This window comes from Piliocolobus tephrosceles, chromosome 3, assembly GCF_002776525.5.
Source record: "Piliocolobus tephrosceles isolate RC106 chromosome 3, ASM277652v3, whole genome shotgun sequence".
NCBI classification, from domain to species: Eukaryota; Metazoa; Chordata; class Mammalia; order Primates; family Cercopithecidae; genus Piliocolobus; species Piliocolobus tephrosceles.
This window is the reverse complement of record NC_045436.1, coordinates 147,020,459-147,164,637: the sequence shown is the minus strand read 5'-3', so window position 1 is coordinate 147,164,637 and position 144,179 is coordinate 147,020,459. Positions and strand designations below refer to the sequence as shown.

General features: G+C 39.3%; 1 protein-coding gene and 1 pseudogene across 4 annotated transcripts; both read left to right on the top strand.

The window, feature by feature from the left end:
• The first annotated feature begins 18,149 nt into the window (after positions 1–18,149).
• LOC111550845 lies at positions 18,150–21,969 on the top strand (annotated as a pseudogene). The gene has a single exon (XR_002734187.2). The product of XR_002734187.2 is annotated as a eukaryotic translation initiation factor 4B pseudogene (transcript).
• A 23,434-nt stretch (positions 21,970–45,403) lies between these two features.
• Positions 45,404–139,174, top strand: WDR19 (WD repeat domain 19). 3 transcript variants are annotated; one of them, XM_026455803.1, is made up of 37 exons: positions 45,404–45,561; positions 48,653–48,744; positions 49,459–49,524; positions 52,105–52,230; positions 57,017–57,132; positions 61,824–61,939; positions 66,125–66,205; positions 67,658–67,770; positions 68,067–68,240; positions 76,470–76,540; positions 77,712–77,884; positions 77,967–78,081; positions 78,996–79,102; positions 79,835–79,957; positions 84,372–84,521; positions 87,734–87,881; positions 88,012–88,216; positions 91,330–91,489; positions 91,704–91,814; positions 94,300–94,409; positions 99,857–99,914; positions 103,385–103,525; positions 103,607–103,689; positions 104,491–104,574; positions 106,096–106,242; positions 106,853–106,977; positions 108,857–108,969; positions 110,461–110,529; positions 119,122–119,199; positions 121,051–121,147; positions 123,027–123,151; positions 125,797–125,878; positions 127,668–127,818; positions 129,849–129,972; positions 130,953–131,029; positions 131,341–131,465; positions 138,858–139,174. In XM_026455803.1, exons 1-36 carry the CDS (start codon positions 45,556–45,558, stop codon positions 131,450–131,452), a joined length of 4,029 nt encoding a protein of 1,342 aa, XP_026311588.1. In that variant the 5' UTR covers positions 45,404–45,555; the 3' UTR covers positions 131,453–131,465; positions 138,858–139,174. The 3 variants fall into 3 exon arrangements, 2 of the variants coding, with proteins under 2 accessions (XP_026311588.1, XP_026311589.1); XR_003309719.1 differs by lacking the exons at positions 123,027–123,151; positions 129,849–129,972; positions 130,953–131,029; positions 131,341–131,465; positions 138,858–139,174 and having other exon boundaries at positions 45,486–45,561; positions 127,668–127,732; XM_026455804.1 differs by lacking the exons at positions 119,122–119,199; positions 121,051–121,147; positions 123,027–123,151; ... (4 more) ...; positions 131,341–131,465; positions 138,858–139,174 and adding an exon at positions 116,036–116,483 and having other exon boundaries at positions 45,486–45,561.
• Positions 139,175–144,179: the final 5,005 nt, after the last annotated feature.

The window sequence follows — 144,179 nt, the reverse complement described above, 5'->3', positions numbered from 1 at the left end:
CATTGTGGCCCAGTTGGATGGGCTTCCACTGGCCAAACAGGAGATAATTTAAGCATAAAAATAAATAAGATCTAATATCCAGCATCTATATGGAACTTAAGCAAATTTACAAGAAAAAAACAACTCCATTAAAAAGTGGGCAAAGGACAAGAACAGACACTTCTCAAAAGAAGACATACATGCAGCCAAGAATCACATGAAAAAAAAAACTCAGCATCACTGATCATTACAGAAAAGCAAATCAAAACCACAATGAGATACCATCTCACACCAGACTATTATTAAAAAGTCAAAGAATAACAGATGCTGGCAAGGTTGTAGAGAAAAAGGAACACTTACACACTGTTGGTGGGAGTGTAAATTACTTCAGCCATTGTGGAAGACGGTGTGGCAATACCTCAGAGACCTAAACACAGAAATACTATTCAACCCAGCAATCCCATTACTGGGTATATACTCGAAGGAATAGAAACCATTCTGTTATAAAGACACATGCATGTGTATGTTCATCACAGCACTATTCACAATAGTAAAGACATGAAATCACCCTAAATGCCCATCAATGATAGACTGAATAAATAAAATGTAGTACATGCACACCATGGAATACTATACAGCCATGAAAAAGAATGAGATCATGTCCTTTGCAGGGACATGGGTAGAGCTGGAGGCCATTATTCTTAGCAAACTAACACAGGAACAGAAAACCAAATACTGCATGTTCTCACTTATAAGTAGGAGCTAAATGACGAGAACTCATGGACACATAGAAGGGAACAACATACACTGGGGCCTAATGGAGGGTAGAGGGTGAGAGGAGGGAGAGGATCAGGAAAAATAACTAATGAGTACTAGGCTTAATACCTGGGTGATGAATTAATCTGTACAAGAAACCTCCATGACACAAGTTTACCTATGTCACAAACCTGCACATGTACCCCTGAACTTAAAATAAGTTTAAAAAATTAAAGTAAAAAATGAGAGTCATGAACTATAACCATTTGAATAAAATAGGAACACATATAAATATAAATAAAATAAATACATAGATTGGAAGTTTGATGAGGAACAAGATGTTTACATGGTTTTAAAGTAGCTCCCCCCAAATATTTACTTTTTTCAAAGGTCAGAGAGTAACTTTCAGTTGAGAAGCCTTGCAGACATCACCTTAATTAAGTGATCAAACTGTACACCATCGGCCGGGCACAGTGGCTCATGCCTATAATCCCAGCACTTTCGGAGGCCGAGGCAGGTGGATCACCTGAGGTCAGGAATTTGAGACCAGCCTGCCCAACATGGTGAAACCCCCTCTCTACTAAAAATACAAAAATTAGCCAGGCATGGCGGCAGGTGCCTGTAATCCCAGCTACTTGGGAGGCTGAGGCAGGAGAATCACTTGAATCCAGGAGGCGGAGGTTGCAGTGAGCTGAGATCATGCCACTGCACTCCAGCCTGGGCAATAAGAGTGACACTCCATCTCAAAAAAAAAAAAAAAAAAAATGCTCCTCATCAATAATGGGGCAAATGAAAATCTTGCCTAAACTATGGAGATAGTAAAAAGATTGGTGGACACTAGAGGTTAGGGGAGAGGGAAGGATGAACAGACAGAGCACAGGGTTTTTTCAGGGCAGTGAAACTATTCTGTATGACACTATAATTATGGGCACGTCATTATGCATTTGTCCAAACTCATAGAATGCACCACACCAAGACTGGACCCTAATGTAAACTGTGGACTTTAGGTGATGATGTGTCAATGTGGGCCTCAGTTGTAACAAATGTAGCACTCTGGTGGGGGATGTTGATAATAGGGAAGGCTATGCATGTGTAAGGCAGGGGATGTATGTGAACTCTGTACCTTCTGCTCAATTTTGCTGTGAACCTAAAAAACACAATCTATTTCTTGAAAAAATCTTACCCCACGTGATAGGATGCAATGAGAACACAGTATCACCTCTGTGATGTTCCTGCCAGATGCATAATCTGGATCTAATCATAATAAAACATCAGACAAACTAAAATGGCAGGTCATCCTACAGAATAGCTAGCTTGGAACTTTCCAATGTGCTAAGGGATGAGATTTGAGGAAAGACTAACTGTACTAGATTGAAGAAAAAAGAGACATGAGGCGTGGTGGCTCACACCTGCAATCCCAGCACTTTGGGAGGACAAAGCAGGTGGATTACTTGAGCTCAGGAGTTCGAGACCAGCCTGGCCAACACGGCAAAACTCCATCTCTAAAAAATATACAAAAATTAGCAAGGTGTGGTGGTGCATGCCTGTATTCCCAGCTACTTGGGGGGGGCTGAGGCAGAAGGATTGCTTGAACCCAGGAGGTCGAGGCTGCAATGAGCCAAGATCACCCCACTGAACTCCAGCCTCAGTGACAAAGTGAGACCCTGTCTCAAACAAAACAAAACAAAAAAGAAGCATGACAGCTAAAAGCAGTGCATAATCCTGGATTGAATCCTTTTGCTATAAAGGACATTATTGAAACAACTGTCAACTTGAATGGCTCTGTGAATTAGATGATAGTAATGTATCAGTGTTTACTGCCTAACTTTTTGATTGTATTGTGGTTTTATAGATGAGTGTCTTTGTAGGAAATACAAACTATTCCAGGGTGATGGACCAGCATGCTGGCAACTTATTCTCAAAGAGTTCAGGGGTAAAGGTTTATTTAAACTATACTCTCAGTTTTTCTGTAATTTTCTGATTGGTTCAAATTTTGGTTAAATAGTAAAAAAACAAAAATAGGCCCATTTTCAGGCTTCATACGTGTTCTCCACGTCCTAGGCTTCCTCCTTCCAGCTTCCACACAGCAAATATTTTTGTCTTCCTCAGATGCATAAGAAACATTAGTAGAGTTGAAAATAATCTACAAATAACTGATTATTGAAAACTGTACATCTGATACCAGAACTGCCAATGAAGGTTCTCTGCACATTACCTCATCAACTCTTTCATCCCAGGGGTATGAGATGAATTTTATGAAAATGATCCATATTTGTGACATTGCAAATGAAGCAGATAAAATTCTATTTTCCATTTGTTCCTTTTGGGGAATTCTTAGAAGTAAATCGATACCCTTCCCTGTGGAAGAGATAAGAGAAAGTGAATGAAGATTTGAAAAGAAGCACTGAGACCTTCAAAATTATCATTTTTATGAGTTTAAGGTGATGTTTACATTAAAATAGCTTGCCAGTGATAAGCCAATGAAGGGAAAAGCTTACTTTTCAGTCAGTTATGATTTCCAGGGCAGAGGAAAAGTAACAAGGAGACAGGGTCAAAGGAAGTGAGAAGATGAACAGAACTTTTAAAGTTTAAACTTAAAGAATAAAAACACAAGATAACCAGAAACAGGTTCATTTATGCTGAATACTCTATTTCCCAAACTTACCTTCTACCTGTCTCATTAATGTCTATATTTCTGAGCTGTATTAAACATTCCACCTCCTTCATTCCCGCCTTCATTATTTTTCAGTCTTAAGAGAGGGCTGAAGGTGGTGTGGTGGCTCACACTTATAATCCCAGCAATTTGAGAGGCTGAGGCAGGAGGACACTGGAGCCCAGGAGTTCAAGACCAGTCTGGGCAACACAGAAAGACACTGTATCTATTTTTAAAAAAGAAAGAAAAAAGAAAAAGAGGGTGTTGAGGCTAGCAGCAGCCACAGTTCGACTATATGAAGGTGTTGTGCTACTGAATCATGAAAGAACATAAGCAACTCATTTAGAATTTAGTGGGCAAAAAGAGACAATTATATTGTCTTCTTAGTCTTTCTTTGAAAATATTGTTTCCATGATTCTTTTAACCAAAGTACCCTATAAACAATTATTTTTATCTCTGAGCCATTATCACTCACAACCAACCCCACCATTCTGTTATGTTTAGCATGCCGTGAAATCACAAACTACACAGGATCAGCTGCTTTTTGACATCTGAATCATGACAGAGAAATTAGAAAAATAAAATGTCTGAGTTCCAAATAAAATTTAAAATACAGTATATTAAAATTCAACATTTTAAGAAAATAATTGTATTTCCCTTTTCTTTTAAAAATTGATTTATTTATGCAAAAATTAGCTGGGCATGGTGGCGGGCGCCTGTAATCTTAGCTACTCCGGAGGCTGAGGCACAAGAATCGCTTGAACCCGGGAGGCAGAGGTTGCAGTGAGCTGAGATTGTGCCCCTGCACTCCAGCTGAGCGACAAGAGCAAAACTCCATCTCAAAAAAAAAAAAAAAAAGATTTATTTAGAGAAATGTGGGAGGCTTCTTCGGTAAGGTTAGTATTTCTGAAAGAGAGTACTTTCTCTCTTAAAAGACTGCATCCACTCTGGAGAAGCACCCAGCTGTTCCTTTTGAAACTAAGCATGGACTCATCCTATGATCCAGCAAGGGCATTCAAAGGAAGTGAGAAGATGACTCACGGTGCACCAGAGGAAACGAAGACTGACTCCCAGCAGCTTCATTCACAACAGTCCAACACTGGGAGCTACCCAAATGTCCTGCAATGGTGAATAGTTAAAGAACCTATGGGACATCCATACCACTGAATACCATCCAGTCATAAAATGGAACAAACCCTTCACACAGGCAACAACTTGGAGGAACCTCAAGGAAATTATGCTGAGTGAAAAAAAAAAAAAAAAAGCCAGTCCCAAAAGGGTACATACAACATGGTTCTATTTTTGTAACATCCAAAAAATAACCTAATTATAGAGATGAAGAACAGATTAGGAACTGTCAGAGGTTAGAGATATGGGGAGAGGATGAATGTGGCTGTAGAGGAATATCTCTAGGGAGTCTTGTGGTGATGGTAGCATAGTCTCTTGATTGTGGTTGTGGTTATGCAAGGCTATGGATGTGGCAAAATTGTATAAAGTTACACACACACACACAAGTGCATATGTAACTGGTGAAATCTGATTAAACTGTATGTTTTGGACCAGTGTCAATTTCTTGGTTTTGATATTATATTACAGTTGTGTAAGATGTTTATATTTAGGAGGCTGAGAAAAAGGTACGTGAGAATTTCCTGGACATCTCTTTGCAACCTCCTATAAATCTATCATTATTTCAAAAGAAAAATTTTAAAAAGCTCATGTACACACATTAAATCTTTGTATTTAAGGTGACTTTTTTGAAGATACAAAGACGAGCAGGGGAGCAGAGGAGGGAATTGCTAGCTGTTTGGTATGCCCATAGCAATATGGCAGCATTTCCTATGAACAGCATATTTTTAATATCTTAACCAGGAAGATAAAAATGTGTTCTGTATTCAGGGATAGTCACAGGGTTTCAAAGACCTGATGTAACCAGAGTGTGTTAAGGCCTCAGCTCTGTGTTATACCTGCCAACCTTCTAAGGGTATGGGTATCACATAGAAGAAATCTAAGGACAGATTTCAGGGTCTTTGATCATTCCTCCTCTGTAAGTCTGATCCTGAGTGTTTATTAAAGAATGTTTCAGTAAATCAGTTACATGCCCACCATTTTCACTCCTCTAGAAGATTATTTCTCAAACAATAACAAGTTTTTTCTAGGTTCCAAATATATCCATTGTTTGGCATTTTAAAATACCACTAGAGTATTCTTATATCTTTTTATTAAGAAAAATCCAGATTTCTGGTATGTTTTCAAAATCTGAAGTCTCTAGCTACTTGTGACATTTTCACATCTCTTATGCTGATTTTTCCTTTTCTCTTATTTCCTTAATTTTTAAAAAAACTTTTTTATTTCACTAGCTTTAGGGGTACAAATGGTTATTGGTTCCATGGATGAAGAGTGGTAAAGTCTGGGCTTTTAGTGTACCAGTCACCCCAATAGTGTACATTGTACCCAATAGGTAGTTTTTCACCCCTCATCCCCCTTTCACCCTCCCCCTTTCTTATTTACAGAGTCTCGCTCTGTCACCCAGGTTGGAGTGCTGTGGCATGATCCTGGCTCACTGCAACCTCCATCTCCTGGGTTCAAGCGATTCTCCTGCCTCAACCTCCTGAGTAGCTGAGATTACAGGTGCATGCCACCATGCCCAGCTAAATTTTTTTGTATTTTTAGCAGAGATGGGATTTCACCATGTTGGCCAGGCTGGTTTTGAACTCCTGATCTCAAGTGATCCACTCAAAGTGTTAGGATTACCAGCATGAGCCACTGCGCCCAGCCCATCCTCCCCCTTTCTGAGTCTCCAGTGTCCTTTATACCACTCTGTATACTTTTGCATACCCATAGCTTAGGTCCCACTTGTGAAAACATGTGGTATTTGTTTTTTTGTTCCTGTGTTACTTCACCTCGGATAATGGCCACCAGTTCCATCCAAACTGCTGAAAATACATTATTTGGTTCTTGTTTATGGATGAGTAGTATTCCATGGTATATATACATCACTTTTTAAAAAACAGAGACAGGGTTTCACTTTGTTGCCCAGGTTGGTCTCAAACTTTTGGCTTCAAGGGATCCTTCTGCCTCAGCCTCCCAAAGTGCTGGATTACAGGCATGAGCCACTATGCTTGACCTGTATACACCACACTTTCCTTCATCCACAAGCTGATGGTCACCTAGGTTGATTCCATACCCGCAATTGTGAATTGTGCTGCAATACACATACATGCACAGGTATCTTTTTGATATAATAATTTCCTTTCCTCCTTTTGGTATGCTTCTCCTCTGTCCTTTTGGGGAAGGTAGTATCTTCAGTTTTTTATTTATTTATTTTTAAGACAGAGTCTCACTCTGTCGCCTCAGAGACATAGCCAGAAGTTTTGAAACCACCAGCATGAATTTTTGAGACAAGGGATACCCTTTGGTCCATGAGAGCTCCCCAGTGAAGACCTAAACACAGTTTTAAAGAAATTCAGATTTCCAGATAACAGTATCTTCTTAGATGTATTCAGAATGTGGGCAAGTCACAGCTTCTTCCTTAGGCTATTTATGAGACAAATGAAAAGCCTGGATCACAGAATTAAGTCAATTCAACTGGTGTTTTATGACAAGCTTTAATCTGATTTCCTAAAAAGCTAGTTTTGTTTGTTTTGTTTTTGTATTTTTTTGTTTGTTTGTTTGTTTTGAGATGGAGTCTTGCTCTGTCACCCAGGCTAGAGTGCAGTGGCACGATCTCAGCTCACTGCAACCTCTGCCTCCCTGGTTCAAGCAATCCTCCGCCTCAGCCTCCCAAGTGGCTGGGATTACAGGCGCCCACCACCATGCCTTGCTAATTTTTTTTGTATTTTTAGTAGAGACAGGGTTTCACCATCTTGGCCAGGCTGGTCTCGAACTCCTGACCTCATGATCCACCCGCCTCGGCCTCCCAAAGTGCTGGGATTACAGGTGGGAGCCACCGTGCCTGGCTGAAAAGCTAGTTTTCTTTAATCAAGAAAATCACATTAAAAGTAAAGATTTAATGTTTGTAGATGATAGGTTTTTTTTTTAATTGAGGCAAAATTCACATCTCATAAAATTAACCATTTTAAAGTGAACAATTCAGTAGCATCTAGTACATTCATACTGTTGTGCAACCACTACATCTAGTTCCAAAAGATTTTCACCATCCCAAAAGAAATACCCATACCCATTTAGCGGTTACTCCCCATTCTTCCCTCTTCTCAGCCCCCCGCGACCACCAATATGGTTTCTATTTATAGAAATCTACCTATTCTGAATATTTCATATAAATGGAATCATACAGCGTGAACCTTTGTGTCAGGCTTTTTTCATTTAGCATGTTTTCAAGATTCATCTATGATGTAGCATGAATCATTACTTCATTTCTTCTTGTGGCTGAACAATATTCCATTGTATATACCACAGTGTATTATTCAAGGACATTTGGATGGTTTCCTCCTTTTAGCTATTGTGAATAGTGCTGCTATGAACATACATGTACAAGTATTTGTTTAAGCATCTGTTTTCAATTCTTTGAAGGTATATCACCTATGAATGGAACTGATGGGTTATATGGTAATTTTATGGTGTTTAATTTTTTGAGAAACTGCCAAACCAGTTTCCACAGCAACAGAGCCATTTTACATTCCTGTGCATTAAATTTTAAAAAAAGAAGCTATGAATCTTCAGAAATGAAGTAGGCTTTCCATCTGCTTCCTTGGATTTGGCATACTCTAGAATAAATCGGTGGTTCTCAACTCTGGCTCGACAACATAGGGAGCTCAAAAAGAAGAAGGTAACAGGCTCCATCTCTAGAAATTCTGTTTATTTCTAATAAATCTGGGTTGAGCCCATGCCACTCCAAGTGACCCTGAAGTAATTCTAATGGCTGCCAGGATTGAGAACTACTACTCTACATGAACTCACGGGAAGTAGTGCAAGAATGTTTTCCCTACAGAATAAGAATCATTAAATTGTCATGGAAACAGAACTCATTTCCATTTCTTAATTCCCTTGGCTGTTTGATTCATAGCCGTGTATCTGCACCTAGAATCATTCTTGGCACAGAATTGAACAAAAATATTGGCTTAATATTGAATATCCAGTTTTATTTTAAGCTTAAATGGATCATATAAAACAGCAATTAATAATTTTAAATGACACCAGCATTTTTAGCTACCAATAGTTAGAAAACCAGAAGGAAACCTGAAATTCTCTGGTTAGATATTATTTTTAAATACACTATCTTTCTCTAGTTATTAATTATGTTTTTTAGACTTTCTATGTAATATTGGTAGAAAATGATTTATTTCCTCAAAAAAACTTTTATTTTATTTTTTATTTATTTTTTATTTTTTTTATTTTTTGAGATGGAGTCTCACTCTGTTGCCCAGGCTGGAGTGTAGTGGTGTAACCTGGGCTCACTGCAGCCTCCACCTCCCAGGTTCAAGCGATTCTCCTGCCTCAGCCTCCCAAGTAGCTGGGATTACAGGCATGCACCACCATGCCTGGCTAATTTTGGATTTTTAGTAGACACGGGGTTTCACCATGTTGGCCAGGCTGGTCTTGAACTCCTGATCTCAACTGATCTGCCCACCTTGGCCTCCCAAAGTGCTGGGATTACAGGCATGAGCCACCGTGCCCAGCCTAAAATGCCTTTATTTTAAAGTCTGCAAGGCTAAATGATAAATTGGAAGCAAAAATATAAGATGATCAAACAATCTTGACATTTTCTAGAATTGTAGTATGCAATAAAAAACCCTATATTCATATTTATTTATTTTTATAATGTGAATCTATCTAAATTTCCCAGTTCTGTACTTAGTATTAAATGTTGTTTTTCTCCATCCCCAATCTCACAGCTATCCCCCTTTCCCTTACCTTGGAAACTCTTCCTCCTCCACTTCAATCCCTGTGAATACATTTTTCTGATTTGCAGCAAACCATGCTATTAATTTTTTCAGTATCTTTCTGTTGAGTTTCACATAATCTTTACCAGTTTTTATAGCAGATTCTGACAAATATTACTTTTTATAATGCCATCCTTTCCCAAATAAATTAGAGGTTTCTGAAAATTACTATAACAGGTATTTATTCATACTTAAATAATCAATTTTAAATAGCATAGCTATTAAAAGCTCTGTGCTCTTTAGAATTACCCTTCCTGCCCCACCCCCCTACACACACACACACACACACACACACACGCGTTGTATAACGGCTTCACTAACTCTTCAATGAATATCTCCCAAACAAGTGGATGCCAGATTCCTTCCCAGAGGCCAGGTTGCATCATGTTCCTACTTCTTACATTTTAGAATAGGAAGCTGAATTTCCCTTTTTTTCCAGAAATTATATATACAAAAGATTATTCAGATAAGGATATGACCATTTGCAAAGGACACAAGTATTTTCAAAAGACTAGCACAAATAAAAATATCTTTAAGTTTCAAATAAATTATATTTCAAATGACTCAAAAATAAGTGTTTTGTAAGTTGGCCAAATCTGAAGATATTTCTCCAATTAAAAACAGAAACTAGGCCTGGCACAGTGGCTCACTTCTGTAATCCCAGCACTTTGGGAGGCCAAGGCAGGAGGATCACTTGAGCCCAGGAGTTCGAGACCAGCTTAGGCAACATGGCAAAACCCTGTCTCTACAAAAACATATAAAAATTAGCCAGGTATGGTGGTGCATGCCTGTAGTCTGAGCTACTTAGGAGGCTGAGGTGGGAGGATCACCTGAGCCTGGGAGGGCAAGGCTGCAATGAGCTGTGATCGCACCACTATACTCCAGTCTATGTGATAGAGTGAGACCCTGTCTCAAAAAATAAATAAAATTTAAAAAGAAAGAAAGAAAGAAAAACAAAAACTATATACTTATTTGTTGGAGAACCTAAAACATATACATCAACAAGGACATCTTCCTCCAATGGATCATCATCATCCAGAAGATACTGACTTCGAATATCTTACTACAAGGAGAGTGTGAGAGAGAAACGGAAAGAGATAATGTCAGACCCAGATAAACACAATCTTTAGCAAATCTGGCCACATTTGCTGAAATAAGAATTCTGTCCATTGAACTTCAGTGACCTCCTGCCATTTCTTCCTCCTGATAAAAGGCATATCTAAAGCATTCTAGCAAATAGATCTTGATGACTTCATCAAGGGTAACTGTATCTTGGTGCCTTGACTATATTAAATAAGAGGTACTAACCACAGAAGGAATGAGAAAATGAATGAATGAACAAATAGACCCAATTGTTTTGTCCTAGGACTACCCAGAGAAGGTGAAACAGGTAGAATCCCTGGCGACATGGAAGCGTAAGTAGCAGATCCTAACCAGATTTCTCAAACTAAGCCTTGGTGATCAGATGGAAGACCCCGAGGGGAGTGACAATGACAGATACGGGGAATCCCCAGACTAGGGGTTGGGGTACACACAAGTGGGGGTTACAAGTGGGCTGACCTTGATAATGTGGTCACAGGATACAAAGGCATCAGGTGTGGTGCTCTGAGGTACATGGATGAAGCTGGAAACCATCATTCTCAGCAAACTAACACAGGAACAGAAAACCAAACACCGCATATTCTTATTCATAAGTGGGAGTTGAACAATGAAAACACATGGACACAGGGAGGGGAACATCACACACCAGGGCCTGTTAGGGGGTGGGGAGCAAAGGGAGGGAGGGAGAGCATTAGGACAAATACCTAATGCATGCAGGTCTTAAAACCTAGATGACGGGTTGATAGGTGCAGCAAACCACATGGCACATGTATACCTATGTAACAAACCTGCACATATATCCCAGAACTTAAAGTAAAATTAAAAAAAAAAAAAAAGAAGTATAGAATCTCTGAATATCAGGATGGACTTCACAACTAGGATACTGAGGTTAGAAACTAAGTTATTTCATGCTCTTAGCAAAAATGGGCAGGACCAAGATACAGATCATCAGAGCCCACTGACTGTCAGAAGGTAGGGAGAAAATTCAGCCACTCGAGCTGCATCACCCAGTCTCTGAATGCTAACCAACTCAGGGCTTCAAGCATGTAGTTCAAAGAACCTCACTTTGAAGGATATGTGGACAGATAGGAGGGAAATGTAGACAGTTAGCATAGCACCAGGCATAGAACTGGCCCTCAAAAAATATTTAAGCTCATGTGTCAGAACTGGAAAGGAATCAAAAGTCATTTAATCCAATTTCACCAGTATCAGTTAGAATTCGTGTAGGCTGCTTGTAATTGAAAGCAGCATGGCTTAAACAAGAAAACGGTTAACTTTATCTGTGTAAAGTAAGCCCATATAAGTGGCTTTTGAAAATTGATATAACAACAATGAATGTATATAATTACAAAAATATAGGTGCAGCACCAGACAGGGTCAAATTCTTAGCACTGAAACAACGAAGGGAAACTCTCTACCTAGTCAGTGACAAACCAGTTCAAACTTCTGAGATCTTAATTTCTTTTTATCCTAATCCTAAGTGTCTGGACGGAGGGAGGGAGGGAACAAAAGAACAAAGGGACTAAAATGGCGCATTTCCGGGTTCTTCATTGTCAACTTTCCCACGCCCGGGAAAGACACAGGTCGACTGCGCAGGCGCAGTCTAACGTCTGACGAAGAAAATCGAAACCTACCTAGCCGCGCCTACCGCCCCGCCCCTGACCTGCCTATGTCCCGCCCACTGCCCGCCCACTCCCCAGCCCAAGACATAAAAGCCACTCCCGGCCCGCGCACGGCGTGAACTTTCTTGGTCCCTGGTTGTGTACCGACCTAGGAACCTCGCCCGAGAACACTGGAGCGACTTCGTCGGCCTCCACCGCTGGAGACCCGTGAACCTCGCCCCTCCTTCACATTGGCAAGTTAATAAAGTTTTCTTTTACCCTGCTTACTTGCCTATTCTCTGGCACTTACTCTGGTGGTCGTCTGGAGCAAATCACTAAGGAGTCTTGCTCTGAAGATTAGGGTTCAGTCCAAGTGGGGGTGGGGGATGGGGAGGGAGGAAGAGAACAACAGCTCCCATCTCCAATCCCTCCTATTCAGTTACTATGTCAGATCTGCCCAGAGGAACTCTACTGTCAATCTTCAAGTACAGATATCTTGGACAGAAATCAACTTCCAAAAATTTTCGCTTTAGATACAAGAACCATAGGTAAAGGCCAGGCATGATGGCTCACTCCTGTAATCCCAGCACTTTGGGAGGCCGAGGAGGGTGGATCACTTGAGGTCAGGAGTTTGAGACCAGCCTGGCCAACATGGTGAAACCCCGTCTCTACTAAAAATCCAAAATTATCTGGGCGTGGTGGCTACTCGGGAAGCTGAGGCAGGAGAATTGCTTGAACCCGGGAGGCAGAGGTTGCAGTGAGCCGAGATCGCACCACTACACTCCAGCTTGGGTGACAGAGCAAGACTCTGTCTCATTTAAAAAAAAAAAAAAAAAAAAAAAAAAAAGGCTATTTCTAATAAGAGAGACAACTTTGGCTACTGGAGAATGTAAAGGAGGGGAAAAATGCCTCAGTTTACCAAATTATGTTTTAAAACTACAAATTAAACATCAAAGAAGTTTCCAATGATGGTTGTTCCTCTTCTCAAATGTGCTATTGGAATTGATTTTTTTTTTTTTTTTTTTTTTTTTTTACCAGCCTAGGGCAAAGAAGAGCTCTGCTTAAATGGACCAAGCACATACAAACATGCCAAATGGGCACTCTACCCCACCAAACTGTAAATTTAAAACAGCACTAGGTCCCAGGGACAGTAAATAAAATCATAATTATATACACCTATTAACTTCTCCCTTTTCGTACATTAGATAGGCTGCTCCAAAAGACAGAGGAACCCAGGAACATCAAGTATAAATTACAGGAAATAAAATGGGGATCTGGCAACTGTAGTTACTGTTGTATCAGACATAGTTTCTGTATTAGATCTTTGTAAAATGCTCCTTGAGTAGTATGCCATGATTGCTCTTACTTAGTAAGTTACTTACTAACTTTAATTTATTGGTATTAAAATACCAATAAATTTCAGCTTCAAACAATAGTCAGAATAGAGACTGCACTTTATTTCATTGTACTGCCATAAAGATATTTAAATTCTCTAATGTGTGTTATAATCTGATAAATAGTGTTTAAATAGGTTGCAGTTTCTCATTTTATTGATGACAGGCTCATTAAGGATGATTCAGAAACCATAATATTAGAAGTTCTGTCTTCCTTCATTGCTTTCATGACTGAAGGGAACAGGGCACTAAAGAGAAGAGCAGAGAAGTAATTTGCCCATAGAGACACAGCTCAAATTCAGAGAAGTAATTTACCCATAGGGACACAGCCCAAATACAGATAATGTGGCTCTAGCACCCTAGCTCCTAACCACTCCTCTATGCCACATTAGAAATAAGAATGTTGACCAGGCACGGTGGCTCACGCCTTTAATCCCAGCACTTTGGGAGGCAAAGGTAGGCAGATCACGAGGTAAGGAGATCGAGACCATTCTGGCTAACATGGTGAAACCCCATCTGTACTAAAAATACAAAAATTAGCCGGTGTGGTGGCACGCGCCTGTAATCCCAGCTACTTGGGAGGCTGAGGCAGGAGAATCGCTTGAATCCGGGAGTCGGAAGTTGCAGTGAGCCAAGATCACCATTGCACTCCAGCCTGGCAACAGAACACCACCCCATTTCAAAAAGAAAAAAAAAGAAAAAAGAATGCTTGGTTGGGAGCGGTGGCTCATGCCTGTAATCCTAGCACTTTGGGAGGCCGAGGCAGGTGGATTGCCTGAGTTCAGGAGTTTGAGACCAGCCTGGGCAACACGGTGAGACCCTGTCTCTACTAAAATACAAACAATATTAGCTGGGCATTGTGGTGTGCACCTGTAATCCCAGCTACTTGGGAGGCTGAGGCAGGAGAATCACTTGAACCTGGGAGGCGGAGGTTGCAGTGAGCCGAGATAGCGAGATAGCGCTACTGCAGTCCAGCCTGGATGACAGAGTGAGGCTCCGTTTCAAAAAAAAAAAAAAAGAATGTTCATTGTTGCATTTTCTAATTTAAATAACCTTGCTGGAAACTAAATGTCCATCAAAAAAAGAATGTATAAGTATATTGTGATGTAACCATACAATTGAATACTGTTTAGCTGTTACAAAGGTATGTGTCAACATAATGAGTCCCAGAAACATAATGTTGCATTTTTTTTTTAAAGGTATGTGGCCAGGCACAGCTTCTCATGCCTGTAATCCCAGCACTTTGGGAGGCTCAGGCAGGAAGATCACTTGAGCCTAGGAGTTCTAGGCTGCAGTGAGCTATGATCATGCCACTGCTCTCCAGCATGGGCAACAGAGTGGGACTCTGTGTCTAAAGAATAAGTAAATAAATAAATAATTTAAAAGCATGTAAAACATGATTCAATATAAAACCATGTATATATAAAAATTTGTCAAACAATTCTATATAGTCTACATATTCCTTCCATATATTCCATATAGTGTTTCCAGATACACACATAAGTAGCAAAAGTATGAAAATATTCATAGCAAAAATAAATACCAAATTTGGGATAGCAGCTGCCTTTGAGAAATAGAATCAGGAAAAATAGGCATGGGGCCTTAAACTTATCTATAAGGTTTTATTTTTAAAAATGTATTAGGCCAGGCACGGTGGCTCATGCCTGTAATCCCAGCACTTTGGGAAGCCGAGGCAGGCGGATCACCTGAGGTCAGGAATTCGAGACCAGCCAGATCAACATGGTGAAACCCCGTCTCTACTAAAAAAGATACAAAATTATCCAGGCATTGTGGTGCATGCCTGTAATACCAGCTACTTGGGAGGCTGAGGCAGGAGAATCAGTTGAACCTGGCAGGTGGAGGTTGTAGTGAGCAGAGATTGTGTCATTGCACTCCAGGCTGGGCAACAAGAGCAAAATTCCATCTCAAAAAAAAAAAAAGTATTAAAGTTCTCATCAAATAAGGCACAATGCTAAGACTATTCCGAATCTGGGTGATAGGTATAACAGCATTTATGGTATTTATTTTTTTATTGTTCTGTGTCCCTGAAATTTTACATGATAAAAGTCCAGCATTTGTTCACATTAAAATGGTTAATTTTATGTTATATGAATTTTACCTCAATAAATATTTTCTTTCTTTTTTTTTTTTTTTTTTTTTTTTGAGATGGAGTCTTACTCTGTTGCCCAGGCTGGAGTGCAGTGGCGTGATCTCAGTTCACTGCAGCCTCTGCCTCCCAGGTTCAGGCGATTCTCTGCCTCAGCCTCCTGAGTAGCTGGGATTACAGGCATGTGCCACCACACCCAGCTAATCTTTGTATTTTCAGTAGAGATGAGGTTTCACCATGTTGGCCAGGCTGGTCTCCAACTCCTAGCCTCAAGTGATCTGCCTACCTCCCAAAGTATGGGGATTACAGACGTGAGCCACTGCACCTGGCCTCAATAAATATTTTCTTAATATTTAAAAATTGAGTTCAGGTGGAACTTAAAGCTCTCACAAACATTAATGACATTTTATTTGACATATCTACATAATAAAAAAAAACTTGATAACAAGATATAAGTTTATTTTGTATTAATTATACCAATGTGGGCCAGACAAGGTGGCTCACACCTGTTAATATAGTTTGGATTTGTGTTCCCACCAAAATCTCATGTGCAATTAGAGAAGGGACCCGATTGGAGGTGACTGGATCACGGGGTGGATTTTCCTCTTACTCTTCTCATGAGACTGAGTGAGTTCTCAAGAGATCAAAAAAAAGTGTGTGGCACTTCCCCCTTCACTCTCTCTCCCTCTTTTGCCACCATCTGAAGAAGGTGCTTGCTTCCCCTTTGCTTCCACTATGATTGTAAGTTTCCTGAGGCCTCCCAGTCTTGCAGAACTGTGAGTCAATTAAACCTCTTCTTCATAAATTACCCAGTCTCAGGTAGTTCTTTATGGTAGTGTGAAACAGACTAACACACCTGTAATCCCAACGCTTTCAGACGCCAAGGCAAGAGGATCTCTTGAGCTCAGAAGTTCAAGACTAGCCTGGGCAATACAGTGAGACCTCATCTCCACAAAAAATTTAAAAATTGGTCAGGCATGGTGGTGCATGCCTGTAGTCCCAGCTACTTGGGGGCTGAGATGGGAGGATCGCTTGAGCCCAGCACTGCACCATCACACTCCAGCCTAGGCAACAGAGTGAGACCCTGTCTCAAAAACAAACAAAAATTGTATCAGTGTGGTCCCCATAAGTGTGATTTTTAATAGGTGTATGGTTCCATATTCACATCATTCTGGAAAAAGAATAATTAGGACCTTTTAAATAAAATATCCGTCATTCAGTGTACTACAAATAATAACTTGTCATTATCTACCTTCCTTACTCACTGGGTGACTTCATGTCATCTCAATCCCGCCTGAGACAATTAACTAGATTAAAGGGATTAACACAAATTCTTCATAATTTTTCTAAGCAGTCAAATATCCTCTAACTGAAAAAATGTTCCTAATAAGAATGTTTTTAATTTAGCTATTGACTAATTTTCCCACCAATGTAGTATCACATTTATAATTTAGACGTTATTATTCTAAATGGCTATTTGAGGGCATATTAAGAAAGAAGCTACAATATAAAGAACAAGTATTAGAGTTAAAAAATAATAATAACAATTACATAGTCAGCCTCTTTGAACCTTTAAGGCCCTCATTTACAAAATGTACAACAATGCTTAGCAAAAACGACAAATGAGATAATTATTCAAGAAGCATAAATAAAAGCTTTCTATAAATTCTAAATCACCCCACAAAAGTGGGTAAATTAATTTAAATTTAAAAACCAAACGATTGAATCAAAATATCAGTTGGCTTCTTTGTGGAAATCAACAAGCTGAATCCAAAAATTAGTATGAAAATTTAAGGGACCCAGAATAGCCAAAACAATGCTGAAGAAAAAGAAAAAAGTTGGAGGATTCACACTTTTTCATTTCAAAATTTACCGCAAAGCTATAGATATTGCGACAATGCTGTACTGTCCTAAGGATAGACATGTTGATCAATGGAATGGAATTGAGAGTCCAGAAATAATCCTTAACATTTATGATCATTTCTGACAAGAGCGCTATGATAATTTGATGGTAAAAGAATAGTCTTTGCAACAAATGATGCTCTACACATACAAAAGAATGGACTTGGACCCTACTAAACACCATATACAAAAATTAACTCCAAATGGATCAAAGATCTAAATGTAAGACTCTTAGAAAAAAACACAGGCATAATTCTGAATGAACTTGGATCAGGCAATCATTTCTTTTTTTTTTTTTTTTTGAAATGGAGTTTCACTCTTGTTGCCCAGGCTGGAGTGCAATGGCGTGATCTTGGCTCACTGCAACCTCTGCCTCCTGGGTTCAAGCAATTCTCCTGCCTCAGCCTCCACAGTAGCTGGGACTACAGGCACACGACACCACACTCAGCTAAATTTTTTGTATTTTTAGTAGATACGGGGTTTCACCACATTGGCCTGGCTGGTCTCGAACTCCTGATCTCAGGTGATCTGCCCACCTCGGCCTCCCAAAGTGCTGGGATTACAGACGAGAGTCACTGCACCCAGCCAAAAATTTAAAAACTTCTGTGCTGCAAAACGCATCAAAAAGTTGAAAAGATAACTCACATATTGGGATAAAATATTTTCAAATCATCTATCTGATAAAGGAAGGATTTGTATCCAGAATATATAAAGAACACATACAACTCAACGATAAAAACTTAACCCGCCTTTGCATTCTCTTTCCCTCTCCCAACATGACGGCCTCAGCAAAAAAGAATAAGAAGGGGAAGACTATCTCCCTAACAGACTTTCTGGCTGAGGATGGGGGTACTGGTGGAGGAAGCACCTATGTTTCCAAACCAGTCAGCGGGGCTGATGAAACGGATGACCTGGAAGGAGATGTTTCAACAACGTGGCACAGTAATGATGACGACGTGTACAGGGCGCCTCCAATTGACCTTTCCATCCTTCCCACTGCTCCACGGGCTGCTCGGGAACCCAATATCGACCGGAGCCGTCTTCCCAAATCGCCACCCTACACTGCTTTTCTAGGGAACCTACCCTATGATGTGACAGAAGAGTCAATTAAGGAATTCTTTAGAGGATTAAATATCAGTGCAGTGCGTTTACCACGTGAACCCAACAATCCAGAGGTTGAAAGGTTTTGGTTATGCTGAATTTGAGGACCTGGATTCCCTGCTCAGTGCCCTGAGTCTCAATGAAGAGTCTCTAGGTAACAGGAGAATTCAAGTGGGCGTTGCTGATCAAGCACAGGATAAAGACAGGGATGATCGTTCTTTTGGCCGTGATAGAAATCGGGATTCTGACAAAACAGATACAGACTGGAGAGCTCGTCCTGCTACAGACAGCTTTGATGACTACCCACCTAGAAGAGGTGATGATAGCTTTGGAGACAAGTATCGAGATCGTTATGATTCAGACCGGTATCGTGATGGGTATCGGGATGGCCCTCGCCAGGATATGGATCCATATGGTGGCCGGGATCGCTATGATGACCGAGGCAGCAGAGACTATGATAGAGGCTATGATTCCCGGATAGGCAGTGGCAGAAGAGCATTTGGCCGTGGGTATCGCAGGGATGATGACTACAGAGGAGGCGGGGACCGCTATGAAGACCCATACGACAGACGAGATGATAGGTCATGGAGCTCCAGAGATGATTACTCTCGGGATGATTATAGGCGCGATGATAGAGGTCCCCCTCAAAGACCCAAACTGAATCTAAAGCCTCGGAGTATTCCTAAGGAAAATGATTCCTCTGCTAGTACCTCCCAGTCCAGTCGAGCTGCTTCTATCTTTGGAGGGGCAAAGCCCGTTGACACAGCTGCTAGAGAAAGAGAAGTAGAAGAACGGCTACAGAAGGAACAAGAGAAGTTGCAGCATCAGCTGGATGAGCCAAAACTAGAACGACGGCCTCGGGAGAGACACCCAAGCTGGCGAAGTGAAGAAACTCAGGAACGGGAAAGGTCTAGGACAGGAAGTGAGTCATCGCAGACTGGGACCTCCGCCACATCTGGCAGAAATGCACGAAGGAGAGAGAGTGAGAAGTCTCTAGAAAATGAAACACTCAATAAGGAGGAAGATTGTCACTCTCCAACTTCTAAACCTCCCAAACCTGATCAGCCCCTAAAGGTAATGCCAGCCCCTCCACCAAAGGAGAATGCTTGGGTGAAGCGAAGTTCTAACCCTCCAGCTGGATCTCAGAGCTCAGACACACAGCAGCAATCCCCTACAAGTGGTGGGGGAAAAGTAGCTCCAGCTCAACCATCTGAGGAAGGACCAGCAAGGAAAGATGAAAATAAAGTAGATGGGATGAATGTCCCAAAAGGCCAAACTGGGAACTCTAGCCGTGGACCAGGAGACGGAGGGAACAAAGACCACTGGAAGGAGTCAGATAGGAAAGATGGCAAAAAGGATCAAGACTCCAGATCTGCACCTGAGCCAAAGAAACCTGAGGAAAATCCAGCTTCAAAGTTCAGTTCTGCAAGCAAGTATGCTGCTCTCTCTGTTGATGGTGAAGATGAAAACGGAGAAGATTATGCCGAATAGACCTCTACATCCTGTGCTTTCTCCTAGTTTCTCTCCACCCTGGAACATTCGAGAGCAAATCAAAACCTCTATCCAGACAAGACAAAATAAAACTCACCATCTCCTGAAGACCTTTCTTACCTTTTTTTAACAAACAAAAAATGAAATTATTTTGCATGCTGCTGCAGCCTTTAAAGTATTGAAGTAACTGGAGAATCGCCAATATAGCCAGAGAGAAAGGGACTACAGCTTTTTAGAGGAAGAGTTGTGGTGCGTTATGTCACCACACAGTTGCCAGTGTGATTAGGTGCCTAGGGGCCTCCATTTAGCAGAAATGGTAATGACAGTGATATAACGTCTGGAACCTGGTTGGGCAGTAGGGGAGGGAGGTAGAAGGAAAATTGTGAGATTTCTACCTTTTAGTTTTTATCCTATTGTGGCATATATGAATTCTCAAAACATTATCTGAATAAATTTTCCACTCTTGGAAAGGCAGATTTAGCCTCAACTTGTTTTAGTCTTCAGGAGGCTGCCAGCCCCTCCTCTTATTTAATTCTGAGTTTTGGGGGCCAGCCTAGGGGGAATTTTTTTTAACCCCCCAGGGGGGTAGTTGGGAGTGAGACTATAGGCCATAAAGAATAGGACTGCATTGGACCAAAATAAATGGGAAAATCGTGGTTTGAAAAGAAGCTTTTGGGAAGTGATGAGTCATTTTGCACCAGGTAATAGGGGAAAATTGTGTGACCTCCATCAAACACATGAATGGTTATTTCCTGGAGCAGGAAGCACTTGGGGGTCGTGGTAATTCCCAGTGTTTTCTGTGTCCTAGTTTTACCCTTTCTAAACACTGTCCTTTTTGAAAGTTTGAATATATCCACATTCTGTTGAAACCTTGAAACTAAAAACTTAGACTCTTGTCGTCATCTTAAGTTCTTCGTGCTACTCTTAACCTCCCAAAAAGCAGTCTCTTAAGTCACATAGATGATGTCTTGGGCATTTTCTCTCTCAGCCATGGAGAGTTGTGAAAGGAAGAATCGCTGCTTTTCTCAAGCAAATCGGTTTCTTGATGTCTTTTGGTTCTCACTCCTTGCCTGCTCCTGATGCTTTGACCCCTTTTATAGATCAGAGTGCTCTAGAATCATGGATGGTCTTGGATGGTGGATAAATAGGGACAGGGACAGTTAAATTGGGAGCCTTTTTTACAACCTTGATGAGTTTTTTCCCCCCAAGTTTCCTTCTCCACTGAAATGCTACACCAATGCTTATTGGATTCATGAGGTAGCCAGACCAATGTGTTGTTTTTCTTTATTATTATTTTTTTTAAAGCTTCCCTTGAGAGAATAAATGGTAATGGAGAGAACTATTTAACAAGGTCCTGGTTTCTCTTGCAACACAGTAGCTAAACTTGCCTGCTTGTATGTGCATTTTTGTAGGGATCGGCTTGGTAGACAGTATTAGCAGAGAAAGGACACCTTGATCTTGGTTTGCAAGCCCGTCTCCCATCAGTCCTAGATTAGGCCCTGTTCAGCCATGCAGGGGTGTTGATTTATGCGTGCTGCAGCAGTGGGCATAATATAATTTACCCAGTTGACAAAGGTGTGTACCAAGTGAATTTAAATAATTGGTGTGGATTGGCCAGTAGCTAAGAAGTGGGCTTTTAAAGAGGGTTGAACATTGAAAGGTTGTTGTTTTTTTTTTTTTTTAAAAGGAAAAACCATTGATTGTAGATAATGAAAAGCTAGGGTTTGCCCTCTTCATGTCTACTCTCCTTCCAAATAGTTATATCCAAAACTGTTTTTCCCTCTCCCCTGCCTTGTCCCCCCTATTAAAATAGAAATGGGGATTAATGTCCTGCTCCTGAATACATGTAAAATTTGTACAAAAATATATTCTATGAAAATGATTTGTAATCTGTAGACTTATTACCTGGGAGATGTCTTGATGTAAAATCCCATCCTTTGGGTTGTGGGTTTTTTGTTTTCTCCAAATAAATCTGATCTTTAAAAAAAAAAAAAAAAAAAAAAAAAAAAACTTAACCCAATTGTGAAAATGGACAAAGGATCTGGAAAGTCAATTCTCTGGAGAAAATATACAAATGGTCAATAAGCACATGAAAAGATACTTGACATCATTAGTCATAAGAAAATGCAAGTCAAAACCACAATGAAAAAATCACTTCACACTCACTAAGATGGCTATAATAAAAGGAACAGATAAGTGTTAGCAAAGATGGGGAGAACTGGACCCCTCACAGAGTGCTGATGTGATTGTACAATGGTGCAGCTGCTTTGGAAGACAGTATGGCAGTTCCTTAAAAGACTAAACATAGAGTTGATACCTGACCCAGCAACTTCACTCCTAGGTATCTACCCAAGAGAAATAACACACAAAAATTATGTACACCAGTGTTAACTGCGGTAATACTCAAAATAGCCCCAAAATGGAAACAACCCAAATAGCCATCAACTGATAAATGGAAAAAGAAAATGTAGTATATCAATTCAATAAGATATCATTTGGCAATTAAAAGGACTGCAGTACTGATAACATGCTATGACATGGATGAGCCTAGAAGACATTACCCTAGGGGAAAGGGGCCAGGCATGGTGGTGCACACCTGTAGTCCCAGCTACTCAGGAGGTTGAGAGGTAAGAACCTGGGAACTAGAGGCTGCAATAAGCTGAGATCATGCCACTGCACTCCAGCCTGGGCAATAGAGAATGACTGCCTCAAAAAGAAAAAAAAAAAAAAGATACGCAATCCGAATATTAAATCATCTCCAAGAACCAAGTGTTTTTTGGGAAAACATGGAGCATCTTTCTTTCATTCAGTTGCCAACAACTGTCCATCATTTACCATCCACATGGTAAAATATTAATGTTTACAAAAGAAAATACTTACTTTTATTGTGCCATAGAACTTGATTTTTAAAATACAGGGCTATAAATTCCTTACTACAAAATGATCTTAGTCAGGTAGTTATAAACCTTCTATTTTTAAGCCAAAAAAAATCAAATAGCACTTACATATTGGTAGAAATATATGTCTGTGAGTGACCTATTACATATTGATTTGTATTATACATCATGTTAGACATTGTCAATGTCTTGTGGTCAGGAACACACCTCAGACACTGTCAATGTCTTGTGGACAGGAACACACCTCAGACACTGTCAATGTCTTGTGGTCAGGAACACACCTGTAGTTGAACAAGTTGTGTTTATTATTCACACACACACCATGAGGCTGTGATCCCAGCTACGTGGGAAGCTGAGGCACAAGAATCACTCGCACCTGAGAGGCACACCATGAGGCTTGGGGCACCTCAGTAAGAGGGTGTTAGAATCTGTCATGGATTTGGACTCTCTCTGGTTGTGATTTGGGGGAGAGTTCAAGGAAGCAGGGGTTCACTGTATACTGAGTGTTGGCAGAATATGAGGACAATTCTGTGACTAGCTACCTCAATAAATCTTATCTATAGGGAGGGCACTAGAGCATAGCTCAAGCTATAATTGGTAGAGAAGCAACTGTCACTAGCATTAGCTGGGAAGGGGGGTGTTTGGTATTTTGTAGATGACACAGTAACCTTATTTTTGTGTGCATTTAGAAAAAAATGTGTGTTTATCTTGTACTGCATCAAGATACCTTTATTTATTATCTTGTATTTAGCATGGTCTCAGATTGGCCTTGCCTAATGCTGATGTTTTGTGAAACTATGTCCAACAGGAGAGCGCCAAGGCCTACCAGTGAGTGCCAGGCTGGCCCCACAGGTCACGGGCTGCCCTTCTCTTTCTCAGCATCCCTAATATGTTACATATGATTTTAATTGCCAGCACTTACAATGAACTTGTGATAAAATAGCTGTTTGGAAGGTAATTGTGAATAACTGTCATCAGAAAACGTTTAATAATAAATAATATGCTTAATACACAAGTCTTTTATTAAGAAATTTACACAATTCAACACACCAATTTGAAATAAAAACTTATGACAATAATAAAATATTCTCAAAAATAATGATTTTTTTCTAAGATATTTTTGTGGAGGTTACTTTCTGATCAAATATCAAGAATAGCACAAAAAATTCACATCTCCCTTTTACTTGGATTTACCAACTGTTTACATAAAGTGTCTCTTTGGCCCTAAACACTTCAATATGCATTTTCCTAAGAACTAGGACATTTTATTATATAAACACAGCACAGTCACTGAAATAAAGAAATCTAATGCTGATACAAAATGATTTTAAGACAGTCTCCCTCTGTTGATCATGCTGGAGTGCAGTGGTGCCATCTCAGCTCACTGAAACCTCCCCCTCTCAGGTTCAAGTGATTCTTGTGCCTCAGCTTCCCACGTGGCTGGGATCACAGGCGTGTGCCACCATGTCCACCAAATTTTTGTATTTTCAGTAGAGACAGGATTTCACCATGTTGACCAGGCTGGTCTCCAACTCCTGGCCTCAAGTGATCCACCCGCCTCAGCCTCCCAAAGTGCTGGGATTACAGGCGTGAGCCACCACGCCAGGCCCTATTTTCTAATCTATGGTCCGTACCCAAATTTCATCACTTGTCCTAATAATCTTTTTTTTTTGAGATGGAGTCTTGCTCTGTAGCCCAGGCTGGAGTGCAGTGGCACGATCTCGGCTCACTGCAACCTCTGCCTCCCAGGTTCAAGCAATTCTCCTGCCACAGCCTCCCAAGTAGCTGGGATTACAGGTGCCCACCACCATGGCTAATTTTTGTATTTTTAATAAAGACGGGGTTTCACCATGTTGGCCAGGCTGGTCTCGAACTCCTGACCTCATGATCCACCTGCCTCAGGCTCCCAAAGTGCTGGGATTACAGGCATGAGTCAACGCACCTGGTCCCAATAATGTTCTTATAGATGTCATCTTCACCTGGAGCAGGATCCAATCCAGGTTTATGCACTGCATTTAGTTATCACATCTTCGTTTTTAAAAAACGTGCAAGTCTCTCAGCCTTTGTGTTGCTTAGCCTTGACATGTTTAAGGAATCCAAGCTGGTTATTTTGTAGAATGTCCCTCACTTTGGGTCTGTCTTATGTTTCTACATGTCAGCAATATGTACTTCCCCCAAAAATCTAATAATAAATTCTAATAATGCAAAATATTTTGGGAAATAGGTTTTAAGCTTCACATTTATGAAATTGTCTTAAATGTTAAGCCCAAAAGATAATGATGATTTTATATCCACAAGTCATAAGAAAGTAAATTATTTTTTGTTTAAAAGAAAGGAGTGTGTGTGGATGGACACACACAAAAGGAAGAAATGAGAAAGGTGGGGGGGAATAAATGGATCAATAAAAGAAAACAGCCCCAGAAAGCACAATACTAGTCTTTATAAAAGCTGAACCATGAACTTGAAGAAAAGATGCTCAGGTGAGAAAAATCATTCTTCAAATGCTTTCAGCAGAAGCGGAAAAAAAATTCTGGTTATTGCTATTTTATATGACTCATAGCAACTTAGTTTACACTGTGGAGGACAGTATAGCTCCCTACTTCAATCCTAGGTCAAATTTCCACCCAGAAAATGTCTCGAACTTGTCTTCACCCTTCCATTTCTATTGCCAATACTCATAAAGTCCTTAAATTAGTTCTTATTTCAAAAGGTTCTAAGAGTATCCTAACTAGTCTGTCTCTAGTGTCTTATCCTTCCAATCTTTTCTCAAACTCGTAATCAAAGTTATCTTTCTTATGTCTATTACCTTGATTGTGTTGATAGTTTTACAGGTACGTGCATATGTCCAAACTCAGCAATTGTATGTGTAGTTTATTGTATATCAATTATACCTCAATAAAGTTGTTTTCTCAAAAAGCAAAGTTATCTTTCTACAACATATATCCAATCACATCCCTCTCCTACTCAAAAACCTTCAGTTGAAGAAATGTAGTCCCGACTTCTCAGCATGACATACAAGATCCTTTCAGCCTCAGCTCCCACAGGCCTGCATATTAGAAAAGGCATCGATCATGGAAAATGCCAGGATTTTCATATCGCTGTGCCTTTGTTTAGATTGTTGTCTCTCTGGAATGTCCATTCTAATCTCTTTTCCATCCAACCAAACCCTACTCGTTCTTCAAAGCCCATATCTTCAACATTGTAAAGCTTTTCTCGATACTTTCCACATACCCTCAATCCATTGATATTAAACCCTTCCTCCTATGCTCCACACTTCCTTCACACCTCAGTAACAGCAATAGGACTGAAGGACAGTTCGATGTAGAGCAAGGCACTTGATAAATGCTCAAAAAATGTTTGTTAAATGAGAGCACTGATTTTAAAATAACTTTTTTGGGGTTGTTATGTTTTTTTGAGACAAGGTCTCACTGCAGTCACCCAGGCTGGAGTGCAGAAGCATGATCTTGGCTCACTGCAACCTCCACCTCCTGGGTTCAAATGATTCTCCCACCTCAGCTTCCCAAGTAGTTGGGACTACAGGCATGACCCACCACATCCAGTTAATTTTTTCTTTTCCTTCCTTCCTTTTTTTTTTTTTTTTTTTTTTTTTGGTATTTGTTGTAGAAATGGGGTTTGGTCATGTTGCCTAGGCTGGTCTCAAACTCATGAGCTCAAGCGATCCACCAGCCTCGGTCTTCCAATGTGCTGGGACTACAGGCATGAGCCACTATACCCAACCCACAGCTAATTTTTAAATTTTTTTTGTAGAGGCAGGGTCTCACTATGCTGCCCAGGCTGGTTTTAAATTCCTGGGCTCAAGCAATGCTCCTGCCTTGGACTCTCAAAGGGTTGGAATTATAGGCATGAGCCACTGCGTCCAGCCTGAAACTTTTTATTAAGAAAACGTTCAGGCATACATAAGAATAGGCACAATAGTATAATAAATTCCCATGTGATTATCCCCCAGCTTTAACAATCAGGAACATTTTACTCTGATCTTGTGTAATCTCCATTGTTTCCTGTCATCACTGTCTGAATATTCTCCTCCATACATTTTCTTTTTTGAACAAACTGCATCTGTCATTTTTCAACCTAGAAAATGTATTTTATTAGTTTGATTATTTTTATCAAGATTTATTGCAATATATATGAATCATAATGTTGAAATAAAAAACAAGTTCAAACTTGAACTTCTCATTGCTTAATAACAGTACCAACATTACCTCACCTATTACTTATTGAGTGCCTCCTATAGACGAGGCATGGCTAGCAACCATCATATATGTCATCTCATCTTTTTAACAACCCTCTAAGGTGGATATCATTAAGTGTATTATAGATTAAAAAAAAAAAGTGAGGCTGAGAAAGTATATTATCCAAGTTATTAAAGGATTATTACTGAGTTCAAATCAGCTTGTCTGTGTTTTCCACTCTACCTAATTACCTCTAAATATCCCTTCCCTCCTATCTACCTACTGAAATCCTCTTATCTATTCTGTCAGCCTAATGAGAAAAACAGAATACATAATAAAAATCAGAAAATGAGGCATCAGGGTCCCTAATTTTAAAATTATAAAATTATATAAAATAATATCAAATGCATCTTGCAGCTTGAAAATAATAAACTGAAAAGTGACTTTCAAAAGGCATATAATAGGAAAAGATTTGTTGCTTCATAAACAATCAACATGAAAAAATACACGCTGTTTTTCATAACTCATATGACAAAAAGTGAAGAGGATTTGGGAAACAATTATCTAGGGATCAGTGACCTCAAAGTGTGCTCCCTGGACCAGCAAAATTAGCATCAGCCAGGAACTGCAATTTGAAATGCAAATAAGTTGACTTATTTGTTATGAGAAAACTAAAAATCTATTTTATTAAGATTATATGCTATTTTTATTGCTCGATACTGAACAGCCTAATAGAAGTGTTACATTTTTTATTTGACCTAAATAAACATGTTAAATATACACATACACCATACTCATAAATATATAGTAAAATAGATATACATAGGAGCAAAAACCAGAAGGAAATATGCAAAAAAGTAATATATATTGATAGTGGGATTTTGTTTTCTTTTCTCTTTTTAACTAATTAAATTGTCTTTAAAACCAAATTCCGTGAACATTTTTATTCCTATTTTATACATGGGAGCACAGATTCAGACAAGATAATTTTCCCAAGGTCAAAGAATGAGTAAGTGCAATGACCTGGGTTTAAAGTAGGAGTTCATGACCAAGTTCAATTTGCTGTTACACCATGTGGTCCTTCAGCAAGTCTTATTTTACAATAGAAACACTTAAAATATAAATATGTATTGTGAGGCAATGCAAAAAAATAAATTTTTTAAGAACCCAAATGTGATGTTTAATATCATGTTTAAAGATTACATGTGCAACGGTCATTATATACCAGCTTAGTCTAGTTACTAGGTTTTTGGAATGTTGAAAAAATTATGTTCACAAGCTTGAAAAATGCCTCAGCCAATTTCTTGAAAATATGTTAAATTGACCATATTATTATATAATTTTTATCAAACTTGAGGTAAAAGTGAATATTAAAAATGAAAAACTAAGATAGTAGAATTTTATGATGTAATAAAAAAGATAACAATGGTTATAGTACATCAGTAAGTTCTAGCATTCCTAAAAGACTTCCAAAAAAAGTCCTTTGGTAGGACTAAGGATTGTTGAGTGGGCAATATTAATCATAAAGAAAATGACTTAGAAGATGGCGAGATGTAAGGTTAGTTAATAAAAATAGAATAAAGTCAGGGAAAGTAGGGGAATTATGTAAGTTACTAAGACCTTATAGAAAACCAAAAACAAAATCCAACTGGAAAAAAAAAAAAGACAAAATAAAGAGGAGACTAATGTGGAATGTTTACATTCTTGCTTCTACCAGAATTCTAGGCCAAAAGTAGAGCATCAGTTTAACTTTCTGGAAAGAATAATCTGAGACTGAACTAAGTGATATGGTTTGGCTGTGTCCTCACCCAAGTCTCATCTTGAATTGTTACTCCCACAATTCCCACGTGTCGTGGGATGGACCCAGTGGAAGGTAATGGAATCATGGGGGCGGGTCTTTCTCATGCTGTTTTCATGATAGTGAATAAGTCTCATGCATTCTGATGGTTTTATAAAGAGGAGTTCCCCTGCACAAGCTCTCTCTCTGCCTGCCACCATCCACTGAAGATGTGACTTGCTCCTCCTTGCCTTCTGCCATGATTGTGAGGCCTCCCCAGACATGTGGGACTGTAAGTCCATTAAACCTCTTCTTCTTCTCAGTCTCAGGTATGTCTATATCAGCAGCATGAAAACGGACTAATACACTAAGTAAATATAAGGTGTCCTGGCTATAGGACCCCCTCCTGAGTATAATAAAAATATATGTGGCGTTTTAACACAGTTAGGAGGTAGCAAGCTCTCTACCCTGGGTGATGGTCTGAAGAGGAGTTTGGGCTGAGTTTAGTATAAAAGAAGATCTGCATCTTATACCATATGTAAAAACTAATTCTCTCTATATTAAAGACTTAAGTGTAAAAAAAATTAAAATAATTCAATAAAGTCTTCTATAAGCAGATAAAGACTTCAAAGCCCAAGCCTAGAAACCAAGCAGCTATTTTTTAAATAGACATGTTTAACTATACAAGAATATGAAAAAGAGCTCTTACAAATTGACAATAAAAAAAAAAAAACAACTCCATAAAGTTAGATAGCAGAAGAACAAATTTAAATAGCCAACAAATATATGAAAAGTGTTCAAATTCATTAGCACTCAGGGAAATGCAAGTTAAAGTAAGAATGAAACCTTATTCCTATAAGACCAGCAAAAATTAAGAGAACCTATGAAAATTGTTGCTTGTTTCTGGTGAGAAAGTGAAGGAAACGTACTTTCATAAGTTGCTACTGGGAGCATTAAGCATTGTAATCTTTTTGAAAATCACTCTGATAAATCTATTAAAATTAAAAATACAAATAGTCCTCAGCCCAACAATTCTACTCATGGGAATTTATTCCAAAGAAATAAAAGTATGATTATGTTAAAAAATATATCTAAAAGGACCTCAATGTTCTAGTAGCAAAACTCTGAGCATAAAGTGGATGCCACAGGGGAAAGATGAAATGGGATTTGGAGAAATATCCAGAAGATATTGTCGAATGAGAAAGGTAAGATCCAAAAAAAAATGCATATACATTACCATTTGTTCAACAGTGCCAGAAAACACATGTATATGTGTTTATGTGTATGTATTACATATATGGATACACACAAACACATATACATGTGTGTGCCACATTAATGATTTATGACCATGGAGGAAAAGTATGACAGAATTCATATTAAGTTGCTAACATGTATTGTCTTCTTGTGGGCAGGGGGAAAGAGTTCATGAGGAGGAAGAAAGGAGGGGAAGAAATGTTGGAAAAAAAGGAAGGAAAAAAGCTACACTAAAAATCATTACACTCTTTCTAGTAAATCTTACTGCTACCCCTATTTTCCCTTCTGCTGACCAAGGTGGTCCACCACATTTCATAAGAAACATGAAACAAACTACACTAAAAATAAGTGCTGCAAAAGCACTAAGCAACTGGAAAAAAATATACAGGTTAAAGAATAGTTAATTCTTATGTGAAAAGAGCAAAATTATATCCATTCTTTCCTTTTTTAGCTAGCTAATATAAGAAGTTTCTTATATCAATAAGTATCTTATTGATGGCCAATTCCTAGGTAATAAATGCCATCAATTCATATTAAAACATAAACTGAGTGTTTATTCTGTGTAAGGCACTACTCAAGGTACTGTAGAAAACACAAATCAAGGTCCCCCACTTTCCTTTCTGTTTTAACATGTGGAAGACTGTAAGACTTCCATCCTCACATCTTCCAGTCTGCTCAAAGCACTACAGAAAATTCTAAATGCAAAAAATAGCATCCTCTTTTTCACAAGAATGGGAAATGTCATTCAGTGTAGAGCTCCCATTGTTACGACTAGTTCTGAAGGTATTCAGCATCTTTCATATTGTAGCACTGCCTGTGTTCTTCCAGTCAAGATAAATTGTCCTCAGCTCCTTTGGTGTCTCTCCTTGAAAAGATTTTTCCTGTGTGCTCCTTGAAGCTACCCCATGAAACTTAACCACCCACCTTCCCCTGGCTAAGGGTCTTTTCTCATTCAAACATCTCCTATACTCTATCCGAGCTTCAGTGAATTCAGTTTCACTTCCTAATGCTATTCAGTTCTGTTACAAGCCTTCCATCAAACATTTAAGAAGAGGAAAAAATAAAGACAAAAACCAACCCCCCAACCCCCAAATCAAACCAAGTAAAACACACTTTTCTTCTTTTTATTGCCCTCTGGGGAAAAACATTACTCACCCTCATGGCTTTAACTGCCAGTGACTATAGGCCAATGACAACATGTCTAGCTGTGACCCCTTGTAAGGCCCACATCCAAGTTAAGATATCTCCAACTTGATAGCCCATGAGTCCCTCACGATTTAATATACTCCAAACCAAACTGATAATCCCCAAATCTCATCTATCTGTATATCTTAGCTACTTATTTGGCTGCAGAAGTCAGAACCCTGAGTCCTGCTTGATTTATAGTTTTATTTTGTTTTATTGTTTATTATCTGTACAACTATGTAGCTTCTTGAAGACTGGTTGAGTCTTTGATCTCTGTAACTGGCATAATACTGTATCTGGCGCATAAAAGTTGAACAGGTCAGGCATGGTGCCTCACACCTGCAATCTCAGCACAAGGGCAACAAAGTGAGACCTCCACCTCTATAAATAAATACATAAGTCAGCCAGATGCAGTGGCATGTGCCTGTAGTCCTAGTTACTCAGGAGGCGGAGGTAGGAGGATTACTTGAACCCAGGAGTTTGAGACCAGCCTGGGCAACATAGCGAGGCCTTGTCTCTGCTAAAAATCAAATAAACTAGCCAGGCATAGTGGTGCATACTTGTTGTCTCAGCTACTCAGAAGGCTGAAGCTGGAGGATTGCTTGAGCCCAGGAGATCAGGGCTGCAGGGAGCTATGATTGTACCAGTGTCCTCCAGCCTGGGCAACAGAGCAGAGGCCCTGTTTCAAAAACAAAAATAAAAGTGCATTATGAAAAATGCATATATGTATTTCAAGATTATTTTGCACCAAAATAAACTTGTACTAGCTTGTTATAACATGTCTGAACAAGATCTAGTTTGAGGCAGTGAAAAGAATAAGACATCAGTTTTAAAAAGATCCCTATTAGAGCAACATGCTACTGAAATTGAAGCAGAAACAAACATCAACTTTATGGTGAGGCATGGGTGATGGTGAAATCACTGATGCTTTACAGGAAGTTTATGAAGACAGTGCCCCAAGGAAATCAGCAGTTTACAAATGGATCAATCCTTTTAGGAAGGAACAAGACAAGTTGAAGATGAAACCCACAGCAGCATACCACTCACATCAATTTTTTAGAAAAAAATTATAAAAATTTTTGCAGTGGTTCACACCTATAATCTTGGCACTTTGGGAGGCCAAGGCAGGTAGATCACAAGGTCAGGAGATCAAGATCAGCCTGGACAACATGGTGAAACCCCATCTCTACTAAAAATACAAAAATCAGCCAGGCATGGTGGCGTATGCTTATAGTCCCAGCTACTCAGGAGGCTGAGGCAGGAGAATTGCTTGAACCTGGGAAGCGGAGGTTGCAGTGAGCCAAGATTGTGCTGTTGCACTTCAGTTTGGGCAACAAAGTGAGACTCTGTCTCAAAAAAAAAAAAAAAAGTGGATCAAGATCCTGAAGTATTGCTTTGAAGAACTGTAATGGGAAGTAAAATATGACTTTACCAGTATAATCCAAAAGGCAAAGCACAATCAAAGCAATGGCTACTAAAAGATGGAAGTAGTCCAGCCAAAGCAAAAGCAGACCAGTCAAGAGCAAAGGTCATGGCAAATGTTCAGGGATGCTCAAGGCATATTGCTTGTTGACTTTCTGAAGGGCCAAAGAACAATTAGATCTGCTTATTATGAATGTTTTAAGAAAGTGAGCCAAAGCTTTAGTTTAAAAAGAAAATGCCTGGAAAAGCTTCACCAGAGTCCTTCTCTACCATGACAATGTTATTGCTCATTCCTCTCATCAAACAGGGGCAATTTTGCAGAAGTTTCAATGGGAAATCACTAGGTTTTTGCCTTACAGTCCTGATTTTGCCCCTTCTGACTTCCTTTTGTTTTCTAATCCTAAAAAGTCTTGAAAAGGCACCTATTTTTCTTCAGTTAATTATCTAAAAAAGATTGCATTGACTTGGTTAAATTTACAGGATTCTCAGTTCTTTAGGGGTGGACTAAGTGGCTATCATGGCTTACAAAACTGTCTTGAGCGTGATGGAGTTATTTTGAGAACTACATTTACATTTTTAATTTTTAATCTTTTAATTCCATCTTTCAAACACTTTTTGAAGTCCCCTTGCATAGTACACTGGATTCTTGACATCAGTGACCTCAGAGAACTTTTTCTTTTTTTCCTGAGACAGAGTCTTGCTCTGTCACCCAGGCTGGGGCACAGTAGTGTGATCTTACCTCACTGCATCCTCTACCTCCCAGTTTCAAGCGATTCTCCTGCCTCAGCCTCCCAAGTAGCTGGGATAACAGGTGCATGCCACCACGCCCAACTAATTTTTGTATTTTTAGTAGAGACAGGGTTTCACCATGTTGAACCACTCATATTCATGAGTATGTCAACATTTGTACAGGCTTCTGGCTTTCTACTGTCAGAATTTGGCTCTGTATTTTTTTCCTCTTGAGAATTATTTACCACAAATAAACAAATTTATTAATACTTATTAATACAAATGATAACATGTAGAATAAAACAAATTCCAAAAAGTTGCAAATGCCAGATAGAAAATTAAGCTCACTCACTAGATAAGTGATCTGATGGCACTACACATCAGCCTCAAAGCTTGTAATTCAAATACTCCATGATTTTCACAGCCATTTGCAAGCAGCTGAAACTGCAAATGTTAGATCTGTAATTGTTAATGGAGTCTGTTTTTACATGTTAAAAGAAAACAAGTGTACTATGCACAATAATGTCATTAATTTTTAAAAATTCTTTGTTGAAAGAAAATCAATATTTTATACTGTTTATGTTTAAATATAATACTTCTCAGGTCTTTCTACATAGTAATTTTACTATTTGTTTTTAATGAAGCTTTCAAAGAAAAATTTTGGTCTCAAACTTTAAAATGGGTGAATTGCAGTTCTGAATCTTTGCAGTTTGAGAAAAATTACTGGTAATTATTTGTTTAAAATTAGAACTGGTTGCATTGTGCTTTGCTTCTGATTTCTGTTGGCGCTTGTGATAGTTTTTAAATGACCATAAATTCTTTGTGATTATTTGCATTGAGAGGTGGAATATTTTTCCCCACCTCTTATCTCTGGGCTCAATCTGTGAATTGGTTAACCAGAAGAATGTGGCAGATGTGGGCATCATGCCAGTTGACAGCTTCCGATTTTACCTCTTCAAGTTTATTCTTAGGATGCTTTCTCTCAGAATCCAGCCACCGTGTTCTGAGAAGCCCAAGCCACATAGAGAGGACACACATTAAGTAGCCACATGTAAGTAAGCTTTGGCTAATAGCTCCAGGTGGGCTCCCAGCCAATAGCCAGCAGCCAGTAGCAAATATCAAAAGTCAGCCATCTGAGTGAGCCATCTTGGACATTCCAAACTAACCAAGCCCACAAATGACAGGAGCCTATGCCAACATCACACAGAGGAGAAAAAAACCATTGTGAAGAGCCCAGTCAACCATAGAATTGTGAAATAATAAAGTGGTTATTAGACTATTAAATTTTGTTTGCAACAACAGATTTATTTATTTATTTATTTATTTATTTATTTATTTATTTATTTATTTATTTCATCTGAGACACAGTCTCACACTGTCACCCGGGCTGGAGTGCAGTGATGCAATCTCAGCTCACTGCAACCTCTGCCTCCCAGGTTCAAGCGATCCTCCTGCCTCAGCCTCCCAAGTAGCAAGGATTACAGGCGCTTGCCACCATGCCCAGCTAATTTTTTGTATTTTTAGTAGAGACGGAGTTTCACTGTGTTGGCCAGGCTGGTCTCAAGCTCCCGACCTCGTGATCTGCCCACCTCGGCCTTCCAAAGTGCTGGGATTACAAGTGTGAACCACCATGCCCGGCCAGATTTTTTAAAAATGCTATTGCATGCTTTCATATCAGTTGGCCCTATTGAACACTACCATTGGGGGATGACAGTTTGTTGTTCCTATGGTCCACAAATATAGGCTTAAAACTTGCTTCTTAAATGTGCTATTTTAATTCTTCTGATAGCACACACACCATCTCAGACTGTACTGCTACCGACTTCTTTCATAACAACTGATGTGGATACATTTGCATGACCTTGTGAAATGAAACCACATTCTTTCATACTTAAAAAAAAAAAAAACTTGCTTGTTACATAAGCACTCAGTTTCCCTACTGTAGAACCTCTCTGATCGTACGCGCTTCTCATACCCTCTCTGATCATAGGCGCTTCTCATACCCTCTCTGATCGTACGCGCTTCTCTACCCTGTCCGATCGTAGGCGCTTCTCATACCCTCTCTGATCATAGGTGTATCTCATACTCTGCCTGATCATATGCGCTTTTCATATCCTCTCTGTTCATACACTTTTCATACCCTCTGATCTTCCTTGGAGAAATGGCTATTCAAACCATTTTCCCATTTTCAAAGGGTTATTTGTCTTTGTTTTAGGGTTGTAAGATTTATTTATCTATTTTGGATACAAATATTTTATCAGGTATATGATTTGCAATTATTTTCTTTCAATTTATGGGTTATCTTTTTACTTTCACGATGTTGTCTTTTGAAGCATAAAACTTTTTAATTTTGATGAAGTACAAATTGTCTATTTTTTTCTTCTGTCACTTGCGATTTTGGTGTTAGATCCAACAAATAATTGTCTAAACCAAGGTCAGGAATTCTTTGGCTTTTTCTAAAAATTTTATAGTTTTAGCTCTTACATTTAGGACTTTGATCCATTTGAGTTAATTTTTGTATATTCTGGGAGATAGGGGTGCAATTTCATTTTTTGCATGTCCCAACACCAATTGTTGAAAAACTCTATTCTTTCACCCACTGAATTGTCTTGACAATCATTGAAAATCAATTGGCCTCAGATGTATGGTTTTATTTCTGGACTCTCAATTCTGTTCCATTGATCTATATATAGTATCCTATGCCAATACCACACTATTTTAGTTGCTTCAGCTTTATAGTAAGTTTTGAAAATGTGAGTTCTCCAACTTTATTCTTTTGTTTTGGGTATTATGGTCCCTTAAAATTCCATTTTAACCATAGTGATACATTGGTTGTATGGTTGATGAATTATTTTTGTCATCCGAAGTCCATAGTTTACATTGGGGTTCACTCTTGAGGTTGTGTAGTCTATGGGTTTTGACAAATGTATAATGATATGTATTCACCATAGTAATACAGTATTGTATAGAATAGTGGCACTGCCCTAAAAATCCTCTGTGCTCTGCCTGTTTCTCCCGCCCTCCCTCCTGGCAACCACTGACAGTTATATCCATAGTTTTGCCTTTTCTAGAATCATACGGTATGTGGCCTTTTCAGAATGGCTTCTTTCACTCAGCAATTTGCTGCTAAGGTTCCTACATATATTTTCATGGCTTTATAGTTCACTTCTTTTTAGTGTTGAATAATATTCCATAGTCTGGATATACCATAGCTTGTTTATCCATTCACTTACTAACAAACATCTTGATAATCTTGATTGCCTCCAACTTTTAGCAATTACGAATAAAGCTGCTATAAACATTTTTGTACAGATTTTTGTGTGGACATAGTTTTCAATTCATTTAAATAAATTCTAAGGAACATGACTGCTGGACTGTATGTTAATAGTATGTTTAGTTTTGTAAGAAACTGCCAAACAATCTTCCAAAGTAGCTGAACCATTTTGGGTTCTCACCAGCAATGAGTGAGAGTTCCTGTTGTGCCACACCCTCACTTGCATTTAGTGTTGTCAGTGTTCTAGATTTTGGTCATTCTAATGGGTGTGTAATAGTTGTTGTTTTAATTTACAATTCCCTAATGACACATGATTTTGAACATTTCTTTATCTTTACTTGCCATCGGTATACTGGCTTTGGTGAGGTGTCTGTTCGGGTCTTTTACATATTTTGAAATCATGTTCATTTTCTATTGCTGGGTTTTAAGAATTCTTTGTACATTCTGGGTAACAATCCTTTATCAAATGTGTTTTTTGCAAATATTTTCTCCCAGTTTGTGGCTTGTCTTATTCTCTTTACAGCTGTCTTTTGCAAAGCAGAAATTTCAAATTTTAATGAAGTCCAGCTTATCAATTATTTCTTTCAGGGACCATGCTCTTAGGTGGTATCTAAAAAGTCATCATCATACCCAAGTTCGTCTTAGATTTTCTCCTATATTCTAGAAGCTTTATAGTTCCACATTTTCCATTTAGGTTTATGATCCACTTTGAGTTAATTTTTGAAAAGGCTCTGTGTCTACATTCATTTCTTGCTTGTGGATGTCCAGTTGTTCCACCACAACTTTTTGAAAAGACTACTTTTGCTCCATTGTATTGTCATTACTCGTTTGTCAAAGATCAGGCAGGGCACAGTGGCTCACGCCTGTAATTCCAGCACTTTGGGAGGCTGAGATGGGTGGATCACCTGAGGTCAGGAGTTTGACACCAGCCTGACCAACATGGTGAAACTCCATCTCTACTAAAAATACAAAAATTGGCTGGCCGTGGTGGTGTGCGACTGTAGTCCCAGCTACTCAGGAGACTGAGACAGGAGAATCACTTGAACCCGGGAGGCGGAGGTTGCAGCGAGCTGAGATTATGCCACTGTACTCCAGTCTGGGCGACAGAGTGAGACTCCATCTCAAAAACACAAACAAAAAAAATCAGTTGACTAAATTTATGTGGGTCTTTTCTATGCTTTCTATTCTGTTTTATTGATCTATTCATCTATTCTTTCATCAGTATCATGTTCTCTGATTACTGTGGCATAAGTCTTAAAGTCAGGTAGTGTCAGTCTTCCAATTTTGTTCTTCTCCTTCAAAACTGAGTTGGGTCTTTGCCTCTCCATATAAGCTTTAGAATCAGTTTGTCAATAGCCACAAAATAATTTGCTGGGATTTTGATTGCATTCAATCTGTAGATTAAGTTGGGAAAAACTGACATCTTAACAATTCTGAGTTTTCCCATCTATGAACATGGACTATCCAACAAAGTTTTGTAGTTTTGTTCACATAGATCTTGTATATATTTTGTTAGATTTATAGCTATGTATTTCATTTTGGGGATGCTGGTGTAAATTGTATTGTATTTTTAAATTCATGTTCTACTTGTTTGTTGCTGGTATAGGGGAAAGCGATTGACTTTTGTGTATCTTGCAAACTTACTATAATCACTTATTAGTTCCAAAAGGGCTTTTTTGTCCATTCCTTCAGATTTTCTACATAGACAATCACATCATGTGCAAACAAAGACAGTTTTTTTCCCCCTCCCTTCCCAATTAGTATACCCTTCATTTTCTTTCTGGTCTAATTGCATTAGCTACAACTCTCAGTATGATGCTCAAAAGGAGTGGTAAGAAGGGGACATCCTTGCCTTGTTCTTGGTCTTAGTAGGAAAATCGTCAAGTTTCTCACCAGCAAGTATGATGCTAGCTGTAGGTTTTTTTGTAGACATTCTTTATCAAGTTGGGAAGTTTTCCTCTATTCCTAGTTTGTTGAGAGTTTTTATCATGAATCAATGTTAGATTTTGTCACATGCTTTTTTCTCATCTATTGGTCTACAAACATATCTTTTCTTCTTTAGCCTGATGATGTGATGGATTACATTAATTGTTTTTCCAGTGTGGAATCAGCGTTGTATGCCTAGAATAAATCCCACTTGGTTATGGTGTATAATTCTTTCTATATGTTGCTGGATTTGATTTGCTAACATTTTGTTGAGAATTTTTGCATCTATGGTCATGAGAGATATTGGTCTGTAGTTTTCTTTTCTTGTAATGTATTTGTCTTGGTTTGGTATTAGTGTAACGCTGGCCTTATAGAATGAGTGATGAAGTATTCCCTCAGGTTCTATTTTCTGAAAGAGACTATAGAGAATTGATATAATTTCTTCCTTAAATGTTTGGCAGAATTCACCAGTGAACCCGTCAGAACCTGGTGCCTTCTCTTTCAGAAAGTTATTATTATTTTATTTACTTATTTATTCTGAGACCAAATCTCGCTCTTGTCACCCAGGCTAGAGTGCAGTGGCATGATCTTGGCTCACTGCAACCTCCACCTCACAAGTTCAAGCAATTCTCCTGTCTCAGCCTCCCGAATAGCTGTGATTACAGGCGCCTACCACCACGCACAGCTAATTTTTGTATTTTTAGTAGAGACAGGGTTTCACCATGTTAGCCAGATGGTCTCTAACTCCTGACCTCAGGTGATCCACCCGCCTCAGCCTCCCAAAGTGCTGGGATAACAAGCATTAGCCACTGCATCCGGCCTAGAAAATTATTAATTACTGGTCTGATTTTTTAAATAGATACAGGCTATTTATTAGTAATTCATTAGAACAGCTGACATTAGTAATTTTTGAGTCTTCTCTCTTTTCTTCTTAGTCTAGCTAGAGGCTAGTCAATTGTATTGCTCTTTTCAAATATCCAACTTTTGGTCTTCTTTCTCTATTCATTTCCTATTTTCAATTTTATTGATTTCTGCTCTAATTCTTATTATATCTTTTATTCTTTTTACTTTTAATTTAAATTTTCTTTTTCTAGTTTCCTAAAGTGGAAGCTTAGATTATTTATTTTTAGAGCTTTCTTCTTTTCTAAAATATGCATTCTATGCTATAAGTTTCTATCTTTGCTAGGCATGGTGGCTCATGCCTGTAATCCCAGCATGTTGGGAGACCAAGGTAGGAGCATACCATGAAGCCAGCAGTCTGAGGCTGCAGTGAGGTATAATTATGCCACTGCATCCCCACTCCAGCCCGGGATTCAGAGCAAGACCACAACTCAAAAAAAAAAAAAAAAAAAAAAAAAAAACTAAGCAAAAACAAACAAAACAATCACTGCTTTCACTGCATCCCACAAATTTTAACAAGTGTATTTTCACTATATTTAGTTCAAACTATTTTAAATTTCTCTTGAGATTTCTTCTTTGATCCGTGTGTTATCTAGAAGTGTGTTGTTTAATCTCCAAGTATTTGGGGATTTTCCAGCAATTTTTCTGTTATTGATTTCTAGTTTAAGTGCCTAAGGCTTGAGATCAGACATTGTATGGTTTCATTTCCATTTGTTCCTCGTTCTTATTTTTGTCTTCTACATTTTTTTACCTGACTTTTGTGGTTTTAATTGAGCATTTTATATTATTCAATTTTCTCTCCTTTCTTAGCATATCAATTACGCTTTTCTAAAACCTTTTTTTAGTAGTTGCCCTATATTTAGCAATATACATTTACCAAGTCCACTGTCAAATAACACTTTATCATTTCACAGGTAACGTAAGTACTCTATAATAAATTATTTCTATTTCTTCCCTCCCATTCCTTAAATCATTGTTATCATTAATTCCCTTATATATAAGCATATATTTATATATAAACATATGTCATTGAATACATTGTTGCTATTCTTATTCAGAACAAACTGTTACCTGTTAAATCAATTAAGTATTAGAAAAAATATTTAATTATACCTTCATTTATTCTTTTCCCAATGCTCTTTCTTTTTTTATGGATATTTGAGTTTCTGACATATCATTTTCTTTCTCTCTAAAAAAAAAAAAAAAATTCTTTTAACATTTCTTGTTCAAGGCAGGTCTACTGGCAAAAAATTCCCTCAATTTTTTTTTTTGTCTAAGAAAGTCTTTACTTCTTCACTTTTTTAAATCTTTGATTTTAATTTAAAAATTAGCTTAATGATAAGTATATGTAATACCATGTGTACATTTACATGAACACTGTATGTTTACCTTGGTTTTATATCAAAGTTTTTACTTAAATCTTTCCCAAGAGAAGAATCACCATCTGTTAGTGACATATTGCAATTAAACTATGAAATGATTCTGAAATTTTTTTTCTATTTTGAAGATACTTTTATTTTTAAGGAGGAATTAGTTTCTCTTCAGATGTTCATTTTTGACTCTGAAAATTTTAATTTTTTTTTTTTTTTTGGTCTAGACTGGTTTGAAACAGTGACATTATTTTGTGTACTAGGATGTCCTCTTGTTTAGACAGATTTATAGTACTAATTAGAAAGCTGCTAACACCCTTATTTCAACTCATCAAGATAATTTAGATTCTTAAAACATAAGGAGAGATAACTTGTTGGAAACATTTTTATAACTTCAGTTAAAAACAGTATAAAAAACATAAAACACTTTTTTTTTCTTTTTTTTGAAACAGGGTTTCACTCTGTCGCCCAGGCTGGAGTGCAGTGGCGTGATCATAGTTCACTGCAGCCTTGAACTCACGCTCAAAGGATTCTCCTGCCTTAGCCTCCCAAGTAGTTGGCACTGTAGGCACATGCCACCATGCCTGGCTAATTTTTATTTTTTAATTTTTTTGTAGCAAAGGGGTCTTGTTTTGTTGCCCAGGCTATTCTCAAATTCCTGGGCTCAAGTGAACCTCCCACCTCTGGCCTCCCAAAGTGCTGGGATTATGGGCTTGAGCTGCTACTCCTGGCCATGAAACACAATAAAAAAAATTTTAAGTCTACATGAAACAATTGTACCTCCTTCATAGTACAGAATCAACTTCCTCACACAAAAATATTTCTCAACTCCATTTACTGATATTCAGGGATTTGAATCCTTATATAGTGTTTCTGCAAAAATGTGTGTGTGTGTTTTACATTAAAGCATAAATTAGTGGTATTGTTTGAGTAACCCCCAAATAATGTTTACATAAAATACTTTTTTTTTTCCAAGTCTTGATCTGATTACTGACCACTACATCTTTGTAGTATCAAAACACTTAGAACTAAAGCAGCTTTACTGTTGAGTCAGGAGGAAAATGCATGGAAAGTAGTTCCAGTTTGAAAAAAGCAGGTCAAGATCCTTTCACCAAAGTTAGCCACTTTGTGTTTGGCATCTAATCAATGAGGAGTGGACTCCTTCACTGGTGAAGGATAATTTTACAGGATACAGAATTCTAGGTTTGTGGGTTTTAAAAAAATTCTCAACACTTTAAATATTTTATTCCACTCTCTTCTTCATGGTTTCTGAGAATTCAATGTAATTCTTATCTTAGCTCCCCTATATGTAAAGTTCCCCCTCCCCTCAGCTTCTTTCATGATTTTTTAAAAATATTTTATTTTTCAGAGTTTAAATATGATATGCCTAGGTGTGATTTCTTGAGCATTTATCTTGTTTGGAGTTCTCTGAGCTTCTACGATGTGTGATTTGTTGTCAGACATGAACTTGGGGGAAATTAATCATGAGCATTCTTCATTTCTGTTAGTGTTTTTGAGTGTTTTTGATCTCTAGCATTTCTTTTTGAGTCTCTATTAGAATTTCTCTCTCTCTGTTTATATTTTCCATGTGCTCTTGCATGTTGTCTACTTTTCCATTACCTCCAGTAGCACATTCATCTTAGTTTTTTTTGTTCGTTTTTTTGTTTTTTGTTTGTTTGTTTTTTTAGTAGAGACGGGGTTTCACTGTTAGCCAGGATGGTCTCTATCTCCTGACCTTGTGATCCGCCCATAAAGTCCTGGTCTCATAATTCCAACACTCCTGCTCTATATGACTCTAGTTCTCCTGCTTGTTTAGTCTCTTCAAACAGTGTTTTTTGCTTTTAGTATGCCTTGTAATTTTTTGGTGAAATCTGGAATGGTGTGAATGTCCCCTCTAAAGCTCATGTTGAAACTTAATCACCAATGTGGCAATATTGAAAGGTGGGCCCTTTAAGAGGCAAACGGATCCTGTGTGCCCTACTTTCATGAATGGATTCATTCATTCACAGATCCACAGATTCATGGATTAATGGGTTAATGAAGTAGTGGTTCATGATGGGAGTGAAACTGGTGGCTTTATAAGGAGACCTTAGCTAGAAAGTTAGCACACTCAGCCTCCTACCATGTGATATCCTGTGCTGCCTCAGGACTCTTCAGAGAGTCCGCACCAGCAAGAAGGATCTCACCAGACACACTCCCTTGACCTTGGACTTCTCAGCCTCCGTAACTACAAGAAATGAGTTCCTTTTCTTTATAAATTACCCAGTTTTATGTATTCTGTCATAAACAATAGAAAACAACACCAGACAGGATGTACTAGACAAAAGGAGTGCTGGTAAGTAGTCTTTTAGTGGTGTGTGGTAAGGTACAGGATAGGGCAAGTGTTCTGCAGTCCTATGATTAGGCCTCAGCGTTTAGTGAGCCTGTGTGGATGGTGAATCTGTGTGGATGGTGAATGTCACCAGTACTTCCTTTTTTTTATTTTTATGAGATGGAGTCTAGCCCTGTCACCAGGCTGGAGTGCACTGGCACAATCTCGGCTCATTGCAACCTTTGCCTCCTAGGTTCAAGCAATTCTCATGCCTCAGCCTCCTGAGCAGCTGGGATTATAGGCATGTGCCACCACACCAGGATAATTTTTTTTTTGAGACGGAGTCTTGCTCTGTCGCCAGGCTGGAGGGCAGTGGTGCGATCTCGGCTCACTGCAATCTCCCCCTCCTGGGTTCAAGTGATTCCCCTGACTCAGCCTCCCAAGCAGCTAGGACTACAGGCATGCACCACCGCGCCAGGCTAATTTTTTGTATTTTAGTAGAAACGGGTTTTCACCATGTTAGCCAAGGTTTCACCATGTTGGCCAAGCTGGTCTTGAACTCCTGACCTCAAGTGATCCCCCCACTTCGACCTCCCCAAGTGCTGGGATTACAGGCGTGAGCCACTGAGCCTAGCCACCAATATTTCTTAATCTCCCACACTTAAGTGGAACAGGATGGTTTATGGAGGCTGGAGTTGTGTACTTCCCTTCTCCCAAGTAGTTTAGGCTCTGATAAAACCCCAGCAGACTAGGCTTTGGTAAAATACTTTCTCCTGAGGGCAGGTCTTGTTAAGAACTGATTGCTCTGGCATATTTTTAAATGCTTACCTTTTCAGCAGAGGAATCTTTCAGTAAAAATTTAAGTAATTAACCTAACTGTCAGAGGCATTTGAACCAGAGAGACTCCATTTTGAGTGAGGGCTAGGAAAATGAGGCTGAGACTTGCTGGGCTGCATTTTCAGAAGTTAGGCATCCCTTGCCTCTAGATGTTTACAATTAAGGGAACAAATTAATAATGTTTACTAAAACAGACCCAGACTGGGGAGTGTCCAGATATCCCAATATCTGGAGAACAAAGGCATTCCTAATTTTGCTTTAAAGATATCTATTCTTGCAAAATAATCAAGAAAATTAATCCTTGATCAAAACTCTTGTAGCAGAGCACGTCTCCCCATATATACAAGCATTGTAACGAGGGTGGATGCGTCCCTCCTCTTACTTTCAGGAATGTCCTGCTCTGTCTATGGAGTAGCTGTCCTTTCACCACTTTACTTTCTTAATAAACTTGCTTTTATTCTGCACTGAGAACTCGCCCTGCTTTCCTGCGCGCGATCCAAGAACCCTCTCTTGGGGTCTGGATCCGGACCCCCGTCTTGTAACATAATTGAAAACCCCAGTGCAAAGGCATAGCACCCTACTTAAGAATTTGCAAACATTCATCATTAATTATTTCGAATCATTGATTAACTTTCTCTAAGCCAGATTCCTACCTGATGTCGAAAAGAAAAGCAAAAGGTAGACTGTTTCAACACTTTCAGACGCTTGGGCAAAAAATGCACTTTCATGCTATAAATAATGCAGCACAAATACTATACGACAGGGCTTTATACTTGGGGGAAAGCTGCCAGGTCCAAACTATAAAGGAAAATTATTGGAGCTCATTTTCCTGCCCACGTTAGCTAGCACATTTTGTTGAAACTGAAAAAAAAAAAAAAAAAAAAAGATTTTGGTGAAACAAACAAAAAAAAGCACCAACAACCCTATCTTGAAATAAACTACTGTACCTCTTACGCCTCATCCCTTATACCCCAGAATCCTGGAAGAAAAAAAGATATACCCGAGCTCGTCCAACCCCTCTTTGCGTGGACTGTGTAGGGGTATTTGGCCCATCCTGCCTCCTTTAATCCAACATTCTGCGTCTTTTTTTCTTCAGCTTCCCGGCGCCCCCTTTGGCCACCACTGACATCTTAGTTATCGCGGTCCAAAATATACGCACGCGCCTTTGAGGGCTCGCAGAGCCCGTCTCTCCCGGACAAATCTCATCCAATCAGAGCCAGCCAGGAAGCCGAGGCCCAGCAAGGCCTTGCGACGCCCAACTTCTTGGGGTTAGCGACTCTGATGTCAGGTGATTCCACCCTCCGCCTCTCGCCCACCCTCGCAGAGGGCGGTGCACTAGACCCGGCCCCGCGAGGCACCGCCTTTCAGTTAGCTCTCGCTGATTGGTCGCTGCTCGCGCGGTCTCCTGGGTGACGGGAACGCGGTAGCCTGCTTGGTGGAGACCGGGTGCGCCTGCGTACTTCATAGTTCGCGTAGCAGCTCGAGCCTGGAGATGAAGGTAAATAACTCACAAATTCCCGGGCGGGGGGCGGGAAAACGCGACTACTGACCCTCGCTGGCTTTCAAAAGAGGATGTCTGTCCCTCTCCCTCCTTCCGAGTTCGTTGGAAATGAGGGAGAGAGGTGACCAGAGAGGGCGGGGGCGAAGTTGAACGGACGAGGGAAAGGAAAGAAAATATGAGAAGAGAGGGCGGAGAGAGAGGCCTCTCGTTTTGGGGACTGCAGACGCTGTAGAAGCAGTGCAGAAAGTAGGAACCCCTCCCTGGCCGAAATGAGCGGACTGAATCTAAAGATACCCCAGCTTCGCACGCGGAAAGAACGGGTCGAGTAAACGCGTTTGGAGGGTCGCGGTAAAGTTGACTGGGTCCGATATCACGAGCTACCTCATTTCTTGGGGCTACACCTCTGGCGCAGCTGCCCAGCGCCTTAAAAAGAATGAAAAGACTCCTAAAGAATAACCTCAAATTGTATTACCTGTGACCAGTTCAATCACCTGCTAGCGAGTGTACATTATTGAGGTCTCACGTTCATGTGCCTCATCCTCTGCACGCACGGTTTCTAGGCTTGGGCTTCTTGCCCACCCCACTTTCTGATTTATCAGAGCAGTCTCCCCCTTGCTCTGCTCTGGCAAAGAAATGGAAGGCTCTTTTTTTTTTTCTTTTGAGATAGAGTCTCGCTCTGTTGCCCAGGCTGGAGTGCAGTGGCTCACTCTATGCTCCCTGCAACCTCCACCTCCAGGGTTCAAGTGATTCTCCTGCCTCAGCCTCCCGAGTAGCTGGGACTGCAGGCGCGTGCCACAACGCCCAGCTAATTTTTTGTATTTTTAGTAGAGTTGGGGTTTCACCGTGTTAGCCAGAATGGTGTCACTCTCCTGACCTCGTGATCCGCCGACCTCGGGCTCCCAAAGCGCTGGGATTACAGGCATGAGCCACAGCACCCGGCCGGAAGGCTCAATTTTAAAATTATTTTAGATGTCCTCATGCTTCTTCGTGGCTATTAGTGTGGTAATTGGAATTGACGGACCAGTAATCATAACTCCCATTTTTATTTCTAAAGCTCTTTACAATTTATGAAATAGTAGTGAAAAGATATTATTCATGATTTACAGTTGAGAATTTTTTGCTGAAGGCAATTTAAGCGACTTACTTAAAGCCCTACAGCTAATAAGTGACAAACAAAATTTAAATCTTGGTTTTTTGGTTGTGAAACTAGCACTTTTTCCTCTGCACGGTATATGGAGCATCTATAGAGCTCCACTGAAGAAAAATAAATATGAGATCACAGCTAGAGGCAAGTCAGCCATAGAAGGTAATGAAATTCCAGTTTAAGGACTTGTCACTTGCATGAAGGAGTTCCGGGGTGAAATGGTCACAAAATTGCAAAAGTAAGATGCTTTTAGGTATTCTTTCTTCATGAGTTTCTTTATGCTGTACAAAACTTTTATGTCCCATGATCATAGCCCACTTCTACTTTCAATAGAGGTTAATTTCTTTAGCATGTAAAATGCTCGTTGGGACAGGGCGTGGTGGCTCACGCCTGTAATCCCAGCACTTTGGAATGCCGAGGCAGGTGGATCACTTGAGGTCAGGAGTTCTATATCAGCCTGGCCAACGTGGTGAAACCCCATCTCTACCAGAAATATTTTTAAAATTAGCCGGGCGTGGTGGCATGTGCTTGTAATCCCAGCTATTCGGGAGGCTGAGGCAGCAGAATCGTTTGAACTCAGGAGGTGGAGGTTGCAGTGAGCCAAGATCGCCCCACTGCACTCCAGAGAGCCTCAACAGAGCAAGACGCCGTCTAAAAAAAAATAAAAATAAAAAACCTCATTGCTTTGTGTTTGGTTGATTATTTATTTATTTTGAGATTTATTTAGTCTCGCCCTATCACCCAGGCTGGAGTACAGTGGCGCCATCTCGGCTCACTTCAACCTCTGCCTCCTGGGTTCAAGGGATTCTCGTGCCTCAGCCTCCCAAGTAGCTAGGATTACAGGCGTGCACCACTATGCTCAGCTAATTTTTTGTATTTTTAGTAGAGACGAAGTTTCGCCATGTTGGCCAGGCTGTGTTTAATTTTGAGGATTGTAAGAGTTTTGTGTTGCTGCACAGACTAAGTCCCCTGTAATAATATCCAAACTTCATATGCCTAGATATGGGCATCATTGTTTAGTATATAATTTAACCTAATATCGAAATCCAAATTTTTTCACCCAAACTCATATTCCTAAATGTTCTAGATCAACACTGTCTAATATAAATGTAATGTGAGCCAATGTAATTTCATATTTTTATTGACCATTAAAAATTTTTTAAGAAAACAGGTAAAATTTATTTTAATAATATATTTTATCTTACCCAGTATATCAAAAAATGTTATTTCAACGTGTAATCAATATAAAAATTAACAATGAGATAGTTTATATTCTTTTTTCAGTCGTTGAAATCTGATATACGTTTTATATTTACAGCACAGCTAGGTTGGGATTACTTATATTCCAGGTCCTCAATAGCTACATGTGGTTTGTAGCCTCCATCTTGGACATCATGTTTCTAGATTGTTTCAAGGGAAAGAAAGAGTTTTCAGTTGATAACACTTTTCACCCAGTAGCCAAGTTAAACACTTAATGATGATGTAAATATAACCAATGAAACTAATAGAAGAAAATAATGTTGAAAGGAGTAGAGACATTCTGTATTTTTATGATGTTTAAGATAGCAATTTTTGTGTTTAATCACCAGGAATCCATGCCACAGATAATTAACTGAATTCAGGCTTCACTTATTTTAATCTTTAACATCTACAAAACACTAAAATTACACATTTTTATAAAATTAACATTCAGAAGCATTAAAAAGCTAAAAAATTTTATAATAAAAGCTCTCCTATATCTTAAGATCTGTAATTTGCCACGTAGTTGTGTATGTTTGGTTGCTTGATTTTGTTTTGTTTGTTTTGTTGTTAACATCTAGATAAGCTCTAAAATAATCCTCACCATCCTGAATCCTATTGTTTTCATGACCATGTTTTGATATTTTTCTGATCAACACTTGATTGTATGTTTTGAAAATATTAAAAATTGTGCTTATTTTTTAGCGTATTTTCTCACTGCTAGAAAAGACTTGGCTTGGCGCACCAATACAGTTTGCCTGGCAAAAAACGTCCGGAAACTACCTTGCAGTAACAGGGTAAGAAACCAATGAATGTTTTAAGCAGTGGTTGTATGCCCATGTAACCATACCATCTACTCAGTAGAAGTTGTTTTTGTTTTTGTTTTTTAGACGGAGTCTAGCTTTGTTGCCCAGGATGGAGTGCAGCAGCATGATCTCAGCTTGCTGCAACCTCCACCTCCCAGGTTCAAGTGAACCTGGCCTCAGTAAAAGTTTTTGTGTAACAGTTGTATGGTAGGAAAAGGAATATATTTATCTCCATTAACATCAAAGTTCGTAGAACCTTTTCCCTGGTAATAACTTTTTATATACAAATTATTAAACTATCAGGAGAAAACACTGAAATCACTTGGATGGCAGCTTTATATATATATATAGATAAATAAAAGAAACATTTAGGCCGGGTGCAGTGGCTCATGCCTATAATCCCAACAATTTGGGAGGCCAAGGCAGGCGGATCACTTGAGACCAGGAGTTTGAGACCAGCCTGGCCAACACGGTGAAATGCCATCTCTACAAAAATATAAAAAGCCCGGTGTGGTGGCAGGCATCTGTAATCCCAGCTACTTGGCAGGCCGAGGCAGGAGAATTGCTTGAACCTGGAAGGTGGAGGTTGCAGTGAGCCGAGATCGCACAACTGCACTCCAGCCTGGGCAACAGAGAGAGACTCTGTCTCAAAAAAAAAAAAAAAAAAAAAAGTGTATCATATCTTTATGTTCTGATTGCTTTCAGAGCTGATTATATTGTGAAAATCTTTGATCGCCATGGTCAAAAAAGAAGTGAAATTAACTTACCTGGGTAAGTCCAGAAGTAGATTTAAAAAAACCTGTCAAGCTTTGTTACCTAAAACATTAAAAAAATACTGCCTTAAAATTATAATCAAATAGAATCTTTCGCTTCTTCTGTTTGCAAAGGGATTTGTTTTTTTAGCCGTAAGTAGTTATGAAATATGTAGAGATATATGAATTAGAGTTTCTATATATAAACACCCATATACTCACAGAGAAGCCTTAAGACAGGATCATAAATCAGACCATGTGAAAGAATTGAGTCCACACGAAAGAATTCTTTTAAATTGTAAACAAGTCTTAGTGTATGTATAGGCAGATAAGATAAACCTGTGTCTACTTTAGTTTTCCATCTCTAATAAATTGTTGGAAAATACTTACTTTCCACATAACTATGTAAAGGATAAAGGCTTTATCCATTTTCAGGAAATCATTCTACATTATACTAAGCATAATTGAAGCATTTTTAATGATTCAGTGTAATCACTACCTGTATTAGCTATTCTGCTGATAGTCTCAGTGGTTATTAAGATGTATAAAGGCTCTGTGCTGTGGCTTATGCCTGTAATCCCAGCACTTTGGGAGGCCGAGGCAGGTGGATCATGAGGTCAGGAAATCAAGACCATCCTGGCTAACATGGTGAAACCCCGCCTCTACTAAAAATACAAAAAAGTAGCTGGGCGTGGTGGCATGTGCCTGTAGTCCCAGCTACTTTGGAGGCTAAGGCAGGAGAATTGCTTGAACCCAGGAGGTGGAGGTTGCAGTGAGCCAAGATTGCACTACTGCACTTCAGCCTGGGTGACAGAATGAGACTCTGTCTCAAAAAAAAAAAAAAATACGTATAGAGTCCCTTACCTAAACTGACTTATGGTGCTGTGCTTTTAAAATTCATGTTTCTTTCTGTAGTTTATTGACCATTTTTGAAAATCAGATTTTACTTTTCTCGGTCTCTAACAGCCTTTCCTACCTCTTGCCCTGCCCCACCCACCTAATGCCATCATTTTGGCATTTTCCGTTAACTCTCTTAATTGTAGCTTCTGGTTTCTATTATTCCTGGAAGCAGGTCAAAGAAGCTATAATTATATGTGAAATAAAAGAAGGTTCAGTAAAAGTTGTCTTTGAGTAATTTGCGTGAGCTTTATTGTGTGATCTCTGTGACATCTATTTCTGTTACATGATGGCCTCATTTCTTCTGGATTGTTTTGCTGTATTCATAATAGTGGAAATTGACTGACAGAGGATCCCCAGATAAGGAAAATGCCGTTAAATACATAATCTTTAATTAGTAGATGATTTTGTCAATAATTGGAAGAATAGACCATTTCCTATTTATAACTATGTTGTTACCTTAATCAAATTACTCTCCTTATTTTCTATCAAGATATAAAATGAAAATAATGACCAGGCACAGGGGCTCACACCTGTAATCCCAGTATTTTAGGAGACTGAGACAGAGGATCACTTAAGCTCTGGAATTTGAGGTTATCGTGAACTATAATCACTTGAGCCCAGGAGTGTGAGGTTATAGCCAAGTATAATCGCACCACTGCACTCCAGCCTGGGCAACAGAGCCAGACCTTGTCTCAAAAAAAAAAAAAGGAAAATAACATTTCTTATTCACCACTTTAGAATCAATCTTTCCCTTTTTTATAATCCTATATCTACCCAATCACTCAGTTTAGCTATAATTTTGCTGCTTTTCTTTTTTTGAAACAGGGTCTCACTGTATCTCCCAAGCTGGAGTGCAGTGGCACAAACATGGCTCACTGCAGCCTTGACCTCCCAGGCTCAAGTAATCCTCCCACTTCAGCCTCCTGAGTAGCTGAGTAGCATGTGCATGCCACCATGCCCAGCCCCCCTTTTTTTCTCTTTTTTTTGGTAGAGATGGGATCTTACCATGGTGCTCAGGCTGGAGTGCAGTGGCAAGATCTTGGCCCACTGCAACCTCTGCCTCCCGGGTTCAAGCGATTCTCCTGCCTCAGCCTCCCAAGTAGCTGGGATTACAGGCATGCACCACAATGCCCAGCTAATTTTGTAGTTTTTAATAGAGATGGGGTTTCTCCATGTTGGTCAGGCTGGTCTCGAACTCCTGACCTCAGATGATCCGCCTGCCTCGGCCTCCCAAAGTGCTGGGATTACAAGCATGAGCCACTGTGCCCAGCCACTTTGTTTCTTATCAATACCTTCTTTTCCTCTCTGTCAATCTAAAATGATCTTTTAAAAGTTGATCATACAAATTATGTCTCAATTCCAGATGTGATTCATTTGTAAAGGTGCTTGATGAGTTTGTTTTATCAAAAGGCAGGGTTCTTTATAGGATTTAAGAAAATCTGCTAACTTAAGTATGATTATATTTAATGTAGTGTATGAAAATGGTATTAAAAGTAAAATTTTAAATTTTACCATCCCCTCAACCACAGCAAAAAATTGAAGTTAATATCACCCATGCAGTGAATAGTGAGTTGTATTTCTCACTTTAGAGAGTTTATTATCTGTTCAAAATAGATTGAATAATCTTGTTATAGACAAAAATCACAGTGATTTTACTTTAAAAAAATGTATAGTGATATTTTGCTCTCTTTTTAAAAAGTAACTGTGTTGCCATGGATTGGGATAAAGATGGAGATGTCCTAGCAGTGATTGCTGAGAAATCTAGCTGCATTTATCTTTGGGATGCCAACACAAATAAGACTAGCCAGTTAGATAATGGCATGAGGTAAGATAAGTTTTTTATTTTTTAAAGCTTCACTTAGAAACATGAATATTTGTAGCTTTGGTGCTAACAATTCTTTTCTACTTTCATTTTAAAGATTCCTCAATGAGTTATTGTCTTAGAAAATGATTATTTTATTATTGTTACCCAATTAGAATGAAATTGTTATAACTGTGAAATATAAATAGCTTCTTAAAAAGTTACTTTCAGTGGAACAGACTAAGAAGTGCAGAGATGAGACAAAATATATATGGGAAAATCCAGAGATGGGCTTGACCATAGGCATGGCTGGATCTAGGAGTTATAATGGTGCAATCAAGACTTTTTCTCCATCTCTCAGCTCCTCTTTTCTCTGTATTGACTTCATTCTAAATCAGATTCTCACCCACGACTACTGGTAGCTATCAGTGTGTATCATTCTTCATAGCAAGCCATGCCAGAGAAAAGAGCATGTGCCTTGACATCACCAGAGCCCATTCAGTTCCTCAAAAGGTCTCTGGATGGAGTAGGCAGGGCCATGGATTGGTACTCCCACCAAGTGAAAGGAAGGGTGAAGGGCAGGGCAGTTCCCAAATGGAAAAACACCTTGGGCAGACAGAATAAATGACAGATATCTGCTAAAATAGAAACCAGTTTCCGATATGGAAAAAAAAGCTTGTCAGCATTTCCAGCTAAAACTTTGCCATTTTGACCTTGGACAAGTTGCTTAACCTCTCCAAGCCTCAGTTTCTTCATCTGTATGACGTGGGTATAGCATGTTTCATGGCTTCATGTACCCCTCAGGTGGGGAGGAAGAGATCATATACATGCTATGAGACCAGACTGTAAGTTTTCAAGTTATTTACTAAGGAATAACCAAACCCAGAGGAAGCAAGGCAGTCATGTAGAGCAGCATCAGCTATAACCTAGGGAGTGCAGTCCCATTGACCCTCCAGAGTGAGTGTTGAGGCAAATAGCTGCAGAAGATACTGTCTACCAATGTAAAGTCCTTCTGAGTCTAAGAACCTTCAGTTCTTACTCTGTCCTCTTACACTTTGGGTTTACATCACTTTTCAGAAAGATTTTATATACACTCTCTGTGCTTTCATTCAAGGGAATGTTTAATAAACTTCAAGTACTGGTTCTTGAGCCAAATTCAGCAACAGTAAGGCCATGTTCTCACTCAGAGAAAAGTGCATAATTAATCCCCTGATGTTTCTAACTGGTCTATCTCTGCCTTCAGCTCTCTATCTTCCCAGAGTGTCTGTTTCTCCACTTCATCTTAGGATTGTTGTGATGTTTAAATGTATGTCATGGCAAGGCATAAAATTAAGACCCAAGTAAATGGTAGATGTTATCGTAATTGTCATTAAAATAAAATTAAGGTTGCTTTACTGTTGATGCTTATAATTAAAGTCTAAAGGACTTTTGTATATACAAAAGCATACCCACTATTGTTTGTTCTCTATTCAAAGGCCAATCTGTTATACTAGCTAGTTATTAAACAAAACTTTGAATATCAATTTTTCTTAAGTATTTTTATTTAAGAAGGTCCTGTTGTACGTGGCCACCTTGCTTCCTCTAGGTTCAGTTATTCCTTAGTAAATAAATGCTTTTAATCAATTTAGGTTCCATTTATAAAATTTATCTGAAGTGAGTCTTTTGAGCACTTCAGACACCTTAAATAGTACCCAAAACCTATCCAAATGTAATTATCACAAAACTTACCGTGGTGCCACTTAACTAAAAATATTACATTAATTCAGTGAGCTGAATTCATTTATTTTTGCTATATATGCTTTTATACTCTTTTAGGATTATAGCAGTATTTACTCTGCTCCTGCCTAGACCTAACAGAAGTAGTCATTTAATTATATGACTGGGATATAGCCATTTCTTTCCACAGAAAACCATGTATGTAACATCTGCTTCATCAACCAATTCATTCTTGGATGGATCACAGAACATGGTTGCTTCTCCCAAGGCAATTTGGACCTGAGTACTAGGTATCCTACTCAGTGTCTTTTTAAATTGACCTTCAGTTGTCATGTTAGTAAAATTCTTTTAAGCCCATGCCTTATACATAGGTTGCAATTTTTTGTAACCTGTACATTTCCCTAGGATGATATATTCTTTAAATTTTGCTTGGCCGGAGATACATGTGATTGTTATATGTTGTCCTGATCCAATGGCATTATTGGAAATTTACATATGCTTTAGTATCATATTGTAATTTGCAAGACTTTCTACAGGCCTTATCTCCTAAGAGGGATGGAGTCTGTTCAGTTAGCTCTTCTTTTGAGGACATTTGATTACTTGATCTTCTTAGAACACATTATTTAACACTTTCTTTCTAGTTGGTTGTTGTGTAACTGTCAGTGCTGATAAACTATTGAATAGACTAATGTTATATTTATCTTATTATATATGATCACTGTTGCTGATCAGATCTTGTTCTTGTTATACAGTTCTTTTCTCTGATACTATTTTTAGCTCATGCAGAATTATTTTTATTCATATTTTCTTTGAAGGAGTCTCTCTAAGACAGGATTAAATGTGTAAGAGATTTCTTACAGGAAATGCCTGTGAGGGAACCTGGAGAGGTTTGGAGAAGAGATTGGAAGAGCTGTCAGACCTCAGTGCATGTCTGACCCTTATAAATGAGAGAGGGAAAGAAGTAAGGTTGGGAAGAAGCATCTTAAATTGTAGCACAGTTTTGGTTTTTTTGTTTTTTTTTGTTTTGTTTTTTATCGGAGTCTCCCTCTGTCACCCAGGCTGGAGTACAGTGGCACGATCTCGGCTGATTGCAACCTCCACCTCCTGGGTCAAAGCAGTTCTCCTGCCTCAGCCTGCAAAGTAGCTGGGACTACAGGTGCCCACGACCACGCCCAGCTAATTTTTGTATTTTTAGTAGAGATGAGGTTTCACCATGTTGGCCAGGCTGGTCTCGAACTCCTGACCTCGGATGATCTGCCCACCTCAGCCTCCCAAAGTGCTGGGATTACATGCGTGAGCCGCCGTGCCCAGCCCATTAAATTGTAGTAGAGTTCTAATTAAGAAAGTTCAGCTAGGTCTGTGGGGAGTCTTTGGGCAAAAGTTACCTGTCAAAGGAGTTCTGCCCAGGAATGGGCCCAGCAGTTATCCCTCCCTCACTCAGTCATTGTCTGGGAGCAGCGCATGAGAAAGCACAGCCCAGTTCATTGAGGTGATGGATTCCAAAGCCTAGCAGTTGGGGCTTGTGGCCAGTTACACTTTCTGCAGACAAAGGGAAATCTGAGAGGCACATTATTATAGCTATGGCACCTACTTAAAACAAGGGAAAAAAGATTAAAATGCATATTTATCTTTTGTAAAATAGATACTTAATAGAAGAACCTAGCAGCCTGGTATGTTACTACTCCCTTACTTGCTAAAATTAATTTTTTTTTCTTTTTTTTGAGACAGAGTCTCGCTCTGTTGCCCAGGCTAGAGTGCAGTGGCACAATCTCGGCTTACTGCAGCCTCTGCCTCCTGGGTTCAAGCAATTCTTCTGCCTAAGCCTACCTAGTAGCTGGAACTACAGGTGCATGCCACCACACCCAGCTAATTTTTGTATTTTTAGTAGAGACAGGTTTCACCACATTGGCCAGGCTGGTCTCGAACTCCTGACCTTGTGATCCGTCCACCTTGGCCTCCCAAAGTGCCGGGATTACACACGTAAGTCACCGTGCCCGGCCTAAAATTAATTTTTTAACGAAACATTTTATTATATGCTTCTATTATTACAACTAATTTTTCCACATACTTTAAATTATTTTTTTCTCTTCCAAGTAACATCATGATTTTACGATGTTTCACAAACTCAACTTGTATTAAACAAGTATGTAATGTTTAATCCTCAAGTTCTCCTAATTTTGCCAGAGGAAACCTCTTTAAACTTACTATTTTGTCCTTTTATCACTGCCCTCAACATTCTTGGAAGCAGTGCTGCTTTCTGAAAACCATACCATGGTCTGTCAGCGGTGCTCAAAATTTAGCTGCATCAGAATCCCCTGGAGGGCTTCTGAAAACACAGGGAGCTGGGTGCCACTTTCAGAATTCCTCGGTTAGTATGTCTGGGCTGGGATCTGAGAACTGGCATTTCTCACAAGTTCCTAGATGATGCTGCTGGTTCTGATTTCAAATCTTGAGAACCACTGTTCTCGACCCATTGTAATTTCTTTTCTCAATATATGGAAAGAGGTACACTCCAAGAAGTTCTGCATCCCCTTAGTAGGGAACTGTATAACACTTCAACCTTGTGAATCCTAGAATGCATGTCAGAACTGGTGGTCGGCAAAAGTGTTTTCTGCCTGCTTTTGAGCTACTCTTAATAGTGACGGAGCTAGAAAAGATATATCCTTTTTAAAGTTACGAACTCCCAATGATTTTTACCATTTAATATATTATGTTATTGGATGCCACTTTTTTAAAGCATGAGGTTTCACCATCCATTAATATTTTTGTAATTACATTTAGAGCTAAAACTCTTTAATAGACAAATTAATAAATACCTCATCATAGGTCATCTCATGAATTTTGAGGTTAATCATAACAGAATTGAAGTCTACATTCATTATACTTTTGTATTTTGAGTCTAACTGACCCTAAGATCATCCTATAGCATCTCCAAAATGTCTTTAGCATTTAGTCTTTGTCCTGAAGCATTAAGTTGTATTTTGTACTTTGGCTTCTAAGTAGATGTTAAAATTATCCATGGAGTACTTTTTTAAAGGACTGTTTAGAGGTTATGATCGTGAATTGTTTAGTAATTTATGTCTTAATGTTACAGGGATCAAATGTCATTCCTTCTTTGGTCAAAAGTTGGAAGTTTCCTGGCTGTTGGAACTGTTAAAGGAAATTTGCTTATTTATAATCGTCAGACATCTCGAAAGATTCCTGTCCTTGGTAGGTGATAGCTGGAAACACTGCTAAATATTTGAGATGCTTTACCTAAATGTAAATTCTGCTGCCTTGGGTTTCCCTGATCTTGCAAGGGAAATTTTGCAGTACGAACCCCCTCCCCATGTCCCCCCAAAGTCTTACATTTAGCTAAACATGAAGATCCCTGTTCACTGCTTACTGATAACTTCCCAGGGTACATAGAATAGATTGAGTTAAAGTCAGGCTGTGCCTTTGGCATCAAGACATTAATAGCATGGCTTCCATTTGTCCTTTCTCACCCAGACTCTACCTCTGGACTAGGAATAGCTCATATGCATATGAACACATATTGATAATATGTGCTATTTTTGTTAATTTTAGTTAATTTAGTTGCATTTTAATATGTGGTAATTTTACTCCACACAGTAGGCAGATTAAAACATTTACTGCTTGGGTCTGGGCATGGTGGCTCACGCCTGTAATCCCAGCACTTTGGGAGGCCATGGTGGGTGGATCACAAGGTCAGGAGTTCAAGACCAGCCTGGCCAAGATGGTGAAACCCTGTCTCTACTAAAAATACAAAAAAATTAGCCAGGTGCAGTGGCAGGCACCTGTAGTCCCAGCTACTCAAGAGGCTGAGGCAGGAGAATCACTTGAACTCGGAGAGTGGAGGTTGGAGTGAGTCAAGATCACGCCACTGCACTCCAGCCTAGGTGACAGAGTGAGACTTCATCTCAAAAAAAAAAAAAAATTACTGCTTGGATAGAATATATCAAGATTTCTAATTCTGACCCCTCACCCTCTCCAAATCCTAGTTAAATCTAGATGTGGACTATGAATTCCATTTGCCTCAGGATATGCAGCCGGAGGGTGTTTTTATGTGTTCCTTGTTCGACCTTCTTGTTTCAGCTCTTTGATTCCCCCAACCTCTGGCCACTTGGCATCTGCCCTCTGAATACCCAAGAAGAATCATCTATTCTTGTCAATTATTGTAACATCATTGTGATGAATGGTAGAACCTAGCATCCAGGTGGCCAGGAAAAGTATAACTTACTGCTAATAAAGGAATTACACTCTGGAGATAGTGGCACCCACAGATACTTGAGAAAGTGCTCTTCATTCAAGACAATCATTTCAAATTATTTTTACATATATGTATCTCTTTAATGTTAACATTAATTTTTGGTGCTCCAGCTAAACATTAATGTCATTGAACTATTTGAAAAGTTAAACTAAAATTTTTTAAGTTACAAATATCAACTTTAAATTAGTTTGTCTATTAACTGTTATTATTGGTGTTAAGACTAACTTGATATCTGAGCACTGAAAGCAAAAGGGCTTTGAGGTATATAAGAAGGAGGAGGAAGAAGATACTTCCTTCTCCCTTTCTTGGGTATAGAAAGATATCTTTGGCATCTTCCTACTTGTCTTTGTGTAGTCTTTTCCCCTTCCTAATGCCTATTTCTTTGGAGACCCAGTTCCTTTATAACACCCAAGTCCCTTAATCTATGATCTGCAAAATCTCTGTAGCCCCAGTTTCTTCTCTGAATATTTCTTTCACATTTTGTGCTCTGGTCTCCTGATACGAAATACTGTCTATATCCTGAAAACTCCCAAATTTTTATCTTTTCCACACTGTAGACTCATACCTCCAGCTGCTTACTCAACATTTTCAATGAGGTGTCTAAATATACACTTCAAATTTAGTATCTCCAAAACCTTCTTGACTCACAGCTTTTCCTTCCACTGTTGTTGACATTTCATTCTTCCAAATCTTTAGGCCAAGATTTAGGGCCACCCTTGACTCTTTTCTTTCTCGTACTCTCCATATCTAATTTGTCAGAAAATCTTATAGACTCAACCTCCAAATATCTCCAGAATCCAGCCTGTCTCACCATCTCTACTGCTGCCACCATGGTGTGGTCTCAAACATTTTCTGCCTTAATTTCTGCAGTCTCCTCTTTACTGGCCTCTCCACTTCAACTCTTGCCCCACTCTAGAATCTTCTCAACCCAGAGGCCAGAATGAGCCCTCTGCTCAGAACTCTTCAATGGTTTCCGTCTCACCCAGAATCAAAGCGAAAGGCCTTAAAATGGCCAGAACAAATTTTCCATAATCTGGCCTTTGCAACCCTTCTGACCTCATCTCATGTTCTTCCTTTGTCATTTGTCTGCTCCAACCACACTGTCCTTCCTGAGCCTCTTAACACACCAGGCAAACTCCTGCCTCAGGGTCTACTCACTTAACCTTTCATTTAATACTTGCTTTCTGCATAGGTACTGTATTAGATTCTATGAGGGTATGAAGAATGAAATGAATGTGGTCTCTGCTTTCAGTAACAGCTAAAATAGCTGACACTTTGATAGCATTTCATTTCATATGTGCCTTGCACTTTGGTCCGTGCTTTAATGCAATTGAATCTCAACCCTATGAGAGGTCATACTATTATTCCCAATTTATGAACGAAGTGAGTAAGGAATAGAAAGGTTGGCTAGGCATGGTGGCTCATCCCTGTAATTCCAGCATTTTGGAAGGCCGAGGCAGGTGGGTCACTTGAGGTCGGGAGTTCAAAACCAGCCTGGCCAACATGGTGAAACCCCATCTCTACAAAAAATACAAAAAAATTAACCAGGTGTGGTAGTGGGCTCCTGTAATCCCAGCTACTTGGGAGGCTGAGGCAGGAGAATTGCTTGAACCCAGGAGGCAGAAGCTGCAGTGAGCTGAGAAGATTATACCACTGCACTCCAGCCTGGGAAACACAGCAAGACTCCATCTCAAAAAAAAAAAGGTTAAGTAACTTACCGAAGATTTTTTCAGTAGGTAGTGGAGCTAAGACTCAAAGCTAAGCAGTCTGGCTCCAGAATCTATACACTTAACTGTTCTTCTCATTAGTAGAATTACCCTTGGGACTCTTGAGGATTTATCTATCCCAAGACCTTCAGAAATGCCCATCGTGTCAAGTGTGTGATTTCCCCAAAAAAAAAAAAAAAAAAAAAAATGTAATTTTTGCACTGACTGGAAAGCTCAATGAAAAACCGTGATAGTTAGTGGCTATTTGATATTATTCATTAGCTTAGTTACACAGTTCTTAACAGGTACATCAGTGTTTTCATATATTATTATATATCTTTTAGCTGTTGCTGTTTTTGTTTTTTGTTTTTTTTTTTTTGAGACGGAGTCTTGCTCTGTGGCCCAGGCTGGAGTGCAGTGGCCAGATCTCAGCTCACTGCAAGCTCCGCCTCCCGGGTTTACGCCATTCTCCTGCCTCAGCCTCCGGAGTAGCTGGGACTACAGGCGCCCGCCACCTCGCCCGGCTAGTTTTTTGTATTTTTTTAGTAGAGACAGGGTTTCACCGTGTTAGCCAGGATGGCTGTTTTTGTTTTTTTGAGAGGTAAGGTCTTGCTGTGTCACCCAGGCCAGAGGGCAGTGGTGGGATTACGGCTCATTGCAGCCTCAATCGCCTAGGCTCAAGTGATCCTCCCACCTCAGCTTCCTGAGTAGCTGGGACTACAGGCATGTGCCAGCAGACCTGGCTAATTTTTTTTCTTTAATTTTTGTAGAGATGAAGTCTCACTCTGTTGCCTAGGCTGATCTTGAACTCCTGGGCTCATACAATCCTCCCACCTCAGCTTCCCAAAGCGCTGGGATTATAGGCATGAGCCACTGTGCCTGGCCTCTTTTAGTTATATATGAACAGTTAAACTGTGAATGTTAAATCTGCTTACGTCATAGGTATACCACACCATGAAGCTGAGTATGAGTAAAGTTAACTTCACTGCTTTGGAATTTACGTCTCTTAAGACATTAACTTTGGAGCCAGGCATGGTGGCTCACGCCTATAATCCCAGCACTCTGGGAGGCCAAGACGGGTGGATCGCTTGAGCTCAGGACTTGGAGACCAACTTGGGCAACAAAATGAAACCACGTCTTTACAAAAAATACAAAAATGGCCAGGTGTGGTGGCTCATGCCTGTAGTCCCAGCACTTTGGGAGGCCAAGGCAGATCACCTGTAGTCAGGAGTTCAAGACCAGCTTGGCCAACATGATGAAACCGTGTCCCTACTGAAAATATAAAAATTAGTCAGATTTGGTGGCACACCCGTAGTCCCAGCTACTTGACAGGCTGAGGCAGAAGAATTGCTTGAACCTGGGAGGCGAAGGTTTCAGTGAGCCAAGATTGCACCACTGTACTCCAGCCTGGGCAAGACAGCAAGACTCCATCTTAAAAAAAAAAAAAAAGAATTAGCTGGGTGTGGTTGCATGTGCCTATAGTCCCAGCTACTTGGGAGGCTGAGTTGGGAGGATGACTTGAACCTGGGAAGCAGAGGTTGCAGTGAGCTGAGATCACACCACTGCACTCTAGCCTGGATGACAGAGCCAGAACCTGTCTCAAAAAGGAAAAAAAGACACTATCCTTGCAGGTTTGGTTATATGATAAGCAAATAAATCTTGTCAAGGAGCAAAATATCTTTTTACATTAGGGCCCCTATGCTTATATCCAGATAAAAATTTGGAAAACAGTAATGCCTTAAACACCATTATTTTGATTGATACCTTGGTAATAAACTATTTTAAATAAGGTTGCTTAGACACTAACTGCTTTGATGAAATTCTAAATTCTTGTCTGTTTAATTTCTTGGTATATTCAGATTGGCATCACAGATTTTTTTCTTTGAGAAATCCACATGTCTGTACAAAAATCATCTCTTTTTCAGGAAAACATACTAAGAGAATCACTTGTGGATGTTGGAACACAGAAAATCTGCTTGCTTTAGGTGGTGAAGATAAAATGATTACAGTTAGTAATCAGGAAGGTGACACGATAAGACAGGTAATACAGTAACATCTCTTTGGTTTGATATATTCAAGCTTTCCCCCCAAATAAATAGTTTGTCTATCAAACTAATCTATACAATTTTTAAAAATCTATATGTGAGGTATGTATGTGTGTGTATACACAATAACTTCAAAAACCTTTCTATTTATGTGTCAGAACGTTTTTCTTTGATATGAATATGTTCTCCAAATATCCTCCTTTGTATATTTCCCTTTGTTATTAACGTGGATTATCAGCTCTGTAGTTCTAGTCAGTGTATTTGTGAAGTAACTCTTTTTTATATATGTATATTTATAATACAAATGTTAATAACTGGTAGATCTTGAACTCAGAGTCAAATCTGCCTGATTATAAAGCCCATACCTTTAACTGATAAATTGCTTCTAAACTAATGCTAATGAAATTTAATTTTAAGATTAAATTTTTCTACTGTTCACATTTCTCAAGATTGATTAGCTCTTTCAGAGGCTCCCTCCTTATGGGAATTTGTATCGCCAGTAGATATGTAATGTAACCAATGGGAAATTTTCACTTTGGACTACTGCTTATGATTTAGTATTGCTAGAGTAATATTGACTAACATATTCTTTGAATACCTGCTAGGCACATGGTACTGTGCTATATACTATAGAAAGAATATGAAATACGGCTCTGTATTGGCCAATCTATTGCTGCATAACAAATTAACCTCAAAATGTAGAAGCTTAAAACAACACTTAACGATTTCATGGTTTTGTGGATGAGGAATTTAGATGCAGCTTATCTGGGTGTCTCTGCCTCAAAGTCTCTACAAGGCTGCAATCATGTTGTCAGACAGGGCTGCAGTTTCATGTGAAGGCTCGATAGGGAGAAAATCTGCCTCCAAGCTCACTCACGTGGGTGTTGACAGGGTTCAGTGCCTTATAGGTTGTTAGACTCAGTTTCTCTCTAGCTATTCACTGGAAGCCTCCCTCACTTCCTTGCCAGATGGATCTCTCCATAGAGTGCCTCACAACATAGCAGCTGGCGAGAGAGTGAGAGAAGCCATTCAAGACTGAAGCTGCATCTCTTTATAACCTAATCACAGAATCACTTTTGCGATATTTTGTTCTTTAGAAGTGAATTACAAGGTATAGCCCACACTCAGTAGGGCAGGGATGGGGATCACACAGGCATAAAACCAGAAAGTGGGGATCATTGTGGGCCACCTTAGAGGTTGCCAATCATAGGGCCCCACTCTTAAGAAGGCATTATTAATATTATAAAACACACATGGTCTTGCTGATTAATTGTCACATTTTGTGGTGCAGCTTACCTGTCCTACAACATTTGGGAGATAGAGAAGATCAATGAAAGTTTGATTGTGACTCTCTCAAAGATAGAAGGCTATCTGAATCAGTCAGGGTATAGACTAAACTGTTGGGACAGAGAGACCTAAAACTTTAGGGGGTGTAAGAATATGATAGTATGGGTCGGGGCAGGGGGTTTCCTCTCTTTCTTTCTCATGTAACAGAGAGACAAGTCACCTACGTACCTCTGCTTCACTAAATTGTACAGAGTCTCAGGTTCCTTCCGTCTTATTGCTCTGCCATTTTCTAGAGTATTTTACCCTCATCTGCATGATTGAAGCTAGTGTACCAGGATCACATCTGCATTTTAGCTCCAGGGAAAGGACAAAGAGAAGAAATAGAATGTAAGAAATTTGTAAAGGACTTGATCTGGAAGATGCATTTATTATTTCCCTTCATATCATATGACTAGAACCTAGTCATGTGGCCAAATCTACCTGCTCCCAGGACAGCTGCAATTTTAGTCCAGCTAGATCACTATGTGCCTTGCTAAAACTTACTTTAGTAGATAGTGCAGAACATTTACTCATTCAGGACAAGCAGAACAGCAAGGAAAAACTTACTACAGCTTGTTCATGTGTTGTTCAAGCCTGGACTAACTGAAGATACAGGTTTTGATTGGGAATTTTTAGAAAATAGGGCTGAAGAAAGTCGATTCCTGTGTCTGTTTTAATCATCCTATTTTCAATGCCCTTAAGAAATAGAATGTTAGGTATAGTACAAATGTTACAACTCCCCTCTCTTGTGTCCATATCAGACATCACCAATAGATAGTGGATTTTTTCCCTCCACTGAATCAAAATATGGCCTTAGAATATTTTTTCCATATAGCATTCCAGGAAGTCACTACAATTCAGCTGTTACTTACGTACAAGATAACTATTTTTCATTTCTAATCCTTAAGAAGTCTGCTTCCAAAATTAGACATCCTACTTAAGCTGTCATGTAGTAAGCAAAATATGCATTGTAAGTGTTGCTTTGTTTGGTGTTTTTTCTTTTTATTTTATTTTATTATTATACTTTAAGTTCTAGGGTACATGTGCATAACGTGCAGGTTTGTTACATATGTATACTTGTGCCATGTTGGTGTGCTGCACCCATCAACTCGTCAGCACCCATCAATTCGTCATTTATATCAGGTATAACTTTTCTTAATTGTTTTAACTTTGGTGTTCTGAAGATCACTATGGTGTTACTTGTATGGATTTATTTTTATTTATCCTGCTCAGGATTTGTCTTGCTTCCTGAATCTGAAGATTGCTATCTTTTGTCAGTTCAGGAAAATTCATAGTCACTATCTCTTTGAATATTACTTCTTGCCCTTTCTATTCTGTTTTTCGGGAGCATCTGTTAGATAGCTGTTGGACCTTCTTATGTCTCTTAATCTCTCCTTTTCATAGTTTCTATCTTTTTATCACTCTGCAACCTTTTGGATGATTTCCTCATATTAGTTCACATATTCTTTCTTCAAATTTGTCTAATCATCTGTCTATACCATTGAGTTTTTTTATTTTAATGACTCCTTGTTTTTAGAAAGTACTTTGTAGTTCTTTTAAAAATCTGCTTGAAATACGTGAATAGACAGTTCACACAAAAATATATAAAAAATGGCTCTCATACATATGAAAAAATTTCAAACTTACTCATAATTAAATAACCACAAATTAAAGCCACACTGAAATACCAGTTTTCATCTATCAGCGTGGCAAAATTATGTAAAATATGACAACATATTCTGTTGGTGAAACTGTAGATAAAATAAGTATGTCCTGTCTGGAGGAAAATTTGGAAATAGCTAACAAAACTACATCTGTACTTTGACCTAACAATACCATTTCTAGGACTCTACCCTTCAGATACACCTGCTATAATACAAAAGTACATATGCACCCAAAAAAAACTGCCTGAACTTAAAAAATTCTTTTCTGATATTTATGAGTCCTTTTACAGCTTTAGTCATTTTTAAAATATTTATTTTATAATTTCTGTCTCCGATAATTCTATTATTTTTATATCTGCTAGCTCCTTCTCTTGATACATTGTTTCTTTACGAGTTTTGTAATTTTGAATTATGAGCTCATCTTTAGCAAGGTTTATGTGTGGAAATTTTTTAAAACCTTGGTAGAGGTTCTGGTTTAGTTTTTTCCACTGCAGGGGTAGTATAAGCCTGGATGCTTCCATATTTTATGTTAATTTCTCATCTTGGGAGCTCCCAAACAACCCAACATACAAATTTGAACCTCAGGCTATAGTAAGGATAGGAAGGGAGGAATGGAGATATTTAAATCCTTTCTCCTTTTCCTTTTCCTTTCTTTTTTTTTTTTTTTTTTTTTTTTTTTTGAGACAGGGTCTTGCTCTGGAGTGCAGTGGCATAATCATAGCTCACTGCAACCTCAAACTCCTGGGCTCAAGCTATCCTCCCACCTCAGCCTCCCAAAGCACTGGGATTACAGATATGAGCCACCGCGCCCATCCTTTAATTAAGTTATTGAAATGAACTTTGTTTTGTCTGACTCAACACTCAGGCCAAGATAAATGGGTTTCCTTATTGTCTCCCATAACTAGCTGCTCTGGATAGCTGCAGCATCAGTTTCTGCACACACTCTGGTTTTAGTTTGATGTTTGCTGATGGTCCCTGTAAATTTCCCTTTTCTTCTTTCAAGCTTATTTATCTATTTAATAAGATATATTTTCTGTTTCATCTAGAATTTCTAGATATTTGTAACAGTAGGATTTTCAGGTTCTTAGTCCAACATTAGTCAGGAATGAAAACAAGTTACCTGTTCTATTAATATTCAGAATGAATTTAAATATTGGGTTTTTCATAGTGATGATGTTTTTACTCCTTTAGACACAAGTGAGATCAGAGCCTAGTAACATACAGTTTTCCTTGATGAAGACAGATGACCGAACCTCTGCTGCTGAAAGCATGGTAAGAATTCTAATCAAATCCATGTGCAAATCATTTGGGTAATTTTGTGGAATATATAATTTCCTTTTCTTGGATGACTAAAATAGTGATAAATAAATTATGTCCATTGACTATATTTTAAGCCAAGGTAGAGCTAGGTCTTTTAGTCCCTAAAAGTTGTTGTAATTGCTACTGACTGCCTGGCATTACAGCAAATGAGGACAGCTTTCTGTTATAATTGGTATTGCTCTTTTCATTCTTGTGGTAGCAAAAACATTAGGGATACCTTGCAGAACAGAAGTATTAATTTGTATATTATTTTTAAAATTTTTACTCTATGAGATGTGGTTAGCAAAGCTCTTGAAGTTGTAGGTTTGCGGTTTTTTTTTTTTTTGTTTTTTTTTTTTTGAGACAGAGTTTTGCTCTTGTTGTCCAGGCTGGAGTTCAGTGGTGTGATCTTGGCTCACCGCAACCTCCGCCTCCTAGATTCAAGCGATTCTCCTGCCTCAGCCTCCCAAATAGCTGGGATTACAAGGATGTGCCACCACACCCAGCTGATTTTGTATTTTTAGTAGAGATAGGGTTTCTCTGTGTTGGTCAGGCTGGTCTCAAACTCCCAACTTCAGGTGATCCGCCCGCCTCTGCCTCCCGAAGTGCTGGAATTACAGGCATGAGCCACCGCGCCTGGCCAAAGTGGTGGCTTTTAGTTAATAATTAGATGCATTTTCCCTGCCACATCTTAACATTCTGAAATCCAGATGATTTTCACAATCAATATGAATATATTTAATGAAGTAGTGGTTCTTTATTTCTTAAAACTCTATTATTAAATTGATAGTGACTTACAATTGAGAGCATCTTATAATCGAGGAAATATACCAATAATAAGCCCAAATAAGTAATGTAATATTTTTTCTCCCAACATAATTACATCCTCCACTGGGAATTACACTGAAGACTTTACTTGCATGAGTAGCAGAGAGACACGAGTTTAGCCAACACTGACCTGCAGGTGATGGAACCAGTGATGATATAAAAGCCAAGCTGGATTATCCACAGGAGTATGGACTTGTAATCCCAAATGGTTCAAAAACAGAACAGTCTCTTAGAGTGGAAGAGTCTTTATAATCAAAATATGAATTCATTTGCAGTGGAGCTACCAGATTTACAATCCTGTATTGTGCAGTACTCTAATGAAACGTATAGAAAGTTTAAATGGTCACTCCACAAAGGAATTTTAGTATATTTCAAAGGGTATATTGAAGATGTGTAAAACCAAGGACCCTGACCAGACTATATATTAGTAAATGCATTTTTTTAGTCAGTCATATTATTGTGCTAGTTACAGCCTGTAGCACATCTAAATTGGGCTTATTATTTTCACAAATTAGGTTCAGCTTTTGGATTTGCTTATTGGTCTTTTCATGAAGTACTAAATAACTCATTTCACAATCTCCTAATCTTTTCTGGCAGATAAGTGTGGTGCTTGGCAAGAAAGCTTTGTTTCTTTTTAATCTGAATGAACCAGATAACCCAGCTGATCTTGAATTTCAGCAGGACTTTGGCAACATTGTCTGCTATAATTGGTATGTCTGCTATAACTGGTATGTACAAAAAGCTCATTACAGAAGGACATCTATAGGTTTTTCCTTACTAATTGTATTCAATTTTTGTTTGTAACATTCAATTCTATACATAACATTTTCTGATTCATGGTCTGTGATTTAGTATGCAGAACTATTTAGCATATTATCTGACACAAAGTAGGCCCTTGATAAATTATATTCTGTAATTCCTTAATTTTAAGGTACTTGCTAATTTACCATGTTGCCACTGATAGCTAATCTCCTTGTTTACCATATTGTTGCCTTCGTTGCTATAGGTATGGTGATGGCCGCATCATGATTGGTTTTTCACGTGGACATTTTGTGGTTGTTTCTACTCATACTGGAGAGCTTGGTCAAGAGATATTTCAGGCTCGTAACCATAAAGATAATCTAACTAGCATTGCAGTGTCACAGACTCTTAACAAAGTTGCTACATGTGGAGATAACTGGTAAGTTATTTTCACATATTTTTAGTAAAGTTTGTATAGTAAATACTCAAGTGAATCAGCCAAACTTTGGTAGCTAATATGAATCTGGCAATCATGTTTACAATTTAAGACATCTAAGACAACTTTACTCCTGATTTTAATATTCAGGGCAAAAATATAAAACAAAGTATAGTTGAAAATCAGTCTTAAAAATAAAATAGGTAGTTCTGGGTAACATGGAGTAAGCACACTCCACCCCATGTCTCCCACTGAATATAAGCTGTAAAACGTGAGCAGAATGCATGGAGCAGATATTTAAGGACTCTGAAAAGTAAATAGTAGCAGGCAGATTGGAAAAGAAGATGGAATTTGAAGTGCCAGCTAACCAGCAGTGAGTCTCCCATTTGTCCTCTGCTCCCTCACAGCCAGAACTCAAGGAAGTCTGAAACCTAGAACTAGGCACCAGAGCACAGAGAGAGCTTTAAGGAAGCTCTCTGGTTCTGGCTTAAGTTGTGGGAAAGAGAACTTGTAATGCTCAAAGGCAGTTGGGGAAATCCCCTGGTTTTCTTTTTCTTTTTTTGTTCTTTGTTCTCTAATGCTCCAGCCACCAAGCAATCTCCCCATGACAGTGGCAGCAGGAACAATGGCACCAAGGACCCACAGGCATCTAAAACTCTGATGGAGGATGATCTCTCTCCAATTAGAGGCTGTGGTTTCAAGAAGATAGGGCAAACCACTGTTGCCTATTTTTCTCTTTGTCCTCTCTTGGTCACAAGTGCTCATACAGTTGTGGGAATTATGTGGTAGAACAGAGTAACCAGAGATCAAGCATTAATAGAGGACCAAAATTAGGAGCCCTAGGGAACCAGAAAGTACCAGATTGATCACAGAGAGGAAGGAACTCAGGAAAGCAACCCTGTAAACATATTTATGAACTCCTGGGTTCATCCTTAAGCTCATATGTATAGACTTATCCTAAACATATACCAAAGACCTTGTGAACTGAACTAAGACATAGATCATAGCTAAGGTCTTATACTAGCCACTGAGTGGGCCATAGAGGGACATATCTGAATACCACTGCAAAGGCATTGAAAATAGAACTGACATTGAAACCATAAGCCACAGAAGTCTCCTTGAAACTTGTGACCTGAACCCAGCGAGGTTACTGGCCTACAGAAACAAAAATATTAACCTTCTCCATGAGATTTAGATTAGACACAGTCTCATAATTTCACAATGTCCAGAATATAACCCCCAATTACTTGATATATGAAGAATTAGGAAAATTTTAACTTGCTCAGGAAATAACAGTAAAAAAACACCAATGCCAAGAAGATGCAGATAGCAGATATAGAAATGCTCCAAGAGGTAAGGGCTAATACTCTTGAAACAAATGGAAAGCTATAAAGTCTCAGAAAAGAAATAGAACCAATAAAGGAGAACCAAATGGAAATTTTAGAACTATAAAATGCAATAAATGTGGTGGACTTAATAGCAAATGGAGATAATAAGGAGTCAGTGAATTTGAAGAGAGATCATTAGAAAATATCCAATCTGAACATGGAAGAAAAAATGAAACAAAACTATTTGTCCCAAAGACCTGTTAGACAATAACAAAAGGTCTAGTATTTGTGTCTTTGGAATCCCAAAAATAATGGCTGGAAACTTATGGCAAAAGACATAAACCTCCATATTATAGAAGCTCAGCAAGTCCCCAAACGGATAAACCAGAAGAAATCTAGAGCTATTCACATCATAATCAAACTGTTGAAAAATAAAGACAAAGAAAAAATCTTGAAAGCAGCCAGAGAGCAACGTTTCGAATGACAGTGGATTTTCTCACCATAAAGCATTGAGGCTAGAAGGAAATGCCACAATATTCTTAAAGCACTAAAATAAAAGCGTTGTCATCCAGTGAAAATGTATGTCAATAAATGAAAATGAAATAAAAGCATTTTTAGATGAAGGAAAATGAAGAGACCATCTTGCTCTCTAAAAGAATTGCTGAAGGAAGTTCTTCAGATGGAATAGAACTGAGAACACAAGGAAATTTAGGATATTAAGAATGAAGGAAGAGCAATAGAAACGGTAAATATCCGGGTAAATATAATGGACATTTTTTTCTTTTGAGATCTTTAATGTATATGTGATGGTTTAAAACAAAAATTATAATATTGCTCAGTAGGGTGTTTAATGCATGAAAATGCAATATATAAGACAATTATACCATAAAGGGGAGAGAGGGTAAGAGATTTTGTATGTGATAAGACTTCTACATTCCACTCGAAATGGTAAAATATTGATTCTAAGTAGACTATGAAAACTTAAATATGTATATTATAATCTAGAGCAACCTCTGAGAAAACTATTCAAAGAAATATACAAAAGCAAAATAGAGAAATTAAAATGGGATACTAAAAAATGTTCAAATGGAAAAATGAGAAAATTTTAAAAATCAGCCTGACCAACATGGAGCAACCCTGTCTCTACTAAAAATACAAAACTAGCCGGGTATGGTGGTGCATGCCTATAATCCCAGCTACTCGGGAGGCTGAGGCAGGAGAATCACTTGAACCCAGGAGAGAGAGGTTGCAGTGAGTTCCTCTCTCACCATTGCACTCCAGCCTGGGTGACAGAGTGAGACTCCGTCTCCAAAAAAAAAAAAAAAAAAAAATCAATTAAACAAGAAGCTGGTTCCTTGAAGAAAATAAAATTGGTAAGCCTCTAACAAGCCTGACAAAAATGAAAAGAGAATAGACACAACAAATCACCAATATCAAGAATAAAACAGGAGTATCCCTACAGATCTGAAAGCCATTATGAGAATAATAAAGGAATACTACAAGCAATTTTACACTCAAAATTTGACAACCTAGAAGAAATGGGACAATTCTTTGAAAACCATAAACTACCAAAACTCAACCCAAATGAAACAGATCATCTGGATTAGCCCTATAACTACAATAAAATGGAATTAGTGATTTAAATGCTCCCAAAAAATAAATCTCCAGGCCTGTATGGTTTCATTGAAGAATTCTGCCAAACACTTGAGAAAGGATTAATACCAATTTTTTTAAAATCTCTTCCAGAAAATAAAAGAGTAGAGAACTCTTCAACTTGTTTCATAAGGCTAGTAGTACCTTTATACCAAGACCAAACAAAGACAGTATATTAAAAAAGAAAAATACAAGTCAGTATCTCTCATAAACTTGAGCATGAAAATTCTCAAGAAAATTTGGCAAACAATGTAGCAGTGTATAAAAGGAATTATACTTCATGACCAAGTGTGATTTATTTCAGATACTGAAAATATCAAATGGTTCAATATTCAAAAATCAGTGTAATCTAGGTCAGGTGCAATGGTACATGGCTGTAATCCCAGCACTTTGGGAGGCTGGAGCCAGGAGGATCACCTGAGGCTAGGGGTTGGAGACCAGCCTGGGCAACATAGCAAGACCCCATCTCTAAAACAAAATAGCGAGGCCTGGTGGCATGTGCCTGTATTCCTAGCTACTCAGGAAGCTGAGGTGGGAGGATTGCTGAGCCCAGGAGTTTGAGGTTGCAGTGAGCTGCAGTTGCATCACTATACTCAAGCCTGAGCAACAGAGCAAGACCCTGTCTCAAAAAGAAAAAAAAAAAAAAAAAAAAAAAATGTAATCACTATATCAGAAGCTAAAAAAGACAAGCCATGTAATCACATCAATTGACACAGAAAAAACATTGCACAAAGTCCAGCACACCTTCATGATAAAAACTCTCAGCAAGTTAGGAATAGCAAGTAATTACTTCAGTTTGACAAAGAACAATATAGGCCAGGCACAGTGGCTCACTCCTGTAATCCCAGCACCTTGGGAGGCCAAGGCAGGAGAGTCACTTGAGCCCAAGAGTTCAAGACCAGACTGGGCGATATGGCGGGACCCCATCTCTACAAGTTGCCTGTAGTTCCAGCAACTTGGGAGGTTGAGGTGGGAGGATCACTTGAGCCTGGGAGGTTGAGGCTGCAGTGAGCTGTGGTCGTTGCCTGTAGTCCCAGCAACTTGGGAGGCTGAGGTGGGAGGATCACTTGAGCCTGGGAGGTTGAGGCTGCAGTGAGCTGTGATCATGCCACTGTACTCCAGCCTGGGCAAAAGAGTGAAACCCTGTCTCAAAAAAAAAAGAACTACAAAAAACCTACACTTAATACCATGCTTAATGGTGAAAGATGGAATGCTTGTCCCTTAAGATTAGGAACAAGACAAGAATATCTGCTCTCATTACTCTTACTCAACCTAGCATTAGAAGTTCTGGCCACTGCAATAGGCAAGAAAAAGAAATACACAGCACTCAGATTAGAAAGGAAGAAGGAAAACTATCTCTATTTGCAGATGTCATGATCATCTTGGGATTTTCTGCATTAAAAATCTTGGAATTTTCTACATAAAAGCAACTCCTAGAACTAAAACTAATAAATGAGTTGAGCAAGATTGTAGGATATAAGCTCAACACACAAAAGTTAATCACATTTCTATATACTAACAATGAACATTAACAATGAAAACAAAAATGAAAACCAATACCATTTTCGGTCACTCCAAAGTAACTGAACTGCTTAAGTATACCTCTAACAAAACCTGTACAGTGTCTGTGCTGAAAATTATAAAATGCTGATGAAAGAGATCAAATTAGACCCAAATAAATGGAGAGTTGTACTGTGTTCATAGATTGAAAAGCTCAACAAAGTGAAGAGGTCAGTTCCTCCAAGTTGATCTATTGTTTAATGAAATTTATATCAAAATCCCAGCATGCTTCTTTGTAGGCATAGACATGCTTATTCTAATATAGATAGATAGAGACAGAGAGATAGACATAGATCCTAAAATAGCCAACAGCAGTCTTAAAAAAGAACAATAAAATGGGAGAAATCATTATTCCCAATATAAAAACTTGTGTAGCTATAATCATCAAGACTATGTGTCATTGGCAGAGGAAAAGACATACCAATCAATGGAATAGAATAGAGAAGACAGAAATAAACCCACACAAATATGCACAGTTGGTTTTTGACAAAGGCAAAAAATAATTCAATAAAAGCAAGATGCCCTTTTCAACAAATGGTACTGGAGCAATTAGACGTCCACAAGTGAAAAAAAAAAAAAAACTTCAACACCAACTTTACACCTTAATAAAAAAATTCACTCATAGACTTAAATATAAAATGTGAAATATAGGAGGATATCTTTTGGATCTAGGGTTAAGCAAAGAGTTCTTAGACTTGAAACCAAAACTATGATCTATAAAAGGAAAAATTGATAAAGTAGATTTCATCAAAATTTTAAACTTTTGCTTTGTGAAATACTCTGTTAAAGATGAAAAGACGGCCGGATGCGGTGCCTCATATCTGTAATTCCAACATTTTGGGAGGCCAAGACAGGCACATCACCTGAGGTCAGGAGTTTGAGACCAGCCTGGCCAACATGGTGAAACCTTGACTCTGAAAATAAATAAACAAATACGATGAAAAGATAAGCTACAGAATGAGAAAATATTTGTAAACCACATATCCAACAAAGGACTAGTATCTAGTATCTAGAATATGTAAAGGACTCTTAAGACCCAACAGTATGTCATATGTTTAATATCTGTATATATTATCAACCCAACACTATGTTGATACTATTTTGTTTAAATGTCAATTATCTATTTACATGTCAATTTATCTATTTATGCAACACAAAAATAATAAACTTACTTATATAGTTACCATTCAACAAAAACCCAACAGTAAAAAAAAGCAAACAACCCTGTTAGAAAATAGGCAAAAGACATAGATTTCACCAAATAATAACAAATACATGAAAATTAGCCATTAGGGAAATGCAAATTAAAACCACAATTAACTCTTACTACCCATCTATTAGAATGGCTAAAATGAAAAATAGTGATAACACCAAATGTGGGTAAGGATGAGGAGAAACTGGATTACTCATACATTGCTGGTGGGAATGCATCATGGTACAGCTACTCTGGGAAGCAATTTAGCAGTTTCTTAAAAAACTAAACATGCAATTACTGTATGATCTAGCAGTTTCACCTCTGGCCATTTATTGCAGAGAAATGAACACCTACATTCAGATAAAAACCTGTATATGCAGCCAACAGACACATGAAAAAATGCTCATCATCACTCGCCATCAGAGAAATGCAAATCAAAACCACAATGAGATACTATCTCACACCAGTTAGAATGGCAATCATTAAAAAATCAGGAAACAACAGGTGCTGGAGAGGATGTGGAGAAATAGGAACACTTTTACACTGTTGGTGGGACTGTAAACTAGTTCAACCATTGTGGAAAACAGTGTGGCGATTCCTCAAGGATCTAGAACTATAAATACCACTTGACCCAGCCATCCCATTACTGGGAATATACCCAAAGGATTATAAGTCATGCTGCTATAAAGACACATGCACACGTGTGTTTATTGCAGCACTATTCACAATAGCAAAGACTTGGAATCAACCCAGATGTCCATCAGTGACAGGCTGGATTAAGAAAATGTGGCACATATACACCATGGAATACTATGCAGCTGTAAAAAAGGATGAGTTTGCATCCTTTGTAGGGACATGGATGCAGCTGGAAACCATCATTCTCAGCAAACTGTCGCAAGAACAGAAAACCACATACTGCATGTTCTCACTCATAGGTGGGAATTGAACAATGAGATCACTTGGACACAGGAAGGGGAACATCACACACTGGGTCCTATTGTGGTGAGGGGGTAGTGGGGAGGGATAGCATTAGGAGGATGAGTTAATGGGTACAGCACACCAACATGGCACATGTATACGTATGTAACAAACCTGCACGTTGTGCACATGTACCCTAGAACTTAAAGTATAATACAAAAATAAATAAATAAATAAATAAAAAACCTGTATATGAATGTTTATAGCAACTTTATTTGTAATAACCCAAAACTGGAAACAATCCAGATGTCCTTCAGTGGGTGAATGGTTCATCCATGTCATAGAACACTACTCAACAATAAAAAGGAACAACCTGTTGATACACCCAACAACTTGAATGAATTTCCAAAGGATTGCGCTGAATGGCAAAAAGCCAGTCTCAACAGGTTGCATACTGTATGATTTCATTTATATAATGTTCTTGAAAAGACAGAATTATAAAAACAAAGAACAGACTAGTGATTGCCAGAGGTTAGGATGGGGCTGGGGTCAGAAGGAAAGAGGTGAGTGTTTATAAAAAGGCAACATGAGAGATCCTCATGGTCATGGAACTATCTGTATCCTGACTGTGGTTGTGGATCTCATGAATCTCTTGTGTGAGAAAGTTACTAAATACACACACTGAGTACAAGTAAACACACACACTAAGTACAAGTAAACACACACACTGAGTACAAGTAAAACTAGGGGCATCGGAATAAGATTTGTGGTTTCTATCAATGTCGGTATCCTGATTGTGATGTTATACTATAGTGTTTCAAGATGTTATTGGGAGAAAAGGGGACATGGAATCTATCTCTCTGTATTGCCTCTTACAACTACCTGTGTATCTAAAATTATCTTAAAAGTTCAATTAAATGAAAATAATGAGGGAAAAAATGTAAGAGGAAAATACTGGAAGGGAAGAGAAAGGAGAAAAGGAGATTAGGAGGAAAGAAATGTTACAACTATTGGGTCTCAACATTGTACTACACAACTTTCATTTACATCAACTTACTTATTCTTATTACAACACTATGAAATAATATTACGCCCGCATTTTTCAGAGTTTTCAACCTGATCCTTCTGATCCAAATTTAATGTTCTTTCTGTACTATAATTCACTTCCTTTTGTATGAAAGAACTCTGGGCACGGGAGAAAGGGAGCACATTGTAAAGAGAAGCGTGTATCATCTTACAATAATTAATACTACTCAGGAGAATATTTTCATACTCAAATTTCTTCAGGACCATTTTAACCTCCTCATTCCTGAAGCCATAGATCAGAAACTAAGCCAGATACAACCCACCCCCCATCTCTTCACACAGTAAACAAACAAACAACAACAGACCCCAAAATTTAAAGATATAATGAAGTATAGAAATTCTAATATTTTCTTACTTTAACCGGGTAGATTGTTCTGTACATCACATTTTGGAGACCGGTAACCTATTCCATGGTTTATAATTTTCGGTGAACTAAAACAGTTTTATATAAAGATCATATATATATTTTTAAAATACATTTTTGTTTTTCAGCATTAAAATCCAAGACTTGGTTGACTTAAAAGACATGTATGCTATACTCAGCCTGGATGAGGAAAATAAAGGTATTGATTTTTCTGAAGCAGATCGACATTTTATCATTCCAGTTACAGAGAATAAGGTTGTGTTCATTATTGTGTGATTTGCATTCGTTGTAGGAGGATTTTTTTTTTTTTTTTTTGAGATGGAATCTCATTTTGTAGCCCAGGATGGAATGCATGGCATGATCTCTGCTCGCTGCAACCTCGACCTCCAAGGTTCAAGCTCTTCTCCTGCCTCAGCCTCCCAAGTAGCTGGTATTACAGGCATGCACCACCACGCCCAGCTAATTTTTGTATTTTTAGTAGAGACGGGGTTTCATCATGTTGGCCAGGCTGGTCTTGAACTCCTGACCTCGGGTGATCCGCCTGCCTTGGCCTCCCAAAGTGCTGGGATTACAGGCGTGAACCACTGTACCTGGCCAGAAATAAATTTTAATATTCTTCACTAGAGTTCCCTAAAATAGTCTCCTTATTTTAGTAATTATGTTGTCATACTGCTTGACTAGAAAGATATGTCTACTTTGATCCAGAGATTTATAGTGAATTTTATCCTAAATCTAATGTAAAGTATAAATTCTTATAGACAGTCATGACCCACATAATGACATTTCAGTCAACAGTGGTCCACATACATGGTCCATATTTACTACTTTTTCTTTTTCTTTTTTTTTTTTTTTTTTTTTTTTTTTTTTTTTTTTGAGACAGGGTCTTGTTTTGTTGCTCAGGCTTACTGTACATTTTCTATGTTTAGATATGTTTCAATGTGTAAATACTGCTGTGTTACAGTTGCACAGTGTTCAGTACAGCAGCATGCCATACAGGTTTATAGCCTAGAAGCAATAGGCTCTACAATGTAGCCTAGGTATGTAGTAGGCTGTTTCATCTAGGTTTGTGTAAGTACACTATGATGTTCACACAGCAACAAAGTCACCTAATGACAGATTTCTTCGAACATAGTCCTGTTGTTAAGTGACACATAACTGTACTTTCCCTTTGAGCCACCGGGAATGAGCCAATACTCATATTCTTATGCCAATCCATGGCAAATTTCCTACTCTAAATAAAAACTACTTAAACTGGTAAGGAAAATATTTGAAAATTGTTATGTCTCTGGTACCTTAAATGAAAATATTTGTTTGCTGCCTGCAACTATATATTGTTTTTGAATGATCATTTATTTTGTCGATTATTTCAGGATTGGGTACCTTGTCCTGGACTGATGATGGCCAGTTGCTAGCACTCTCTACCCAAAGGGGCTCACTTCATGTTTTCCTGACAAAGCTTCCTATACTTGGGGATGCCTGCAGCACAAGGATTGCCTATCTCACCTCCCTCCTTGAAGTCACCATAGCCAACCCTATTGAAGGAGTATGAAAATGGTGTTATTTTTCTCTTATTTATTAATAAAATAAGTTTAGCAGTTGATTTATTACTATTTTTCTCTATATAGGAGCTACCAATCACAGTTTCTGTTGATGTGGAACCCAACTTTGTGGCAGTAGGTCTTTATCATCTGGCTGTAGGAATGAATAATCGAGCTTGGTTTTATGTCCTTGGAGAGAATGGCAAGTCTAAATCTAGTTGTTTATTCTTATCTAGCATATAATTTGGTAAGCACTGGAAGTTTCTTTTAGGACCAAGTCTTTCCCTCTTTCGTTCACATATCTCATTCTTAGCTTAAATGGTTTGGTAAGTCTTCTAAACATTCACATAATTTTTAGAAAGCTTTTATTCTTTACCTGTGTAGTGAAGGCAGCATAGCATAGTGGGTAGAGTATGAGCTTCAGAATTAGAGAGGCCCTGGATTTAATTTCCCTTTCTGCCTCAGTTAGTTAAGTGACTGTAGACAAATCACTTTGCGCTCGTGAGCCTTACTCATCTAGAAAATGAGGATACTTCTACTTTTATGGACCATGAGGAAGATTAAATAAAATAAAATGCGTGATCTCACTTGGCACAGTGACTTTTAGTTTAAGCACTCCTAAACCTAGTGGGTACTTAATAAATGTTAGTTCTGTCTCCCCTTTTATGCTTTGAATAATAGCTACTAGCATGTGAGGAAAACCTTGTTTTGTTTTTTCTTCCCCTTCTTCCTCCCCATCAGCTTTCCCCAATTCTAGGTCAGGTAACCCTCAGGAATAGAACAAACCGGAAAATTAACTGGTTAAACAGGAAATACCATTAAGTTTATTGCCACTTAAGGTTTAATTCTTAATTGTTTTGCATGTGATTTTATTTTCTATTACTTTGTTTCATGTAAACTATAATGGAATGCCTGAAGGCAAATTTATATGGCAACTAAGATTCAAATGAAATTTAATCTTTAAGATTCAATTTAATCATTTAATCATTTAAGATTAAAATGAAATTTTAAGTTCAGAATATTTTTGCAAAAGCACACCTTTTAAAATTATTTGCAAGTATGTATGAGATAGTTTTACCAATATTTTAATGTGTTGGTTTTTAAAAATTGCTACAGCTGTGAAAAAATTGAAAGATATGGAATATCTGGGAACAGTAGCCAGTATTTGCCTTCATTCTGACTATGCTGCTGCACTTTTTGAAGGCAAAGTCCAGTTACATTTGGTAAGTATAATTTTGATGTCCTGGAGACATGCTAAGTTACGTTATGATGAACAGCCTAATATCTGATTATCAAGAATATTGGTCAGGAAGCAAGGATGTACAGACTAACTAGAAAGCCAGGTGTGAGTAAAGGATTAACAAAACCCTTCCCCTTCTATATGAGAAGTTCTATTGACTTTCTAACCCTGTTCCCCAAAAACCTGATAAATATCAATAGTGCTACTCACAACATAGCTTTTAGCAAAAATAATAATAATTACCCTGTTGGTAAATTGCAACTAGAAGGAACGATACACGAACCATAAAAACCTGATGGGAATGCCATATCTTCGGGCTTCCTAGAAGGTGCTGACTCATATTTGGGCATTTTGTGTGTGGGGGTCTTTGAAACCATGCCTGCTGAGTTGTTCAAGAGATGTTGGCACCTGTGAAGAGAGGGCTTCTAAGTCAGGGTATTTCTCACATGTTTCATGGCTCTTCATGGAAGACAAAGAGATTAGCAATTAGATAGCTACAGAGCCTGCAGTAAAGACTGTTCACACTAAGAGGTACGTCTGTGCTACCTTGCCGGCAAGCTGTGGTTCCTGTCTGACAGCTTTCTGACTAAACTGACCTCTGGTAGTCTTGGGAGTCTGAATGTTCAGTTGAACTTGAGAAAAAGACACCCCTAGATGTTGTATAGCAGGTTTACTCAAATGAATCTGTGAGCCATTATTATTCTTTACATTTTAGATAGAAAGTGAAATCTTGGATGCTCAAGAAGAACGTGAGACTCGGCTTTTCCCAGCAGTGGATGATAAGTGCCGTATCTTATGCCATGCCTTAACTAGTGATTTCCTCATCTATGGTACAGATGTATGTATCACCTTCTTTATTAGAGAACATTGGGAATTTCTAATTTTTACTTTGTGATCTCGGTCATTTCCTTCTCCTACCAGCCTTTTTTCTATATTGAATCCAATACAATTACTGAAGTTACCTGTGATTAATTATATACATCCATGTGTCTCTTAGCAATGGAGATACATTCTGAGAAACATGTCGTTGGGCAAGTTTGTCATTGTGTGGATGTCATGGAGTGTGCTTACAGGAACCTAGATGGTACAGCCCACTACACACCTAGCCTGTGTGCTAGAGCCTATTGCTTCTAGGCTACAAACCAGTACAGCATGTGACTATACTGAATGCTATAGGCAATTGTAACACAATTGTATCTAAACATAGAAAAGGTACTCTAAACGTATGAGATAAAATATTTAAAACAGCACGCCTGTATAGGGCACTTACCATGACAGGAGCTTGCAGGACTGGACATGGCTCTGGGTGAGTGAGTGAGTGAGTGGTGAGTGACTATGAAGGCCTGCGGCATTACTGTACACTACCATGGATTTTATCAACACTGTGTACTTAGGGACACTCAATTTATCTAAAATTTTTTTCTTCAACAATTAACCTTATCTTACTACAACTTTTTTACTTTATAAGCTTTTAAATTTCTAAAAACTTTTTGACTCTTTTGTAGTAACACTTAGCTTAAAACACAAACACATTGTATAGTTACACAAAATATTTTCTTAAAAAATATATCCTAGTCTATAAGCCTTTCTCTATTTTTCACTTTTTTTAACTTTTAAACTTTTTATAAAAACTAAGACACAAACACACACGTTAGTGCAGGCCACCATAGCATCAAGATCATCAGTATCACTGTCTCCCACCTCCGCATCTTGTCCCACTGGAAGGTCTTCAGCGGGAATAACATGCATGGAACTCTCATCTCCTATGATAACAATGCCTTCAGGATACCTCCTGAAGGACCTGGTTGAGCCTGTTTTACAGTTAACTTTTTTTAAATAAATAGGAGTACACTCTAAAATAACAATAAAAAGTATAGTATAATAAATATATAAACCAGTAACAGTCATTTATTATCAAGTATTATGTGCTACACATAATTATATGCGCTATACTTTTATATAACTGGCAGCACACGAGGTTTGTTTACACCAGCATCACCACAAACTTATGAGTAATGGCTTATGCTTTGACATTATGACATTCACGATGTCACTAGGCAATAAGAATTTTTCACCTCCATCCTGATCTTATGGGACTATCATCATATACACAGTCCATCGCTGACCGAAACCTTATGTGGTGAATGACTGTACGTATATAGAACACGTCGGTGGCATGATTTGTTAATATCAGTGCTTTCGTGATTTTAAGCAATTTTGATGGCCTAGTGAAAAGCTCAGACTTTGGAGCCTAGCAAATCTGGGCTCAAATACCAGTTCTATTACTTGCTAGCTGGTGCTTAACCCCTCCAAGCACCATTTTCCCTATCTGGGTGCCTTAAGGATTTAATTTGGTGATGAACATAGACAATTCCACTTCAAATCTCTAATGCCTGCATTTAGTAGGCATTCAGCAAATATTAAAATTAATTGAATATTGAGAATCTGACTTCAATTTCTTCATCCTTTGAACCATAGGTACCCTATATCTCCAAATATTACATTAGCCACATGCACATAAAACAGTTATAGCATCTTATATTTGTAAACAGTTTTCACAGATTTTTCAAAGTATGTCATACCTGTTACCTTGATCAGTCTGTAAAAGAATTAAGCAAAGTTGGTAGAAAATGCATTATTTTCCACTTTAGCAAAATATTGGCCAGGTGCAGTGGCTCCCACCGAAAATCCCAGCATTTTGGGAGGCCAAGGTGGGTGGATCGCTTGAGCTCAGGAGTTCAAGACCAACCTGAGCAACATGGCGAGACCCCCCCATCTCTAATAAAAATACAAAAAAATAGCCAGATATGGTGGTGTGTGTGCCTGTGCTCCCAGCTACTCAGGAGGCTGAGATGGGAAGATCACTTGAGCCCCGGGGGTGGAGGTTGCCAGTGAGCTGAGATAATGCCACTACACTCCGGCCTGGGTAACAGAGCAAGACCCCGTCTGAAAAACAAAAAACAACAACAACAAAGAAAATATTTACTATTTTAAAAGTTTCCACTTTTTCACATGAAATTATCATTACCATTATTATTTTTTAGAGACAGAGTCTCAGTCTGTCACCCATGCTGGAGTGCAGCAGCACGATCATAGCTTACTACAATTTCGACTTCCTGGGCTCAAGCAATCCTCCTGTCTCATCCTTCTGAGTAGCTGGGACTAAAAGGGCATGCCACCATGCCCTGCTAATTTTTAGTTTTTAATTTTTTTCTTTTTTCTTTTATTTTTTTTTTTCAAGAAATGGACCTCCTTGAAAATTTTTTGTTTGCTTGGAGACAGAGTCTCACTCTGTCACCCAGGCTGGAGTGCAGTGGTGCGATCTTGGCTCACTCCACCCTCCACCTCCTGGGTTCAAGCAGTACTGTGCCTCAGCCTCCCTAGTAGCTGGGATTATAGGCACCCACCACCATACTCAGCTAATTTTTGTATTTTTAGTAGATACAGTGTTTCACCATCTTGGCCAGGCTGGTCTTGAACTCCTGACCTCATGATCCACCTGCCTCAGCCTCCCAAAGTGCTGGGATTACAGGTGTGAGCCACTGTGCCCAGCCGAAACATTTTTTATATTTTCTTTTTATTTATTTATTTATTTATTTTAGAAACCTGCTAATTAATTTTTTTTTTTTTTTTTTTTTGGGTAGAGGCTGCATCTCACTATGTTGCTCAGGCTGGTCTTGAACTCCTAGCCTCAAATGATCCTCCTACCTTGGCCTCCCAAAGTACGGGAATTACAGGCATGGGCCACAGGTGCCTGACCTAAATTATTTTTTTGAAAGAACATGTTTTAAACCATGCTTGTTGCCATATGAGAGACTTTTTAAAATTTAAGTTTGACCGAAACTAGTAAGTCTTTGAGATAATATACATCAGTAAGGTAGGTCTCATATATCAGGTAATTTGGTGATATGGAAAAATACAGAACAGGACATTTGTATGACCCTAATAGTTTATAGAGCCTTGATCTCACTTATTTTATCTCATCTATAAAATACACAGGGAAATTTTCAGGAGGAAGATACTGAAGATTGAGAGGCTAGCAAGTCTGTAGCAAACTGGAACTTAAACTAAGATTTCCTGATGGAAAATCTACTCTTTCCACTATGCCACAGTACTTTTGGAATAAGTGTAGTAGTCTGTTCATTAAGCAGCAACTATTCTAGTTTCATTCTTGAGTAATTCAGAAAATATCATGGTTTTTGACAGCTTTATTGAAGTTTCATTGATATGCAAAAATATGCACTATTAAAGTGTACAATTTGGATGGGCACGGTGGCTCATGACTGTAATCCCAGCACTTTGGGAGGCCAAGACAGGCTGATTGCCTGAGCTCAGGAGTTTGAGGCCAGCTTGGCCGACATGGTAAAATCCCGTTTGTACTAAAAATACAAAAATTAGCTGGGTTTAATGGCGCATGCCTATAGTCCCAGCTACTCGGGAGGCTGAGGCAGGAGAATCACTTGAGCCTGGGAGGTGGAGGTTGCAGTGAGCTGAGATCACACCACTGCACACAACCTAGGTGACAGAACAAGACTCTGTCTCCAAAAAAAACAAATAAATTAAAATTAAAAAGTGTACAATTTGATAGGTTTTGACTCATGTATATGCCCATGAAACACCATCACTTCAGTGACAATAGTGAACATGGCCAGGTGCTGTGGCTCATGGCTGTAATCCCAACACTTTGGGAGGCCGAGGTGGGCAGATCACTTGAGGTCAGGAGTTCGAGGCCAGGATCACTTGAGGTCAGGAGTTCGAGACCAGCCTGTCCAACATGGTGAAACCCCATCTCTATTAAAAATACAAAAATTAACTGGGCATGGTGGCGCATGCCTGTAATCCCAGCTACTCGGGAGGCTGAGGCAGGAGAATCGCTTGAACCAGGGAGGCAGATCCGCCCATTAAAGAGTAGGCTGGGCCGGGTGCGGTGGCTCGCACCTGTAATCCCAGCACTTTGGGAGGCTGAGGCAGGCAGATCACGAGGTCATCAGATTGAGACCATCCTGGCTAACATGGTGAAACCCCTCTCAAAGTGTTGGGATTACAGGTGAGAGCCACTGCGCCCAGCTTTTCCCATTTTATTTATTTTCTTGAGTCTGTACCTTTCACATATACTAAATATTATTCTTAGACGCTTCATCAAAAACATGACATTTTTCTCTTAAAATTAGGACGTATGTTTAATTTAAATGTTGAAAGTTAGTATTTCCTTGACTACCTTTTATATTTTCATGACTGAATTTTTTTTTTAGACTGGTGTCGTTCAGTATTTCTACATTGAAGACTGGCAGTTCGTTAATGATTATCGACATCCTGTCAGTGTGAAAAAGATTTTTCCCGACCCAAATGGGACCAGATTAGTTTTCATTGATGAAAAAAGTGATGGATTTGTTTACTGTCCAGTAAGTCTAGAACATTTTTAAGTGTTTATTTTTTCAAATGCAATATAGGGGGAAAAAAGTGTGTTTAAAGCGTATCTCATGTAAAATTTTCTATTAATTAGTGCCAAGGATTGTAGTTCTTCGCTATCATCTTCATATCATGTTTATGATAGATTTCTTATGACTATATCAAGACAACTTTTTCCATTATTCTGTAATTTTTCATAGTGGCCATCCCAGAAAGATTTTTAATGGGAAAAAATAGTTATTATATCCTATACCACTTTCAACCTTATCGTATACTTACTGCACAATACAATAATTACAGTTTATCTTCCTGTACGTGGCTTTTCTCTCCCGATAGGCAGTGAGCTTATCTGTCCTTTCTGCCCACCTCAGTTGATTTTCCTTTTTCCTTAAAGATCCTGAGCACAAGGAACAGGTATTTCTGTATTAGATGAATAAAAATGGATGAGCCCATTTTAAAAATCAGCCACTCATATTTTTAAATGTCCTTAACTTTTTTGAAAATAGATTTAGAAAAAAGGAGATGTGCCTTTACATTAGTTACTATAATTGGATTTTTCATTTACTTTTTATATCCTGTTAATAGTTTACTATGTTCTTGGTCAAATTCACATAAACTACAGCTGCTTGTGGACCCATCCTTAATACTGTTTCCAGGTCCCTAGGTCTCACTGTGGTGTCCCCTCAATGTAAACAGGCTGCTCCTCACTGCTACACTTCGCTTGATACAAAGACTTACTTCCTCCCCATGCCCACCCCTTCTTCCTTTCCTTTCCCTTCCCTTCGTCTTCCCTTTCCCTTCCCTTCCTTTCCTTCTCTTCTCTTTCTCTTTTCTTTTCTTTCTTTATTTGACAAATATAATGAATTTCCACAGATGTACCTGAATTATCTATGCCAAATTCCTAATTTGCTAGTTCTTACTCAATGCACTCCTCCCCTAATTGCAAAGCAAATAAGGAAGGATGAATGACATAAATGAAGATAAACCTCGAGTCCCCTCTACTTAATATGGAAATTCCACCTTGTATAGGTTTCCCTTCTATAACAGGGAACTAATTAGAGCTGCCTTGAATTTCCCCCATGTGGGTTCACCACAGTTAGAAACTGTGGCTTAGACAGAATATACAAGAGAGTAGGAGGGTAAATCAGGTGTCTGTCAGGAGTTAAAGTCAAAAATAGGGTGTGGCTACTAGGAAAGGGTAAGGAGTAAGGTCAGCCTTAAACAAGGTGATTTCATTCATTTTTACTTTCTCCATTTACAATTCTCTTTTTCTTGATAATTTCTGTTAAAGAGCTGCACTTTGACTGGATTTCCAGTTTTCCTGTCTGTCTAAGATAGAGACAGTTCTAGTACCTACTTTGTAGGGTTGTTAAATGAAAAGTTAATAGGATGATGCATGTAAGCTTTTAGTACAGTGTTAGCCACATAATAAGCACTCAACAAATGGTTACCTTTTTTAAAAAAAGTTCACCCACTAGTCCAGTGGCACTGATGTGCTCATCTATACAAAGTGAGCATCACTATAACATAGACTAACATGGGTTAGAAGCAAAGACTCAGGAGCCCGACTGCCTGGGTTCAAATACTGGCTCATCAACCTACTAGCTGTGTGACTTTGGGCGGATTTCCCTGTACTTCTGTTTCTTCATCTGTAAAATGGGAATAATAATAGTACCTGGCTTTTAGAGTATAAGGTTAGCATGAAATGAAGTAATTAGTACAATATCTTGTAAGTAGCACTGTCCAATGGAAATATAATGTGAACCACATATGTAATTAAAAATTTTATATTAGCTACATTTTTTAAAAGATAAAAAACAGGTGAAATTAATTTTAATATATTTAATTAAACCCTTGAGGAATCGCCATACTGTCTTCCAGAATGGTTGAACGAATTTACATTCCCAGTAACAGTGTAAAAGCATTCCTCTTTCTCCTCAGCCTTGCCAGCACCTATTGTTTCTTGACTTAATAATCGCCATTCTGACTGGTATGCAATGGTATCTCAATATTATCATTTCAATGTGTAATTGAATATAAAAAAAAGTAATGAGATATTTTACAATCTTTTTTTCATGCGAACTCTCTGAGTGTGTAGTTTACACTTAAACATATCTCAATTCGGACTTGGCATATTTCAGTGCTTAATAGGTACATCTGGCTACATGTGGATGTTATAATAGCAACTACTATATTAAATAACACAGCTTTGTAGTATTACTTATTATTTGCAGGGATTTTTTATTTCATTTTTATTTTGAGAGTAGGAGGAGGCAGATATTTTTCAGTTCCCTATTCAGGATATATATAAGCCTATCTGCCTGCGTTCACAGGACTTATATGGACTGATTTTAACAAATAGCTTATTTAGTATAATATTACAGTCAGCCCACCCTATCTATGGGTTCCTCATCCACGGATTCAACCAACTGTGGATCAAAAATATTCAGAGGAAAAATGGATGGCTTTGTCTACGCTAAACCTGTGCAGAAAATTTTTCTTGTCTATATTCCCAATACAGTATGACAACAATTTACATGAGGTTTATGTTGTATTAGGTATTATAAGTAATCTAGAGATGATTTAAAGTATAAGGGAGGGTGTACACAGGTTATACACATATTACACCATTTTATGGGTCAGGGATTTGGGCATCTGTGGGTTTTGCTATCCGTAGGAGATCCTGGAACCAATCCCTCATGGATATTGAGGGATGATTGTATATTTATATTTGTTGACATGCATTTTAGAGAAGTCTTTTGAAATAAAGCATCCCTAGTGTAATTTACTTCAATCATGTGAATTAATTTGTTTCTTAATACCTAGTATTATCAAATACTCAGTATTATGAAAAATTTCTAAACACAAATACAAGTGTGTTCGTAGTTTAAATTTCTGTCATCTTGAGCAGCTTTAATTTTTTTTCCTTAAGCTGAAGCTTTGTGTCTAGACTCGTGCAATCTCCTACAAATTTGCCAGATTTTAGATCAAACCTTGGATTTTCCAAATAACTATAGTTTTTTCAAGCCAGACCTAGGATAAGAATGGAAAAAGAAACTTTCTTTTCTGTTGTTGTTGGAGTGATGTTAGGTAGAATATGACTTAGTAAGCTAAGCCAGCTAAGGCTGCAAACAGGCTTCTACCACAGCAAATGATAATGATTTAAGTACAGACTTGGGGCAAATCTGCAAATCTTATTTTGTAGGTTAATGACACTACCTGTGAGATTCCAGATTTTTCACCAACCATCAAAGGTATTCTTTGGGAAAACTGGCCAATGGATAAAGGTGTATTTATTGCTTATGATGATGATAAGGTGTACACTTATGTCTTTCACAAGGACACTATACAAGGTACTAAACCCCTTTTGTGTATATTTGCTGACAAATGAATTTCCCCATTGCAGTAAAATTAAAACATGCCTTTCTGATTTTTGTGCTGAGTATTAGCTTTCAGCATTGAGATGTCTGTTTTATAATGTAGGAGCCAAGGTTATTTTGGCTGGTAGCACCAAAGTTCCTTTTGCTCATAAACCTTTGCTGCTATATAATGGAGAGTTGACCTGCCAAACACAGAGTGGAAAAGTAAACAACATCTACCTTAGCACCTATGGCTTTCTCAGCAACTTCAAAGATACGGGGCCTGACGAACTGAGACCAATGCTGGCACAGAATTTAATGCTAAAAAGGTAGGCTTTCAAAGAGTGAAGTCAAAGAGACTTCTTTTGGAACTTCTCATTTGCTTTTGTGATTTTAAAGGTCAAATCCTATAATTATTTTATCTTATTTTATTGCTTTATTCTTTCTCCTTGCAAGAATATTTTTTATTTTTTGTAAATGTAAAAATATAAGTGCAGTTGTGCTACATGGATATAGTGCATATGGTGAAGTCTGGGCTTTTAATGTACCCATCACCGGAATAGTGAACACTGTACCCAGTAGGTATTATTTTATCCCTCAACCCCGTCTCACTGTCCCACCTTTTGGAGTTTCCAGTGTCTCTTATTCCACCTGTATATCCATGTGTACCCATTGTTTATCTCCCACTTCTAAGTGAGAACGTGCAGTTTTTGACTTTGGGGCATTTCACTTAGGATAATGACCTCGAATTCCATCCATATTTCTGCAAAAGACATGATTTCATTTTTAATGACTGAGTAGTATTCCATGGTGTGTATATCTATATATACACACCACGTTTTAAAATCCAGTCATCTGTTGATGGACACTTAGTTGATTCCATGACTTTGCTATTGTGAATAGTGCTGCAGCAAACATATAAGTGCAGGTGTCTTTTTGATAAAATGTCAAATCCTATTCAATAGATGGAGATAACAGTACTTCCCTTGTTCATTTCACAGGGGTATTGTGAGGCTCAGATAAGATAGTAAGCTGTTTTTATTATGAGTACTTTATTATAAGAAAAGCCTGTAAGAACAAAATGGTTTCTAAGCTTCCAAAGAGCCCAGTTATTGTGAAATCCTAATAAACCTAATTATGTCAACAATATCTTGATTTCATCATAATGAAGTTTGATTTTTGCTTTGCTTGTAATTTCCTTTTCCTGTTTTTTTCTCTTATCTCCTAGAGCCACCGTGAATTTCCTTTGACGTTCTAATTCTTCTGAGCCTCTCTTAAATGTGCTATTTATTGGGGTCTCATGAGTTTCCTTCTCTTCTTACTCTAATTATTCTTCCTGAGTGAATCTCCTCTGCTTAACATGGCTCAACATACCACCTATATGAAGTTGACTTTAAAATCTGTGTCTTTATCTTAAACCTGTACTTACAACTACCTTCCAGTCATATGTACTTGGAAGTCCATGAGCTCTTCAAACTTGCCCTTTCTAAAACTGAACTCATCAATTTCCACAGACCCCTATTTTCCCTCACTCTAATCACACATGCACATGCCTTAACACACACATACACCAGCTCCTTTCCTCCTTCTGTGTTCCCTTGTCTTTACCCAGGCCCTCACTTGGAATAATGTGTAATGTAACTCTCCACTTCCTAACTGCTGTGTCTGCGGGTAGCCTTATAACGATCTCATCTGTTCTCCACACACTTTTGAAAATGTGATTTGATCCCCTCGTTTCCCTGCTTAAGATCCTTCAGCGACTTCCTATTGCTTTTACAAACAAATCCAAATTCCTGGGGGACCTCCATGACCTACTAGGCACTTCATGATTTAAGACCAGCTCAGCTGTTTCCACTCAACTCCCTCTCTGTTCCACTGGCTGCTGAAATTGCATATATTTCACGATTCTTCCTGGAACGCCCTTTCCCTATCTCTGAATGTAGTAACCCCTCTTTCTTTACCCATCAGAAATTAGTGGAGTGGAAATTACCCATCTCCTGCTCCAGGAAGCCTTCCCCGACTTCCCCACCACCACAGGCAGTCCTGTTTGGGGTCTTTCTGATGGGTTGCCTCAGAGCCAGGATGCAGTATACACAGTGGTTAAGAGCGGGACACCACTTATCTCTGTGTGCCTTGGGCTAGTCTTTTAACATCTGTAAGCCTCACTTTCCTAATCTTTAAAGGAGAAATAATAATAATACTTAGTGGGTAGTGTTATTAGGGTAAGGGAAATTATGCAAAAGACTTAGCACCAAGAGTTACCTATTGTAAGTACTCAGTTACCTCTGTCAAACTGTGTTATAGTCATTTGTTTCCTTATCTGTCTCTTCCACCTTCCCCAATTGTGACTGCCTTAAGGACAGCAACTGTGGTTGATTTTTGTGTCATGTTTCCAAGCACATAAGAGGAGCTCAGTAAATATGTGTTGGATGGAAAAATGAATAGGTGAATAGATAAATGGATAAATGAAGAGATAGATAAATGTAATATATTCACTCATGTAGAGGTTCCACCAAAAGTTTAATTGGCATTTATGTTCATGTTTTAAACCAGAGGTCTGAAAACCTTTTCTGTTATGGTCCAAATGGTAAATATTTCAAGCTTTAAGGGCCATAGGGTCTCTATCACAGCTACTCAGGCTGGCTGTTGTAGCCGGAAAGTGGCCATAGACAATCCATTAAAGAGTGGGCTGGGCTGGGTGCGGTGGCACACACCTGTAATCCCAGCACTTTGGGAGGCTGAGGCGGGTGGATCACGAGGTCAGCAGATCGAGACCATCCTGCCTAACATGGTGAAACCGCATCTCTACTAAAAATACAAAAAATTAGCTGGCGTGGTGGTGCACGCCTGTAGTCCCAGCTACTCAGGAGGCTGAGGCAGGAGAATAACGAACCAGGGAGGCCGAGGTTGCAGTTAAGTGAGATTGCGCCACTGCACTCCACCCTGAGCAACAGAGCGAGACTCTGTCTTCAAAAAAAAAAAAAGAGTGGGCTGATGAGTGACTGTTCCACTCAAGCTGTATTTTCAAAACAGCAGCTGACTAGATTTGGCCCATGAGCCATAGTTTGCTGACCCCTGTTTTAAACTTCTAAATTTATAGGAATAGAATACTAATTTTATTAGACTTATGGAGAACAAAAATAATATTCATCTATATGTGAAATAAAAAGAAATAAATGAATAGAATTAGTTTAGTTGTTAATTGAGTAGGCTGATTACAGAGTAGATTCAGATTAATAAAAGAAATTCAGGGAAAAACATTTATCTGCACAAAAAAGGAAGAAAGCTTAAGTGTCTTTTCATTACTTGCAAATGACAATTACAGGTTAAGAAATGTTTTAGACAGTTTATCTGGGGCACACTATTAGATAACATGTAGTCTGAAAATTGCCTAACGTGGGAAGTGGAGCGTTCTGATTAAGCTTATGTACTTACATCCCAGGTTTTCTGATGCTTGGGAAATATGCAGGATTCTGAATGATGAGGCTGCCTGGAATGAGTTGGCCAGAGCTTGTCTACATCACATGGAAGTAGAGTTTGCAATCCGTGTTTATCGGAGAATTGGAAATGTTGGCATGGTGATGTCCTTGGAACAAATAAAGGTAAACAGCATGTTATAGAATTATCAAGTAAGTTAAGATGTAAATGCTATTTTAAGTTAAATGCAGTCTAAACTTTTTCCATTTAATCTTACCTAACTCTTAAACAAGTGAATCGATAGAATATTACCACTTCCTACAGATCAAAGTCCTTAAAAAAAAAAAAAAAAGTTAAACTCTTACATTTTTTTCTCATCAAAATTGCCTTTATTTGTAGGGACTAGAGGACTACAGTCTTTTGGCAGGACACCTTGCCATGTTTACCAATGATTATAACCTGGCTCAGGACCTGTACCTTGCATCCAGCTGCCCTATTGCTGCCCTGGAGGTATGGCAGCAATTAAGAATGGAAATTGTGTAAGAGGTATCCAGTGGGGAAATGGGGAAAAAAAAAATGGGGCCTGGCGCAGTGGCTCACGCCTCTAATCCCAGCACTTTGGGAGGCCAAGGTGGGTGGATCACCTGAGGTCAGAAGTTTGAGACCAGCTGACCAATATGATGAAACCTCATCTCAACTAAAAATATAAAAATTAGCTGAACGTGGTGGCATGTGCCTGTAATCCCAGCTACTCAGGAGGGTGAGACAGGAGAACAGCTTGAACCTGGGAGGTAGAGGTTGCAGTGAGCCTGTAATCCCAGCTACTTGGAGGCTGGGGAAGGAGAATCGCTTGAACCTATGAGGCAGAGGTTGCAGTGAGCCAAGATTGCACCACTGCACTCCAGCCTGGGTGACAGAGGGAGACTCCGTCTCAAAAAAAAAAAAAAAAGAAAGAACATAAGAACATGCAAAGGAGGATCACCCCTTCTATATAATTAAAATTTCTCAGCACAGACACTATATGCCTTCCCCCTTCTAAAATTCAAGCATGTCAGTTTAAGAACCCCTGAGTACTCATTAATTATAATATTTTTCATTAAAATCATAATTCAAAAATATGTTTATTCTGCATTTTGTGGAGGCATAAAATGCATGGTATTACAACATTACTAATTGAAATCTAAATGTGTCCAAAGAGAACAGATTGTGTAAATTACAAAAACATATACAAGGAAAAATATCATCATATATTGAGTGCTTATGTGGGCCAAGCACTTTTCTAAGCACTTGACATGTATTAACTCATTAAACCCTCACAACAATCCTATGAGATAGGATTGGTTTTTTCTCTGTTTTCCAGATGCGAAAACCGAGGCACATTTATCCTTATTGTGTGAAATTCTGTTGTGTATTAAGAGGTGAGCTAAGGACTAGTGTACCATCACTGGTTTCCCAGAGGTGAGCATTGCAGGAGAGGGCCTAGAGCAGGATGAAGGGCCTAGTTAGTTCAAGGGCAGGGAAGAAGGGAACCGTGGCCATATAGACTTGCAGTGAGGAGCGTAGACTTCACAGTCAGACATGTCTGGGTTCAAATTCCAGCTCTGTGTAAGCTTGGACATGTTATTTAACCTTTCTGAGCCCTTGATCCTATTTCTTTAAAGTAGGAAGAATAATATCTAGCTCACGGGATATTTGTAAAGATTTAAAAATGAGAACAAGATCTTTTAGCACAGTGCATGATCAATAGTAAAGACATATCATTAGCTGTTGTAAGCATTAATATTATTTCACCTAAAACTGGCATTTCTACAACTATGTAAAAGAGGTTGTTTTGGAAGCATTTGTTATTAATTTTACAGCTTTCCTTTTACAAATCATTCTATAGCAAATTTTCATTTTTAAATTTTAAGTGAACTAAATTAACTTTAAGAAAAATGTGGGTAATTTTACAGTATTATTTAAGATAATTGGGACACCCTGAGAAGTTTTCAAAACTTGGATTAGTACTCACTGAAATGGGAATATGGCTGCGATGACTGAGGGGAAAGATGTCATCTCAACTCTTCTGTATTTAACTGTGGGCACTTGTCATGTGCTGCTAGACTTGGAAAGAATTTGAGGTAATGGATTGATAATGGAGAAGGGTGATTACTCTTTAACCTCACTTTGAAAGCTGATGAGTTAACCAGGTGAAGAGTTCAGAGGCAGAGCCCTACTGCCCAGCTCTGTCATGTACCAGCTGTGTAACCTTATGTACAGAGGAGCCTCTCTTTGCCTCAGTTTCTGGATCTCTAACATGGATACAAGAAAGTATTGATACATTGCAAAAGGGTAGTTGTGAAAGATAAATAAGCTAATCCCCTAGAACAGTATCTGGCAGATAATAACACTTGAAAAATGTTAGCTATTATTGTTTGGAAAGTATGAATAAAGTGAGGAATGAACTTTAAAAGATTCCTTAATGATTAGTTTATATTTAGAATTATGTACCAGGCAGAGATAAAAGACCACAGGAACTAGGAAGAAAGATATATTTACATTTGCTATTACTCGTGTTGTGATATAGCTTCAGATTTTCTGAGAAAAACACACCAATTCCTATAGCAAAGTGTTCTCAACTTTTTAAAATCACTACCTTCTAAAAATAAAACTTAACTTTAATTGATTACATTAATTTAATTTGATTACTCCCTGCTGAGAAAAATTAAATACTAAGGACTAAGATTTTGTTAGATAAGATTGAGTTTTGGAGGGCCACAAACCATTGTAATAGCTAAGTTTTTTTGCCCCTCCAAGAATCAGTTTTTGCCTTCTTCAGGGCTCTGTCAACCCTATTGAGAATGCATGCTATAGTAATATATTATCATTGTAAAGATCAAGTTTCATTATTTAAACAAAAAGGTTTTGTAATTAGTTTTATTAAAACTAGCTCTTGGTGGTAACTTTGCAAAATAATTTTGCTCATTTAAAATTAAGGTCTTTCTCTTCTTAACAGATGAGAAGGGATTTACAGCATTGGGACAGTGCTCTACAACTGGCAAAGCATTTGGCCCCAGACCAGATTCCTTTTATATCAAAAGAATATGCTATTCAGCTTGAATTCGCGTAAGTCATTGTTTTTATACATTTCAGTCAGTAGCCAATGACTGCAAATATATTTAGTTTGAAACTTCCATTAATGATAAGGCCCTCCATTGATCTAATAATTTTTTTAGAGAAAAAATACTATATTAATTATATATCTGAAAAATGTTTTTTCTAATGATGTCTTATCTGTGCATTATCCACTTTAAGTTTTCAGCATCAAAATCTAAGTCTGGATCTAAGCTGTTTCTGCATTTAGAATCTAAATGTTATTATTATTATTTTATTATTATTTTTAATAGAGACAGGATCTCTCTGTGTTACCCAGGCTGGAGAGCTGTGGTGTGATCATAGCTCACTGCAGCCTCAAACTCCTGTGCTCAAGTGATCCTCCCATCTCAGCCTCCTGAGTAGCTGGGACTATAGGCATGCACCACAATGCCTGGCTAATTTTTAAATTTTTTTAAATTTTTAGAGAGACAGGGTCCCACCATCTTGACCAGGCTGGTCTCCTGAGCTCAAGTGATCCTCCCAACTCAGCCTCCCAAAGTGCTAGAATTATAAGCGTGAGCCACTGCGCCCAGCCTAAATATTATTTTTAATCGCATGTGGCCATCAACAACTATGCATAGCATCACACTGCTTTTCCTAACTTACGTCATGGTTCTGACCTCCTTTAACACTTTAAGGATTTGCTCTGTAATTTCAAACCATAGTGAAAAACACCAAGGTTTGGTCTACATTTTCTATTTGCTTAGAATTACAGTTTTTTCTAACAAAAGTAGACAAATGGGACTTAAACTAAAAAGCTTCTGCACAGCAAAAGAAACAATCAGCAGAGCAAACAGACAACCAACAGAATGGGAAAAAGTATTTGCAAACTATGCATCCAACAACAAGCGAATATCCAGAATCTGCAAGGAACTCAAACAACTCAACAAGAAGAAAACAAATAACCTCATTAAAAAGTGGGCAAAGGACATAAATAGACATTTTTCAAAAGAAGACATATAAGCAACCAATAAAAATATGAAAAAATGGTCAATATCATTAATCACCAGAGAAATGCAAATTAAAACCACAATGAAATACCGTCTTACACCAGTCAGAATCGCTATTATTAAAAAATCTATATAATAGACATTGGTAAGGATGTGGAGAAAAGGGAATGCTTATATACTGTTCATAGGAATGTAAATTAGTAGAACCTTTATGGTAAACAGTATTGCGATTTCTCAAAGAACTAAAACTAGAACTACCATTCGACCCAGCAATCCCACTACTGAGTGTATACCCAAAGGGAAAGAAATCATTACATCTAAAAGATACCTGCACTCATATGTTTATTGCAACGCTATTCATAATAGCAAAGGTAAGGAATCAACCTAAGTGTCCATCAGTAGAGCACTGAAGAAAGGAAATGTGGTGTACACACACACACACACACACACACACACACACCCCACAGAATACTACTCAGCCATAAAAAAAGAATGAATTTTGTCTTTTGCAGCAACATGGATGGAACTGGAGGCCAAAGGGATGTAACTCAGAAAATCAAATACTGCATGTTTTCCCTCATAAGTGGGAGCTCAACCTTGGGGACACAAGGACATACAGAGAGGAATAATAGACACTGAAGACTCCAAAAAGTGGGAGGGTGGATGAGGGTTGAAAAATTACCCACTGGGTGCAGTTTTCCCTATTCAGGTATGAGTACACTAACAGTCCAGACTTCACCACTACCCAATATATGCACACAAAGACCTACACTTGTACTTCACAGATACATACATTTTTTTAACTAAATGATTTTTTTAATTATAGTTTTTTGAGTTTCATGTGTATGAAAATTAGACAATTGGTATTGCAATTCAAGCCAAAAACTCTTCCCAGGAGGATACTGAGGGCTTGAGTAATAGTCCTTTATGATGCATGAATAGGAGTCACAAATCTCTCTTGCCTTTGGAAATTCCATAATCTATTCTGAGAAATTTAGAATTTTCTAGTGCTCTTAATTGCTAGACCCTCTTAATTGTCAATAGTCTTAATTGACAGACTATACATTTTTATTGCAGTGTTGCATCGAAGTGTAATTTTAGAGGCATTTAGGATCCAGTTTTAAGTTAACTTTCAGCCATTGTTGGTGCTACCAATGTAAATATCTGCAGAGAAAATAAATGAATAATTCATTTGCAAATATAAGTTTGTACATGTATGTGTAATGACAACCAGACATTTTAACATTTATTTTGATACATTCTAACATTCAAAAATATTAAAATATGGAAAAAGATTAGTCTTTAAACAAAGAAAATATAGTTATAACATTTGATTTTTTTCTAAAAACATTTCACATAGTTCTACTTTACTGTCATAGAGACTTTGGATTCATTGAGAATACTGACACATAAATTCATGTAGTAGGAGTTACTCTATCAAAAACTACTCTGTACCAGGCATGGTGGCTCATGCCTATAATCCTAGCTCTTTGAGAGGCCAAAGAAGGAAGACTGCTTGAGCTCGGGAGTATGAGACCAGCCTTGGCAACATAATGAGAACTTGTCTCTACAAAGAAAAAAAGAAAAAAAAAGCCAAGCCTGGGCTCACGTGACTGCAGTCCCAGCTGCTAGAGAAGCTAAGGTGGGAGGATCACTTGAGCCCAGAACGTTGAGGCTGCTGTGAGCTGTGATCATGCCACCATACACCAGCCTAGGCGGTGGAGCAAGACCCTGTTTCAAAATAAGAAAAGTAAGTACTCTTTCATTTCTAAACATGGTATCTTCTTTCAAGTTTTCTATTCTACAGATTAAAATCGTTTTAGAGATTTTATTTCTTCTTAATCAATCTGATGAAGTTTGCCACATTTCTGTTCCTTATAAATGCATATACCAAAAAGTGCACATTGGAATCTTTGTACGTAACACAAGAGACAGGGCCCCAGTCCCCTGGCCCTCCACCTGCATCCTGAAGATGACTGAGTCTTAGAATATAAAACTTCTCTGCTAAGGAGAAAAGATGATCCACCATGTCCTGTCAGAGTACAGACACCCCAGTAAGCCGTTGGACCATCCAGAACACTTAGATTTTTCACTTCCTTCAGGAAAATTTGAAGTGTTGTAACAAATTCTCAAACTTGTCTCGTGGTCAGATGAACTGAAGTCAGTTGAAAGCCTGTGTGTTGTCATTTCTAACCCCTTCTGCTCACCACTTGACCGTGAAGCCACCAATTCTCAAAGCCTTCACTGATATTTGTATGCAGATCTTCGGACCCTAGTATACACACACTCTAGCCCCCAACAGTCTGAAGGAATTTCCTTGTGATAATGGGACCTAACTTAGGTATAGTTCATTGTCATCAATACCTGAATAGCCACCAGCTACTGACTTTGACACCTAAGACCCTAGGCCTGTGTTCCATTTCAACCGTCTGTTTCATTATGCATCCAAGACCTTGATTAGGTCAAAGCAGGGCCAGTCTATCAGGTCTAGGTGAGATTTAACTTACTAAAGTCTGGGATTAAACTGATGAGCTAGTTCCATATGAGAGCTTCAAAATAAAATAATAAATAATCCAGTGAGCTAAAATAACAAAAAATAAAGTGAGAGTTCCAAAGTATTAATTTAGCATGCCCAAGGAAAACCTCAGGCTTCTGTGGGAGGAACTGTCAACTCAATTGATTACATCAGCTGAGCTAGGGATATCACCTGAGGATGTCTCTTCCCGATTCTCAGGAAAAATCCCTAGCTTGGTTGATGTAATCAGGTCCGTATTAGAAATTTCCATTTAGGAACATTGCTGACTCTGGAGTCCTAGGCTGAACAAAAGAAAGTTCTCAACCGCCGAACAGCTCCTTTTCCAAAAATGTCCTTCTACATTAATAGATGAGGAAAGTGAATGAGGCTTAGAGAGGTTTAGTAACTTGTCTAAGCTGATAAAGTAGTGATAAGGTAGATCTCAAATCATGCCATTTCAGAGCTGATGAATTTATTCTGGAGAAGATGGTTTCTTAGAGGAAGATAGATCCCAAAAAGTATCTTAGGCAAATCACTGATTCATTCTATCCCAAACAGTGAAAATAAGTTGAAAATAATAAAAGTCTTCTGTATATGCAGACCCATGTTAGCATCAGTCACAGGAAGTTGTTATTATTATTATTATTATTATTATTATTATTATTTGAGATGGAGTCTTGCTCTGTCACCCAGGCTGGAGTACAGTGGCGCAATCTCAGCTCACTACAACCTCCACCTCCTGCGTTCAAGCAATTCTCCTGCCTCAGCCTCGCGAGTAGCTGGGATTACAGGCACATGCCACCACACGCGGCTAATTTTTGTATTTTTAGTAGAGACAGGGTTTCACCACGTTGGTCAGGCTGGTCTTGAACTCCTGACCTCATGATCCGTGTGCCTCGGCCTCCCAAAGTGCTGGGGTTACAGGCGTGAGCCACCGTGCCTGGCCCAGGAATATTATTTATATCATGTATATTAATACTTTTTCTTGGTATAAGAACCAGGGCCCTCAGCACTATAATCCCCAATGTATTCCTCCACTTCTACCCTTTAATAAATTGATGGCCTTCTAGATTCCCTCAATATATATTCTTGTAAATATTGGGCCTTTGGTTAAAAAAAAAAAAAAAAATGTTCTATGGTCATGTGATTGTCATTTAGTGCCCCAAAGGAAATAATTAACCAAAAATAGCCAATAAAAGTAATGTAGCTTCTTATCAGAAAAAATAGCTAATACATGCTAGGCTTAATACTTAGGTGATGGGTTGATAGGTACAGCAAACCACCATGGCACATGTTTACCTATGTAACAAACCTGCACATCCTGCACATGTACCCTGGAATTTAAAAAGAAAATTAATGTAGCTCCTCAAAATACCACACAGTATTAATGTAGCTCCTAGCATACCACACAGTAAGTACCTTACAGTATAGCATAACCCAGCTTAATAATTACTTTTAAAGTAGTAAGATAATGACATACTGCACTTTGAAAGAATGCATCTGTAGTGTTCCACATCTTTTGTGAGCTTAAGCAACTCAATGACAAAGATTATCCTTTAAATCTTGTATTTGTAAATTGGTCTACTACTCCCCAATTATGGCTCATGCCTGTAATCCTAGCACTTTGGGAGGCCAAGGTGGTAGATCATTTAAGCCCAGGAGTTCAAGACCAGCCTTGGCAACATAGTGAGACTTTGTCCCTACAAATTTTTTTTTTTTTTTAATTTGCCAGGCATGGTGGCACATGCCTGTAGTCTCAACTACTCAGGAAGCTGAGGTTGGAAGATCACTTGAGCCAGTGAGGTGTCAGGGCTACAGTGAGCTGTGTTTGTGCCACTGCACTCCAGCCTGGGCAGTAAGACCCTGTAAAAAAAAGAGAAAAAAAAAAAGGAAAAAGTATATGTAAATAAAATTCTAAAATAAATATTAAAATTCACTCTTTTTTTTTTCAGGGGTGATTATGTAAATGCTTTGGCTCATTATGAGAAAGGAATAACAGGTGATAATAAGGTAACCTTGGATAAAGATAAGATATGCCTAATAATTTTTGGGTTCATTTTCAGTTTCATTTTTAAAAATCATGGTCTTATTTGTATTATATTTCCTATCTAGCAGGTGAGCCTTTTCTTTGGTTTACTAACAACCTTGCAAGGAAATAGTTAAATCATTTTAAAACACTTCAAGCTCTTAAAATCTGACGAAGACAATATTTTTACCAGTCTGATAAGTTTTACATTCTTAATATAAGTCTAAGTAAAGTTGGAAATAAGATTTTTATCCTTTCTTACCTACAGGCTATGATTTTCATAAGATTTTTCCTTTTGCTCTTTTTAAAAGTTTCAGTAGGCTGGGCGCAGTGGCTCGCACCTGTAATCCCAGCACTTTGGGAGGCCAAGGCGGGCAGATCACGAGGTCAGGAGTTTAAGACCAGCCTGGCCAATATGGGGAAACCCCGTCTACTAAAAAAAAAATACAAAACTTAGCCAGGCATGGTGGCATACGCGTGTAGTCCCAGCTACTCGGGAGGCTGAGGCAGAAGAATCGCTTGAACCCGGGAAGTGGAGGTTGCAGTGAGCCAAGATCGTGCCACTGCACTACAGCCTGGGTGACAGAGTGAGACTCCATCTCAAAGAAAAAAGAAAAAGTTTCAGTAACCATTTTGAAAGTGAATTCCCAATCCATAAAACTTTGTTCTGCTGTTTCTGTCTCATACTATATCTTTTAAGATGACCCTGGAAAGCATGACCCACTATGCTACCTCTTTTTCCCATCCCAGAATTCTAGCTTAAAAAGCTAGGATTTATAATAATAATTACTGTTTTTAAGTTAGGTGATGTCTTGTGAAGGTTGAAAATCTTTTGACTTTCCATTTTATATATAGCATTTTTATTACAAAAGTAATGCAACCTCATGATAGCTAATTTGAAAAATCACCAAACTATGTTAACATGAAAAGTGAGTCCAGGCCAGTCTGGCCAATGTGGCAAAACCCCATCTCTACTAAAAATACAAAAATTAGCAGCCATGGTGATGGGCGCCTGTAATCCCAGCTACTCGAGAGGCTGAGGCAGAGAGAATCGCTTGAACCCAGGAGGCGGAGGTTGCAGTGAGCCAAGATCGTGCCATTGCACCCCAACCTGGACAACACAGTGAGACTCTGTCTCAAAAAAAAAAAAAAAAAAAAAAGTGGGCCCAGGGCCAGGCACAGTGGCTCATGCTGGTAATCCCAGCACTTTGGGAGGCTGAGGCCAGTGGATCACTTTAGATCAGGAGACCAGCCTGGCCAACATGGTTAAACCTTGTGTCTACTAAAAATACAAAATTAGTCAGGTGTGGTGGCACGCACCTGTAATCCCAACTACTCGGGTAACTGAGGCAGGAGAATCACTTGAATCGGGAAGCAGAGGTTGCAGTGAGCTGAGATCACACCATTGCACTCCAGCCTGGGCAACAAGAGGGAAACTCCGTCTCCAAAAAAAAAGTAGAAAAGAAAAGTGAGTCTAAGTAATGCTTGACACCAGGAGTTCAAGACCAGCCTGGACAACAAAACAAGACCCCCATATCTACAAATTCATTTGTTTATTTTTCTTTTGGAGACAGTCTTTCACTGGGTCACCCAGGCTGGAGTGCAGTGGTGCGATCCTGGTTAACTGCAACCTTTACCTCCTGGGTTCAAGCGATCCTCGTACCTCAGCCTCCCGAATAGCTGGGATTACAGGCATATGCCACCATGATTGACTAATTTTTGTATTTTTGGTAGAGACAGAGTTTTGCCACGTTAGCCAGGCTGGTCTTGAACTCCTGGCCTCAAGTGATCTGCCCACCTCAGCCTCCCAAAGTGCTGGGATAACAGGCTTGAGCCACCGCGCCCGGCCCATCTCTACAAATTTAAAAATAAAAAATTAGCTGGGTATGGTAGCATTGCATCACTGCACTCCAGCCTAGGCAGTAGAATGAGGCCCAGTGTCTTTAAAAAAACAACTTTTTTTAATTAAAAAATAAAAATTAAAAAATTAAATTCGTTTTTTAAAATCACTACAATGAATATTCTACCTAGTACATGTATCTTTAGCTACCTATGACAGTATTTCTGAAGAATATTTTCCTATAAGTTAGATTTCTAGGTTACAAAGTGTACTTTTCATTTTTGACATGGCTAAATTGCTGTTCAAAAGAAATTGTAATAATTCACACACATTCCATGTATGATAGTGCCCCCTTCATTCTCAGCAAAACTGAATGTTATCAGTTGTTTTATCTCTACCAATTCTATAAGCAAATAAAGATATTTTAGTTTATGTATATTTGATTATTGGTGAAGTTGAGCATGTTTTTATTTATTGACCAATTGTATTTTGTTTCCACTTGTATTTTTTAATGAATTGTCTGATCATGTCCTTTGCTCATTTATCTCTTAGGTTTTTGACATTTTCTTTGTCTGGCTACATCAATTTTAGTTCATTCTTTATCTGCACCATCAAATACAGTAACCACTAGCCACAGGTGTCTACTTAAATTATTTAAAGTTAAATAAAATTTAAAATTCAATTCCTCTGTTACACTAGCTGTATTTCAAATGCCCAGTAGCTACCATATTGGATGGGGCAGATATAGAACATTTCTGTCATCACAGAAAATTTTACTAGACATGCTGCTTTAGATAAAATATAATCTGACATTATATCTTACTAGTAGAGATTAGTTATTTGGTGAGTTCTTTAGCTGTCTTTGGTATCTTTAATGAATTTAACAATTACTAAAGAAATGAAGTTTTTATGTTTAATCATGCCTCATAGAGAAATCTGCAATTTGATAAATGGTTTTCTTCTTAATTTTATTCATAGCATTTATGCTATATAGCTAGTATATTACTTCTTACATACAATTTTATACCAAAAAGACATATGAAGGTGGCCGGGCACGATGGCTCATGCCTGTAATCCCAGCATTTTGGAAGGCCGAGGCAGGCAGATCACGAGGTCAGGAGATCGAGACCATCCTGGCTAACACGGTGAAACCCCATCTCTACTAAAAATACAAAAAATTAGCCGGGCGTGGTCGTGGGCACCTGTAGTCCCAGCTACTTGGGAGGCTGAGGCAGGAGAATGGCTTGAACCCAGGAGGCAGAGCTTGCAGTGAGCAGAGATCACGCTACTGCACTCCAGCCTGGGCAACGGAGCGAGACCCCATCTCAAAAAAAAATAAAAAGAAAAGAAGGTCAAGACATATGAGAGATAGTAAAAATTTGGTCTTAAGCATGAAGTTGATCTAGGCTTTCACAGAACAAAATACAATTTTGTAATAGCTGGTTTTTTTTAAAAAAAGACCCAAGTGTTATTTTAAAATCATGAGATTTCCCTGAAAAGATAAAAGTAAACCATAACCTTTGGAATGATTTTAGAGTTAAATTCATTGTTCTTTCTTAAACACATGGTGTTAAGTTAGAATCTGATTTGTTAGTATTTGCCTTGTGATTGCAGGAACATGATGAAGCTTGTCTGGCTGGAGTGGCCCAGATGTCCATAAGAATGGGAGACATACGTCGAGGGGTTAACCAAGCACTGAAGCATCCCAGCAGGGTCCTTAAAAGAGACTGTGGAGCCATATTGGAGAATATGAAGGTCCTCTTTTGTCTGCATCAATATTCATATGGTCTTTTATACATAATAACTTAGTATTTTAATAATCCTGTCTTATTTTAGCAATTTTCAGAAGCAGCCCAACTGTATGAAAAAGGTCTCTACTATGACAAAGCAGCATCTGTTTACATCCGCTCTAAGAATTGGTAAGAGCCGCCTGCGGTTTGTTTCTGAACAGGATTGGAAATGAATGTGCCTCTGGGGTCTCCCCACTTGCCTCCTTGCCATGCTTTCTCCCTGTCCATTCTGTTCCCCTATCTAGACCTGCCCTTCATCTCTTTTGTTCTCCTTAGATAAGTTCATATTAATAGTTCTTTTTCCAAAGAATAGCACATTCTCCTGGTTTGGTGTGGAGAAATCCTTAATCAGATAAATTAGTAGGAAAAAACAAAAACCCCCCTTGTCCTAACAGAGTTAATGGACTAACCATTTTCCTACCCTTGGGGGTGGGAGTGGAGTGGGTGTTAGGAGAAACAGCAATTAAATCAGCTTTTACCCATAGGAGCCAAGATTTTCTTTTCTTTTTTTTTTTTTTTTGAGACAGAGTCTCGCTCTGTTGCTCAGGCTGGAGCGTAGTGGCATGATCTCAGCTCACTGCAACCTCTACCTCCTGGGTTCTAGCAATTCTCTGCCTCAGCCTCCTGAGTAGCTGGGATTACAGACATGCCACCACTATGCCTGGCTAATTTTGGTACTTTTTTTTCTAGTAGAGACAGGATTTCACCATGTTGTCCAGGCTGGTCTTAAACCCCTGAACTCAGGTGATCTGCCCGCCTCACCCTTCCAAAGTGCTGGGATTACAGGCCACTGCACCCCACCAGGAACCAAGATTTTTGAAAGATAGTAATAACTGTTTTTTGCATCCTAAAACCTAACATTTGGTTATAGCAGGCTACTTTTAGAGTGAACATGGTACTCATATTGTTCTCCTGGACCTACTTTTCCAGGGCAAAAGTTGGTGATCTTCTGCCCCATGTTTCTTCTCCTAAGATCCATTTGCAGTATGCCAAAGCCAAGGAAGCAGATGGAAGGTTTGTACACTTTCTCAAATTTATACCAATTTAAAGTAATATAAGCTTTACAAATTAACCATTGATATTTGCAACCCTGTAAGAAAGGCAAAGTAGAGAAAGACAGAAAACACCTTTATTTAATCCTTTGTTGACCTGAAGTGCCAGACTATTAAAATTCTCCTGTACCTCATATATCTCAGTGTTTCCTTTATATACTCAAATATAGACTAATATCTCTTTTTATTTGAGGGTTTTATAGTGGAAGTTGAAATTTTGATATAATATGACATGAAAATAAAGTGATTGTTATTTTATTAAGGAGGATTATTATTTTATAAATCACAGATGCAGGGGGAAAGAAAAGTGAAGAAACATACAGCTGCTTGCTGAAGCCACATAGGGCTGCTTGTTTAAGCTTGTTTAAGCTGCTTAACTATCCATTGCTATATTTTAACTGTATTTAAAAATTTATAACTCTATTGTAATACAGTTAAAATATAGCAATGGATAGTTAATATCCTAAACATACAAAGATCTCCCACTACTTAATACAAGAAACTCAAAGACACTAATAGGAAAATGGGCTAAAGACAAGAACACAGGTGCCAGAGGAGGAAATACAATTATGAAATTGCATTTGATGTAAACATGAAAAGGTTCTACCTCACTAATAGTAATTAAATTAAGGCAACCTGCCATATTTGGAAATATTTATTTTAAACTAATAGCCATGTTGTCAAAATGTGCTTATATGTACACAACCAATAGAAATGTAACTTTTGGGCTGGGCATGGTGGCTTACACCTGGAATCCCTGCACTTTGGGAGGCCAAGGCAGGAGGATCACTTGAGGCCAGGAGTTTGAGGACAGCCTGGGCAACAGAGAGAGAGCCCATCTCTACAACAAGTTTAAAAATAAAAAAAAATTTTTTTAAAGAGGTGTAACTTTCTATAGCCTCTGGAAATTAACTTGGAAATATCTACTAAGAAACTTTTAAAGGAGATTTAATACCCTGCACTTTTAGAAAAGTAACCTTAGGAAATAGAGATATATACCGAATGTCTTGTTGAAATGGAGGGAGCTGAGAGCCGGTCAGGAACTGAAGAGGGATCCTGAGCTCTATCTGGAGGTCAACACAAAGGTATGAGCTTTGTGACTGAGGATATGTAAAGGTTTTATATATCACCATGAAGCTGTATCTATAATTGTGAAAAAAAATCTACATTTTCTATGTTTTCTATATTACTATTATAATCTTCCTACTTAAAAGGAAAAAAAAGCAGTAAAATGTAAAAAAAATATGGCTTTGATTCAGATGGGAAAATACAATTTAATATTGATATTTTACTGTTCATCAAATTGCTAAAAAGAACATTTTAGTGGGGTGGTTTCTGGTATTTTTCTGTTAAAGGAAAAAGAAGTTCAGGAAAAATAAGCAGTCACCATCAATAACATGAAAAAGTGTCCTAAACACTTATCAACATTTTCTCCCCAGATTGACAGTGTTAAAAAAAGTTTATCTGAGCTATGTTTTTACAGATACAAAGAAGCTGTTGTGGCTTATGAGAATGCAAAACAATGGCAAAGTGTAATCCGCATCTATCTGGATCACCTCAATAATCCTGAAAAAGCTGTCAGTATTGTTAGAGAGACCCAGTCTCCGGATGGAGCCAAAATGGTAGCCAGGTAACATAATACATTAATATTTTTGGACTTTCAAAAACTAACCATAAAAGTAAGCCTCCACTTTCTATCATCAAACATATTAATTCAAAAGGAATATTTAGTCTTTATTTTTTTTATCAGGTCTAAGTATTTAAATTCAAAGGCTGTTGTGGTCAGCAGACAAGAGTATGTCTTTCAAGTGTAAGCATATAATATAGAACTGCATGCTGGGTGTGGTGGCTCACACTTGTAATCCCAGCACTTTGGGAGGCCGAGATGGATGGATCACCTGAGATCAGGAGTTCAAGACCAGCCTGGCCAACATGATGAAACCCCATCTCTACTGAAAATACAAAAAATTAGCTGGGTGTCGTGGTGCATGCCTATAGTTCCAGCTACTTGGGAGGCTGAGGCAGGAAAATCGCTTGAACCCAGGAGGCGGAGGCTGCATGAGCCAAGATTGCACCACTGCACTCCAGCCTGGGTGACAGTGAGACTCCATTTCAAAAAAAAAAGAACTGCAATTTATCTAATAAATTTTGATTTTTAAATGGTTTCCCCTGGTTGAAAATTTTGTAAATCACAAACTCATTTAAGAGTCTAGCTAATTAAAGAAAGTACTTTGCTTCAGGTTTTTTCTACAGCTTGGTGACTATGGGTCTGCCATCCAGTTTCTTGTCATGTCCAAATGTAACAATGAAGCTTTCACACTGGCTCAGCAACACAACAAAATGGAAATCTATGCAGATATTATCGGTAAATATCATTTTTTCCCTGGTTCTCTTCAAGATGTTTATCATAAAAACACTTTGTTGCTTATGATCTAATTATCAGATTGGTATACATACAAGAATGCACTTGGTGTAAATGTTTATCATTTATACGTAGACACACATGTATCTATGTTATGTGTTGGATTTGAAGATCCCTGCTACTTCAAGGTGAGATGGTATTGTTAAAAAGGATTATTTTAAAAAATTAGGGTCTTTCTGTGTGAATTCCAAGAGAGGCTAGATTTCCCAAATCCTGCTATTTATCAGCCAGTAGTAAATTGAAGATTTCAAAATGAAGGTGATAGAAAATGCAGGATGATTTTTGAAAATGTAAATATTTTCATTAAAAAATCGAGTTACAAATGATGAAGAGTGATATACCCAAGATGTGTTTTTCAAAGATTTGGACAGTCCAAAGGAGAATTTGATATTCTGGGAATGCCTGCTTAGAGGTTTTCTTCTCATGTTTGCAATTATTTTTAGAAACTACTGAAATAATTTTCAAATTTTCATTTCATGGACCATACGTAATGTTATTTGTGTTTTGTTTTGTTTTATTGTGCTAAAATATATGTAACATAAAATTTCCATTTAAAAGTGTACAATTTGGTACATTCATTCATGTTGTTATGTGGCCATCACTACTGTCCATCTCTAGAACTTTTTCATCATCCCAGACTTTCTCTGTACCCATTAAATAATAATTCCCCATTGCCCTCTTTTCCCTAGACCCTGGTAAGCACGATTTTACTTTCTGTATCTATGAATTTGACTATTCATGGTACCTCATATAAGTGGAATCATAAAATATTTGTTCTTTTGTGTTATTTTGTTTTTTATAATTCACAAAATGACCATAAGAATTGATGTTAGGATTCACAAGAAAATATTTATTTCAGTCTTCAAGGAAACAAATTAGGTAAAAGCTTCTTGGGATGCTTTGGCTTCCCAAATGACTTCTTGTGAAGTCATTAAGATAAGTAGAGAAAATAGAGTTTAAAAAAAAAAAAAAAAAGGAAGTACAGATAAGCAACTTCAGAATTGCCAATGCTTAACTTGACTGATGACATTTCTGTCCTAACATTACCACCACCATTTCACTAAAGCAATTTTTCTAAGTTCTTAAGAACATGGTTTGTCTTATATAAGGTGTGTATATTAAGGGTGTGTGTGTGTATGTGTGTGTGCCTCCTCCCACCTTCAAAACACACACATACTTTTCCCGACTTTGCTTTATGCCTTTCTCTTATAAACCCCCTTTTCCTCCAGCTGGAGGCGCAGGGTGGTTGTTATACTTTAGTATTCTATTGGGCCCCAACTCCCATAGGTAAATGTAAATGATGAATTGGAATTCCAGCAGCTTTGGGGGTCCTTCTTCCTCTATGCTTAATGTATTTAAGCCCCAAGCCAAAGGAAGAACAGTCATATCTTTAACCAGCATCTACTGGCTACTCGAATGTCATCTTCCCTACTTGTCTGACAAATATACAGACTATTGTTTAAACCAGGCATTGCTGAGAGGGATGGATTCCATTTGTATTACTAACAAAAACCTTATAATTTCCTCTCCTGGATCACATTTAGAGTTAAAAAAAAAAAAAAAAAAAGATGGAACAGAGTCAGTATTTGGGGTAATTGTGATAAGTATGTTTTGTGACGAAAACAGACATTAATAATTACATTGATGTTTGCTGTTAGGAGTTTTTAATCACCTATTTTTAGATCACTTGTTCTTAGATTTCTCATTAGATTTCTCTTAGATTTCACCCATTTTTAGATCACTCGTTCTTTATTTTCAGGTTAGCAGTAAAAGGTAAACAAATTTTGCTCAGATATTTTACTCAGTAAAACTTCTGTTATAGGTTCTGAAGACACTACTAATGAAGACTATCAAAGCATTGCCTTATACTTTGAAGGAGAAAAGAGGTATCTTCAGGCTGGAAAATTCTTCTTGCTGTGTGGCCAATATTCACGAGTTAGTATTTGCCAAGAAAATATACACTGACTACACAGGAATAATTGTAGGAAATATATGTAAATGCCAGTAACTCCCACTCAGATTTGAAATCTCAGAGCTAACTCTGAAATCTTCCTCTCCCTCCCACACCCAGTCACAACCTTCCTTTGTAATACCTCTCACATCTGTCACTTTCATTCTAACTACCATCAACTCAGTCCAGGCCTACATGACCTTGCTTCTGATTATTGCAGTAGTTTCTTATTTTTCCTGTTTTTAGTTTGTCCGCCTTTAGAGTTTGTCATCCTTCACTTTGTTCCCCAAATAATAGTTGCTTTCATTGTTACAGAGGCCATTGGCCTAAGGCAGGGGTTACAGTGTCCAAAGAAGGGACACGATAAGTGAAGCTACAGGGTAAAGCTGCACATTGTTCATGTGACAGGGTAGGGACTACTGAATGGCACATATCTTAAGAAGCCAGCTGTTGCTCACCTCCATAAAATTGTTTTTTAGGAATCCAGGCCCTGTAGTGCCAGATCATATGATTTTTTTCAAGAGAAATGGAAGCTTGGGGCTGCCAGTTTTGAAATATGTGCCCCGATATTTATAGAATACCTCACTGGCCAAAAAAAAATGTCTGTGTGTGAATTCAGCCTGCAGGCCACCACCAATTTGTTGTTGCTGGCTCTTAGATAAAGTCCAAACTCCTTAGCTGGCACTTAAGAGAATAGTTTGACCAACCAGCCAGAACTCCCTAATCTGGCACCTAGCTGTTTCCATAGAAGAGTCCCACATTCCTCTAACAGCCAGGACTTCATCCATCCTATTCTCCATCTTGGTTCCTCTCTGCTCCCTACGCCACCTACCACAAACCTATTCATCCTTCAAATGACACCTTCAGGATCATCTCCATGCCAAACCATCTTTTCTTCCTCAGAGCACCTATAAAAGAAAGAAAAAAAAACACTGACAATCCAGTCCATTTGTCTTTTTATAGTTGTAAATTTCTTCCTAAGTGTGGTGTTATGGTGTGCAGGAATTAGACAATTATGACTTAAAATAATTGGTCTCTTATATTATCATCATATCACACAGATCTTCCTGGTAAGACTGTACATAACACAGAAAAGAGGGGCCGTGCCATACCATTCCTGGTATTCTCCACGGGATCTAGCGAAGTCCCACATTCATAGTAGCAGGTTGTCAGTAACTATTTGTTGAAAGAATAAATGAATGAAAATAATTAAATCTTCCTACTGAAAAGGGCGCATTTTGCCTTTTCATTTCATCAGGACTAGATTCTTCAGAGGGTTAACTGGGTCCTTCCATTTTTAAACTACACCCAGCTTTTAAGGATATATTTAAGATCCAACACTATGCGAGCCCCTGGTTGAGATGAAGATACTTTCACAGACTGTAATTACTTTGTGTAAAAGCTGTGTGAAAGCTTTGTTTTCCCTAATGTGAAAATATTCTGAAAATTTTTAATTGCTATAATTCTCTTTTCAGGCACTTAAACACTTCCTGAAATGCCCAAGCTCAGAAGACAATGTGGCAATAGAAATGGCAATTGAAACTGTAAGTACACTTTGACTGAAACTTTCAAGAATGCCAATTTTTTTAAAAAATTCTTGAAGAAAATTTTAAATATATGCAGAAGTAGACCAAACGGTATAACAAACCCCTACGTACCCATCATGTAGCTTCAACAGCTGTCAATGCATAGACAGCCTCATTTTATTCATGCCCTCACCCTCTTTCCTGGGTGTTTTGTTTTTTTTTTTTTAAGTAAATCGCAGTCACCGTATCATTTCACTTGTGGATACAATATCAGTGTCTAAAAGATGAGAAACTTTGGATTTTCTTTTAGGTGTAACTTGAGTACAGTAAAGTTCACAAATCCTAAGTATACAACTGGATTAGTTTTTTCCTCTGTGCATACCTGTGTAACCCCCACCCAGATCAAGATATAGAACATTTCCAGCTACCGAAAGTCTCCCTCATGTCACGCCCCAGTTAATATCCCCCACCAAAGGTAACCACAATTCTGACTTATATTCTTATAGATTCGTTTTGCCTTTGTATAATCTAAATAGAAACAGAATCACGCATGTGTACGCTTGTGTCCAGTTTCAGTCAGCATTATGTATGCAAATGTGTCTGTTTGTGTTACTGCACATAGCAATAGGTCATTCTTTTTTTTTTTTTTTTTTTTTTGAGACAGAATTTCGCTCTTTTGCCCAGGCAAGAGTGCTGTGGCGTGATCTTGGCTCACTGCAACCTCCACCTTCCAGTTTCAAGTGATTCTCCTGTCTCAGCCTCCCGAGTAGCTGGGATTACAGGTGCCTGCCACCGTCCCCTGCTAGTTTTTGTATTTTTAGTAGAGACAGGGTTTCACCATGTTGGCCAAGCTGGTCTCGAACTCCTGACCTCGTGATCTGCCCACCTCAGCCTCCCAAAGTGCTGGGATTACAGGCATGAGCTGCCGTGTCCAGCTCAGCAATAGGTCATTCTTCTTCATTGCTGTGTAGTATTCTACTATATGACTGTACCACAGTTTATTTACCCCTGACTCTGTTAATGGACTTTTGAGTTGTCTCCAGTTTGGGCATATTATGAATAAAGCTGCCATAAAGCTGTTCATGTCTTTTGGTGAACAAAAGCCCTCAGTTTTATTGGGTATATATCCAGGAGTAGAATCATTAGGTCGTAGTATTCTAAATACAGGTCTTTTTGTCAGATATATGTTGCAAAAATCTTCAAAGGCATGGCTTACCTTTTTATTCTCTTGATGAGCAGAAATTCTTAACTTTTAATAAAGTTCAACTCATGAATCTTTTATAGTTAGTGCTTTTTGGTCCAATTAAGAAATTTTAAGCTGGGTGCAGTGGATCACTTGAGGTCAGGAGTTCAAGACCAGCCTGGCCAACATGGTGAAACCCCATCTCTACTAAAAATACAAAAATTAGCTGGGCATAGTGGTGGGCACCTGTAATCCCAGCTACTTTGGAGGCTGAAGCAGGAGAATCACTTGAACCTGGGAGGCAGAGGTTGTAGTGGGCCGAGACTGTGCCATTGCCCTCCAGCCTGGGCAACAAGAATGAAACTTCATCTCAAAAAAAAAAAAGAAAAGAAATCTCTGTCTATCCCATGGTCATGAAAATATTTCCCTTATGTTTTCTTCTAGTAATTTGTTCTATCTGTCTCATTTAGGCTTATGCCCATCCCGAATTAATTAGGTATATGGTATAAGGTAGGGGTCAAGGATATTTCTTTTCATTGTGGATATCCTGTTGACCCAGCACCATTTATCAAAATACCATCCTTTCCACCACTGAATTGCCACAAAGCATTTGTCATAAATGAAATGACATGAAATTACCATGTAGTATGAATCTGGTTTGGGATCCTCTAGTCTTTTCCTTTAGTCCGTCCTTGTACCAATACTCCATTGTCCTGATTACTGTATGTATTGTATATTATAATCTTTCTGTTTCTGTGGATTTGCCTATTCTAGACATTTCATATAAATGGAACCATATAATATGTGGCCTTTTGTGCCTGCTTCTCTCATTTAGCACCATGTTTTCAAGGCTCGTCCATGTTGTAGCATGTGACAAGAATTCATGCCTTCTTATGGCTGAATAATATTCCATTGTATGAATATACCACACATTGTTTATTCATCAGTTATTGGGCATTTGTTGTTTCTTCTTTTTGGCTATTATGAGTAATACTGCTGTTAACATTTGTGTGCAAGTTTTCATGTGGACATGTGTTTTCATTTCTCTTAAGTGTATTACTTAGGAGTGGAATTGCTAGGCCATATGTAAACCCTATGTTTAACATTTTGAGAAACTGTCCAACTGTTTCCTGAAGCGGCTGACCACTTATATTCCAACAGGCACTGTGTGAGGGTTCCAATTTTTCTAATAGCAATTCCTTGATATTGTCAACTATCTAGTTAGGGTTCGAATTTCTTCAGCTCTTGCATAAATGCTTTCATACAGTTGGTTAGTTCACCTTAGTATCAAGACAAGGCTCATGTATTACATTTAGTTTATATGGGCCTTAAGTCTCTTTTAATCTCCCTTCCCCTCACTTCTCTCCTTCTCTCTCTCTCTCTCTCTTCAACTCTATCTCCTAAACACTGCCCGCACATGCATACTTGCTATTTATTTGTTAAGAAAATGGGTCATTTATCCTGAGGAATTTCTGACATTTTGATTTAGCTAATTACATCCTTGTGGTATAATTACCCTGTATTTCCCACTCACTAGTAGTTAAATCTAGATACTTGATCAGATATAGATGATATTTCTGTAAAAGCAACTTCATAGATGGTACCGTGTACTTCCTATTCTCATCACAGCAGTAGGGCCATATCTTTTTTTTTTTTTTTTGAGACAGAGTCTCACTTTGTCGCCCAAGCTGGAGTTCAGTGGTACAATCTTAGCTCACCGCAACCTCTGCCTCCTGGGTTCAAGTGATTCTCCTGCCTCAGCCTCCCCAATAGCTGAGATTACAGATGTGTGCTACCATACCCAACTAATTTTTTTGTATTTTTAGTAGAGTCAGGGTTTCACCATGTTGGGCAGGCTGGTATCAAAATCCTGACCTCAAATGATCTGCCCACTTTGGCCTCCCAAAGTGCTGGGATTAAAGGCATGAGCCACCACACCCAGCCTAGTAGGGCCATATCTTAAATCAACTTGGGCTGCCATAACAAAATACCATAGTCTGGGTGACTTCTGGAGTTTGAGAAGTCCAAGATCAAGGTGCTGGTAATTTGGTTCCTGATGAGGGCTCTCTTCCTGACTTGCAGACAGCAGCCTTCTCACTGTGTCCTCACGTGGCCTTTCCTATACATGTATGCAAGGAGAGAGATTTCTCTCCCTTCCTCTTAAGGCTACAATCTAACCTTAATTACCTCCCAGGGGCTCCATTTCCAAATACCATTACATAAAGGTTGGGGCTTTAACAGATGAATTTGGAGTATGTGGGGACACAAACACTCAGTTCATAGTAGCCCATATTTTTGTGGTCTTTTTTTGTTGTTGTTTCCCAGGCTGGAGTGCAGTGGCATGATCTTGGTTCACTGTAAACCCCACCTCCTGGGTTCAAGTGATTCTTCTGCCTCAACCTCCTGAGTAGCTGGGACTACAGGTGCCCACCTGGCTCCTATGGTTAAAAAAAATTAACCACACCTGGCTAATTTTTTTTTTTTTTCTATTTTTTAGTAGAGACGGATGTTTTACCATGTTGGCCAGGCTGTTCTCAAACTCCTGACCTCCGGTGATTCACCCACCTTGGCCTCCAAAAGTGTTGGGATTACAGGGGAGAGCCACTGCGCCCGGCCTGGTCTCTCTTTTTATGGTGTTAAGATTGATTATTGGGTGTAGGTGTGGTCAACCTGATCAATCTATGATAAGCTTTCCCATCAACTTGTCACCCAATGATTTCAGCAACCATTGATGATTATTACTTAGATCGGGGTATCCAATCTTTTGACTTCCCTGGGCCACACTGGGAGAAGAAGAAGACTTGCCTTTAATTAATAAGTCCAGAAGGGCTCTGATTTGGGTAGTTCAAGTGTCCATCGCAGGATTAATCAACTGGTGGCCACAGGGATGGAATATCATGCCTGGGCAAATTGGGTCAAATTCCCACCACTAGACAAAGTTCAGTAGCCATGGAGATTGGGTCTCTTAAGACATGGAATTTCCACTGGAACTCCATGGTTGAAGTGAAGCAGAAGCATCTCTCAGAAGAGTTGAAGGAATGAATATTAGACAAAATTATGGATGTCCCTTGCAGCTGTCAAATTTCTCTCCTTTCATTAGTATTCTGTAATCCCACAATACTTTCTCATTGTTGTATTTCTAATGGATTTTGTTAAATTTTATTAAGGTCAAGGACATGTAGTCAGTAAAACCAACATATTTGTACTTATTGCTGGGATTACTTCATTCAGACAAGTCCATTCTGAATTTTACTACTGGATTTTTTTTTTCAAGTGCAGCTGCAAATCATTTTATGCTTAAGCTGCAAAACCTCTCGTGGTTCCCCATTGCCTCCACAATTTATTCCCAAATTATCCTTCATGGATCATAAAATCTTAGAAATACCTGGAAGTGAACCAGTCTAACCTCCTTCATTTTGCTGATGGGGAAACTGAGGTACCAGAAGATGATATGACTAACCTACAGACACCCAAATAGAAAGTAATCGATCTGGGACTAAATCCAACGCTTTCTTTCCTTCCCACTTACCTCTTAACACTCCTCTAGGTCAGCAGCCTGTGCTACAACTAAATTGGCCACTTTTTTTTTTTACCCCCTTTTGAGACAGGGTCTCTCTCTGTTGCCCAGGTGGCATGATCACAGCTCACTGCAGCCTTGACCTCCTGGGTTCAAGCAATTCTCCCACCTTAGCCACCCAAGTAGCTGGGACTACAGACATGCCACCACACCTGGCTAATTTTATATTTTTTGTAGAGATGGGTTTTTGCTGTGTTGTCCTGGCTGGTCTTGAACTCCTAGGCTCAAGTGATCCTCCCACCTTGGCCTCCCAAAGTGCTGTGATTACATGTGTGAGCACAGTGCTCAGCCTTAAACTGCCCTCTTTTATTTGAATAGTTCAGGGTTCCCCTTGCTTCGTTCCTTCATTCTTGCGTCTTACACCTAAAACACCCCTACCCCTACACCTCTCATACTCCTACCTAATAAGCCTTTCCTAATCTGTCCTCGAGATGAAATTTCACCCTCCCTAGAATGGTCTAAGTACTTTGAACGTCACTTGCCACTATATAGTAACTCCCTTCAGATTTACAAGTTCCTCAAGGTCCAGAACCCATCTCTTTATAGAGTGTTCAGCACATGGCAGTCACTCAATTAATACTTGTTGAATCGAGCACATGTTGGTCCCTAGCTCAGTGAAAACAGGTGATAACAAGTTTCCTTCCCAGTCTTCCATTTCTTTCTTTCTTTCTTGGGGACCTTCCCCTGGGGGGGGCGGAAATCACTTTTACTCATGTCTTGCATTTTCTCACAATCTGCGCGCTCTTTCACCTGCTGATTCGCAGCCAGAAGCCACACCCCTGAGTTATTGGGTTCACCGTCAAAATGCTTGTGCTTCACCCACCCCCACCCATCCCCTTCCTCGACACCTCAAAGCTGTGAAACACCTCCTTGGTTTATGGAGCGGAAAGGGAAGTACGAGACCCCTCACTGGGAGATGATGGAGAAGGTGGGGCTCACTGGTGTCCCTCAGGTGAGTTGGGAGAGTCCTCCTTACCTCCTTGCACTCAGTTTCTGCCTTCCCCACTCCACGAACTTGCTTGAAAAGGTCCCCACAGATCTCTCACTTGCTAAATATAGAAGTCTCGTGTCAGTCTTCACCCTACTCCATGTTACAGTAACATTTTACCCTATTATACTACATCTTTCTGGACGTTTTTCCCCTCAGAACACTGCATCTTCTGTTCTCCACTTCCTTCTCAGATGGTCCCTTCTCAGCCTCCTTCCCTGGCCCCTCTGCTCCTTCAATGCAAGCGCCCCTCAGCATTCCATCCGCACCCTGCCATGAGTTGCCTTTGCCTGGCCACATCTATTCCCTGCTGGCTCTCCTGTCTGCTTGTCTGTCCTGACACTTCGAGTGTGCTCCACTCTCCCTGGGGACGGCTGCCATTGTTGCTGGTGACAAAAACAATAGGGACAGCCGGGCATGGTGGCTCACAGCTGTAATCCCAGCACTTTGGGAGGCCGAGGTGGGCGAATCACCTGAGGTCAGGAGTTCAAGACCAGCCTGACCAATGTGGAGAAACCCCATCTCTACTAAAAATATAAAATTAGCCGGGAGTAGTGGCATATGCCTGTAATCCCAGCTACTCAGGAGGCTGAGGCAGGAGAATCACTTGAACCTGGGATGCAGAGGTTGTGGTGAGCAGAGATCACACCATTGCACTCCAGCCTGGGCAACAAGAGTGAAACTCCCGTCTAAAAAAAAAAAAATAGGGACACCTATCGAGTGCTGACCCTGCCAGTGGGGAGGCCACATTTTGCATACGTAATAGTGAAAATTACTCAGTGCTTCTCTGAAATTTAAATTTAACTGGGAATGCTGTATTTTTGTTGTCTGTATTTGACAATCCTGTCTACTTGGCACCTGTTCAAGCCATGTACGTGTATTGACTTATTTAATCCTCACAGCAGTTCTGTGAGTTAGGTGCTATTACTGCCCACGTTGAGGCCCCAAGAGTAACCTGCCCAAGATCACACGGGTCTCAAGTAGTGTCACTCAGTTGACCCCCAGCAGGCTGGCTCCATCCAGAGCCTTTGCTTTAACCATTTCTCTGTCCTGGCTTATTCACCCAAAGCCATCCACAGAAGCCATCAAGAGAACAAGCTCTATCATTTATGTCCCAACATCCCTGCTTTACCGAAGTGGCAAGAGCAGAGGTGACACAGATTGGTGAAAGCCTAGCTTTTTCCCCTGATGGTGACCACAGGTGGGGCAGTGTGCAGAAATCCTGCAGCCTGAGAGCCTCTGCACCTGCGGGTTCAGGGCCATCTCTCTATTACTCAAGTCTACTGATTGTATCCTTCCTCTACCGGACAGATAACTTGCAGACTTGTCCTCATACGTCCCCTGAGGTGTAGCAAGCAAGGCCATGTGTTGCTGAGTCCCTAGTGATCATTTCCTCCATTGTCCGGTGGTTTTTCTCATTGTAATGTCATTACCATGACAAGACTGTTCAGTGTTCCTTCCCCTAAGTTGAGCTCCAGCTATGTTTTTTGCTCACTCCTTTTTAATAGACACAGAATTCTGAAGCCTCCTAATTTTGTCAGTAATTCCCTAGTGCTCCCTCTAAATTCCTGACCTTACACATTCTGTTCCTATTAAACTCATACATGCCCATCCTGCAATGTGGTACATTATTTTTCTGGTTCAACACCACCCAATACTTCAATGATTTAACTCACCTTTTTGGAGATGAATTTTTTTTCCTCTTTTTTTTTTTTGAGACAAAGTCTCACGCCATCGCCCAGGCTAGAGTGCAGGGGCAGGATCTCGGCTCACTGCAACCTTCGCCTCCCAGGCTCAAGCCGATTCTCATGCCTCAGCCTCCCAGGTAGCTGAGATTACAAGCATGCACTACCATACCCAGCCAGTTTTTGTATTTTTAGGAGAGACAGGGTCTCATCATGTTGGCCAGACTGGCCTTGAACTCCTGGCCTCAAGTGATCCACCCGCCTCAGCCTCCCACAGTGCTGGGATTACAGGCGTGAGCCACCATGCCGGGCCTGGAGATGACTTTTAAGTAAAGATTTCTAAGCCAGCCTTGTCTCCAGAGCCGTACCTACATTTCAGCTGCTTGCCTTTATCCAGGCTCCTCTGGCTGGGACCCTCACCTCTTTACACTTTCGATGACATGTAGTCATGCGCAAGACCTTTTCCTCAGGGAGCCGCTGCAGAGGAGGGCACCTGGAATGATATCGTTGTGTCAGTGCTTGTGCTTAAGATGCTGTCCTCAAGGTGTCATAGTCATTTATCTTAAAGTTTTTATTAAAACATCCGAGGGCCGAGCACGGTGGCTCACGCCTGTAATCTCAGCACTTTGGGAGGCTGAGGTGAGCAGATCATGAGGTCAGGAGATCAAGACCATCCTGGCCAACATGGTGAAACCCCCGTCTCTACTAAAAATACAAAAATTAGCTGGGTGTGGTGGCGCACGCTTATAGTCCCAGCTACACGAGAGGCTGAGGCAGGAGAATCGCTTGAACCCAGGAGGTGGAGATTGCAGTGAGCCGAGATCGTGCCACTGCACTCCAGCCTGGCAACAGAGCGAGACTCCGTCTCAAAAAATAGTAGTAATAATAAATAAATAAATAAATCCAAAAAGTACATTCTCTGTGCATGTGAAAGAAAATATGGTATTTTGATACAGCAACTAAGAAAAGCTATAGCGTCTAAGGATGGATTTGTATTCATGGAGAATCTAGCAACAAATGAAGAAAGACCCTGATCCTATGTCATATTTCAGGCACTTTACTATAGATACTATTAATGCTTTTTATTCCATCTCCTTAAGCAGAAGATTGTCTTTTTCTCCAGTCTTGCTCGATTTAAGATGGTGAATTTGCTGGGTCTTTCTCTCTTATTAAACAGGTTGGTCAGGCCAAAGATGAACTGCTGACCAATCAGCTGATAGACCACCTCTTGGGGGAAAACGATGGCATGCCTAAGGTACTGAACACGTGGGCTTCATGTGTGTCCTGGATCTCAGTTACAGTTTGATTCTGCCTGTTTTACCCATCATGCTTTTACAACATAGATGTGAAAAATTTTCTCCCTGCCAGTAGTATAGATAAGCTAGACCAGGAGTGTCCAATCTTTTTGCTTCCCTGGGTCACATTGGAAGAAGAAGAATTGTCTTGGGCCACACATAAAATACACTACCAATAGCCAATGAACTAAAAAAAAAAAAAAAAATTGCAAAAAAACTCGTACTGTTTTTTAAAAGTTTACAAATTTGTGTTGGACTGCATTCAAAGCTGTCCAGGGCCACATGTGGCCTGCAGGCCATGGCCAGAGCAAGCTTGATCTAGACAGACCCTGCGTTTTGGAGGATAACATATATTTACTCTTTAAAATGACTTTGCCAACTGTGAGATAGCCATGCCCCTCTAGATAACAATCCTCACCACATGCAATTTTTCTCAGATGTTATAATTTTGTTTGTTCTAGGAACTATGAAAAAAGATCACTGACATTGAAACTATGACCTAGCACTCATCTCTAAAACTCAGAGTGTGCTTTGTTTACATTCCCAACATTATGGAAATTAACAAAATTCAGATTAAGCATAAAGGTAGTTCTCTATAACATAAAATAGAAATAAACTGGCCAGGTGCGGTGGCTCATGCCTGTAATCCCAGCACTTTGGGAGGCAAAGGCGGGTGGATCACTTGAGGTCAGGAGTTGGAGACTAGCCTGGCCAACATGGCGAAACCCCGTCTCTACAAAAAATACAAAAATTAGCCGGGTGTGGTGGCGCATGCCTGTAGTCCTAGCTACTCAGGAGGCTGAGGCAGGAGAATTGCATGAACCCAGAAGGCAGAGGTTGCAGTGAGCTGAGAGATTGTGTCACTCCAGTGAGTGACAGAGTGAGACTCCATCTCAAAAAGAAAAAGTAAGAAAGAAATCATTACAAGCATATTTTCAAAATATGTGACTCACTGTGGCTTCCTACAGAATGTCCATCTTCTCCCAGTCCCGGTGAGGAGAGACTCACATACCTTTGAGAATGCCCCAGACCTCCTTCTTCCCCTGTGCTTTATGTTCAAGGACATTTGCTGGTGAAGAACTCAAGTCACTGATTGGAAGCAAGGGCAATAGCATGTCACCACTGGAGAGGACACTAGTGGTCCCTGAGTCCATTTTCTGCATCTTACAGATAAAGCCACAGAGACCCAGAGCAGCTCAGTTAACTCATCAAAGGATACAGGCCCTTCAGCTGAGTCAGCCACCTCCCATGGTGTCCACTTACTCTAATAATCTGAAAACCAGCATCAGATCTCGCAGCTGTCTAGAGTTGGAATAGGAATGGAAAATGGCCAAAGGCCAAAGAAAATTTTATAGGTCAGAGAAAACTGATATGCATATAAAAATTATTGAAAGTTTGCAAAATTCATGTGTCATGTAAGAATATAGTTTGTTTCCAAGCACATGAGAAATACTCTGTGGAGTAGGGTCAGGAATACAGACTCAGATTCTGTGGTTCAAATCCTGGCTGACCCCCTCCTGTTGTTTCAGCTTCTCATCTGTGAAATCAGGATAACAATAGTGCCTTATTCTCAGGGTGGGTATGAGGTTTTAAATGCATTAGTATTTCTCAAGTACTTAGAATACCACCTGGCCATATTGAGCTCTGAATAAATGTTTAATAAATAAACTAATTCTTTATTCATTGAGTTTTTTAAAGCAGTATCAATTCTCAGTTACTGGCAGATGAATGTGATTCTAACTGAAATACAAAATTTAATCTCCCCTTAGCTAATGAAGAAACTAATGTTTCTATAATGGTTTATATGTCAGGATGCCAAGTACCTGTTCCGCTTGTACATGGCTCTGAAGCAATACCGAGAAGCTGCCCAGACTGCCATCATCATTGCCAGAGAAGAGCAGTCTGCAGGTGGGTCCGTGATACATACGTGTTACTCCCCAAACAGGCAGCAGAATCAAGCCCCAGCCCCTTTTCTGTGTAGGAAAGAGTAGCCCCTACATTTCTAACATAGGCTTGCTTTGAACCCAAAAGACTAAAGAGATGACCATTTCTAGGTTTCAGATGGGGTTAAACAATGGACTGTCCCAGGGGACTGTTTAAATGTAAGAGACTAAGACCGTCTCTTGTCAAGTGCTATTTCCTCTCCTCCCCCACAGCCTCAGAGTTTCTGCCTCATGAATGATGTCTCCTCTCACCCCTCCAGCCCACAACCCCCTTCCTACAGACTCATGGCATTTTCTTCCATTCCCTGTGTTTGGCCTTAACAATATGAGACATTAGGCGATGGAGGGTAATGATGCGGTGCTGTTACGGACCTAGTTCTTTATAATATGCAGAGACTGTTGATAGACTCTTCAGGATGGTTCTGCTCACATGTGCTCTGTCAGTACTTATTGAGTGACAGAATTAGTCTGATATCTTCATTAATTTTTGTGAGCTGATCTTAAATCTTTATAAATGTGGACACAATTTTGGAAAATATGCAGTCAAATAAATCATTACTTTTTTGAGCTTACATTGATCTAACAACACCTTCTTCCTGTCAGATGCGTGCTAGGAGCTCAGGATACAGAGAGAACTGAGCCACAGTTCAGCCCTCAAGGTCACAATTTGATGGGAGAGACAGAAAGTAAATTCAGAGTTGCTGGACAGGGTGACAAGTGCCAGACTAGAAAGAGAAATAGGCTGAAAAGGCACAATTAAAATAAGAGCGACTGCTGGGTTACCCACAGCATCCTGAAGGTTGGGGTAGGGAGAGTTGGAGGATGGAGATGAGAGAAGGCAATGAAAGCTTTAGCTGAGTTTTAAAAGGATGGGGGAGCAGAAGACAGGGGGAGTGGGAGGTGCTGGGAGCCAAAGTGCTGGGATATGGGGAAATGGGGGTGTGGGGAAGTGCTGGGATGAGGAAAACTGCTGGCAAGGCTGAGCATTTACATGCCTGGAGAAGGAAGGGAGGGAAAATCAGGCCAGAAAGGAGCGCAGAGGCCAATCCTGAAGGGCACGAGTCCTCTGCTCAGGAATTTGCACTTACAGGCGTGAGTGGCGCCATTGGAGGGTTTTATGCAGGGGTGTGACCTTAAGATATCTGAGAGTGGATGAAGGCTTGAGGGTTTTCAAAGCATACACTGACATCAGATGTGGGCCCATAGCAATCCTGATGAGCACTACTGCAGAAATAAATGGTGAGAAGCTTTCACAGTGGTCATGGGAAGGGAGGCTGGAACTGGGAGACTGAGAGACTCAGAACTCCATGGCCTGGTGGACTTCAGGGCCAGGGGGGTCCCTGAGGAAGAGTAAGACATCAAGGAGGACACCACCATTTTTCACCAGGGGGACTGGCTAGGTGTTCATAACATCAATTAAAATAGGAAATCTGGCTGGGTGCATTGGCTCACGCCTGTAATCCTGCCACTTTGGGAGGCTGAGGAGGGTGGATTTCTTGAGCCTAGGAGTTTGAGACCAGGCTGGGCAACATGGTGAAAACCTTGTCTCTACAAAAAACACAAAAATTAGCCAGGCATGGGAGGATCACTTAAGCTCAGGAGGCAGAGGTTGCAGTGAACAGAGATTGTGCCCCTGCACTCCAGCCTTGGTGACAGAGCGAGACCCTGTCTCTGATAGACAGACAGACAGATAGATAGGAAATCTGCTGAGTTGCTTTGAATAAGACATTATTAAGCGATTACTAATAACAAGATTAACAAAATCCACTTGTAAGATGGGGGTCCATAGAACGTCCTCAGATTTCACCCTTTGCAGTAATGTAGTTTTACCACCTTTTTTCAAGGCAACTACCGGAATGCACACGATGTTCTTTTCAGTATGTACGCAGAACTGAAATCCCAGAAGATCAGAATTCCCTCCGAGATGGCCACCAACCTCATGATTCTGCACAGCTATATACTAGTGAAGGTGAGGCCCATGGAGTGACTTGGGACATAACCTTCCAGGTGTTTGTCCCCCATTGAGATTTTCTCCAGGCATTCTCCATTGGATTAGAGCGGTTGCCTAGATCTCTGTATTGTTAAGTAACAAAACAAGATACAGAACACTTCTACAATATGCTGCCTTGTGTGGAATGAGGCAAGGGGCAGGAGGCACAGCACCAACTCCAGTGTGGGGACAGGGAGACGAGGGGGACCAGGCTTCCCCATGTGCATCTTCTTATAGTGTGGTGTGTTGTTTTGTTTTGTTTTTGAGGTGGAGTCTTGCTCTGTCGCCCAGGCAGTGGCACGGTCTTGGCTCACTGCAACCTCTGCCTCTCAGGTTCAAGCAATTCTCCTGCCTCAGCCTCCCGAGTAGCTGGGATTACAGGCACACACCACCACACCCAGCTAATTTTTTTGTATTTTTAGTAGAGATGGGGTTTCACCATGTTGGCCAAGCTGGTTTCAAACTCCTGACCTCCCAAAGTGCTAGGATTACAGATGTGAACCACCATGCCCAGCTTTCTTATATTGTTTTGATTTTGAAACATATAAATGTATTACCTGTGCCAGAAAAATAGATTTACTTAAAACATCTTTGTTTATCCAAAACTTGTTAATTTATTTATTCTGTTAGTGGATTTCATAAAATTCCATTGTTTTTTTAAATATTGTTTAGTTTTCATCCAAATATAAAAATAATACATATTCACTAAGGAAGTGTAAAGAACATCAAAAATAATTTTTTAAAAATTCATCCTTTAAGTCCACCGTCCAGATATAACAATTGTTAACACTGTGTTGTATATATTCTTTGTACTTCTATAAATGCATGTTTTTTTACCAAATTGGGATTATGTTTAGTTGTGTATATTGTTTTAAAATCAGTAATTATCAATACAAACAAAAATAGATCCTGCAAACTTCAAGTACTTGTATGTATGATTTACATAAATGAGGCTGGGCATGGTGGCTCACACATGTAATCCCAGAACTTTGGGAGGACATATAATCACAGTACTTTGAGGAGAATCATTTAAGCCCAGGAGTTTGAGGCTGCACTGAGCTATAGTCACACCATGGAACTCTAGCCTGGGCAACAGAGCAAGACCTCAACTCTAGAAAAAGACACAATACAACTTACATAAATGTCACATATATTCATGTGTACATTTATATATATATACATATCTCTGTAAAGATACAGGCAGATCCAACTGACATTTTTTTTCAAATGTTCATTTATGTCACAGTACATCTTTCCATATTAATGCTAAATTGGTTCTCTGACCTGTCCACAAGAGCAGTCATGTTATGAATGATTTATATCCTAATTATTGTCTATATCAGCACTGGCCAGTAGAACTTTCTACAGTGATAGAACTATTCTATATCTGTACTTCTCAATATGGTAGCCACTAACCTGGCTATGGAGCACTTAAAATACAGCTAGTACAGCTGATAAACTACATTTTTAATTGTATATGATTTTAATTTTTAAATAACCTGGCTATGGAGCACTTAAAATACAGCTAGTACAGCTGATAAACTACATTTTTAATTGCATATGATTTTAATTTTTAAATGTAAGTAGCCATACATGACTAATGACTACCACATGAGACTGTACAGGTCTATAATGCTGATTCTAAGGGAAATGCATCTGAAGTTATAACTTGCAACCTCCAAGAGTACTTTTCCCTTCAGAGAGTCAGGAGGACCCTTCTTCCATAAAGAAGGGGGTTGGAAGGAGGAGAGTCTTTCTCAGCTGCAGACATGAGTGGTGATATCAATGTCCTGGGAGCACAGAATCTGGCAAAATGGAGCCTTGGGGAGTGCAGTGGGGGAGGGGAAACACATTGGTGGAAGATGTGGGGCAAAAATTGGAATTCCTGTAAGAGGCCCTCCTGCAACAGAGCTTTCTAGCACCATAAGCCACAGGGGTTCTTCTCTCATCCTTTTCTTTTTCTCTGGCCCCAAGCGTTGGCGTCATTTCACACTCACCCTGCACATTCTCACCAAGTATCAGCAGCCCTGACCCCTCATCTGTCTGCTTCCCTCCTCCCCACCGCCCCACTTTTTGGCCTCCTTATCACCCTTGGATGACTGCAGTGGCTTCATGGCCTAGCCCCTGCTGACTCTCGAGGCTCACCCCATCCTAAATGCACCCCTCAATGTGTCACTGACCCTGCTGGTCCTTGCCTAGTCTCAGGCCTTCCGCCCATCATTGCCCTCTTAGCACAGAGAGGGCCCCTTTCCTTTAGCAGATCATTCTCTTTCTTTCTGCCTGATTCCTGACTCACTCAGCTTTCAGGTCTTACCACAACTTGGTGAAGTTGGTCCCCCAAGAATGGCCAGTAAGAGATAGACTGGGGATTTGAACCCATATCAAGTGGTCTAGGGCAAAGTCAAAAGCAGAGCATAGAGTAGGTGAGGCAGGTGAGGCCATGAAGCCAGGCAGCAGCTGTTGAAGAGAAAAAAGGGAGGGATCTCCAGTGGCATCAGCCAGGAAAGTCTACAAGGATCCCACAGTGACCCTGGGCCATAATCAAGGAGTTATTTAGGGGAACAAAGCATGAATTGGGGATAAATAATGACTATGAGAAGAGTAAAATACGTCATTTGTTTCAGATTCATGTTAAAAATGGAGATCACATGAAAGGGGCTCGCATGCTTATTCGGGTGGCCAACAACATCAGCAAATTTCCATCACGTAAGTACCACTAACCACGCCGCATGCCCCATGCCCCACACTGGCACAGCACCCCTTGTGCAGGCTCCCCAGGCCGCACGCCCCATGCCCCACGCTGGCACGGCACCCCTTGTGCAGGCTCCCCTTGTCACTAACTCGTTTAATTCTCACAGCAGCTCCATGAAGTGGCATGTCAGGGCCCCAAGACCACTCCCAGGTTTGATGATTCTTCACTGGGAGGATTTACAAGAGTCAACACATGATAGTACCAAAGCTGAGATTTACCACAGCAAAAGGATCTGAGGCAAAATGAGCAGAAGGATTCGCGCAAAGGCGAGCAGGTGCAGGCACGGACCTCTAAGAGTCCCTTTCCAGTGGAACACACAGGACGCAAGTTCAGTAACTCCTCCAAGACTGACTTGTACAACATGGCAAAATGTAGAGTGCCAAGAAGCTCATTAGAGACTCAGCAGCCAGGAGTTTTGTTGGGGTGTGGTCATGTAGGCACCCCCTGCCTGGCATGTACCCAGTTTTCCAGGCTCCCAGAGAGCAGGTGTTCAGCATAAACCACATTGTTTGTACAAAGATTTTAGGCACAGTGAGCCACTCATTAGTTCTGGAAATGGTGGGAACCGTCTCCAAATCTATGTTTCAGATGCGAGCCAAGGGTTAGCTGTTCAAGCCTTTCCAAGGATGACAGTCTCAGGCCTGCACACACAAGTACTTTTCTGCACAAACTGGGACAAAAGAAAAGAAACAACAGTTGCCCAAGATCACATTGGCAGCTAATAATAGTCTGACTCTCTGTTCACAAGCACAGTAGGATGTTGCCTCTGAAAAGGCCCCGCTATTCTAAAAGCCATGTCATGATAGCATTCTGAAATAATTAAATCCTGTCACGACAGGGATCAGCAAACTTTTTCTGTAAAGGGCCAGATGTAAAATATTTTAGACTTCGTGAGACATATGGTCTCTGTCACAGCTGCTCAACTCTGCCATGTTCTCATGAATAATACATAAACGAATGGGCATGACTGTGTTTCAGTAGAGATTTATTTTTGGACACAAATGTTAACCACATACACTTTTAACATGTCACAAAAATATTTTTCTTTTGATGTTTTTTCAACCATTTAAAAATGTAAAAATCATTCTTTGCTCATGGGCCATATAAAAAGTCAGAGGGCTGGATTTGGTCCATGGGTCATAACTGGCCAACCCATATTCTCTAAGTGTATTTTTGTCGTCGTCGTTACATGAAAGTCTACCATGCGGGCAAAGTGTTGGATAGGACAAGCACTCTCATGACTGCTGGAGGGAATGGAGATTGGTATGGCATTTCCAGAAAGCAGTATGGCAATTTGTGGTAAGAGTATTTTTTAAAAGGTCCTGTTTTTGAGCCAGTAATTCTGGGTATCTGTCCTGAAGAAAGAATTTGATCCCTGCAGAGAGATTAGTGCCTAAAGTCATTAATCCCCCTAATACTTTTATCAGCAGTCCTGTCAGATGCAAAAAAATATATCTAAGAGGTGTGAAAGGAAACTCATGGTAGTGTTGCCTCAAAGGATGCAGGTCCCAGCGTTACAAGGCAGACATGGTGTAATCAAAGGAAAAGCAATTGATGGGCAGTTAGCCTGACCCCACGGCTACGTACTTTCCTCATTAAACAGATCATATCTGGTTCTTTGCAGAAAAAGCAAAGTTCAGAGGCTATGACCCTGTTTTCCTACAGAACCAGGGTGGAGTCCCGCCTGTATCACTGAGGACAGGAGACACTGTGCCCTTACTGCTCTCCCATTTTCTCTTGCAGACATTGTACCAATCCTGACGTCAACTGTGATTGAGTGTCACAGGGCAGGCCTGAAGAACTCTGCTTTCAGCTTCGCAGCTATGTTGATGAGGCCTGAATACCGCAGCAAAATAGATGCCAAATACAAAAAGAAGATCGAGGGAATGGTCAGGTAGGCAGAGACAGCTATTTCTGCTATCTAATCACATTTCTCAAAGGTATTTCCCAAAATGTAGCTGCCAATGTGCAGGTTCGATAAGAAAACAGCGGGGGGCCAGGTGCAGTGGCTCACGCCTATAATCCCAACACTTTGGGAGGCTGAGGTGGACAAGTCACTTGAGGTCAGGAGTTCAAGACCAGCCTGGCCAATATGATGAAACCCCATCTCTACTAAAAATACAAAAATTGGCTGGGCCTGGTAGCGCACACCTGTAGTCCCAGCTACTCAGGAGGCTGGGGCAGGAGAATCGCTTGAACCTTGGAGGCGGAAGTTGCAGTGAGCCGAGATTGTGCCATTGCACTCCAGCCTGGGCAACAGAGTAAGACTCCATGTCAAAAAAAAAAGGCGAGCATAGCAATTAGGATTGTATTCAGCTCCAAGCAGCAGAAAACCTAACAGCAGCTTGACCAAGTCAGTATTTATTTGACTCATACACAAGGCATCGCAGTCCAGGGCTGGTTTCACTGTGCCTTGATGCCACCAGACCCAGATCCTCCTGTCTTCCAGCTTTGCCATCCATAGCATAGAGGTTTCCTCCTCATGGTGGCAAGACATCTGCCACACCCCCAGACACCATGTCTTCATTCCAGGCAGGAAGAAGTAGGGAAATGAGAAGTCAAAGGGATCTTCTCCTTTTTGCTCAGGAAGGCACCATCCTCAGGACCTTCAGTTTTCACCTCCGTGGCCAGTACTCTGCCTCACAGCACTTAAGGCTGCTAAGTGGAAACAAAGTTCTGCTGGCAAGGAGATGGAGAGAAGCAGCGAACTACGTCTGCCAAAGAGGGATAGAACATCGTGGGCATTCTCTGTGGGAACTTCCTACTCACAGGGCCCACTGCCAGCAGAGACCCCATTTCCAAATCCTATGCAGCCCCAAAAGCCCTTAGGCATATCCCCGCTTCAGAAACGTCAGTAGCCTGCTTTTTCTAAAGGAAAACTAGGAAAAAGTAGCCCTTGCATTTGGAAAAGAAAAAAGTCATTGCAGTCATGGAGTAATTCTAAACAACCACTTATTCAGAGGAGTGATGACATTTGGGGTTCCTGTTCATTACATTATGATGAGACCCAGGTCCCTGAGTCTTGACCCAGACCTTAGCCCAGGGAGATGACTAGGATTGGTAATGACAAATGGAAGCAAATGACACTTCATTGGTAGCTGGACTTGGGAGCCACCCTCATGGCAGAGAGCTCTAAGGTGGATAGGAGTACGTGGAATACTCCTTTTTTTAAGCCTAAGTAGCTTCAGACCAAATCACTCTGACCCAAAATACCTGCTAGCATGGAGAATGGGATGGGGAGAAGGTAACTAGAAAATGCAAGATCATATTTACCCCCGCAGCATAGAATCACACTAGCTGAGGCTCTGGCTGGGAGGAGATGCTAGTCATTCTCTCCCCATGCACAAATGTTTATAGCTATGTGGTCCAATATGGTATCTGCTAGCCATATGTGGCTATTTAAATTTAATTAAAATGGAATAAAAGTTAAAACTTAATTCTTCACACTACCCGTATTTCAAGTGTTCAAATGTGGCTCATGGCTACCATATTAGACAGCACAGAATCCGAACATTTCCATTGTCACAGACAGTTCTATTGGACAGTACTGGTATAACTTTTACCACTTCTGTTACACAAAAGAGAGAGACAGAGGAGAAATACCAAGCTCACCACTCCAGTAGCACAGGAAGAGAGAAGACCACAAGACCTACCCCGTGCTTTCTGCCGTTGAATGTGCTATGAACTCCGGTTCCCAAAGGTGGCCCATGTAACACCCTAGAACCTAACCAATCCTAAGTACTCTTCCTCCTCCCTGGAGTGGATCAAGGGCTACTGTGAGCTTGTAACTATCTCTCTAAGCCCAGAGTCTGACTATGAAGTAGGTGTGTCACGTGTCCCTGGTTTTCCAAATGTGCTTTCTCTTTGCCATCCCCGGTACATGAATAAAACGATATTTTTAATTGACATGATTCTTCCTCACAGGAGACCCGATACATCTGAGATAGAAGAGGCCACGACTCCATGTCCATTCTGCAAATTTCTTCTCCCAGAGTGTGAACTCCTCTGTCCTGGATGTAAAAACAGTATCCCATATTGCATTGCAACAGTGAGTTCCTTTATAGTAATTTCCCTTTCTTTGCATATATATTTGTAACCCATTTGAATATGTCAATATTTTCTTCACTTTTAAAATAATCTTATCCCTCAAATTTCCTGCAACATCTGGCATTTTATTTCGTGGTCAATACAGTTAAAGGTGGTATTCAAAGCAAATAATAATAGTGGAGGCACTATCATTGCAGGGCTGAATAGCGCAGACTCGGGGATCAGACTGTCCCAGGCTCAATCCTCTGCAGCAACACCAACCACAGACTGATGAGCTAACATGTGAAGCCTTGGTGGCATCCTGGCAGGCTGCAGCACTTAATAAGCAGTAGTTTTTATTATTATAATATTGAGACCTAGTGTCAGAGAACTTTAACATATCAGTTTATTTGTAATTCACTGGACTAATTTAAGCTTTATTTTAAAGAAAACTAAATTCAGGTAATGATATCACAAAATTGAAGATTATTCTTCCTTTATACATGAATCTGATAAGCAAAAACCTAGCTTTAGTCCTTTTAATGTCATCTGTTACCCACCTGTGTGAAATAGCAATGATTTTATAATTTAGAGGTCTGACTTATAACTGGAGTTCAATTATTATAATTGAATAACAGGCAGGGCGCAGTGGCTCACACCTGTAATCCTAACACTTTGGGAGGCCGAGGCGGGTGAATCACTTGAGGTCAAGAGTTCAAGACCAGCCTGGCCAACATGGTAAAACCCCATCTCTACTAAAAACACGAAAATTAGCTGGGCGTGGTGGCATGCGCCTGTAGTCCCAGCTGCTTGGGAGTCTGAGGCAGAAGAATCGCTTGAATCCAGGAGGTGGAGGTTGCAGTGAGCTGAGATTGCACCACTGCACTCCAGCCTGGTCAACAAAGCAAGATTCCGTCTCAAAAAAAAAAAAAAAAAAACTTGAATAACGGTGGGAGTTTTTAAAACAAAGATGAATTTAACTCTTAAACATACTGTTTCCAGGGTCGACACATGTTGAAAGATGACTGGACAGTGTGTCCACATTGTGACTTCCCTGCTCTGTACTCAGAATTGAAGATGTAAGTGTGCATCATGTCACCCAGTCTCACAGATTTGTCCAGACACAGGCCTTTCATTCTACTTCTTTTGTTCTGAAGCATCCTTCTGTTTATTTGTGTTCCTAAGGATCTCTAAAGACTCAAATTGTCTTTGAGAATATTATCCTTAAAGAGGATCTTGCATGAGACTGAATAGTTCTGATTCTCAAATTGCATGGTGGACATGTATTAGGAGGTGTAGACAGAAAGTAGTTGTCTTTCTCATTAGAGTAACCCAAAGCTAAAGGAATGTTATATATTTAATTTACTCTGTCTTTCCCTCCCCTAATCAGCATGCTAAACACTGAAAGCACATGTCCTATGTGTTCAGAAAGATTAAATGCTGCTCAACTGAAAAAGATTTCAGACTGTACCCAGTACCTGCGAACGGAGGAGGAACTGTGAGCGGCATGTGCAGGTGAGTGGCAGAGCACCCATGTGCCTTCTGGGCGCAAGGGTCCACAGTGTGTATGCAGCTTTTTTTTTTTTTTTTGAGACGGAGTCTCACTCTGTCTCCCAGGCTGGAGTGTAGTGGCCAGATCTCGGCTCACTGAAAGCTCCGCCTCCTGGGTTTATGCCATTCTCCTGCCTCAGCCTCCCAAGTAACTGGGACTACAGGCACCCACCACCTCGCCCGGCTAGTTTTTCAATATTTTTTAGTAGAGATGGGGTTTCACCATGTTAGCCAGGATGGTCTCAATCTCCTGACCTTGTGATCCACCTGTCTCGGCCTCCCAAAGTGCTGGGATTACAGGCTTGAGCCACCGCGCCTGGTCGCATGCAGCTTTTTACTGTGTGTCGGTATCAACTCCTTTTAGTGCATCATGGAACTTGCCAGATTTGAACAATCTGACAACCACCTTTTGATGTGTTTTTTTTTTAATGCTAAAACGCAAGCATTATTGTCTCCATACAAAGGTTATTTGGCCAAGCAGCATCATTCCTACTAGACCAGATTTTTTCAAATCTCACAGAGGTCTTTTTAATCATGCCATTAAAACTAGAGTCAGCTAATAAAAGGTTTTTTGTTTTGTTTTGTTTTTGTTTTTGTTTTTTAGGGTCTGTGATATAATTCAGGAGAATATATTGTAAAAATGTTGGCTTCCAGAGATTTGGAAATAACCTCCATTTCTTTTTCTTTCCAAGTCCCATTTTTGTCACATGGAAGCTGCACATATTCCTTCTACTTCATTCCATTGGAAGCACTTACTCGTGGCCACACATACTGCAGAGGAAGACAGGGAAATGTAGTCTTTAATTGAGAAGCCAAAAGCCCTGCCAAAACTCAGGATATTCTTTTACCAAAAGGAGAAGTGAAAGTAATTCACCTCTGACACGGCATCTCACACTTAGCCTGGTTAAACAGGAGTCGAGATTCCCCCCACAACCTCTCTGTTTTCCCTTCCTGAGGAAGCGGCAGCTCCATCCAACCAGTTGGACAGGACAGAAACCCTACATGTTATCTAGATTCCTCTCACCCTTAGCCCCCATGAGCAAGGGCTTTCAGGCTATCTCCAGTATATCTGGTTCATGGTTCTCCTGGCTTTTGATTGCACCTGCAAAAACAAAGAGCCTCCAAGGCTGCCCATGAACAGGCCCAACCTCCTCCTCCTGCCTCAGGTCTGATTACTCACATGTTGCAGCCCCACCGGCCTTCTTGCCCTTCCCTGACCGCTCCAAAATGTTTTCCACAGCAATTGCACCCTCTTACATTCCCACCAGCTGCACACAAGCGTTCGTCTCTCTGCTCCACATCCCTGCCAACAGCTGTTGTCTGCCCTTTTTTTTTTTTTTTTTTTTTTAGACAGAGTCTTGCTCTGTTGCCCAGGCTAGAGTGCAGTGGCATGATCTCGGCTCACTGCAACCTCCGCCTCCCAGATTCTGGTGATTCTCATGCCTCTCAGCCCCTGAGTAGCTAGGACTACAGGCATGTGCCACCACGCTTGGCTAACTTTTGTATTTTTAGTAGAGACGGGTAGGTTTCACCATGTTGGCCAGGCTGGTCTCAAACTCCTGACTTCATGTGATTTGCCAGCCTCAACCTCCCAAAGTGCTGGGATTACAGGCATGAGCCACTGCACCCAGCTGGGTGTTTGTCTTTTTATTGTTCAGTTCTAAGAGTTCTTTATATGTTCTAGATACAAGTTCTGTATCATATATATGATTTGGAAGTATTTTCTTGTGGGTTTTTTTTTTCCCCTTTCTTGATCCTTTTTTTTTTTTTTTTTTTTTTTGAGACGGAGTCTCGCTCTGTCGCCCAGGCTGGAGTGCAGTGGCCGCATCTCAGCTCACTGCAAGCTCCGCCTCCTGGGTTTACGCCATTCTCCTGCCTCAGCCTCTCGAATAGATGGGACTACAGGCGCCTGCCACCTCGCCCGGCTAGTTTTTTGAATTTTTTTAGTAGAGACGGGGTTTCACCATGTTAGCCAGGATGGTCTCGATCTCCTGACCTCGTGATCCACCCGTCTCGGCCTCCCAAAGTGCTGGGATTACAGGCTTGAGCCACCGTGCCCGGCCGATCCTTTTTGTTTTTTAATAGAGGCAGGGTCTTGCCACATTGCGCAGGTTGGTCTCGAACTCCTGGGCTCAAACAATCCAACTCCGGCCTCCCAAAGTGCTGGGACTACAGGCATGAGCCACCATGCTCGACTCTGATAGCATTGTTTCATGCACAAGTATTTTATTTTGATGAAGTCCAATTTATCTGTTTGGTTCCCCCCCGCCCTGTGGTTGCTTATGCTTTTGGTATTGTATCAAAAACCATTGCCAGGCTGGGCACAGTGGCTCATGCTTATAATCCCAGTGCTGTGGGAGGCCAGAGTGGTAGGATCACTTGAGCTCAGAAGTTCGAGACCAGCCTGGGCAACATAGTGAGACAGTGTCCCTACAAAAATAAAATAAAATAATTAGCCAGGTATGGTGGCATACACCTGTAGTCCCGTTGCTTGGGAGGCTGAGGCAGGAGATCACTTGAGCCCAGGAGGCTGAGGCTGAAGTGAGCTATGATCAAGCCACTGTACTCCAGCCTGGGCAACAGACTGAGCGAGCCCCTTTGTCTCAAAAAACTAACCAGCCAATCAACTATTGTGTAAACTGGGCACAGTGGCATGCACCTGTTATCCCAGCTACTCAGGAGGCTGAGTCAGGATTGCTTGAGTCCAGGAGTTCAAGACCAGCCTAGGCAACATAGCAAGACCCCATCTCTAAATGAAAACAGTGCCTGCTCCAGGGTCATGAAGATTTGCACCTGTTTCCTTCTAGGAGTTTTGTAGTTATTACTCTTACATGTAGGTCTTTGATCCACTTAGTTTTTGTGTCTGGTGTGAGATAGGGATCCAGCTTCCTTCTTTTGCATGTAGATATCCAGCTGACCTGGCAGAATTTGCCAAAAAGACAAATTTTCCTCATTGACACTGGATTATTGTCAGTCCAGTGGATTATTGTTGTAAGTTTTTTATGTATGTATTCTTTGTCACATATATTTTGCAAATATCACATGCTGTGGCTTCCCATTTATTTTTCTGAGTGGTGTCTTTTGATGAGCAGGTTTTGATTTTGATGAATTATAATTCATTAATTTTTAAATTTGAAATGTTATGGTTGTTGCCTTCTTTGTCCTAAATATATATGTGTGTTTATATATATATATATATTGCCTACTAACAAGTCAGAAACATTTTCCTGTTTTCTTCTAGAAGCTCTAGATCTGCAATTTATCTTGAAATAATTTTTATTTCCAGTGTGAGGAAGGGTTGGATTTTCTTCCCCTCAAATAGATATAAAATGTGGGCCTATTTCTGGACCCTCTCTTCTTTGGCATTGACGTGCTTCTCCCTTATTTTAATACTACACTATTTTGATTACTGTGGCTTTATAGAATCTCTTAAAGTCAGGTATTGTGGATCCTCCAATTTGTCATTTTTTTTTTTTCAAGATTGTTTTGGCTGTTATTCTTTTTATCTTTGTAGACAATTTTAAAATCAGTTTCTCAAATTCTGTTTTAGAAACCTGCTCAAATTATGATTGGGACTTGTATTAAATTTGTTGCTATATAACAAATTATCACAAATTTAGCATCTTAAAACAACACACATTTATTATCTCACAATTTCTATGGTTATGGGTCAGTAGTCTAGGTATGGCTTAGCTGAGTGTTCTCTTCAGGGTCTCACAACGCTATAATCATAGTGTTGGTTGGAGCTGCAATCTTATCTGAAGTCTTTTTCTAGTCTGTTGGGTTTTGTTTTCTTTGGGGACGGTGGGGGAAGATTCTGATCTTTATGGTCAGAGGACTGAAGCCCTTAGCTCCTACAGGCAGTTTCCTGACATGTGACCCTCCCCACAACATGAAACTGCTTCAAGTCCAGTGTAAGATCATCTCTCATATTTACAATCTCTCCCTTCAGGGAAAGTCTGGACCCTATTATAAAGGGTTCACCTGATTAGTGAAGCCCACGACAAACTCTCTTTTGATTAATTCAGAGTCCATTGATTGGGACCTTAACTACATCTGCAAAATTCCTTCATCTCTATCATATAATTAAACCTAATATGGTTATATATTAGGTCATATACACGTCATATCACAAGCCCTGCCCATACTCAAGAGGAAGGTATTACACGGAACAAGTATCACTGGGTATGGGAAATTTAGGGACCATCCTAGAATTCTGCCTATTACAACAGTTACATTGATTCTGTAGATCATTTTGAGAACTGACATCTTTAACAACAGTCTGCCAGTCTGTGAATATGGTATATCTCTACATTTATTTAGATCTTTTTCAATTACTTATCACTATTTTGCAGGGTTTTTTGTTTGTTTTTGAGATGGAGTTTCAACTCTTGTCACCCAGGCCAGAGTGCAATGGTGCAATCTCGGCTCACTGCAACCTCTGCCTCCCAGGTTCAAGCCATTCTCCTGCCTCAGCCCCTTGAGTAGCTAGGATTACAGGCGCCCACCACCATGTCCAGCTAATTTTTGTATTTTTAGTAGAGACGGGGTTTCACCACGTTGGCCAGGCTGGTCTGGAACTCCTGACCTCAGGTGATCCACCCGCCTCAGCCTCCTAAAGTGCTGGGATTACAGGTGTGAGCCACCGTGCCCGGTCTATTTTGCAGTTTTGAATAAAGAAGTCTTTCGTTAAATTTATTTATAATAATTTGGGGAGATTTTAATACTAAATGAAATTTATTTTTTTTCATTTCCTAATTGTTTACATAGGAAAGTGCAGTTAATTTTTATATATTGACCTTGCATCCTGTAACCTTTCTAAATTGACTTATGTCTAGTAGTTGTACTGTAGAATCCTTCAGATTTTCTGTGTAGTCATTTACAAATAAACAAAAAATTTACTCATCTTTCCAATCTTTATAAGTTTTATTTTTCTTCTTATATGCACTGGCTAGGACCTCCTCTACAATGTTGTATAATAGTAGAGTCAACATCCTTGTCTTGTTCTCAGTGTTGGAGGAAGGCATTTAGTATTTCACTATCGTGATGTAAGGTTTTTCAGAGTCTCCTAACAAATTGTGGAAGTTTCTTTCTAGTTTTACTAGGTGACAGATTTTGTCAAATGCTTTTTTTCTATCAATTGAGATGATATGGCTTTTCCCCTTTAATCCATTTATATGGTAAGTTATATTGATTTTCAAGTGTGAAAGCCAACTTTCATTCTGGAGATAAACTCACTTGATCATGATGTATTATCCTAATGCTGGATTATTTTGCTAATATATTGAGAATATTGTGTCTGTGTTCATGAGGGATACTGGTCTGCAGTTTTCCTCTGTTGTGATTCTTTTTTTTCGAGTGTTATCATAAGGCTGAATTTAGGTCTACAATTTTGTTACTTGTTTTTTATTTGTCCTATCCACTTTTTGTTCAGTTCCTCTTGTCTTGCCTTCTATTTGACTAAATATTTTTTCGTATTTCATTTGATTCTTCTATTGACTTTTTACCTATGTCTTTGCAAAATTTTGTACTTGATTAATATCCTATTATATATATATACACACACACACACACACAAATATACATATGTACACATTCTAAATCCTGTAATACAATGATAGAATTTTTCTTTAGTTGTGTCTTTTTAAAGGAAATTATAAAGAAAAAAATACAATGTAGCTTTACATTTACCCACATTTATAATTTCCATGTTATTCTTGCCTGAATCCAAGTTTCCATATGGTATTATTTCCTTTCAGCCTGAAGTACTTCCTTTGACATTTCTCACATGTACAGGTTTGCTGGTGACTTCTTCTCTGTCTTTATTTTCCTTCATTTTTGAGGATATTTTAGCTTGATATGCAATTCTGAGTTTCCTTAAAGCACTTTCACGATTGTCTCCAATATCAAACTTCATTGTTCCCTTGAGTTTACTGGTTTCTTTGTGGCTACATTCAAGGCATTCTTTATTTTTGGTTTCCAGAATTTTGACTATACTTGCCTGGATGTGGTTTTTAAATTTTTTTAACTTAGGATTTCCTAGAATTCTTGAATCTATATATTTTTTCCTCAATTGGGACATTTTGAGCCATTATTTCTTCAAATACTTTCTCTATCCCTTTCCATCTTGTCATTCTGGAACTCCAGTAATATCTGTGACTACTTGATATCTAAAGTCACTAAAGCTCTTTCCTCTTTTTTCTTTGTTCATATTGGGTAGTTTTGATCTATATTCTAGCTCACTGACCTTCTAATTTTTTTTTTTTTTGAGACGGGGTCTCCCTCTGTTGCCTGGGCTGGGGTGCAGGGCCACAATAATTGTTCACTGCAGCCTCAAACTCCTGGGCTCAAATGACCTTCCTGCCTCAGCCTTCCAGGTAGTTAGGACTACAGGCACGTGCCACCTTTTTTTTTTTTTTTAAGAGATGGGGTCTCACTATGTTGCCCAGGCTGGTCTTGAACTCCTGGACTCAAGTGATCCTCTCACCTCAGCCTCCCAAAGTGTTGGGATTACAGGTGTGAGCGACCATTCCTGGCCTTCTAAAGACAAAAAAAAATTCAGATTTTGTCACAAGTTTCTAACTGTTATCTATGGGAAGATTAAACTGCAAGTGGAACCTTGTATTTTTAAAAAACGTCCACAGAACCTCTCCACACACTATCACGGCATTAGATCATGCTTTACAGAAAACTTCAAGGAACCAGACCATGGTACATCATAGCTCCTTGCAGATATGTCTTCACTGAGTTATGATTGTGCACTGTCCTATAGCCAGGCACAGAGCCTGTGCTCCTAGTCCCAGCTACTCAGGAGGCTGAGGCGTGAGGATCACTTGAGCCCAGGAGTTCAGGGCTCTAGGAGACTATGATCATGCCTATGAAGAGCCACAGTAATCCAGCCTGGGCAATGTAACAAGACCCCATCTCCTAGGAAAAAAAAAAAAAGACACACACACACACAGTCACTGTAAGCATCCTTATACAGTGAATACTGGTTGAAGCTGTTGTTCACTGGCTTTTAAACAAATATAACTATTTAATTTCAGGAAAATTTTTCCTACAAATTAATTTCTGAGCACTTGGCATTCGTTCTTCCCAGTGAGGTGGCTGTTATCAGCATCCTTACTTCATTACAAAGGCTCAAGAGCTTGCCCACACAATTTGAGTCAGTTGGCAAGGCTAGTACCGAAACTTGATGCAGATTACAGGCTAGAGATTTCCAACTTGAATGTTTCCTGTTCCACATTCTAGAAACGGGCAAAAAAAAATTCTTTTTAATATGTTTGGCTTTATTACTAAATGCTAGCCATTATTGGAAACGCTTCTAGAGGCATGTGTTCTGTTTGTCCTTTCTAGATACAATGCTCCTGAGAAGACAGCATTTTCCACAGGAGGCTGTTTCCTCCCCTAGTGGATTTAAGAGACGGTCCTTTCTGGATACAGAGAAATGAACCAACAGTGACCACTCCAGGTCGGCACTTCCCCCTTCTGTACAGTGGCAAAATGACGACGTGTAACCTTGCTGTTTATTGTACTTTGTATATTTCCTCTTCAAAGTCTTACACACTCTATCCTCTGCACTGTTAATAGTAACCTATGACATAATTGTAAATATTCAGCTTTTTGATAACTTTTGTATTTTGAAATACTTTAAAATAAAATTGTTGACTAGATATTTTATCTAGATAATAAAATATCTAATCATTTGTGACGTTTTCCTGGATTTGGAGACAGAAAAAGAGATAAAGGTAGCTCTGAAGGACATTGTCAAGTTTGGGCAACACAGATGTAAACAGTGTAAAAAGCTTGAAATGAGAAGTTTATACAAATCACAGCAAGCAGAATCAGCCCAGAAGCAATTGATTAGGAAATCAAAATATAGGAAATTAGGAAAACCAGTCTTGTAAAGAATGAAACTATCAGCTTATATCTGCCAAATCATTCTACTGCATACTACAGAATTCCCATCACAAAATTAAGTCATTTGACTACCCCTGAAAACATACATTATTTGGAATCTTCTCTGAGACTGCGTGAAGATTCTTTCCCCGTATCACCCATACAGCACACACCATCAGTACACACACACACTCTGTCTCTCCAAGGGAGTCCATACTTTTCCCACATCAGTACATGCTTCCTAGGCCATCCAAGGCCAGTCACCAAAGTGAGCAGCTGATAGAAATGAGTCAGGAAGTCAACTGTGAATGAATCCGATGATATTTTACAGTATGGCCCCAGCAACCTGAGCATTACAGTGGTACCCAGGGGCCTAAGCTAGGGCCCAAGGTGCCAGTAATGTTGTATGGCATCAAGTATCCCACCTGCATGATGCTTCCAGCTTTAGGACCTGTCCTTCCCTCCCAATGACCAGCCAGAGAACAGGCCAGAGGCCTTGGCTTTACTAAGTGGTACAAAGTTATTATCATAAAACCTACCCACAGTCCCCTGCTTCCTCTAATATGCCTGGAGGTATATTGTAAGGCTATAGAAATAAGAACCACAGGCACCTAGGACTGTCAGGGTGGGTAGATTCTACTTTGGGAGTTACAGGCCTTAGACTTTCACCCATGAGCATACTCATACTGGAGCTTGTTTAGGAAGCCACTCATCCTAGTACAAATAATCTACCCCATCAATAACTTTAAGAGATCAAACCATGGTGCTACATAACTGCCAACATTTAACAAGATGAAGGATAAAGCTGAATGATTTGTAAGTAACAAAATGGTTGTGCAGGTTTGTTACATATGTATACATGTGCCATGTTGGTGTGCTGCACCCATTAACTCGTCATTTACATTAGGTATATCTCCTAATGCTATCCCTCCCCTTCCCCCCTCCCCACAATAGGACCTGGTGTGTGATGTTCCCCTTCCTGTATCCAAGTGATCTCATTGTTCAATTCCCACCTATGAGTGAGAACATGCGGTGTTTGGTTTTCTGTTCTTGCGATAGTTTGCTGAGAATGATCGTTTCCAGCTGCATCCATGTCCCTACAAAGGACGCAAACTCATCCTTTTTTATGGCTGCATAGTATTCCATGGTGTATATGTGCCACGTTTTCTTAATCCAGTCTGTCACTGACGGACATCTGGGTTGATTCCAAGTCTTTGCTATTGTGAATAGTGCCGCAATAAACATACGCGTGCATGTGTCTTTATAGCAGCATGACTTATAATCCTTTGGGTATATCCCCAGTAATGGGATGGCTGGGTCAAATGGTATTTCTAGTTCTAGATCCTTGAGGAATCGCCACACTGTTTTCCACAATGGTTGAACTAGTTTACAGTCCCACCAACAGTGTAAAAATGTTCCTGTTTCTCCACATCTTCTCCAGCACCTGTTGTTTCCTGATTTTTTAATGATTGCCATTCTAACTGGTGTGAGATGGTATCTCATTGTGGTTTTGATTTGGATTTCTCTGATGGCGAGTGATGATGAGCATTTTTTCATGTGTCTGTTGGCTGTATGAACGTCTTCTTTTGAGAAGTGTCTGTTCATATCCTTTGCCCACTTTTTGATGGGGTTGTTTTTTTCTTGTAAATTTGATTGAGTTCTTTATAGGTTCTGGATATTAGCCCTTTGTCAGATGAGCAGATTGCAAAAATTTTCTCCCATTCTGTAGGTTGCCTGTTCACTCTGATGGTAGTTTCTTTTGCTATGCAGAAGTTCTTTAGTTTAATTAGATCCCATTTGTCAATTTTGGCTTTTGTTGCCGTTGCTTTTGGTGTTTTAGACATGAAGTCCTTGCCCATGCCTATGTCCTGAATGGTATTACCTAGGTTTTCTTCTAGGGTTTTTATGGTTTTAGGTCTAACATTTAAGTCTCTAATCCATCTTGAATTAATTTTCGTACAAGGAGTAAGGAAAGGATCCAGTTTCAGCTTTCTACTTATGGCTAACCAATTTTCCCAGCACCATTTATTAAATAGGGAATCCTTTCCCCATTTCTTGTTTTTATCAGGTTTGTCAAAGATGAGACATTTCTTGTTTTTATCAGGTTTGTCAAAGATGAGATGGCTGTAGATGTGTGGTGTTACTTCTGAGGGCTCTGTTCTGTTCCATTGGTCTCTATCTCTGTTTTGGTACCAGTACCATGCTGTTTTGGTTGCTGTAGCCTTGTAGTATAGTTTGAAGTCAGGTAGCATGATGCTTCCAGCTTTGTTCTTTTGGCTTAGGATTGTCTTGGCAATGCGGGGTCTTTTTTGGTTCCATATGAACTTTAAAGCAGTTTTTTCCAATTCTGTGAAGAAAGTCATTGGTGGCTTAATGGGGATGGCATTGAATCTATAAATTACCTTGGGCAGTATGGCCATTTTCACAATATTGATTCTTCCTATCCATGAGCATGGTACGTTCTTACATTTGTGTCCTCTTTTATGTCACTGAGCAGTGGTTTGCAGTTCTCCTTGAAGAGGTCCTTTACATCCCTTGTAAGTTGGATTCCTAGGTATTTTATTCTCTTTCAAGCTATTGTGAATGGGAGTTCATTCATGATTTGGCTCTCTGTTTGTCTGTTACTGGTGTATAAGAATGCTTGTGATTTTTGCATGTTGATTTTGTATCCTGAGACTTTGCTGAAGTTCCTTATCAGCTTAAGGAGATTTTGGGCTGAGACAATGGAGTTTTCTAAATATACAATCATGCCATCTGCAAACAGGGACAATTTGACTTCTTCTTTTCCTAACTGAATACCCTTTATTTCTTTCTCTTGCCTGATTGCCCTAGCCAGAACTTCCAACACTATGTTGAATAGGAGTGGTGATAGAGGGCATCCCTGTCTTGTGCCAGTTTTCAAAGGGAATGCTTCCAGTTTCTGTCCATTCAGTATGATATCGGCTGTGGGTTTGTCATAAATAGCTCTTATTATTTTGAGATATGTTCCATCAATACTGAATTTATTTTTTGAGAGTTTTTAGCATGAAGGGCTGTTGAATTTTGTCAAAGGCCTTTTCTACATCTATTGAGATAATCATATGGTTTTTGTCTTTGGTTCTGTTTATATGCTGGATTATGTTTATTGATTTACGTATGTTGAACCAGCCTTGCATCCCAGGGATGAAGCCCACTTGATCATGGTGGATAAGCTTTTTGATGTGCTGCTGGATTTGGTTTGCCAGTATTTTATTGAGGATTTTTGCATCGATGTTCATCAGGGATATTGGTCTAAAATCCTCTTTTTTGTTGTTGTATCTCTGTCACGCTTTGGTATCAGGATGATGTTGGCCTCGTAAAATGACTTAGGGAGGATTCCCTCTTTTTCTATTGATTGGAATAGTTTCAGAAGGAATGGTACCAACTCCTCCTTGTACCTCTGGTAGAATTCGGCTGTGAATCCGTCTGGTCCTGGACTTTTTTTGGTTGATAGGCTATTAATTGTTGCCTCAATTTCAGAGCCTGCTATTGGTCTATTCAGGGATTCAACTTCTTCCTGGTTTAGTCTTGGGAGAGTGTAAGTGTTCAGGAAATTATCCATCTCTTCTAGGTTTTCTAGTTTATTTGCATAGAGGTGTTTACAGTATTCTCTGATGGTAGTTTGTATTTCTGTGGGGTCAGTGGTGATATCCCCTTTATCATTTTTTATTGCGTCTATTTGATTCTTCACTCTTTTCTTCTTTATTAGTCTTGCTAGCAGTCTATCAATTTTGTTGATCTTTTGAAAAAACCAGCTCCTGGATTCATTGATTTTTTGGAGGGTTTTTTGTGTCTCTATCTCCTTCAGTTCTGCTCTGATCTTGGTTATTTCTTGCCTTCTGCTAGCTTTTGAATGTGTTTGCTCTTGCTTCTCTAGTTCCTTTAATTGATGTTAGGGTGTCAATTTTAGATCTTTCCTGCTTTCTCTTGTGGGCATAAATTTCCCTCTACACACTGCTTTAAATGTGTCCCAGAGATTCTGGTATGTTGTATCTTTGTTCTCATTGGTTTCAAAGAACATCTTTATTTCTGCCTTCATTTGGTTATGTACCCAGTAGTCATTCAGGAGCAGGTTGTTCAGTTTCCATGTAGTTGAGCAGTTTTGATGGAGTTTCTTAGTCCTGAGTTCTAGTTTGATTGCACTGTGGTCTGAGAGACAGTTTGTTATAATTTCTGTTCTTTTACATTTGCTGAGGAGTGCTTTACTTCCAACTATGTGGTCAATTTTGGAATAAGTGTGATGTGGTGCTGAGAAGAATGTATATTCTGTTGATTTGGGGTGGAGAGTTCTGTAGATGTCTATTAGGTCCACTTGGTGCAGAGTTGAGTTCAATACCTGGATATCCTTGTTAACTTTCTGTCTCGTTGATCTGTCTAATGTTGACAATGGGGTGTTAAAGTCTCCCATTATTATTGTATGGGAGTCTAAATCTCTTTGTAAGTCTCTAAGGACTTGCTTTATGAATCTGGGTGCTCCTGTATTGAGTGCATATATATTTAGGTTAGTTCTTCCTGATGAATTGATCCCTTTACCATTAGGTAATGGCCTTGTCTCTTTTGATCTTTGATGGTTTAAAGTCTGTTTTATCAGAGACTAGGATTGCAACCCCTGCTTTTTTTTTTGTTTTCCATTTGCTTGGTAGATCTTCCTCCATCCCTTTATTTTGAGCCTGTGTGTGTCTCTGCATGTGAGATGGGTCTCCTGAATACAGCAAACTGATGGGTCTTGAGTCTTTATCCAATTTGCCAGTCTGTGTCTTT

Bases quoted from the DNA above. Each gene is read 5' to 3' on its own strand.
- WDR19 (XM_026455803.1), top strand. The intron at 52,231-57,016 runs GTAAGATAAGTT...TTAATGTTACAG, and splicing joins CAGTTAGATAATGGCATGAG to GGATCAAATGTCATTCCTTC. The intron at 61,940-66,124 runs GTAATACAGTAA...TTACTCCTTTAG, and splicing joins AAGGTGACACGATAAGACAG to ACACAAGTGAGATCAGAGCC.